This window comes from Haliotis asinina, chromosome 13, assembly GCF_037392515.1.
Source record: "Haliotis asinina isolate JCU_RB_2024 chromosome 13, JCU_Hal_asi_v2, whole genome shotgun sequence".
Lineage (NCBI taxonomy): Eukaryota > Metazoa > Mollusca > Gastropoda > Lepetellida > Haliotidae > Haliotis > Haliotis asinina.
Window position 1 is genome coordinate 2,370,865 of NC_090292.1, and position 121,896 is coordinate 2,492,760.

At 42.2% G+C, this 121,896-nt stretch overlaps 1 protein-coding gene and 1 pseudogene across 2 annotated transcripts; both read left to right on the forward strand.

Moving 5' to 3' along the window:
- Window positions 1-1,219: 1,219 nt before the first annotated feature.
- LOC137260341 (uncharacterized) lies at window positions 1,220-2,898 on the forward strand (annotated as a pseudogene).
- A 26,729-nt stretch (window positions 2,899-29,627) lies between these two features.
- Window positions 29,628-121,684, forward strand: LOC137260120 (alpha-aminoadipic semialdehyde synthase, mitochondrial-like). 2 transcript variants are annotated; one of them, XM_067797821.1, is made up of 13 exons: window positions 29,628-29,714; window positions 47,339-47,451; window positions 61,079-61,208; window positions 62,063-62,173; window positions 64,839-64,947; window positions 65,234-65,310; window positions 67,676-67,739; window positions 72,420-72,584; window positions 72,891-72,986; window positions 74,923-75,032; window positions 75,480-75,574; window positions 118,709-118,885; window positions 119,027-121,684. In XM_067797821.1, exons 2-13 carry the CDS (start codon window positions 47,352-47,354, stop codon window positions 119,128-119,130), a joined length of 1,338 nt encoding a protein of 445 aa, XP_067653922.1. In that variant the 5' UTR covers window positions 29,628-29,714; window positions 47,339-47,351; the 3' UTR covers window positions 119,131-121,684. The 2 variants fall into 2 exon arrangements, with proteins under 2 accessions (XP_067653922.1, XP_067653923.1); XM_067797822.1 differs by lacking the exon at window positions 29,628-29,714 and adding an exon at window positions 42,843-42,910.
- The last annotated feature ends 212 nt before the right edge of the window (window positions 121,685-121,896 follow it).

Consider the following 121,896-nt stretch of genomic DNA (forward strand, 5'->3'; position numbering starts at 1 on the left):
CCCTTTCACACTCATCATAGAAGTCTTCTTTACGGATTCATTCGATGAAGACCCCTCAATAGTACACCAAATTTTACCCGGGGTGTCAATACGCTGGGATTACACAACCGATTATTGTCGTATTGTTATACAACAGGATACCACGGGTCCTATAAACCACTTAATAAGCCCCAGTGAGGTTTTTATTAACATAGGATATTTTACTGACCTCTCACCTATTGCCCTGAATACTAGTATAGAACTTATATGCTTCAAATACATTGATAGATTTTTAACTGAACCCCAATTAAAATATCTTTCAAAATATATATTATAGGATGGGTCTGTACCCAGTCGTAGAGGAAGTAGCTAAGACGTTAGAAACCGTAGATGGGTTCCGCTTGAGGCAGTTATGTGATGTAAAACGTCAACTAGAACAAGACCGTGACACGCGGAAAGCACTATGTAAAAAATACAATAGAGCTTTCAATATCGTGGATGGGGCTGACACTACCCTTATGGCAACCAGCATGGGACTAGGGGCGGCAGGCGTTGGGTTGTTAACCACCATCGTGGCTGCACCTATAGTGCTAGGTATTGAAATAACGGCTGGGGTGACAGGGTTGGTAGGGTTGGCGCTTAAGTTAGTATCACGCAGACTTAATCGTAAGGCATTGAAACACGACGAGATCAGGGTTCTGGCTGAAGCAAAGCTGAACACAGTGAGTGAGCGAATTTCCACAGCACTCTCTGACAGTAAGATCTCAGAAGAGGAGTTTAATTCAATCCTCTCTGAACTCAAAAAATATAATAAAATGAAACAAGATATTCGATCCAAGTCTCGTAAATCTGCTATCAGCGAGGACGAGAAAAAAAAGTACATAGCACAAGGAATACAAAAAGCCCAGCAAGCCTTTATTATGAACACCAAAGAGATCGTAGGCGGTTCACATTAAACTGTTTCCTCGATATAAACATAACATAGCCGTAAGCGAGCCACCGATCCTATATGGTCGGTCAAAACTTACAACATAGATAAAGTGGATATGAAAGCCGACGAACCTAACTTGTACTACTTGAGGGGTGGGCCGGGTAGGGGATTTGTAAGAGAAGAATTATTGATCGTACCGTACGGCACAGTGTTACCGCCTGCCAAGTCACGGTAAACGTGATGGCGTGGCTTTGTAGTAGGGGCAATAATAGCAAGAGCTAAGGGTCCCACCAAAACCTCATTTAGTAAATGAGGCTTTTTAGAGGGGTTTTTGAAAAGTGTTTTCGGACTGTCATTCCCTATACTACTCCTGCTGGAAATCGCTGTTCTGTAAATCATTTATCATGTAGATTTTTTACCAGGGAAGCACTTGTTCAAATTGAAGGAAAGAGAGATTTAACATGTTTCAACAGAACAGAAATTATTAACCTCCTCGCTACTGCCAGAGGTACCCTCATCAGATATGGAACTTTGAATTTTGATGACCCTGCATTTGATAGTGATGATGAATATTTTAAACGTACCGGCATCACAAGAGATCAGTTTGATGATGTTGTGTTACATGCACAGTCTTTGCGTGGCTCAAGTGTTAGATCAATCAGAACATGTGTTGCACTCATTCTTGTCAAACTCAGGACTGGGTTATCCAACAACCTTCTGGGTACCTTGTTTAAACTTACAAAGTCACAGGTACAGCGAGCAATTCGTTGTGCAAGGGAATGTCTCATGTTACATTTTGTACCCAATAATTTAGGTTTTGGGCATATTCAACATAATGAGTTTGTGAAAAATCATACCACTCCAGTTGTTAAAACACTCTTTACCAACGACAAAGTCAATGTTGCTATTCTTGTTTTGGATGGGACATATATCTACATTCAGAAAGGGTCTGACCACCTGTTTCAGAAGCTATCCTACAGCATGCATAAGCATAGACCTTTAGTTAAACCCATGATGGTAGTTGGCACCGATGGATATGTTCTAAGTGTGCTTGGTCCATATGCAGCTGATGGAAAGAATAATGATGCATCCATAACTAAACATATGCTTTCAACAAATTCTGATGATATTAGTAACTGGCTGGAGGAAGAGGATGTTTTATTTGTGGATAGATGCTTTAGGGACTCATGTCCAAATGCCAGCATAGCTGGAAAAGGGAAAAAGACAACATGAAGTAGAAGATGTCAATGCATCAAGACTGATTACAAAAGTGCGGTGGGTTGTCGAATCATGTAATGGAAGAATTAAGCAGTGGCGATTTTTGAATAAAGTTGTTTCAAATCATTATGTACCCCATATCGGTGACTTTTTTGCGTGTTGTTTGTGCGCTATGCAACAATTACAGGACAGCATTGGCATCCCAGGATCCAGAAGGTGAGAGAGTTGCATCGTTGATGCTAGAGAGAAGTCGGCAGGGCAACCCAGTCAAAGAACTGGTTGAAAGAGAGAACCTTCTTAGAAAGAGGAATGTATACATTCCAATCACTGAAGCAGATGATGTCAGTTTTCCAGTGCTTTCACTGGATGAACTTAGGGAAATAACAATGGGCGTTTATCAACTAAAGCTGGCACCGGCATGTGTTGCAAATTATGTCGATCGTGACAATACATATCAGCTTTTCCTTTGTAAGGAAGTGGGTGATTTAATAAGAGTAAAAATCCAGTCACACCACGTTGGATCTCTCTTGAACACTTTGTGGGTTCAGTTCACTGAGGTTAAGGTGATGGGATGGTACTGCACTTGCAAAATGGGTGCTAGACTTGTTGGAGGCTGTACACACACAGCAAGTGTCATTTGGTACCTTGGGTATGGCAGACACCAAGCCAAGATGCCAGTTTCCAGCAACACTAGTGATACACTCTTGAATGCAGCATTTGTTGACAGTGAATCAGAAACTGAGATTGATGACTGTGTGAATGAAGAGTAATAGTGGATGTTTTATTTCTTTACAGTGGATAAGGTGTGAATAATTTCTCTGTAAAGTCTTTTTAATACTGACTTTTAACACTTGCATTGTGTTCATATGAACCTGTGCTGAAAATCTAATTTCATCCACAATGGACCCAATTAGCGGTCAAGACCTATGACGTTTAGTGCAACTTAATTGGTTATTGGAAGGTTTACTGTATCTTTGCAAAAATGGTTGTAAATACTGACTTTTAACACATACAAGGTGTTAAAATCGTGTCAACAATGTTTTTGCACCTATAATGGACCCCTTTCAGGTCAAGACCTGTGCTTTCTATTGCAACTTGATTGTTTATTGTGTTAACATATTGTGAATGAGGTTTGTACTGAATATTTGCAAGAATGCTTGTAAATACTGACTGTTAACACTTACATGGTGTTAAAATGAAACTGTGCCGAGAATGTAATATTACCTTAAAATGGACCTCTGTGAGGCCAAGACTTGTGACTTTTTAGCATAACATGATTGGTTATTGTGATAACATATGATGGAAGACATGTTAATTATATATTTTCTAAAACTGGTTATGAATACTGACTTTTAACACACACATAGTGTGCCAACAATGTAATTTCACCCAAAATGGGCCCCATTGAGGTCAAGACCTGTGATTTTCATTGCAACATGATTGGTTATTGTAATAACATATGATGAATGAGATGTTAACTGTATATTTGCTAAAAATGGTTGTAGATACTGACTCTTAACACTTCCTACTCAAAATGAAACTTTGCCCCAAAAGTAGTTTTACCCAAACTGGCCCCTGCCATTTTCAATACAACATGATTCGTTATCATGCTTACATATTGTAAAATTGACCCATTTATTACATTACACATAAGAAAATAAAACCCTGTTGACACACTAGTAAATATCACATATATCGATTTAAGACTAGTGATTAAATCTAAAACAGTTTAGCTATAGTGAACAATACAATATAAAAACGGGTTATGGATTGCCAACTACTGAAGGTAGATCACCATACTAGGGACCATGGGGACTTACAGTACTTTTGCTACCTGCATGGTCCCCAGCTGGATTTACACCATCCCCTCAGTCGTTAGCAATTTAGGCGCATATAGCCATGCATTTAAAAGAACACATATACTACGATTAAAATAGCAGAGTGTTTGAATTTACTTTGAACGTTGGTGGACTTACGTACCCTCTCAGGAGGGCAATAATTTTACAGTACTTTAACCCCCCTCGAGGATACAGCCACGAACAATCTTAGTTACTAATTCAAACTTCCAATAATAACATATTTATCTATCTACAATTCATTTAACAAATCTAATTCTTTTAAAAATGCAATAATTAAATGACCACTGTTATTGTTAAAAAGATCCTTCATAGTTCGGGATTTAAAATAGTTATCCCTTGTGATGGAATATTCAACACAGTCAAGGAAAACATGCTTGACCGTGATTATTTCATCACAAGGGATGCAGAACGGAGGATCCTCACCTTTCAATAAGTATTCATGAGTATATCTCGTATGGCCAATACGACATCGTCGCAAGATGACCTCTTCAAACCTGGACTGACAACCCAAGTAGGTATAACCAATATACGGTTTTATTTCATGCAATTTATTGATACCCACTCGGGTGTCCCACTTCGTCTGCTTCAGGTCACGGATATAAGATCTAATGGTAGCTTTATGATCAGTGTATGGAATAAGAAGTGGTGTTACAGATATGTTGAATGCTGCCTTGGCTGCACGATCGGCCATTGTGTTCCCAGAAATGCCGATGTGGCTGGGTAACCAACAGAAGACGATGTCGTATTGGCCAGTAGCAAGGTCATTATACAATTCAATAATTTCAATTAAAAGTGGATGTTTACAAGTTATAATAGCCTGAACGCAAGAAAGAGAATCGGAATAGCTTATATGTTGTTTATGTTTAGGGTGTCTTGAATGTATTTTAGAGCTGTTAATATGGCATTAGCTTCAGCTGTAAATATTGAACTGCTATCCGGTAATCTAGAAGATATCGTTCTGGATCCAATGACAGTGGCACAAGCCACCTTGCCACCGTCCTTGGACCCATCTGTAAATAACGATTTATAATTGCTATATTTAAGTTTTAATTGATTATATTCTTGTTTATATTGTAATTCATTAGTTTCTGATTTTCACATGTACCATTTGCCAAGGAGGAGAAGAAAGAAGACGGAAAGGAACTATATTATCCAGCTCAATGCCGGAAGCAGAAATAAATGGTTTTATTCTTAAACCAAGAGGCGAAACAAGAGAAGACCTCTTACTGTAGAAATCCTCATAGAGCGGATTGAAAACACAGGGTTTGCAGGGTTAGACTCGTTCGATTATAGTTTTGTTACATACTGTAAAGCTAATTTTATACGACGCTGTTCAAGAGATGGTTCATCAGCCTCGACGCACAGGCTGTCAACAGGTGAAGTTCGAAAGGAGCCAAGACAAAATCTTAGACCTTGATGATGGACAGAATCTGATAGTTTTAAGTTGCTCTTGCAGGCTCCACCTTATGTAATTGAGCCATAATCAAGTTTCGAACGAACAAGTGATCTATAAAGGTGTAGGAGAGTAGCTTGATCACCTCCCCATTTTGTACTAGAAACGACTTTTAATAAATCGAGTGCCTTCAGGCATTTAGCTTTTAGGGATTTGATATGTGGAAGAAAGGTTAAATGGGAGTCGAAAATCAGACATAAAAACTTGGCCTCCTTTACAACTTTGATAGGAGCGCCATTTAAAAACAGTTCTGGGTCCTTATGCGGTTTGTATTTCCTACAGATACAATTAGTTTCCGACTGAGAAAATTTAAAGCCGTTTTCGAGACACCATTTATTTATTTTGTTTAAGCATAACTGCAGTTGCCGTTCAATGGTATGCATATTTCTACCGCGACAAGAAATGTTAAAATCATCCACGCAAAGTGATCCAGCAATTGAATCATTTAAAACTTTTGCTAAACTATTGATCTTAATGCTAAATATAGTAACAGACAAAATGCTGCCTTGTGGAACATCCTGATCTTGATTGTAATAATCGGAAAGGGTAGAACCAACTCGGACCTCAAATTGCCTGTCGTTTAAAAATGATAATAATATAAATTGAGGCAAACGGCCTCGTAATCCAAAATCATGTAGATCTCTTAAGATACCGTGTGTCCATGTAGTGTCACATGCTTTTTCTAAATCGAAAAAGATTGACACTGCATGCTGTTTGTTTACTATGGCCTTCTTCCCGAATGATTCCAGTCGCACTAAATGGTCAATTATGATTTTTACGGAAACCACATTGAATATTGGTGAGTAAATTATTGGATTCCAGGTACCAAGTTAATCTATTATTGACCATGCGTTCCATGGTTTTGCAAACGCAGCTAGTCAGAGAATAGGTCTATAATTCGAAGGATCGGTATGATCACGTCCCGGCTTAGGTATGGGTACAATTCACGTCTGGATGAAGGGAAGTTACCAGAGGTTCAAATGTCATCAAAGATACTTAATAATGTTTCTAAACACGGTTCTGGTAAATGTTCCAGCAGATGATAATGGATATTGTCACTTCCTGAAGCAGTATCATGAGCTTGTTCAAGTGCAGTGTGGAGCTCAGAAATAGATAAGATTTCATTGTAATCTTCGCCGTTATCTGAATGAAAATTAATAGTTTTCTTTTCCTGCTGTTTTTGGTATTTTTGAAATTGCGGTGTATAGTTTGATGAGGAAGAATGTTGTGCAAGTGTTTCACCTAGTTTATTAGCAGTTAATAATTGATCTCCATTTTTTATTTGTATGCTTGATTTAGTAACCTTACCTTTAATATTCTGTAACATGTTCCATACTTTAGACATTGGTGTTCGTGAATTTATCTTTGAGACATAATTTTGCCAAGACTGGCGTTTAATTTGTTTAAATGTACGCCGGGTTTTAGCATTTAAAATTTTGAATTTATTCAAATTATGGACCATTGGATGGCGGAGAAAGTATTGTTCTGCCTTTTTACGCGGCTAGCTTGCTTGCAAGCACTGTTGAACCATGGTTTACGGATGTGAATTAACTAGTGATAAATCAAGGCACGAATACATGCCAGTGGCAGGATGTAAATACGTGTGAGAACCGTCATTAAAAATGCACAAATCATTATTCAAGAAAAACTCTTCAAGAAATTTGCCCTTGGTATTTGTATCATGAAAACCCAAATTGGATTATGACCATTTAAATCACCCATGATAACACATGGCTTCGGGAGCTGGTTATACAGAGCCTGGAGTTCAGACTGTTGAAGTGAATAGGACGGTGGTATGTACAAAGAACAAAAAGTAAACACTATGTGTAATGTAACTCGGACTGCAACAGCTTGAAGGGGCGTAGCTAGAGGAACAGGACTGTGAATCACACCCTGTCGCACTTGTACTGACGGTCCACCACTAGCTTTATCTCTCGCGGGATAATAGTGATGAACTGAATTGTAGAGCCGTAAATCAAATTTATCTGTTGTCTTAAGGAAAGTGTCTTGTAAACAAATTACCCATGGTCTGTAATTTTGAATTAATAACTGCAGACCACTGAAATTATTCTGAAGTCCCCTACAATTCCACTGTATAATGTGACTTGCACTCAGGGTGGGTTAATGGGTGAACGAGAACATGAAGGAGGAACATTCCTTTTGGTTTGAAATGGAGTAGTAACCTCCATTTTCAGCGGTTCAAAAGAATTTTGAACCTCTACAGGTGGTTGCGAAGAAGGTGCCAGCGTCTCCACGTGTTGAAGCACCCTCGTCTTTTTCTTCTTGTGTTTTTTTCTTTCCTTGTTTGACGAAGAACATTGTTATCAGTGTCAGAAAGTTCTGGAGATTCTGGCTCTGTGATCTTCAATGGTGGGCTTTTGGTTGGAGAGGCTGAAGTATTTGTCATTTGACTTGATAGGATACTTTCACTTACAGATATTTGTTTATCATGAATCCATGAAATTTCAGTCTGGCACGATGTAGCCACTGTAGTAACTTTTTTCATAGGGGCAGGAGAAAATGCTACAGCTGAAAACGGATCTGGCACCAACTTTTTAGCTTCAAAATAAGAAAGATTGTTTGTGCATTTCACTTTCATAATTTTTGACTGATAAGATAGGACAGGACCTGGACGAGGCCAAATGCTCACCATCACAGTTTGCACTCTTTATTGCATTGTTGTAATTAGAACTGGCATGAGTACCACTGCAGCGAGAACATATCTGAGTGCGAGTACAAGTTCTGGCACCATGACCAAATTTTTGGCAATGGTAACACCGGAGAGGATTTGGAACATAAACATCAACTCCTATGTTGAAGTATCCGGCTTTTATTGATTTGGGATAGTTGGCAGGGCAAACGTGAAAAGATAATTGTTTGTTTTTATCACAGTGTCATTTCGTTTCCTTGTAAATCGCTTAACAGCAATTACTCCTTGGTTTTTGAATTCGACAAGAAGCTCCTCCTTGCTCATGTCTGAAAGACGAGCACGATCTCGAATTATTCCACGGCAGGTGTTAAGTGTATTGTGTACTGACACAACAACCGGGACATTTACGAATTGCTTTAATCCAAGTAGATTGAGGGACTGTTGTCTTCGTATACATTCCACAAGAAGTGAGCCAGAGCGAAGTCGAGTGACGTTTTTAACTTCTCCACAGACACCTTTGATGCCCAAGGATATGGCAAACAGATTCAACTTGAGTGGATTACCATCGGAAGATGAAATGACAATAAATCTCGGCCAGTAATCATTAAGTTCAGGTGTAAGTTCCTCATCAGATGACACAGAATCAACATGACGGCGTTTGTTGTTCGACGAACCAGAGTGTTGGTTGAGAGACATGGTGAGAGAATTATATTCGGCAAACTTGCTCCCCACCCGCCATCGAGTGTCAACAAAGGACAATGTTGCAGAGGAATCCAGTCTGCATCATCAGGGCTGTTACATTACTCCAGCAAATGTAACACGAGTAGCAATATTTGTCTACCGAAGTGACTGTCCAGCTGGTTCTGCACATGACAGAAATTTGGAGACCTACAGAATTCGGAGGTTGACATTAACCAGATTGGCCCATGAGCCACCTCCTTCTGACGTAGGACTCTAGGCAAAAATCGTTGATGTGTTTTACAAATGTGAAGTCCAAACACAAAAGAATAGGATATTAGACTCAAAACATGGTATGTCCAACACAGGGCTTGACATGACTAGCCGATTGATAGAATCGGGCCCATTCTACCACCCGTCTAGGTGAAGTCAGGGTCAAAGTGGTGTGTTGAGCAGTAGGAACACGGTTCCAAGAATCCACTGCCCTCAACCACCAGGATCCCGTCCTCCGCCGACACAGGGACGCAACCCACGGCCAACAGGTTGCCCAATTTAGTCGCCTCTTACGACAAGCAATGGGGTGCTGTGGACACATTCTGTCCCGGGTCCACACTGGAGAAGAGCACTTAGTGTTACCCAGCACCCACCACGAGGAGGTGGCTCTTCATGGGTGTCTTCTAAACTGGAGTTTGTAACATGCAGAAATCAAATGACCTGTCTTCTTACAATATGCACAAACAGGATCAGAACCACTGGTAGTATTAGGCTTAGACTGAAAAGTACGTGACTGCTTGCCACTAGAACTTGAACCTGTTCTAACACCACTGTAACCTGCATGCCCTGAAGTCTTAACCGGGGGAAAGCCCTTGTGGCCAGAAAACTTTGTATTACCCGCAGACTTAAAAGACCTCTTGTGAGACAAACAATAATCATTTGCCAACACTGCTGCCTTATGTAAGTCATCAACCTTATGATCACCCAAATAAGTCTTAAGGTCAGTATGAACACTCTGCTTGAAATTTCCATCAACACTAACTGTCTCAAACCAACAAAATCTGTGTCTTCCTTAGACCCACACCACCTATCAAACAATGTTTCCTTTTCTATAGCAAACTCTACAAAAGTCTCATTGTCCCTTTTGTGATCATTTTTGAATTACTGATGATAGGCCGCAGGCTTTCAAAAGTGTACTCTTCACAACATCATAATTTGAGCTTTGTTGCACTGACAAGGCTGAATAAGCATCCTGAGCTTTATCCTTCAGAACAGTTTCCAATATCATAGTCCATGACTCCCTAGGCCACCTGGGATTTTCTGCAACCTTCTCAAACTGTAGAATATATTTGTCTACTTCTTTCTCATTAAAAGGGGGTACAAGCCTAGCATTCCTTGCAATATCAAAAGTGGAAGAATCTAAGGGCTGGGAAGGGTTTTCAAGTTTTTTCAGAGCTATTTCTCTTTCTATTTCCTTCTCCATCTCAAACTTTTTCAATGCCCTTTCTTCTTTTTCTCTTTCCTTCTCCATCTCAAACTTCTTCATTTCCAACTCTTTTTCTTTTTCGATTTCCAACCTTTTCAATTCTTCTTGTTTTCTATGTTCTTCTTTTTGGATATGTAACTGAATGTCAAGTTTCTATATTTCCATTTGATCCGAAAGTTCCTCTGGCACCATTTCCAAAACATCATCTTCAAAAACTCCCTCATCAATATAATGATTTAACACAATTTTTAAAATCTGAAATTTCCTCATTGCAGGTTTGGCATCAAGTTTGAGATGTGAAAAAAATTGCAATAAATTTGATTTCCTCACCTGACTAATCGTCTCAGAGTCAGGAGACAACACAAACTTCTCAAGTTCAAACACCATTTTGCTGGTTGCAATTTAACTTGTTGCGAAAATGCAGAAATTTCAAATGAATTTCACAAGTGGTCTCAAATGTCAAATGAATTCAATCCCGAACGAGCCCCAACTTTTGTTACGGTTAAGAATTTACCGTGACAAACGTTGTAAGAAATCCCCTTGTGAACCAGCAAAACAGAACAAAGACAAGTCATAAACGTTCAAATTATGTATTATTATGCAACGAGAGCAAGGTATACAAATTCACGGGTCAATTTCACAATACAGATCTCAAATACAATATAAGAGAGACAAAATCTAAGGCAATGGGTCACAAAATATACTAGTAGTAAACTCACCAAAGTCGTGGTGTGAGAGAGAATCAACTAAGGAGAATGTAAACACAGCGATCGATCTGACAGCGGATAATGTAGGTCAGGCGTTGACCGGTTGTTGGCGATGTAGTGAGTGAGTGATTGAGTTATCATCTAACGTCACATTGGCAATATGGCAGCCATATCGTGACGAGAACGAATAATTATAAAATTACAAATGAATTAACAGCACATGCATTGTAAAACCCTGTCAACGAAGGACAGTAAAACTGAGTAGAATATCACAGAGTAGAATGTAAAACTAGTGAATAGACCTAACACAATGTATCTATAGAGGACAGTACAATATAAAAATAAGCTATAGTTGCCAACAACTGAAGGTAGATCACCATACTAAGGACCATGGGGACATCAAGAAAGAAAGGGAATCGGAATAGACAATATACTGTTTATGTCTAGGATGTGTTTCAATATATTTAAGAGCCGTTAATATAGCGTTTGCTTCCGTTGTGAAAATAGAACTATTATTCGGTAATCTGAAAAATATTTTTCTGGATCCAATGACAGTGGCACAAGCCACTGCACCACCATCCTTGGACCCATCTGTAAATCAAGATTTGTATGTATTGTAGTTACTTTTTAATTGATTATATTCTTGTTTATATTGTCGTAACTGGGATTTGGGTGTTAGTAAACCCTCTTACCAGTTATCTGCTACGATGACCGTTCTGCCTTATTGGCGGTGCTGCCAGCTCTGGTGGCATACTCGCTTGGTCCGTCCAGGTTGCTACATCTAGGAAAAAATGGTCTGACGACAGGGATTCCCAACTAACACATAGCATTCATGTACTGGTACTCGGGCATACAATGAATAAACTCAACACAAGTTTCTATACTCTCATCGGTTTACTCGATCCCTCTCATCATAACAATTGGTCTTGACCTGGACAAGGTAGGGCAAGCTCTTTACTGATCAATCAGGATGTGGACGTTCTGCTGTCTCTTCAACCCGCACCGCACCTCGCACCTTTTTAGTGCTGACGGTATCTTTTTAAGGTGTTCGAGCCTGCTCCAACCTTTTCATATGCCACTCTACAATCTCTCTGATTCGTTAGAAGTTACATCATACCCTGGTCTCATGTCGTACCTCGTGATTGGAAATCTCCCTTAATTCTAATCAGTGACTCAGCTTTAATGCTACTTGACGAATCTATTCTGTTCTGTTGTTTGACATTTATTCCCTTTTTCCATCCCTTAAAATATTACCCAGTAGTAATAGCATTGGTGCTATGCCGAACTAACCGTAAAATTCAATGATAGATGTATAAATCGTTTCTTGTATACGAATGCAATTTTCACCTTAAGACAATATTGTAATTCATTCTTTAAACCTCGTCAGTGTTAGGTCAGCTTCGGGTCTAACTAACTGCCAAGGAGGAGACGAAAGTAGACGTAAAGGAGATATATTGGCTAGCTCAATGCCGCAAGCAGAAAAGGTTTCACTCTAAATCGCAGAGGCGGAACAAGAGAAGACGTTTTATTGTATAGATCCTCATAAAGAGATTAAAAACACACTTAAATGCTGGATTGGCCTCATTAGAATATAGAGTTTTATACGTCGTTGAGTAAGAGATGGCTCATCGGCCTCGACGTAAAGACTGTCAATAGGAGAAGTTCTAAATGACCCAAGATATAGTCTTTAGACCTTGATTGTGGATAGAATCGAGTATTTTGAGGTTGGTTTTACAGGCTCCACCATAAACGGTGGAGCCATAATCAGGTTTCGAACGGATGAGAGATCTGTATAAGTGGAGTAGGGTAGTTTGGTCTCCTCCCCACTTTGAATTGGAAACAACTTTTAACAAATCAAGTGCCTTCAGGCATTTAGTTTTAAGGGATTTAATGTGGGGTAGAAAAGTTCGATGTGAGTCGAAAATAAGACCCAAGAACTTGGCCTCCTTTACTATTTGATGAGGGTGCCAATTAAAAATAATTCTGGATCTTTATGCCGTTTATACCTTCTGCAGAAATGCAAGCAATTTGTGTTTGTTATAGACAATTTAAACCCGTTTTCAAGTGACCATTTTTCAATTTTATTGAGACAAATTTGTAATTGCCTCTCTATTGTATGCATATTTCTACCTCTACAAGAAACATTTAAATGATTCATCTACTGAATCACTTAAAACCTCAGAAAGACTATTGATTGTAATACTAAATAAAGTCGCAGACAAATTACTGCCTTGTGGAACACCCTGATATTGATGAAAGTAGTCTGAGAGGGTTGATCCCACACGTACTTGAAACTGTTTGTCATTCATAAAAATAGATATAAACTGAGGCAAGCGACCCCTCAACTCAAAAGAATATAAATCTTTTAAAATATCATGGTACCACATTGTATATCAGTAATCAGATTGTTGGTTTCAAAAAACCAAGCTAAACGATTATTTACCATTCGCTCCATGGTTTTGCAAACGCAGCTAGTTAAGGAAATAGGTCGGTAATTTGATGGATCTGCATGATCCCTCCCAGGTTTTGGAATAGGAACAACTATGGCTTTTCGCCATGAAGGGGGAAAATGTTGCGTTATCCAAATTTGGTCAAAAATGCAAAGTAACGTTTCGAGACATGATTCGGGCAAGTGTTTTAAGAGTTGGTAGTGGATATCATCAGGTCCTGTTGCAGTATCGTGAGCCTGTGATAGCGCAGTATGAAGTTCATGTAATGAAAATACCTCATTATAATCTTCACTATTATCAGATTTAAAATTCACTGGTTTCTTCTCTTGGTGTGTTTGTTAAGTCTGGAATTTTGGATGATAATTTGAGGAGGACGAACGTTTAGCCAAAGTGTCACCCAACTTGTTTGTAATATCAAATTTTTCAGTTAGTATGTTATTATCATTTTTGAGATGCTGAATACTATAGGATTTGGAACCCTTGCCTTTAATGTTTTGGGTCATATCTCATACCCTTGACATAAGAGTACAGGAATTTATTTTGGAAACGAAATTTTTCCAAGTATGAAATTTAATGTTCTTAAACGTTCGTCAAGCTTTAGCGTAACTGATTTTTAAATTATTTAAGTTATGTACAGTGGGATGAAAGCGAAAATATTTCTCTGCTTTCTTCCTCTTTTTCCTAGCTTGTTTGCATTCATCATAAAACCATGGTTTACGGATGTGCGGATTTACAGAGGACTTAAGAATAGTTTCATCATCTATATGTTTTAGTTTGTCCGAGAACATTTTACTTGGATCAGGTACATCTATGAAAAGGTCCGATTTAAGTTCCTTAAGGCAGGTGGTCTGAAATAATGGCCAATTGGCCTTTGAAAAATTCCGTCTTGTTACAGGCGGATCATCGGAAGTCTTAATTGCTGTAAGTACTGTAGGAAAATGGTCACTACCACAAAGAACATTATGGACTGACCATTCAAATTCATTATAGACGTTTGAATCAGTGAGTGACAGGTCTAAGGAAGAATATGTTCCCGTTGCAGGATGTAAAGATGTGTCAGAGCCATAATTGAATACTCATAAATTATCATCAGATATAAACTCTTCAAGAACTTTCCCTTTACTGTTGGTATCAGGACTTTCCCATAATGGGTCATGTCCACTGAGATCACCCATTGTGATACAGGGTTTTGGTAATTGGTCATACAAATCTTGAAGATCAGTCTGATGGAGAATGGAAGAAGGGGAGATATACAAGGAACAAAGAGTAAGGGTTATATGTAAAGTAAGACGAACAGCAACAGCGTGAAGATTGGTTTCAAGAGGGCTATGAACAATACCATGTCTCACCAATATGGAAGATCCACCAGTGGCTTTGTCACCAGGGGGTGAAAAAGAATGATAAGAATGGTATTTACGCAATTCGAACTTATCATTTTGTTTCAAACAGGTTTCTTGAAAACGAAATGCTGATGGTTTAAAGTCAGTCCCGTGCTAGTAATTGTACTTCATTAAAATTAGTCCTAAGTCCTCTGCAGTTCTACTGGATTAAGGAGTTAATGTTCATTTTATAGCAGGTGGTAGTACAGGGGACCGACTTTTCCCCTTCCAAGGCGAACTGCTTCTATTTCACGCACTGGGATGAGGAGAGACGTCCATGTCTTCCAAGAGTTGAAATTTATTATAGATTTGTACAGGGTCACGTGATCCCTTTTGTTCTCTATCAGATTTTTGTCTATAATCTACTTTATGGCAAGGATTTTTCACTGCAGGAGATACTGTTTGTGAGTCAGTCTGGCAAGCTGATGTTGCATGATTCTTATCAACAGCAGAATCTGTTGTGCTTAAAGTTTGTTTGTCAGCTTTAACTCAGGTGATATCTGTCTGACATGAAACAGACCAGATTTAGCATGAGGGCGAGCAACGACAGCAGAGTATGTTATACATGATGACTGAGGCGAGGCTGCATTTACTAAACGTTTTGCCTCATGATAGGTGACATTCTTTTGTGTTTTCATTTTGATAATTTCATATTCACGTTTCCAGACGTGTTTTACACTCTGTGAGGAGAAACCCAGATCTATTTTTTGTAACAGCTTGGACAACACAAACAAGTCCATAAGTTGCTTTTGATGTGGCAAATGATTGAGTTTTAGAGGTTCACCGTCAGTAGAAGATACAACCAAAAATCTGCTCCATGTATCCGGTAATGTATTTGTAGCACTGTCCTCATCAGAGGACAAACACTCATCTAGTGCTCGTTTATGTTTTTTGGGTTGAGACATGGTTAATAATAGTGTTACGGTGAACGTGACAAACTATTTAAGAAATCCCCTTGTAAACCAGCAAAACAGACATCAGAGCAAATCAGAGACTTATGAGGTGGAGTTTGACCTTGCAAGGGTTCAATCTTGTGATCAAACACATTAAAGGCAAAGACAATGTTTGTGCTGATGCACTTTCCAGGGTATAAATGTTTGATGACCCGATGATGCTGTATGTATGTATCTGCATTTTGTCATTGTAATTTTGCAAGAAGTTTGCATATTACTCATATTATTACATGTCATATTATTATGTTATTATTGTTATGATTGTAACAGAAAGTTTCTGCCAAACTTTCTTTTCCTCAAGGGGGCGAGTGTTACGAGGGTGTATTTCCTGTATATTAATTCAGTATTAATTATTATTGGGTCACAATGTTTAGTGTTTTGAATAGTAAATATTATGGGTCACATTTCGTTTTAATATCTGGTCAACACTTTTATCATTCTGGCATTCCGGAATTTACCTGCTCCTAGGTTTAGATGTTTCACTTCCGGGATACTGTTTCGAGACCATTCTGCAGTGTTCACGACGTATGTTTGTGCCCGAACTTTCGGGAAATGACTTAGTTTAAATATAAATAGGCTGGTTGCCGTGTGCAGGACACACACTCACACTGACATTCATTCATATTTGCAGGAGTTAGATCTCCTCTACGCTTTTGATCATCAAAGTCCCATCAACGCCTGACCTACATTATCTGCTGTCGCACCGATCGCTTTGTTTACATTTTGCCATAGCTGTTCCCTCTCACACCAAGACTTTGGTGAGTTTGATATATTGTATTTTTGTGACCCACTGACTTAGATTTTGTCTTTCTTGAATTGTTCCTGAAGTCTGCATTGTTATATTGACTTGTGACTCTGTATATCTTGCTCTCATTGTTTAACAATATAGAATTTGAGCGTAAACAACTCGTCTTTGTTCTTTTTTGCTGGTTTACAAGGGGATTTGTTAAATAGTTTGTCACGGTAAATTCTTAACCGTAACACAACCTCGACTGACCCAAACGCGACCAACACGGTTCCACCAGCGCCAGCGACGACACAAGATTCTGATCTACATGGTAGGTGGAACAACCCAACAGGCCGGAATCTCTGTTCTTTATTCACCCTGCATTTAACAGACTGATGTATATAACTTGTGGAATATACGTCACGTGTAGTAGTGATCGACTTTCATGTTGTCAGTCACAGGATTTCAAATTGTAAAAACATAGTTTAGGAAATGTTGCATATATATCCTACATAGACACACACACAGAATGAAGAGTTATCTCAACCAAATTGAACTAAGTATATTTAATATTTCTTCCACAAGAGATATATTTGGAATTTATCCATAGCATTGCAAGGCAAAACATTTGTGGAAAAGTGAAAACTGAGGCCGGTTGTTCTAATGCTTGTGTGCTATGTATACTTTTCTGAATAACACGTTCCCTGTTTCTGCCTCGACTCACACGAGCCCGAGCAACACAATTCCTCCAGTGTCAGTGACGACTCAACACTGTGATCTACATGGTCGTCGGAAAAAAACAGTAGGCAAGGAGCGAAGTCCGTAATTCTACCCGCATTTAAGACGCTGATGTCTGTACCTATGGCCGATCTGATATCGAGGTTTCACGATTACATGAACCAGAAAATTACGGTATGGCTGCCACCAGACAGCTGGAATAGTACTGTGTGTGACATTAAACAACTCACAAAACACTGTGACATAGCCAACGTTAAATGGTATTACCCACAAAGCATTGTCTATGTCTGTGTCTAATAATAATGCTACAACTTCTGGCTCTAACAAAAAATGATGTATCAAACCACCCATAATGAGGTGAGGATCCGGAGACCGTGAAGCTGATCCTGTCACTGAACGTGCTGGACATCAACAGTACAGAAGGACACCGGTGATGATGGCAGCATATGATGGACACAGGGATGTGGTGGACTTCCTGCTGGGTAGAGGAGCTGGCGTGTCACTGGCGAATGAGGGTGGGGACAACATCCTTCACTGGTCATGTTGGGGAGGAGACTGGAGATCGTTAAGCTGATCCTATCCCTGAAAGTGGTGGACATCAATACCAGGGACAACGACAGTGACCGACAAGGCGAGAGACTGGGGACATCAGCGGATGGTGGACACTGGTGGACACTGAAGTCAGTGTTGGTGTCGACAGAGACGGAGCAAATGTGTTACTGTTTCTCTTTTCTTTTGTTTCTTTGTTTTTAAACATATTTTGTTCGAAATGGATTGGGCACAACTTAGGAACGCCCTCTCCGAGAATATGCATATGTCATATTTACAATATAAAGACATGGCACAGATGTGGAGGGGGCCAGTAGCAGTTCAAGTGTAACGACGACATGTCACATCACAAATGGCACAGATGTCGAGAGGGCCAGTAGTAGTTCTACTGGAACGATCTAACCACTGACGTCATCTCTCGCGCGTCATAAACATCGTCAGGGCCATTGAAAACAGCGGCAAAGAGAGAGTCAGGCCACACGCGGCATTATCCCAGCTGTATGGCGGTGGTCTATAAGTAATCGAGTCTGAACCACACGATTCACTGATCCACAGGCACCCGTGAAGAGCCACCTCCTCGTGGTGGGTGCTGGGTCACGCTAAGCGCTCTTCTCCCGTGTGGACCCGGGGCAGAATGTGTCCACAGCACCCCATTGCTGGTCGTAAGAGGCGACCAAATTGGGCAACCTGTTTGCCGTGGGTTGCGTCCCGTGTCGGTGGAGGACGGTAGTCTGGTGGTTGCGGGCACTGGGAGCCTGGGACGTGTTCCTACTGCTCAACACACCACTTTGGCCCTTACTTCACCTAGACGGGTGGTAGAATCGGCCCGATTCTATCAATCGGCTGGTCACGTCGTGCACTGAGCATGGACACATTCATCTTGAAATTGACAAATGTGAAAATTATTTTGAATGATTTGAATGAATATCATCCATAACCTGTTCTCTTCAATTTGCCTAGTCCTATGCCAGAAGGAGATGGCTCATGGGCCAATCTGGCAATAAAGACCTCTGAATTCTGTGTTTCTCCAGAAAGGTGTCAAGGGCGAACCAGCCTGGCAATCTTCTGTTTGATTCCAAGGCTTTTCAAGTTTTTATTAGCTGGAGTATAACATCCCTGTAGCCCTGGTGGTACAGACTGGTTTCCGCTGTTTCACCGTCCTCGTTGACACTCCATGGTGGGTGGGGAGCAGGGATGTCGAACACTTTTCCTACACCATGGCACTTTCTATTCCATCTGGTTCATCCAAACATAAACGTAGATATGTGGAGTCTACATCGTCTGATGAAGGATCTTCTGATATTGTTGACACGTGGCCGAGGTTCATAGTTATCTCATCTCCAAACGATATTCCGTTGAAACTTAACCCCTTTGCAATATCAAGGTGTCTGTGGGGAAGTGAAGGACGTTACACGTCTCCGAAATGGTTCGCTTCTAGTGGAATGTGCACGGAGACAACAATCGGACAATCTGTTGAGACTAAAACAGTTTGTGAATACACCTGTTGTTGTCTCAGTGCACAGAACTCTGAATTCCTGTAGAGGTATAGTCAGAGACAGGGCACGTTTCCTTTGTGACATGAATGAGGATGACATTGCTAATGAACTGAAAAACCAGGGAGTAACCGGAGTAAAGCGTTTTACTAAAAAGAAAGATGATGGCACAATCATGAAGCTGAACACTTACCTGTTTACGTTTTCACTTTCTTCCCTTCCAAAATACGTTAAAGCTGGATACTTTAATATCGGAGTTGAGGTTTATGTACCATCTCCACTCCGATGCTTTAAATGCCAAAAGTTTGGTCATGGGGCCAAGTTCTGTCGTAACAAGACGATATGTTCTCGTTGTGGTGATGCACATGAACTCTCTGAGTGCACAAATGTCATCAAGTGTGCCAACTGCAGTGGTGATCACTTGGCTTCATCCAAATCTTGCCCTTCTTATGAACTTGAAAGTAAAATCCAAAATATCAAATACACCAGCAATATTTCATATGCTGACGCTAGAAAATTGGTAGCCATTTCAACCACGTCATCAGTGTCATATTCTGATGCAGTTTCATCACGTGCCACTACTTCTAAACCTCCCATGAGATCTACGTCATGCTAAACGTCAATATCATGGGTACACAAACAACTTAAAATAGGTGAAACAGATGAGACCTCTCACATGGTCGAATCCAATACTTCAACATCGGCCTCTCAGACAGATACTATCACATCGACTCCTTCAGCTGATCCCTTTGCCTGTAACAGAATGTACCACAGATTCATCGAAAATACAACATAAATCATCTAAAAATGTGCAAAAAGAAAAGTTATCGAGAACAACCAGGACCATCCATCACTTGGAGGTGCCTTCCTCTCAGTCGTCCCCCATACATGTTCAAAATCAATTTGATCCTTTGGAGATGGAGGTCACCCCATCTCCCCAAGTCTGTGGGAGTAGATCCCACACCAACTCACCAACTCCGATTGAGCCTCCATGAGTAGTTTAGACACCATTTTTCAGTGGAATTGTAGAGGACTGAAGAATAATTTTAATGATTTGCAACTACTAATACAGGATTTCAAACCATCGGCATTTTGTTTACAAGAAACATTTTAAAGCAACAGATCAATTTGATATACGGCAGTATGCTTCATATAACTTCTTTTCTCCTCCAGGATTTAGAGCTACTGGAGGATCTTCCATTTTGGTGAGACAGGGTGTCATTCACAGCCCTGTCCCTCTTAATACAACACTTCAGGCCGTTGCTGTCAGGTTGACTTTGAGCATTGTTTTTACATTATGCTCCCTATATGTTTTGTATATAGAATAAAATTGTTTTATTAATGGTAGTCTAAATTAGCAACTGCGATTGTTGGTGGCTGTGCCTTCAAAGGGGGTTAAAGTATTGTAAAATTATTGTCCCCCTGAGACGGTACATAAGTCCCAAAACTTTCAAAGTACAATTTTCACATACCAACTTTTTAATCGTAGTAGTTTTGTTATTTTAAATTTTGGCTAACTTGTCTTGCAATCGCCAGTGGCTGAGGGGATGGTGTAAAACCAGCTTGGATCCATGCAGGTAGCGAAAGCATTGTAAGTCCCCATGGTCCCTAGTATGGTGATCTACCTTCAGTTGTTGGTGATTTATAGCCCGTGTTTTATATTGTATTGTCTTCTCTCATTACAGTGTTTTAGTTTTACATGCTACTTTTATGTTCATACCTGTGATAGTCTAGTAGTTTTACTGTCCATTGTCGGCAGGTTTTACTCTTCCAGACGTTTTCATTTTATTAAGTGAATTGTTCTCGTCACGATATGGCTGGAATATTGCCGATGTGACGGTAAATTTTAACTCACTCATTCACTCACTCACTGATCCACAGCATATACATCGATCTGCACAATTGGGAACCGATGATATGTGTCAACCAAGTCAGAGAGTCTGACCACCCGATCCCGTTAGTCGCCCCTTACGACAAGCATATCGTCGCCTCTTATGGCAAGTGTAAGTTGTGGAAGGCCTGTTCTGCCTCGGATCTTCACTGGTGAAGCAACAAAGAGAGGTACAATGTATTGTATACTAAAGTGTATACGCGACATGACGGCGTCTACGTTGACACCACTCGCAGCAGCCAGCAAACAAAAACCGTCAAGGCACCCTAGTAACCATTCTGCTGCATTAAGGCCAATGCGCAGGGTTACAAAAATACCCCTATGAATATTCGGGTTCCTACCACGGTGTTTAGTTGCAAGCACTACCTTTTTCGATCGTTGTTGTCATTACACAAATGTCTCAATACTGGAAGAAACACACACACACACACACACACACACACACACACACACACACACACACACACACACACACACACACACACACACACACACACAATTTTAATGTGACCGTTGAAACTTGGGGGAACATGAAGTGTAAAGCAAACAAACACACCCACGCACGCGCGCACTCACACACACACACACAGAGAGAGAGAGAGAGAGAGAAAGAGAGACGCATACACACAGACATCTGAATCAGAAAAAAAACCACTTCTTATTCCATACTCTGATTACAAGTTCTGATGAGATCGTACATCCGTAATCTGATGCAGAAGGAGTGGGACACCCAAGTAGGTATTAATAAATTACATGAAATAAAACCCAATGTTGGTTAAACCTACTTGAGTTGTCAGTCCAGACTTGAAGAGGACATCACGATGTCATATTGGCTATACAAAATATACTCATAGATATCTATTGAAAGGTCAACCGCCTCATCAGTCGCCACCATGGCTAATGCTCAAGATGACTTTCAGTACATTGATAATCACAGGGTGGACAAAATCTGTGTTATGGAAACTACAAGTTTACGGTCAAGAACCGGAAGAATAATCGAGTCGGCCGGAGATGCGGTGTCACAGTATGTCACAACCATGACATCCATCCAAACAAACTTGCCTTTCACAAGGTCTTTATTCATATAAAGGATCTTGTCCGACAGACGCCTAGATCTATTTCTGCCAAGAGGAGATATCAGGTCATGAATCACCATGACACCAAAGGCCCTCGTACGACCAACCATGTAGAGACTTGGCACTCTACAACTTCCCCACTCTCAGGTTCCTGGTCCAGTTCTTCAAGTCTGAACAAGCCTAAACAGAAGCAGCCATCCTTCAACTGACTGCAGGACGTCTTCACGTTACTGACTGCACGTTACGTCCATCACGCAAGAAGCATAAAGTTTCCGATTACTTTTTGCATGGGTCTGTACCAACGTCTGTAAAACGTCCAGGCTTTTCTTCGCCTGGGGTATTAGGAATTCACTTTTGTTACGATTTTCATCCTGGCATATGTTTAACCCTTTTGAACTCGAACTGTACATGTGCAGGTTCTCGGTGCTTCTTCAAAATATCATCTATTTGTTTCGACTGTTTTTGTTTTTTGTTTGTTTGTTTGTTTTTGTTTTGGGTTTTGTTTTGTTTTGTATGTGTGTGTGTGAGTTCAGTTTTTTCTTTTTTGTTTGTTTTGTTTGTTTGTTTGTTTGTTTTTTTGTTTTGTTTTTTTGTTTTTCTTTTGTGGTTGTTTTATATGATTTATTATTTCTGAACACATGATCACACACTTAACCGACGTGAAGAATCTCCAGTCGCCTGTTACCTACTTCAAATACTTGCATATTTATTACATAAGTACGTGAGTGTTTGGTTACAGTCTATCAAGAAGTCTTTTTAAAAAAGTACAAAGGAGGCTTTGCTTTTTGTGACCTGTCTGTTCAGAGTATTTACCAACTGTGATCAAAACACGTTTCAGTACATTGTATTTGATATTTACACCTTGTTTTCATTACTATTCAGATATGTCTTTCGTTGCATGTTTCCATTTTTATATTTACAACTTTGTGTGTATGATATAAACTGACGGGTGTTTCTCACTGTATGTTAGACATGGCGTCTCTTCCCTGAAAAATCGCATTTGACCTGGTGTCATTAAATGTATTTTACTGGCGCTTTAGTTGCCGTAGCTTCCCAATAACCAAGCTTTCCTTCCCGTCATGCAGCACCAACAACATATCTATGCACATGCGAAGATTCACAGACATCTTAGCCTCTCTACCCCTGTGTGTTCATCGGACCTAGAATCTCAACAAGAGAATCTCAAAAAGAGAATTGCAGGCAGGGATTACGACCAGACCCCATTTCGTCACAAATGAGAGACTCTTCATCTGCCGATAGTTCTTGTATCCTAGAAGGTGACGTAGATACGTGTACACTCCAGCCCAGAGTGCAGATATCTCAAGCAGCAGGGGGCTGATATCAGCCAGTGCAATGGCTACCTAGTTTCACGGGTCGCCTTCGTCGTCTGTCTGTTCATTTGAAGGAATTGTCTTCTCAGATATGCAAGTTTTGTCACAGAGTCCTTGTGATTTGTTCATCGGAAAATGACGTGTAAGGCACGGTAAATGATTTGTATGCTTACAATACCAACATTACAAGAGATGATTTGTATGCTTACAATACCAACATTACAAGAGATGATTTGTATGCCTACAATACCAACAGTACAAGAGATGATTTGTATGCCTACAATACCAACAGTACAAGAGATGATCTGTATGCCTGCAATACCAACAGTACAAGAGATGATTTGTATGCCTGCAATACCAACATTACAAGAGATGATTTGTATGCCTGCAATACCAACATTACAAGAGATGATTTGTATGCCTGCAATACCAACATTACAAGAGATGATTTGTATGCCTGCAATACCAACATTACAAGAGATGATTTGTATGCCTGCAATACCAACATTACAAGAGATGATTTGTATGCCTGCAATACCAACAGTACAAGAGATGATTTGTATGCCTGCAATACCAACATTACAAGAGATGATTTGTATGCCTACAATACCAACATTACAAGAGATGATTTGTATGCCTGCAATACCAACATTACAAGAGATGATTTGTATGCCTGCAATACCAACAGTACAAGAGATGATTTGTATGCCTGCAATACCAACATTACAAGAGATGATTTGTATGCCTACAATACCAACATTACAAGAGATGATTTGTATGCCTACAATACCAACATTACAAGAGATGATTTGTATGCCTGCAATACCAACATTACAAGAGATGATTTGTATGCCTACAATACCAACATTACAAGAGATGATTTGTATGCCTACAATACCAACATTACAAGAGATGATTTGTATGCCTGCAATACCAACATTACAAGAGATGATTTGTATGCCTGCAATACCACCATTACAAGAGATGATTTGTATGCCTGCAATACCACCATTACAAGAGATGATTTGTATGCCTGCAATACCAACATTACAAGAGATGATTTGTATGCCTGCAATACCAACATTACAAGAGATGATTTGTATGCCTGCAATACCAACATTACAAGAGATGATTTGTATGCCTGCAATACCAACATTACAAGAGATGATTTGTATGCCTGCAATACCAACATTACAAGAGATGATTTGTATGCCTACAATACCAACATTACAAGAGATGATTTGTATGCCTGCAATACCAACATTACAAGAGATGATTTGTATGCCTGCAATACCAACATTACAAGAGATGATTTGTATGCCTGCAATACCAACATTACAAGAGATGATTTGTATGCCTGCAATACCAACATTACAAGAGATGATTTGTATGCCTGCAATACCAACAGTACAAGAGATGATTTGTATGCCTGCAATACCAACAGTACAAGAGATGATTTGTATGCCTGCAATACCAACAGTACAAGAGATGATTTGTATGCCTGCAATACCAACATTACAAGAGATGATTTGTATGCCTGCAATACCAACATTACAAGAGATGATTTGTATGCCTGCAATACCAACATTACAAGAGAGGTGAAAGCACATTTATGCACATTAGGATTCCATCAGTAATAAATAAATAAATTTATAATGATGTTCAGAAAACTACTGATAATCATGTAAACCATTAATTATCACAAAATGAATACATTTTTGGAAAATAATCGGTATATTTTCACTAATGACCCCATAAATAAGTGTAAAAATAATACACTGTGTTGAGATTAGGGTTTCCCGATGCCATAAGGTATGTGCGGTTTTATCAGTAAAAACACTTCCAGATCAATTTTCATGAATTGGTAATATGTCTCATAGACTTTCTGATTACGAAATTGATGTAGCGGAAAATTCATTCTTTGCCACAGAAAATTTTCAGACCCAGAATGGACTTGACAGGTTTTGATTCGTCGAATATGGTCAATGAAATGGATTTGTATATATCATTAAACGCATCTGTTGTAACTGAACATCATCAGTTTCTTCCATCAGCTTCAGGGGCGACTTGTCTTGCCCGTGACAGGCACTCCCAAACAATCTAAAGACGTGCAGATTTCGTTGCACTCAATTTAGTGCACCGACGAAACAGTGTTCAAGCAGAACATGTCACGAGTCTAGTGCAACTTGTCACAAGACGTATTCAGGCAAGGTTTACCTAAAGGTATGTATTGAAGTGTATCACCAGAACAACTTACTTCTTTGTGTTTCATTCACAACCCCACAGGGTCTTTCCCGTCACATGTCTCGCAGTTACAACAGGTTCAAGTTGAAGTGCAGTGACTGTAAGAAATCATTCCATGAGAAAGTCCATTACCTTGGCCACAGGATTACACATGTACAGACAAGGCCTTATACGTTTACTTGAATGTGATCGTCAATATAGTTACATAACAGTCTACTGAAGGACAAGAAAAACTGTCACGGTAAATACACCACGTGTTTTTCAAATCCCCCTTGAAGCGGCTGAATTTGGCATGAAATATTCGTAACTCTTACTCCAGACCTGCTTTACTTCAGTTGAGAATCTCATGGCATGAATATTGCTGTTTTCATGGAAATCGACTACATTCTAAACTAACTGACTGACAAAGTTATATACTACCGACAAGAAATAAGGGAACTAATGAAATAATAGCGAATTTGAAACTGCTTTAAATATCCACTAAATCAATTTTAGGCGTCAAGTTCAATATCTGGTGTGTCCACCATGTTGGGCAACACATTCACGGCACCTTGATGGCATGCTGTTAATCAATTTCCGGATGGTTGCCCGTGGTATTGCCCGCCATTCCTCTTGGAGAGCTGCACCAAGCTGGGCCAGGCTCTGGGTCCCTGGCGTACACCCTTCGACCAAGAACGTCCCAGAGACGTTCAATTGGGGACAGGTCTGGGGACTTAGAGGGCCAGTCCAATGTCTGGATACCTTCTTGTCGGAGATAAGCGGAGACAATTCGGGCCCGATGTGGTCTGGCATTATCATCTTGGAATACAAAATTTCGGCCGATAACTCTAACCAATGGAGCCACAACAGGACGCAATATTTGGTCAACGTATCGCTGACCAGTCATGGCTCCGTTAATGATGACCAAATCTGATCGTCTGTCATGTGTAATCTCACCCCAAACCATGACACTACCACCTCCATATCGATCATGGTCAAGAATTGCTGCTCTGGCATATCGCTCCCCCGCTCCGACGCCAACAACGTTTTCTGCCATCTGTAAATCGTAGGCAAAACCTTGACTCATCAGAGAACATGGTGTAACGCCAGTGGCGCCCGTCCCTGATGCTGCCTAGCCCATGCCAATCTTTGGCGCTTATGGTAAGCTGAAAGGGTGACACCCTCAAAAGGCCGTCTTGCTTTCAGACGAGCTTGATAGAGTCGGTTTTTAACGGTTGAGGTTGAAATGCGTCTTCCAGTGAGTGTGCGGAATTCTCTATTGATGGCAGGGGCCGATTTAAACCTATCGCGTAGAGCAATTAACGTAATGAGACGATCCTGTCGTGGTGTCGTTGATTTTGGTCTACCACGCCCAGGTCTCGTTGCAACCCCACCCGTTTGACGGTACTTATCCCACAGGCGTGAAATTACACTTTTTGATTTACCCATCTGCTGGGCAACTTCACATAATGTTGTCCCCCGCCTCTATCATCCCGACAATTCTCCATTTTGTTGCTTCACCGAGATACTGCCTCGGAGACATTTCTGTCAGTAAGTGTCAATCTCTATTGCATTAGTGATTGCGACTTCTCCAGTACATTTACAGGAGTTAACTTCCGTATGCGCGTGTAACACGTGCTGGGCATGCATTATGCGAAATTCCATTGTCATTGGATGTTGAGTGTGGGAGATACGCCTCGATAACGGACCCTGTCACAGTCAAAGTCATCTACATTCAATTTCTTGGTTCCCTTATTTTCTGTCGGTAGTATATATTTACGTTCAAATCACCACAGGTGGATAAACGCTGCCCATTCTTAAGCTTTTAGCACGTCTTGGTCATCCAAATAATATGTTAAATGAGGCAAGAGTTCTTGTAATCTATTCATAATTGGCTGGAGATCATCCTTACCTACAACGATTGCAAATTGGTACATCACAATTCTCTGCATCAGTATTAACTACAGTGTCTATTATTTCCGTTTCTAATTGTTTGTGAACAGATTTTGTGGTTGTATTAACCTTTGAGGCTTTGAGAGTAGGCTTCTTGTGCTGTTGAGACAGGTATGTGTAACATCTCATCGTTGTCTCTGAATCCAACAGCGTCCTCATCACACATTCTTGTTATAAGTTCTCCTTTTGTACCTTATCGTATTTTCAGCCTCGAGAGATATCAGTATTGATATGTGTTCGTTTGGTTGACTGTCAATTACATGATGTAATCCATGTTTTGCAAAGGAAATGTTGATTTTTTGCGTGCACAACGTATTTTTTCCTCACAGACAATATCTTATATGAATTTTCCGTTACCATCATATTTCAATCAAGAATTATCCGATAACAGTGACATGACTCTGTGACATATATGAAATATTATTTGATTCACTAATACATTATGTGTTACCATTTTTTCGGGTTATCTTGCATTTTTGGTTTCTTTTTTCTGATGGTGTGTGTTATTATTACTGCTGATGGGCTCTTATTTCGTTTCAAAATGACTTTGACCACATATTGTGATAAACGTACATCTGTGCTATGTCTTGAGGTGTTCCCGTGAAATAAATATACAATTGTGTAAGCCTATAAAATCATAGCCTATAATACCAGCAATTCAAGCTATAGTTACCATTTCGCCTTGTCAAAAATCACACCAATACAATTGCTATGCATCTTAATGCAAAGACTCTACTGTCACTTTGAACATGTTCCACCAGTGATAATGGAAAGGAGACTGAGTGTCAACACGACATCTCCTGTCTTCCCCGACCAGCGAAACATGTGACACGTCACATACCACGCCTTCATCACAGTCACTGCGGCTGTGTGACCTTGCCTCCACTAATGTCACAGCCAGTGTCGTTGATCATTCAGCGTGAGATGGTAATGGTCGTCTCGGGAGAATTCATCCGTTTTTGTGTTGCGTTTGTGTTTAATATTGTATCGACGTTTCGATACAGAGTTGCATGCAGAGTTGTGTTGCAAAAAGCAGGTTCCGATTGTTATGACAATGAGATCAAATTATACTACTGATGACCTTGACACAAACAATTGCACCTGAACAAACAAAAGATCGCGTCAAGGTGGGATGTCTTTCTTCCCGCCCATTGCATCAAGGTGCGTCCATCTTTTAAGTCACTGCAAGGTGTGCCTTTCCTGGAGGTCACTGCAGCAAGGTGTGCCCATCTTGGGGGTCACTGCTTCAAGATGCGCCCATCCTGGAGGTAACCATATGAAGATGCGACCATCTTGAGGTCGCTGTATCAAGACTCTCTTACCTTAGAGGTCACTGGATCAAGAGGTGCCCATCTTGGAGATTAAGTTGTAATATCGTTTTTATCGGATTTGTTATGACCTGGTGCAAAACAAACAGAACCAGAATATCGCAAAAAGATGAGATATTTCCACACTGTACCTGATGCCTATGTCCTGTCAGATTTAACAACTTCAGGTGACGTCCACATCATAACCAGTATACATGGCTTCAATAAGCACAGCTTTGCAGGAGCAAGAGCGCCCATCTTGGTGGCCACCGCAACAACAGGTGCCACCTCGGAGGTCCCTGCATCAAAGGGTGACCATCTTCAAGGTCGCCACATCAAGAGGTGCCTATATTGGAGGTCACCACATAAAATATTGTAACTGGTGATAACAGATAGCTCGAGACCGTGAATCCGCACAAAAGTAGTCAACGAATTGTAACAGCAACATTTCTCCCCCGTCCCCATTCAGTCCCCCTATACCCACACCAGCGTTAGGGGAATAACGCATTTCTTGTCCTATCAGCATTGATGATGGAAATTTCCACTGTAAGTACTTTCAGTTCGCCTGAATGGCTGCATCTTGCTACTAAAGACAGCATATTCATCACTAATGTCATTTGAGCTGTTTGCGTCACACAGCTTACATCACCGGCTGAAATCGAAAGTTGACAACCATAACACATTCTACTGTGAGTAGTATAGACATGTATCAACTGACTTGACATTGTATATATGTAGTATAGACATGTATCAACTGACTTGACATTGTATATATGTAGTGTATACATGCGTCAACTGACTTGACATTGTATATATGTAGTACAGACATGTGTCAACTGACTTGACATTGTATATATGTAGTATAGACATGTATCATCTTACTTGACATTGTATATATGTAGTACAGAGATGTATCACCTTACTTGACGCTGTATATATGTAGTATAGAGATGTATCATCTTACTTGACGCTGTATATATGTAGTATAGACATGTACAAGTAAACGCAGTTGTTGGAACAGTGAAGCAAATGCACGTGCGGTATGACACTAACTTAGACCAAACCTTCTTATCCTCGATGTGAATATGCTTACCGCCTTGTGATACAAACCGATCATAGCGATTTGAAACTATGTTTGTTTAAGAACTTTTATGCTACGTTGGTTAACATTTGGAGACTGAATTGCAAAAGCAAGGTAAAATCATGAGAATCTTAATTCACTTTATTCGATTTTCTTTTTTGCTTAAAGTGAAATTCCTTGGCCTTAATAGTAAGATAAATAATATGGCTTTAGGTATTTCAGTCGTACAGGACAGATTAGAACGAAATGTAGTTCACCCACAAGAGTATTTATAAAATTGATATTGATGTTTTCTCTTTGTATACCTGCATACCGGTCAGTTTCAATGAATAGTGCATGGGGAGAACACCGACAACAAGAGATAAATAGAGCTGTACGAAATGTCTCAAAATAAATATCAATATGCATATTGCGTCAAAAAGAAACTTCAAGAAATGAATTGAGAAAACACTTTTAAACCGCAGTTCTAACAGTACTTTAAATGTCATGATTGTCAAATGTGTAACGTGAACGTGACGCTGGCATGTTGCAAGCGGGAAGATCATTTATTGACGTCGCAAGAGCAATGGGATGCACCCGTCGTAGTGTGTATGACTTGCGAGGTCGTTTGCAACAAACCGCAAACACTTCTGATCGCCCAACGACGGGTCGTCCACGTGCGACGTCACGAGCAGAAGACCGTCAAATCGTCCTACGTTACATACGCGACAGATGTTTAAAGGTCGACTGTCCTCACAGACCATTCGAAATCGGTTGCGAGCTGCCAAACTCCATTCCTGACGTCCATTTCGTGGGCCAATATTGACTCTGTTTCACCAACATAAACGTCTGCTGGGGCTCAACGTCACCTCCGATTGTCCCAGAGAGACTGGAATCGAGTCGTGTTTAGTGATGAATCCAGAGTCGCGGACGGTATCATGAATGGTATGCCCAATGTTGTGTACAGGAAGTCGACTGATTCGGGTCAGAAGTTGCATGGTGTGGGATGCTTTCTGACGGAACAACCGTTCCCGACTTCTGGTCATCCATGGAAACCTCACAGCAGCTGCTTACCGCGACCAGATGGTGGTCACCCCTGAACTCGTTCCTTTCAAGGCGGCTCCTGGCCCAGGTCTACAGTTCTAGCATGATAATGCTCGGCCGCATACGCAAAGTTGACACGAAATTTCCTTCAAAACGCTGGAATCAACGTCATGGACTGGCCATCGAGGTCCCCTCACCTTAATCCAATACAGCACGTGTGGGAAGCACTTGGGAGAAGGCTTCGTGGTCTTGGAAACCAACCTCAGAATTTGCAGGAACTTGGCGCCGCCTTGCAATAACAATGGCGCAGAATCCCCAACCACGTGTTCACAAGCATCAGGCTGTCGATGAGGAGACGGTGTTTGACAGTGGTGACTGCACGGGGCGGCGATACACAATATTGAACTGGGAAATTTCATTTTTTTTATTTTAGTGACTTGACATTTTGTATACCCATGTTTTGGAACGGAGGCGTAGCCTAATGGAAGTGATTGTGGCACTGTAAGTGTATCGAGTACATCCCACAGATCTCAGCAATGAAATAATAACAATGTAACCGTAATACCATCTTTTGTTCTTTTATAGTGCGATGAAGAAAGAATGTGAGGTTTCATTTTTTGCCTCAGTATAATTTGCTCTATTCATACAATGTCTTTAAAAACAAACAAAGAGTACACGAATTCATCGCGAAGAGCGACAATGATTTTATACCTTAAAGGGCGGGCGGGACAACTTAGGAATGGCCAGCGAGTCCTAACTTGACACACAGAAGGGAGCAAGCTACAAAGACATATTTTATATCATTGGAAAGATCTCGAGGAGATGAACACGCAAAGTTCCTTTGCCAGTGTGTTTACGTGTTAATAAGCTCACAAATTGGCTCTGAAAATGCATTTCTGCAGAAATTTCTGGCAGAATTTTTTCCGCAGAAATTTCTGGCAGAAATTGTTACGAAAACACGCCAATCAACTTATCTCACTAGCTTCTGTCATGATGGGACGATAATTCACTCACTAGGGTCTTGGTTAAAAAGGTAGGAACAACAAATATGAAGGGGATATTGTACCACATTAGTCATTCTTGAATGGGATTAACAGGTGTGAAAACTCGGTGGCCACTTTGGCATAAATCTTTGTTTCAACGAGGCAATTACATTTTCGCGGGTATTGACACTTTGAACACTGATGCATTGTCACATAGGTATTGTTTATCATCTCATCTGGTACGCTGGTCTTATCGGGCATGTTGATGAATTCAAATTATGGCTCACACGTTTTACATTGTTATTATTGTATGTATGTAGTATGTGTCCGGTTTGGTCTCTATTCGCCTTCAACCCATGTCGCATGCAAAAACAGTGTAGGCTAATTTGGATTAGAAAATGCACCCCAATACTGGTACTGGTACTAATAGGCTTTAAACAGGGAAAACGACATCATTTAAAGAAAGTCTATATTAAATTATTTAACGATTGTGTTTAATCTTATTCAACTAAGATAATTCTGGTATCGAAACAAAAATATCAGATCCGCTAATCACGCTAAGTGCTTATTACTTGGAATAAACATGAAACTACCACTCACGCAGCAATACCATTACTTATACTCTCTAATTTTGTTAAATTAAGATAATTCTGGTAGTGAAATAAAAAGTTTCTACCAGAAATGTCTGCAGAAGATACATTCTGCCAGAAATTTCTGCAGAAATGCATTTTCAGAGCCAATTTGTGAGCTTATTAACACGTGAACACACTGGCAAATGAACTTTTCGTGTTCATCTTCTCAGATCTTTCCAATGATATAAAATATGTCTTTGTAGCTTGCTCCCTTCTGTGTGTCAAGTTAGGACTCGCTGGCCATTCCTAGGTTGTCCCGCCCGGCCTTCAAGTTATTTATCGTATCCTAATTCATTGTGTGCTCACTTAAAGCAAACCTACCCATATTGTTGATTGGAGATACATTTACTGTGACAGAGTATAACACGACAACGCGCTCTGTTGAAATGTTGATAATATCTTATGTGTGGCGATGCCACATCTGCAACAGTACGATATGCGACAATTTGATGAACTGTTGCCTTGAATTGCTTTGTTGACACGATGATTTTATCATAAAATGTGTTTGTGGAAATGTCGTGTTGTGGCATTGTTGTGCTTGTTGTGTTATATGTTTAAACTGTTTATCTCACTGAATATCTATATCTCCAGTTGTGTCGCATTTCTTCTGATTATGCCGCACTGTTTTAATAGCATATGTGAAATGTTCTAATAATGATAGAAGTCACCAGCAAGCAGCAGGTTACTACTGTGACAGCATCGATTCATTTCATTGTTAACTCATATGACTGTTAACGCTCTAGCACCTCACATGCAGCTTGGATTATCTGGACCAATCGAGTGTTGGTACCTTGGACATGCACAGGTGCTTGGAATCTGGTGGTTTATAAATAACCCTGTTGTAATGTTAATATGTGCAAAAGTTCATAATATAATTCTATCATGCGGAGATTCCACAGCAATCATGCACTAAATTAATTGTTAAAAACCGGAACAGACCATCCAAGTAATTATACAAGGTTATAGACACTATGGGCTTATCAATAATATTTGTTAATGTATTGTTACGGTGTTCGTTTTCTAATCGTTTAGGATACTGGTCACGTTCCTCGGTACATAATGGTATCGTCCATAAAACTGAAGAGAGTCTATATTTTCAAATTATGTGACCGTGTTCTAAAGACCATAACAGTTTTTAATTGGATTATTCTTAATACGTAAGTACACATCATAACCAGACTGTTTCGTTACTTATGTTTATGAATGAATATCTTATCTCATTTATTTGACGTACCATCATGTCATTTCTGATGGAAATTTTCTATCAGTCTTTGCGTAAAGGTACCAAAAGTCAAGGAACACATCCTTATATTTTTCAAAAGCTATTTTACACAGTCCAAACCCTTTCACGTTATGGTGTTTTCCAGTCATGCTAAGATAACCATTATGTTTAAAATGATTCTTCAAACAGCGCTAGCTGAAATGATCTACGACTTTCATCATTTGATTTAGGCTTTCCACCATTTACAAAACAACAATCTTTGTCTCGTTTTCATTGGCTTGAAGGGCCCACTGCATACAAAGGCGTCTGAACATATTTACTGGCAGTTGCGACCCCTGAGATTTCACCGACAGTAGGATCATGTCACCAGAGTTGAAAAGAAGTATATGCATTCCATTAGAAGACAACTGTGTATACTCCCTCGGAGAGCAAGTTCCAAGTCCTTTGAGAGGCATTTGAGAAGTTGGTTGATAATTAGTACCTAAGCCGAAACGTCGTACTCACTGCAATAAAGAAGTTGGCTATCCATAAAACTTGGTTTTCCTCCAAGATCCGAGATCCCCACGTATAATGAAAACAGAACCGGCGGCATTGCTTCTCCCTATTTGATGCCTATTTTACTGAGGAAGCAATCTGATACAGTAGCACCAAGTCTGCATGTTAATCAAACCCCGACCTCCAGCACTGATTGGAAAATGATTAAGAGAGGAACGAGGGTGGTGGGCCAAGTTATCAGACATGAACCTTCTGGTCAGGCGGTTAAGACTCTGGATGACATGCATTGTAAAATCAACGCCAAAGAAATAGGAAAGGAATGGCACAAACGTATTGATGGCTCTGGCTTGTTGCGAGCATTTAGCTCTGAGCTTAAGATGTCTTTTAAGCGAGGTTTATGCTCAGCTGCAGGTTTGTGTTGAATCTTGGCAGAGCCTGTCCCTAATGTGCATTACAAGACAGGAGGGCTCCTGATCTTCCACAAGATATGTCCAAGTGCCAATATCATAAGCAAAAAGGACTCTGCGCCTTCGAAACGAAATCACATACTGATACACGCTAGTTTCTGTTTATTCTGATGTTCCAGCTGTGTATTCTGGTTGTCGACATGATATTTTATTACTAAATTGTACCTATCCTGTGTTTAGAACCTTTAGCCCTGACATGGCTGAAATATATTCGATGTAACTTTAAATTTTAACTTTCTCACTCACACCCTCACTCACTCACTCAGTCACTTGTCAGGGATTGAACCTTTACTTTTGACGTAGGAGACACTATTTAGCAACTTGGCTATTCAGTTACCCTCCTACGACACTAACTAACTGGGGATAGCCTTAGGTCGCACCAGCGTCATTTCAGCCATGAAAAACATGGTGGCAATACAAAGTCTGTTCATGCACACAAGAAGTGTAAACGAAGGGCGTCCCATCTCTCACACTATCATTAGGACACCCTTCGTTTGTTATTGACAAACTTTTGTCAGCAACTATTTTTCATTTCGGGAATGTGACGTACGTAACCAGATTCGTGTACAGTTGTCAAGCAGGCATCTTTTGTCATATTCACGAAATATAAGGAGTTGTTATGTAAAGTTGTCAATATTTTACTTACCAAATTCTAAAATGCTGCTTAATGAAGATACCTATATGGAAACGATCACAACGAAACCGGGTCTGGAAAACGTTCCAGATCTGAAAAAGAGCTGTTTCAGTTATCTCGTCGTGCTTCAAGTCTCTCAAATCAGACTGAACTGGAAAGCCGGACGACAATACACATGAAATGCACGAGCCTTTACGAACAGTCACACTTACAGCCTTACAGCAAAATAACTACGACCCCAAACAATGGCGCGTGTATTCCTTATGAGAGACCTTATTGTGAAAGCATTTATGACTGAAGAGACCCATTCAACTGAAACAATGTTGTCTAGTGCGCATCTCAAATTATTGTAATAAAAATACCAGACAGTGTCACAGTGTCACAGTGATGGCTCTTTCAGTCAGTAGGTTCATCCATGAATAGACATTGATGCGCATAGTTGGTCATGTTAAACCTCTTCAGATATAGTTTTAAATTTTTAAACACAGATTTTTTGTGGAAATTGTTTACACGTGTTGGGGTGCACTGGACAGACAGGTAGAACCAGTACACCTAGTAATGCATTGCCGCATGTCTTGAGCTTAGTAAGGGTTTTATCTTTTGATAAAATCAACATCACCCCTAAACATCTCCTAAACTATGACATTTACACAGTGAATTAGTGAGGCTAGTTTTATGACGCTTTTAGGATGCTCGCAGTATAATAATAACAGTAATAAAATACAAATGTGAACATGAAATGTAGTCTTTGCAATGAATGTACAGAGATTGTCCAACACCTTGTCAGTGGATGCCCTTCTTTGGCACAAACAGCATATCTTAAAAGACATGATGGCATGGCTCGTCTCCTCCATGCCTGTGACTTTGACCCCGAGGTCCATCCATGGTACGACCCTGAACATGTCCAGGGCGTCCTGGAAAATGATGCTTTCAGACTTCTCTGGAATAGGCCAATATAGAGCCTGAGACGAATTCCAGCCAACAAACCTGATCTTGTTCTTTTTATAAAGCCAATGAAATTATTTATATCATTGAATTTTCTGTCCCTTTTGACAGCAATGTGATTGGCAAGATTCAGGAAAAGCACGATAAATATGCGGACCTCGCCTTTGAAATGTCTCGCTTGCATCCCAAGTACACTGTCGTCAGACTCCCCATTGTTCTCGGTGCCCTTGATTTGGCACCTCCTGATCTCTTGGCCCTGGTTCTCCACCGGAGCACAGCCCTTCCGACAACCTGGGTAATGCAGAAGGTTGCAGTGTTTGGGAGCCTCCATATTCTCCCATTCACTGTCTGGGCTCCGTGTAGAGGGGGCGAGGGCCCTGAGCTGATGATGAGCTTTACCAGCCTGACTGTGCCAGGATCACCCAAACCCTGTCTGCTGCATTTCAGTTCGAATCTGTAAATTAATAATAATAACTAGGCGAACATTCTGGACAACGGTCTTCAGACTTCCAGTCCCCGTGGCCACCTTTATTTGCACTGTTTCTTGGAGCACCACAATTACTGAGAAAGTATATGTCAGTTACTGTGAAATGTTGACGTCATAATCTGGCGCTACTGGAATGCTGCTGTAATCTCTGTGTTTGTGTCGCAACTGTGACGTAATCAGTGACTATTCCATAACAATAATGTGAAGCAAAAATATTTCCCATTCAGTGACCTATAGTCTGATATTTGGAATAATGAAATCCTGTTTTTTATGCAGAGCTGTGACATTTTTATGAACCCTGTGAAAATGCGTTTTGACAAAAGTGACCAACGTCCAAGGGCGATAACTCCAGAAAGCCTTTATTTTCATCATATCGACATGACTTGAACACACTAAGTACTCCGGACTGTTTCACAACGACATGTCAAACACAATGGTAATGTTGAAGAGTGAAAGATTCTTATACACAGGCATCTTCAAAACATGCGGAAATGTGAAAAGTCGTAAAGTTGGTGTATGTGTCGTAATTGTGACGAAATCATTGATTTTGTGCATGACTGTAATGTGAAGCAAAAATGTTTCCTACAGTTTGGTACCTGCGAAAGGAATTTCATATTTTCCACAGAGCTGTGACATATTTATAAACCTTAAGAAAATGTGTCTGGGACAAACTGACCAACTCCCGAGGGCAATAACTCCAAAACTATTCAAGGTATCGCCATGCCTATAGCAATATATGCTCTCGTGAGTGTAAGACACGAAGGTACTCTTTACCGTTCAGGTGGAGAAGATTTCTAGACAAAGGCACCGTTAAAACATGAAAATTAGCCCCATTTTTTCCAAATCGGCGGACAATCTGACCCGCCGGCCGAATCGGCGGTAAACGATGCAGGATGGTGTTGTCAAGATCGAGTGAAAATTTGGTACATTTATCGGTGTTGGAGATATCTAGGTTTAACTCTTTTAGCATTTGCGGTTATCTGTCCTTACGGGAAACCGTAAGTTGGGGTTTGTTTTCGACTAGGTATCAATTTCAACGCACAGGCTATCACCCTAAAAGTTTCATGAAAATGGAATCAGTAGTTAGTTCACGAGAGCTGTCACATAATCTGTTCAAATAAGGGTGAGTGAGTGAGTTTAATTTTACTCCGCACTCAGCAATCTTCCAGCTATATGGCGGTGGTCTGTAAATAATCGATTCTGGACCAGAGAATCCAGTGATCAACAGCATGAGCATCAAACTGCACGAATGGGAACCGATGACATGTGTGCGTTTTGAACTGATACTTTGAAATTATAATCGTTGAATACAATGTATATGTAATTTTGATAGAAAAATGAAATCCTTCTTTACTTTAAAAAGCGTTCCCTGGGAAGTTACATTAAGAACCTTGGGAAATCTAGACGTGCTTCATTACGATTTTGAATATTCAAAAACGCTTGTAAAATGAATGGAGTCGTTGATGTGTGTTACGATTTGTTACGGCTAAAACACCGTCAACATGAACTACCTCGTTACAGACGGGTTATGTCATCGCAAAGTCATCAAAGTAAATTTTGAATAACATCAACAACGAGGTCATGTTGAAGATGATTTGTCCTACACTGGTCTGCTTCAGCATACTTGTGTGTTGTACATACACCCACCTGTCTGATGCCAGTCCTAATCGTAGTCTGCGCTGGTGAGTTCTGCCTAGTGACGTCGTACTGTCTGTGTTTTGGAGATCAGTGTGAATTCCCTTTGGCGTACGTGTATTCACAGCCAGAAAAATTAGATGCCCTCTTTGAAATGCAAATGTCAAAACAATGAAAACAATGTTTTCTCATGTCGCTGAACCCTGAGGAACTGTGTGTTCTCTTTGCAATGGCGACTTGACACTGCCTGTGGGCATGGCAGAAATACCATTAAATGTATTTACTCTGTTTCAGGAACGACATGGCTGAAATATTACCTATGTGACATTAAATTGTAACTCACTCACTCACCCACCCATGAAAGGAATTGAACTCCTGCCTATGATGTAACAGTCACTATCAGCAACTCGGCAATTTAACCATCCCTCCCGCAGCAGCAACATAAACACGGGCAGGATGGCCTATCCCTTTAACTATATATAGTCTGGTTCATAATTATTGAGAATTTTTCTTCTTACTTTGAGCTATCCTAACACCTCAACTGATTCACTGATACTTAAAACTAAGTTATGGTATAAGGGAGGTAACTCATCTTGGCCTACTGAGTATAGTACAATTAGAGTTACCTCCCCTGAATTTGTAGCAGACGTCATTTTCCTCAGCACTGTCAACAATGCCTGCTGAAGATAAAAGAAGGTTGATTTTTGAGTTGTGTAATCAAGGAATTGATGATGTAAATACATTGGCAGAGAGAACAGGAACTCCTCTTTCTACTGTGTATAGGATTAGGAGGAATTTTAAAGAGGGAAAGGATTTTGGGCACCAGAAAGGAGAAGGGAGACCCAGAAAATTGGACTTCTCAGATCGCGTCCGGCTGGGAATTTTAGCGTCTAAAAAGCAAAGGGCAAGCATCTCCAACATCAGGTATGAAATGATAGAAAGGGGATCAACAGTTGTATCAAAATCTACAGTTAGAAGAAATTTGATTGATCTTGGATGGGAGAAAAAGACTGGAATTCCTTCTCCTCACATGAAACAAGAACATAAAGACAGGCGTGTTGAGTGGTGTTTGGCACATGAAAACTTTGACTGGGAAAATGTGATTTTTACTGATGAAAGCTCAATATGGGTATATCCCAATAATGTGAAAATATGGACAAAGTCTGCGTCAGCACCGTTGTATCGATGACCTAAATACAGCCCAAAGTTTCATGTATGGGGAGGGATATCCTTATTAGGAACGACCCCGCTGTGTGTGTTTGAGGGAAATCTGACAAGTCAACGCTACACTAACATATTAGATAATTTTCTCCTTCCAAGTGCACATGTGTTTTATGGAAATGACTGGATTTTGCAGCAAGATAATGATCCTAAACACACCGCAAAACATGCCAAGCAGTGGTTTCAGGAGAAAAATGTGACTGCATTACCATTTCCTGCATTTAGTCCTGACTTAAATCCCATTGAGAACATTTGGGGGATGATGAAGGAATGTGTGAATCAAAAGGGGTTGACAAAAATTGAAGACATGAAGAGAGAAGTGGTCCGATACTGGGACAGCATAACTCACGAGACACTAACCTCTCTGATAGGAAGTATGCCTACCCGTCTTAGACTGTGCCGTGAAGCTCAAGGAGACTTGATAAAATATTAAATTGTTACCTACACAACATGAAAAGGTCAGTTCACTTTCACAATACATTCAACTTTATCTGATTTGTTCTCGTTTAATAATATGAAATGCTTTAGCTATTCTCAATAATTTTGAACCATACTGTATTTGCACAAAAATTGACAGTCTTTTATTTTACAGATACCTGTTTGTTTTATTGCGGGAGTGTGCGTACCCTTGTCAAGAAGGAATCTTTGACAGTACAAGAATCTTTAATCACCTAAGAATGTCCATCTTTTATTGGTTTACGTGACCCTGAACAAACTGTAATGTCTGTCTGGTTGCCTGGTACATCCGTACGTCTGTCTGGTTGCCTGGTACATCCGTACGTCTGTCTGGTTGCCTGGTACATCCGTACGTCCGAATATCATCCCAGCGTGAAATATCTTTGCAAGGGAGAAGGAAGCATGTATACCCTGCCGCTCATTTAATTCGTTAAATTTTAGGAGGGTCATTCACCTCGCACGTGCTTCTCCATAAAGTTAATCATCAACTTTTCAGACATATGTTTTACCCTTAGCGGGATTATAGGAAACGCTCCAGATCAGAAATAAACTGTTTTACTTAGTTCGTAGAGCTTCTAGCGTTGACTCCTCCCAACTCGGACAGGACCTCGACCTCAACCTCGACCACGACCTATCAAGCTGCACCAGAACAACCATAAAAATGCCTGAACGTTTGTAATTAGACATGTTTAGTGCTTTAGTACAAACGTGACTGCGACCTGGAACAGTGACACAAGTTCTTCTCAGGAGAGACTTTTTTCTAAAACTTCACCCACCACTGACTGACAATAAACACACACCCAAAAGAACTTTCTTGTCAAGCCATCTGTCACAGGTCTGACTCTTTCAGTGTGTTTTTTCTTCCATAAACGGACACTGATTTGCACAGTTGCTCATGTAAAACTTTGGTCGGTATTAGTTGGTTTATGTGCATTTCTGAGCATAGGTTCCTCTGGAAATTATGCACTTGTGTGTTGTGAACGAGGTACACAGACAGGTAGAACCAGTCCAGCAGGTAGTGAATCATCGGGTATCATGCGATCAGACTAGATATCCCCCGTAACCAGTTTCCCACAACCAGTTCCAAAACACTTTACCATGTTGGGAATCGAACCCGAGTCTTCTGCGTTTCGAGCTAACGCTTTAAAGACTAGGCAACCCCACTGTCCCAGCCATGAAGAGATATGTCAGCAATATCAATATTGAAGATTTTTTCATATTGTATCATCTCTCGATTACTGGGAACGGGATTAATTGCGTTTGGAACTGATCCTCTAAAATCATAATCTATGAATATATGTAAATTTGACAGAAACAGCTGCGTAAAAAAATGTTATAAAGCATTCTTAGGTAAGTCACATTCAGAACTTCAATAAATCCAGACGTGCTTCATTGAGCTTCATATAAGGCTTGGCGGAAAGGGAAACACTGCGGTTCAGGATATTAGAATGGTTTCACTATCGGCGGGGGCACAGTAGGCAGTACCTAGGATATTGATACGGTCCCACTAAAACATGGATAGGATAGTTCATGTTTGTGTTACAATTTGTTACGACTAAAACACCTTCAACATGAAGTTTACCTTTACAAAGGTATTGTTTTTCCAAATTACATTGTTTTGGTTTTTGTTTTGTTTGGTTTGTTTTTTTTTGTTTTTGTTTTTGTTTTTTTTTTTTTTGTTTTTTTTTTTTTAATTCAGGTATTTTTCCTCTGTATGGTATTGTATTCAAGAAAGCCTATTACAAGGAAACAAATAACAATATTTATCAGAAATCGACTATATATGTAAAATGCTATTGTATGAGGTGACATTATATTGCGCCATTTTTCTATTTTCAGTGAGAAATTTTACGACTACGTTTTCACGATTTATTTCACACAGGCAATCATTGTGTGGCAGACTCCATTCCTGAATAGTTTGTTGTAAATAGTTTTATCTAATTCAGGTGTTGTTATGTTGTGGCATTTTAGAGTTGTCTAGATAGCAGTTTTCTTTAACTTCTCCTTACTATGCTTTTGGAGCAGCCTATTAATGTAAAGGGGTTTCAGGTTATTCCATTTTTGTCATTAACCCAAACCTTGCTTTCATTGGTCAGTTTAAACCCTTCACTTTTCATCCACCTTGACAAGACTTTGACGTGCGGACTAGTCATTACTTGGGATAAAGGGTTAGTATTGTTCAAGGTTAGTAATATGTATTATTGCTAGCTAGTCTATATGTATATATGTAAGTAGACTTAGCTATGTTTAAAACACACTTTGATGTATTTAACATATTTATTGTTGGTATGGTATCGTCAGGTCAACATGGGTATTACCTCAGTAGGGATAAAATATTCTGATCTGTTCTAACCTTCCTCTGTGAATCTTCCTGTGTGGATGTTCAGCGAGTGAATGTGTTATCTATTTGAATGCATGGTATTTATTTACAATGTGGAATAGTTCCCTCATTGATCTTCAGTGTAGTATTGCTTATGTAAGGGAATCCATTATGTGTCTGGTTGTCATTTATTTGTATTTATGTGTTCCTGTGCAGGTGAATACTGTCATTCAAGGTATAGGGCGGCTGCCCAGGGCAATTTACACCCCAGTATCACCCACAGGGTATGGATAATTTCAGTACTGATTATTGTTCTTGGTATACATTGTAAATAGTATATTATGACAACTATGTACCGCTGATTTCATTTTATATCATTGGTACCACAATGTGGTTATTAGTTTTACTAATGTGTACTATAATCCATAACCATATTTCTTCGTGTTGATGGTATGCCTCACGTACATGAGTTATCGCCCTTGATAAACCATTTGTGTAGTCTAAATAATGATTTTATGTCTCTTATGACCGTAATAATCACCTGTATTCATATGAAGGATGAACCATGTTTTTGAGATAGAACATTGATTTTTATAATATTGTCTTATTGTTATCGCATTGTGTTACAGGGTGTCAATACTGCCCTCCTGCAAATAAAGCCTCACACCCGTAGCCTGTGTCTGGATGTATTACAATTGTTACATTCTAAAAGATATGGCCCACTCATCAGAGAGCCCATCCACACCCCTCTTATACCTCTGAAATACACAGTTGATCGTACGTGATGTAATTCCAGGTTCTTTGTAAAACTTTCCTGGGTCCGAAATATGAATATTTCCATAGGTGGGGAAATGCTTGTAGATTTGTAAATTTTCAAACGTTTTCATGGCTTAAAACTTACATTCTTGATATCAAAGGTATGTATTTGAACACTTTTTATATGTTCGTGTAATCAGTCGTAAAACAAAATGATCACAGACAAACTGGGTTTACATTGTGTTAATCACATATGCTGACGCCTTTGAAATCAAGGAGACATTGTTATGCAAGTTTCCATTCGGTCACCAACTTGATCACTTCGCTTCAACCCATTGTCAGCTCTTTAGACAAATATAAGTGTGGGAAAAGGTCTACATATGTTGCAAGCTTAAATGTTGTCATTCACACTGAGGTTGACAGTTGTTTAGGCTATGCAGTGTGTATGTAAAATGAATGAACTGACAGCGTTCAATCAATAATAAGACATCTGTAACAATACTTGCGATTGGAACCTGCTTAAACCTGCATTACTCATAGGCACGTTTACACTTTATTACATTACTTCAAAGTTCCTTGACGTAGGCTTGTTTTCAAATTATTGATTTAGTATATTAAGCAGGTTTTATGTGGTCTGGACAGACGTATCAACGCAGTAAGGCCTTGAACAGATATCTCCCATCTTTACTCAATTTCCACATCCCCTAGAGATAGATAGTTGGAGAAAATAATCACTCTAATTGAAAGATCGCTCAAGCAAATGTACATACGATGGACTTAGATTAACTTTTTCATATTCCATAAAAATGGACCGGATAGTCATTATGATAAATAACACGATGTTGCTGGGCTACATCTTGCCATCCTACCAACAGGTGAAGGGGCACGAAGCAGCCCAGAAGCTTTGTGTTGTAAATAATTAAGAAGTTGTATATCCTTGCCGTACAGGAAAACCAGGAACTAATAGAACAAACAAAAGGTAGGTCTCCTAATTCGTTACTTCCGTGTTAGTGTGGAAATAATGATCAATTTATTCTGCATAGAAACATTTCATCGTGAATATTCCCAGCCCATAAAACCCAGCGCGGTCTGTAAATAATCGTGTCTGCACCAGACAATCCGGTGATCAACAACATGAGCATCGATCTGCGCAATTTGGAACCGATGACGTGTCAACCAAGTCAGCGAGCCTGACCACCCGATCCCGTTAGTCGCCTCTTACGACAAGCATAGTCACCTTTTGTGTTAAGAATGGGTTGCTGAAGGCCTATTCTACCCCGAGGTAACTATTGTCAGTTCGCTGACTCGTAGTAGTAGCAGCTCGTTGGGACATGAACAACAAATGGTCTCTTAGCATCCATACAGTCGAGGCTACTCACACCTGTCATTATGTATAGATGATTTCATGGTTTTCATGCACAATGTAATTCTAAAGCGTGTGCCAACGTATGTACCAAGTTCTGTGCGCGTATTGACTAGCCAGATGCAATTGACAAATGGCCTTATGAGATCGGCTGATATTGGCGACGTACATTGTGTTGTCAGTATTAGCATTTGGAATTATCTACAATCCTTCCAAGTCGTGTACCCGACCCCCTATTACCCTACCCTACTGGATACCCGTTATGTTAAGTCCTGAGATCAAATATATTCTTCAGCTCTGAGGGTAAAATTTCGAGTTTTTCCATTGTCCTTACAATTAATAGAGTGACTCTAAATTATGACTAAATCCCTATGATACAGCCCTTTATTCGTGAATGAATATTTAACATATTAGATTGTTTAGTCTATTGGTCACATGAACATAACGGGTCAGGGTATTGAGAAGGGTACCCGTGTTTACGTCATTACCCGGTGTATCCGAGTCACTGGTACAAGCGTTAGTACAATCCACATGATACATTTACTCATTGAGCAGTCCCACAGGTTCACAAATATGGTAGGTCAACGTTCATCTCCGGTTACCAGCAGGGAACTAATGCGATCGGGTGATCGTTCTTACTTACTTGTTTCATGCATGTCCTCGATTCCCCCTTGCGAAGGTCGATGACCTTAGTGCGGTGACCATGTTATGTGTAGCTCCTTGAATTTATCATTTCATATTACTAAAACACATTTTTTAAGAATGTTACAGTAAAGCAAGATGTTTGTGTGAATATTATCTAGGAATACCGTTGAGTTGCCCCCAGATTTAGACACTTAATGGTTTGTAATTACAGCAATACGTCTCTGTCGTAACAGAACGTCATGTAATATTCTTCTGTGATGATGTAGCAAATACGTAAAGTGTAAACTGTGCCGTTGGTATTTTTCAACTTCATGTCTGTGCATGTAAAAGTCAGTGTACAGGAAGGTGTAGCTGCAGGAGCTTGAACCTGTTGTATTCTTCAACATGTGGATGTGGACTTGAAACAAGTTCCCGTGATCTGTCCATTGCTGTCATTCACTAACGTGTCATCTTGGAATACACTATGCCTATTACATCATTGATATAAAAAAATGTTGCTTGCGTTATCGTGAAAACATTCACTCATCGTTCTTTGATGAGCGAAGAAAGACATCTGGAATAACAGAATAATACATTTAGCAGCTTTCTGTCATGTGGTGTGATTGTAATCATAGTTTCTTCGACATATTTGGTATCGTTGATACTATGTAAAGCATGGATCTTTTACTGTCGAACAGACATTACGTAATATTGTTGATTAAAATACAAACACCAACTTTTGTTTCTTTGTAATGTGTTTTCATGCAAATTGTACCAACCAAAGGTATATGTGATCTTCAAATGAGATAGCATTACATATTTTTGGAAAAAAGTACCTTTAAAATGATAAGTTCAACCCATATTTTCTCATCATATGTCCTTCCTGTCAAAATTGATCTGTGACCAAAATATGTTTGCCCTGAGCATATTCTTCGCATTTTTGTCCACAATTCTAAATCATGACCTGCGCATTCCAGAACTACTATTTTGATGAAAATCAGTCAATCCAAACCAGAGTTATTACACTGAATCACCTGGCTATAGATTAAATGTTGACATGTTGCACATTAAAGGGCCTCTGCATGGTAGTCACGCACGGTCGCCAATGAAAACCTGCTTTTAGTCCAAGCCAAATCATTCCTGATTGTCAAAAATCACATCGCACACGGTCACCAGAACAGAACCAAATTTTCACCAATTGGGGATTAAAAGGTTGTCATAACTGACATGACATGTTGCACCTTAAAAGGCCTCAGCATGGTAGTCACGGTTAAACTGACTCTAAATCAAAGCTAAATAATTCCTGATTGTGGAAATTCACTTTCCATTCGATCCCCAGAACTGCACCATATCTTCACCATTTGGGGTCATCGTTTCAGGAGCATGAATAGAAGCACATTTATAATTGAGATAACGGCTTAACTCTGTCTAAAGCTATATATTTATAACTGAAGTGACTGTGTGACACTGCCTCAAGTTACATGTATAGATGAAATGTCGGCATTACACTGCATCAAACTATATGTATAGATGAAATGTGGGCATGACACTGCCTCAAGCTACATGTATAGTTGAAATGTGGGCGTGACACTGCCTCAAGCTACATGTATAGTTGAAATGTCGGCGTGACACTGCCTGAAGCTATCTATGTATAGATGAAATGTCGGCGTGACACTGCCTCAAGCTATTTGTATAGCTGAGCTGTCGGCATGACACTGCCTCAAGCTACATGCATGGCTGAAATATCAGCGTGACACTGCCTCAAGCTACATGTATGGCTGAAATGTCAGCGTGACACAGACTGAAGCTACATGCATGGCTGAAATGCCTCTAGCTATGGCTGCCTCGAGTTATATATAAGACTTAAGTGACGGTCGGGACCTTTCTGACTCTGTTATCTTTCTTCGTTCTCGTGAGGACATGGTAGAAATGCTAAATTATGTTTTCTTATTTCTTTCCTGTCTTGCAGGTAGAGCCAGAAAATGTCGACAAAGAAAAGAGTTTTGGTTCTCGGGGCTGGCAGGGTGACTGGTCCGCTCTTTGACGACTTGAGAAAAGAGAAAAGCGTTCAAGTCACGGTTGGTGAGCGATGTTACAGGATATATAATTAGCTTCATGAAGCACTCGGTTCACAGTATCATGTGTGAGACGCAGGGGCAGTTGGGGGGATGAGACGGATTTGCTTCTTGTTTGCAGACAACCCAGTGATTGACAGCATGGGCAGTGATGCCTCGAAGAACGAAGAACATGTTGTAGTAGTAGTAGTAGTAGTAGTAGTAGTAGCAGCAGCAGCAGCAGCACAAAACAATATTCCGGCCATATGGCGGTGGTCTGTAAATAATCGTGTCTGCACCAGACAATCCAGTGATCAACAACACGAACATCGATCTGCGCAATTGGGAACCGAGGACATGTGTCAACCAAGTCAGCGAGCCTGACCACCCGATCCCGTTAGTCGCCTTTTACGACAAGCAGAGTCACTTTGTATGTTAAGCATGGGTTGCTGAAGGCCTATTCTACCCCGGGACCTTCACGGGTCGTGACACTACCTCAGGCTATATATAACTGAAATGTCGGGGTGACACTGCCTCAAGTTACATGTATAGCTGAATTTTGGGCGTGACCCTGCCATAAACTATATGTATAGATGAAATGTGGGCGTGACACTGACACAAGGTACACGAAAACTGAAATGTCAGTCTGACACTGCCTCAGGCTATTTGTATAGCTGAAATGTCGATGGGACACTGTCTCAAGCTACCTGTATAGCTGAAATGTCGGTCTGGCACTGCTTCAAGCTATATGTATAGCTGAAATGTCGGCGTGACACTGACTGAAGCTACATGTATAGCTGAAATGAAATGTCGGTCTGACACTGCCTCAAGTTATTTGTATAGCTGATATGTCGTCGTGACACTGTCTCAAGCTACATGTATAGCTGAAATGTCGGCGTGACACTGCCTTACGTTATTTGTATAACTCAAATGTGGGCGTGACACTGCCTCAAGCTATATGTATAGAAGAAATGTCAGCGTGACACTGCGTCAAGCTACATATATAACTGAAACATCGGCCTGACACTGACTGAAGCTACACATATAGCTGAAATATCGGCGTGACACTGCCTCAAGCTATTTGTATAGCTGATATGTCTGCATAACACTGCCTCAAGCTATTTGTATAGCTGATATGTCGGGGTCACACTGCATTTATTTAATGTCGGCAACAGTAATGAATAGCTTTATTCATAGCCAAACGGCGGAACAAGAGAAGGTTTATTTTTGTCCAAATCATCACAAAGAGCCGAAAAGCCGAAAGAATTAAAAGACACAGTGATAAGACTCTTTAATAATAAGTTTGTAATACATTGTAAAGATATTTTATGGACATAAACTGACGCAATCGGCCTTGTAATCCAAAGTCATGCAAATCTTTCTAAATGCAATATTTCCATGTAGTGTCATTCGAATTTTCCAAGGTCGGAAAAGAGAGAGACTGCATATTGTTCGTTAATTACCGCATTTGTACAGCAAATCTAAATGATCCATTACACTTCTATTTTTGAGGGAACCACACTCTATATCTCTTATTTGGTTATTGGTACCAAATATTGTTCACCTCTCTTCCATACCTAGCGAGCCTATTTGCATTCATCATTAAATCGTGGTTTTCGTACATGAGGAATTACAGAGATTTTGGAGACACTCGTCAGCTATGTGATGTAGTTCATCTGAAAAAAAAAACATTTCGGAAGTTGTAACTAGTGATTCCGAAGTTTGAGATGATATAGCATGGTATAAAAGCTGTGTAGTGTCGTTTTGCACCCAGGTCAAGTCCTTTTGACTACTTGAGGATGATTTAGACACTTCAGGGCTTGATTAAGATGGTGTTTTTGTTATTGAAACGTGTCTAGCATGATAAGCTTTTCAGAAACATTTGTTTGGGGGAAATTTGATCTTGTTAATCTTCAAATCTTTTCAAAGCACTCTTGAGAGAAAGATGAATGTTCTCCTGTACGCTTGGTGCGTTTATTTTAACAATTACTGTTTTAACAATTATCTTCTGTCATGTGTGTCTTATCACCACAGTGCGCCCACACAGCGGACTATGTACAAGCATTTACATCCTGACAATCATTCAGGCGTTTAAAATGAAATCAGATATGCATCGGTTTTAGCAGTTTCTTTAGGGTTTATTTTACGTAATGTACACCTTTGAGCTTTCATTCCACGATATCAAGCTCTGACAGAACCATGTCAGGGTATCTGATAGGGTATACCTTTGAATATTAATAATGCAATGGGAGCTATTTGCTGACTGCTGTCTTTTCCCATACTGAACCAGCAGCGGACCGTAACCGTTTAATGTTCTTAACTTCCCCTGCGGTACTGAAAGCGTGCAGTCAACACAAGCAGGTATTTCCTGTTTACAATCTTAAATAGCATGCAGCAACGAGACGTGTGGTTGTCCGGGTATAGTCAGCCTGGTATGTCCGGGTACAATTGCTCCTTCTACACACAGTCAGCCTGGTATGTCCGGGTACCCTTCTCATCTCCACACACAGTCAGCCTGCTATTGTGGGGTACCCTTCGCATCTCTACACACAGTCAGCCTGGTATGTTCGGGTACCCTTCACATCTCCACACACAGTCAGCCTGGTATGTTCGGGTACCCTTCTCATCTCCACACAGTCAGCCTGGTATCCTTGGGTACCCTTCTCATCTCCACACACAGTCAGCCTGGTTTGTTCGGGTACCCTTCTCATCTCCACACACAGTCAACTTGGCATGTCCGGGTACACATCTCATCTCCACACACAGTCAGCCTGGTATGTTCGGGTACAACTGCCCCTTCTACACACAGTCAGCCTGGTATGTTCGGGTACGATTACCCCTTCTACACACAGTCAGTCTGGTATGTTTGGGTACAACTGCCCATTCTACACACAGTCAATCTGGTATGTTTGGGTACAATTGCCCCTTCTACACACAGTCAGCCTGGTATTTTCGGGCACAATTGCCCCTTCTATACACAGTCAGTCTGGTATGTTTGGGTACAACTGCCCATTCTACACACAGTCAGTCTGGTATGTTCGGGTACAATTGCCCCTTCTACACACAGTCAGCCTGGTATGTTCGGGTACAATTGCCCCTTCTACACACAATCAGCCTGGTGTGTTTGGGTACAACTGCCCCTTTTACACACAGTCAGTCTGGTATGTTTGGGTACAACTGCCCATTCTACACACAGTCAATCTGGTATGTTTGGGTACAATTGCCCCTTCTGCACACAGTCAGTCTGGTATGTTTGGGTACAATTGCCCCTTCTACACACAGTCAACCTGATATGTTTGGGTACAACTGCCCATTCTACACACAGTCAATCTGGTATGTTTGGGTACAATTGCCCCTTCTACACACAGTCAGCCTGGTATTTTCGGGCACAATTGCCCCTTCTATACACAGTCAGCCTGGTATGTTTGGGTACAACTGCCCATTCTACACACAGTCAGTCTGGTATGTTCGGGTACAATTGCCCCTTCTACACACAGTCAGCCTGGTATGTTCGGGTACAATTGCCCCTTCTACACACAGTCAGCCTGGTATGTTCGGGTACGATTACCCCTTCTACACACAGTCAGTCTGGTATGTTTGGGTACAACTGCCCATTCTACACACAGTCAATCTGGTATGTTTGGGTACAATTGCCCCTTCTACACACAGTCAGTCTGGTATGTTTGGGTACAATTGCCCATTCTACACACAGTCAACCTGATATGTTTGGGTACAACTGCCCCTTCTACACACAGTCAACCTGGTGTGTTCAGGTACAATTGCCCCTTCTAAACACAGTGAGCCTGGTATGTTCGGGTACAATTGCCCCTTCTATACGCAGTCAGTCTGGTATGTTTGGGTACAACTGCTTCTTCTACACACAGTCAATTTGATATATTCGGGTACAATTGCCCCTTCTACACACAGTCAGCCTGGTGTGTTCGGGTACAACTGCCCATTCTACACACAGTCAACCTGGTGTGTTCGGGTACAATTGCCCCTTCTACACACAGTCAGCCTGGTATGTTCCGGTACAATTGCCCCTTCTACACACTGTCAACCTGGTATATTTGGGTACAACTGCCCATTCTACACACAGACAGTCTGGTATGTTTGGGTACAACTGCCCATTCTACACACAGTCAGCTTGGTATGTTCGGGTACAATTGCCCCTTCTAAACACAGTGAGCCTGGTATGTTCGGGTACAATTGCCCCTTCTATACGCAGTCAGTCTGGTATGTTTGGGTACAACTGCTTCTTCTACACACAGTCAATTTGATATATTCGGGTACAATGCCCCTTCTACACACAGTCAGCCTGGTGTGTTCGGGTACAACTGCCCATTCTACACACAGTCAACCTGGTGTGTTCGGGTACAATTGCCCCTTCTACACACAGTCAGCCTGGTATGTTCCGGTACAATTGCCCCTTCTACACACAGTCAACCTGGTATATTTGGGTACAACTGCCCATTCTACACACAGTCAGTCTGGTATGTTCGGGTACAATTGCCCCTTCTACACACAGACAGTCTGGTATGTTTGGGTACAACTGCCCATTCTACACACAGTCAGCTTGGTATGTTCGGGTACAATTGCCCCTTCTACACACAGTCAGCCTGGTGTGTTCGGGTACAATTGCCCCTTCTACACACAGTCAGCCTGGTGTGTTCGGGTACAATTGCTCCTTCTACACACAGTCAGCCTGGTATGTTCGGGTACCCTTCTCATCTCCACGCACAGTCAGCCTGGTATGTTCGGGTACCCTTCTCATCTCCACACACAGTCAACCTGGTATGTTCGGGTACCCTTCTCATCTCCACACACAGTCAACCTGGTATGTTCGGGTACCCTTCTCATCTCCATACAGTCAGCCTGGTATGTTCGGGTACCCTTCTCATCTCCACACACAGTCAGCCTGGTGTGTTCGGGTACCCTTCTCATCTCCACACACAGTCAGCCTGGTATGTTCGGGTACCCTTCTCATCTCCACACACAGTCAGCCTGGTATGTTCGGGTACCCTTCTCATCTCCACACACAGTCAGCCTGGTATGTTCGGTTACCCTTCTCATCTCCACACACAGTCAGCCTGGTATGTTCGGGTACCCTTCTCATCTCCACACACAGTCAGCCTGGTATGTTCGGGTGCAACTGCCCCTTCTCGACACAGTCAACCTGGTATGTTCGGGTACAATTGCCCCTTCTACACACAGTCAGCCTGTTCGGTATGTTCGGGTACAACTGCCCCTTCTACACACAGTCAGCCTGTTCGGTATGTTCGGGTACAATTCGAGCCCAACTACTCCATATAAGTTGAATGACAGCGTACTTGGGTGTCAAGCGAGATTTCAAATGTGGTCCGCTAGTTTATCATACCTTTCATCTTGGCAATCGAATTACTATCAAAAGGTCAAGAAACTTAATGACTGACATGCATTAATTCATTAGTCAAACGTCAACATGGAATTTATTTCGTGGGGTTCTTTTAGGCTGTACATGGGCTTATTCTAAGTTAATTTATATTCATCATTGTCCTTGCGTTAAAGCTACAGACGTGGCGAAGACGGTGATAATTCGCTTGTATAGCGCCTAGTATCCGTCTGACCAGTTGCTCACTGGACGCTCTAATCAGAATCTGATTATCATTACCCCGGATAACCCAAGCTGTCTCTTAGGCGCTAGAAGGTTATAGTCACAGGACTCTATCTCACCGGATACCCATTTTCTGCTGGGTGAACAGAGGCAAATTTGAACAAACTCACTTGCCTAAAGTGAGACCACGTATTTCCCATGTGCTTCGTTGTTGGGCAGGACCGAAGTCCTAGAACCTCTCAGGAGTTAAACTGCCAAACACGGCCACTTATCCAAGGAGTGGGTAGGGGCCTTATTCGAGTAGCAAAATTGTGTCCCCTTTCACGACATGTCTAGTCGTGTCAGCCTCACCATGCCACAGCAATCGCTCCAAAGTTTGAAGATGTGTCTTAACTAACGTCTTTCATTTGTTTATACCACTAGATCCTGTAGTTACTAATCCCTCAATTGTACATGGTGTCGATGGTGACCAGACAAAATCCACCCGGACACAATTCACCCCGAAATTCTATCCCGGACAATATCCACCTCTTCTTAACAGAAAAATGGACAAAATACACCCTGCTCAAATTGCTGTAGTTAAAGGTTTTAGAGTGTCCTGAGTCTTTAACAAGATGTCCCTCTCGAGCATTGCAAGCAATGTTGATAGCATTTACGTTTTTTTAATTGGCTAATTAATTCCTTAAGTAGACACACAAGTTGTTTTTCAAACATTGAAGGTTTCTCCTTTCCTCACATTTTGATCACTATTTGATCCCGTTTCATGCATAACTGAGTTTTGGAGCCCTTTATACTCATGGTTTGATAGAACACGTTTTCATGATTTTGCTACGACCCTGTTTATTTTAAATTGAGGTCATCTAGTTAAGATACAAGACTTGTATAGTATATATATATCGGGGACCCCCATATATATATATATATATATATATATATATATATATATATATATATATATATATATATATATATATATATATATATATATATATATATATATATATATATATATATATATATATATATATATAGTTTGTGTATAGTGAAGTCAGCTATTCGTACACAAAGTCAGCAGTAGCAGCCGTGCCAATTTACCTTATAAGAGGGGTACACAAAGTACGCAGTCTACACTACCAGTTGTCAGACTTCCATTTTTGTGGAAGTCGCGGTGGCTGAGCGGGGTAGACGGCTTTCTTTGTGTGGGGATTAGGTGCCTGACACTCTGGGTGCGGGTTCGGATCCCGAATGGAAGTCTAGAATTTGTACATTACTAAAAAAGTGAAATCCCAAATATGACATATGTTACGTGTGTTTACTTTCTAAATGATATCGTGTCATCACCGCTCACGCACGTATAAAATGAGACAATTTTCTAGACTGGGCGCTGCTTTCTGTGTATTTGTTCACGAAATCCTGATAATTTCCTTAAGCGGATGTCTGATTATATTTTTATTGTTTTATTTTAGGATATATTGGCTCGGTGCATATGTTGTTAATCACTGGAATTTCTTATCTAGACACGTATTGTTTTACAGATCAGCACCACATAGTTGAACCATTGCTAAATGTAGCATTAAAACAAAGAAAAAGCAAAAACGAATTACACTCAACACTGATTCAGCAAGTGAGAAGGTGAGTAACATCACTGCGGACAACAGTAGAGGATGGAAACAAGATGTTCCATGCATCTTGCTTGTGATGCATGGGACATTGTGATATGCAATGATTATGGAAATGTCAACAGTGGTGAGTTTGTGACGGTTTTAGTCCATGTGTGTACAGGTTTACTATTCACAAAAGGACCTACCAGTGAGATCACCCTAGCTGACTATATTCTCCCAGTGAACTCCACTGACAAAATGGCTATCAAGCAGAGGATGACATACAATAGGGACAAGCTGCTGTCATTGAGACCTGACATCCCAGTTGGCTTAGATCACGACACACCTGATGTAACACCCTAAAGACTCCCACAGTCAGTCTACAGCAAAGTCAGACAGCGGGGTCTGTGTGTTAAGAACAAGACAAAGAGGCGTTGTAGAGGAGGCCGCAACAAAGGCCGAAAGATAAGTGTTTTTCTGTCATCAACTTCCCACTCAACTGTGCTCAGTCAGAGGGGCGTCAACAAATCAAATTTGATAATTGTTCATCCAAAGCCTGCTTGTAAGCATATTCATGTTGCCCTATTGAACTCTCAGTCAGTGAGAAAAAAAACCAATGATATTGCAGACTTGATCTTAGATGAAAATCTGGATATATGAGGGGATGTCAATAAGTTTCGAGGCTTGCATAGAAAAACACAAAATATTGGTATGAACCACATTTATTTTTCAACATAGTCCCCTTGTGAGTCAAGACACTTGTTCCATCTTTTCTGCCAGTCGCTGATGCCATCTCTGTAGAAGGCACTACTTTGGTCCTCAAACCAAGCCTCAGTAAGCTCATTATGATCCTGAAATCAACGACCACGCAAGTGTTTCTTGAGATTTGGCAACAGATGGTAATCACTTGGTGCCAGGTCTGGAGAGTAGGGTGTGTGTGGTGTGTGGTGTGTGGTGTGGCAAGATTTCGTACCCGCATTCCTGGACAGCAGCGGCTGCAACGCGAGAGGTGTGTTCTGGAGCATTGTCTTGATGAGAAGAATACCACGTCTGATCTTGCCCCGGCGCTTCTCCTTGATTGACTGTCACACTTGCCTCAACAAGTTAGCGTAATATTCCCCATTCATTGTTCTTCCTTTTGGTAAGTAATCTATGTGGATGACGCCTTTGCTATCCCAGAAGACTGTCGCTATTACTTTCTGCACTGATCTGGAGACTTTGAACTTTTTGGTCCTGGGAGAAGTGACATGTTTCCATTCCATGGATTCTTGTTTGCTCTCTGGACCATAGTGGTGGATCCAGGTTTCATCACAGGTTACTAGCCTAAAGTGAAAATCTTCTGGATTCTTGTTTTATCTGGTTAGCATGGAGTTGCTTATGGTGACCCTTGTTTGCTTCATTTCATCTGTAAGCATTCTTGGCACCCATCTTGCGCACCTTAGACATGACGAGATGTTCATGAAGAATTGTCTCGATGGATCCGTGTGAAATGCCTGTGGTCTCCTCTAACTCGTGGAGTGTGATTCGACGATTTTCCAGCACAAGTCTATGCACTCTGTCAATGTTTTCCTGACTAGTGCTTGTTGTTGGGCGACCTGGACGGGGTTCATCTTCAAGACTCTCTCTACCATGCTTAAATTCATTGAAGCATCCTTTGATGGTAGCAGATGAAGGGGAAGACTTCCCATAAACTGCTGAAAGCCTTTCTTCAATGTTCTTCGCCGAGTTTCCTTCAAGAACTAAAAACTTAATTACTGCTCTATATTCAATTTTATTCATTTTCACTGCCGTAAGGGGGGTCTCTTTCTGTCAATGTGAGCTGTTCCATAACTCCTGAGAGTAGGATACCAAAACTTATATATCACACCAGCTACACCCCAAGGTTTAATGTCGTACCATAGGCTGTGACACCTGGGTATGAAAAATGCTCAAGGCTCAAAACTTACTGACATGCCCTTGTACTGTTTCTGACTGAAACATGGCTGTATGATAGTGGTGATGAGGGGCTAGTATCTGATATGACACCAGATGGCTATTCATGTAAACATGTAGGCCGGACAGCTAGGGGCGGTGGTGTTGCTGTGATCCACAGAAACGGTGTATGTGTGCATTCGGGTACATCTCCCGATGTTTACACCTCCTTTGAACATCTTGATATCAAGATGTCATCTTTCAATATAACCATAAGGGCTGTATGTCTATATCGCCCACCACCTCCTGTCAAAAACAAACTTAATCATTCTGATTTCTACAATGATCTTGCACGTCTTTGGGCATCTTCACCAAAGGAAAACAGTAATTACATTGGCGATTTCAATGTGCACTTTGATGATAACAAGGAATCAGATGTGCTGAAAATAAAATCACTTTTGTCTTCTCATGGTCTTAAACAGTACATTTGCCAACCAACCCACAGATCAGGTCATATATTAGATTGGCTTGTACGTCCAGTGACAATCTCATTAACAGTGCTCGTGTTGAGGAAAAACTTATATCGGACCAGAACGCTGTGCTTGCTGTGTTGAATATGGAGAGTCCTGATTTGGAGAAATCAATCCGATCATGCAGAAATCTTAAAACTATTGATAAAGATGTATTTTCCTCTGACCTCTCTCATATCGTCACGTATGAATCCAATAAAGGTGATGCAACTAGCTTCACTCAACTGTACAACACCGCTCTCCGTACAGTGCTGGATAAACATGTTCCAATGAAACAGAGAACATTCATACGCAAACCAGGATGTGCTTGGTATTGTGAGACTGTACGTGAACCCAAACGTCTCAGACGCCGTGCTGAACGGAAGTGGAGGAAAACTGAACTAGTTGTACACCGTCAGATATATCAGTCACTTCGAAATAAGGTCTCAAAGACAACAGAGCAGAGTAAAAGACAATTCTACAGACAGAAAATCTCCAGTCTCCAAGGCAAACCACGTGAACTCCAAAAAGTTTTGAATTCTGTTCAGGGCAAAAAGAGTAAAGATATACTTCCAGATACTTCGGATCCTGCTACTCTCGCCGAGCCATTTAATGAGTTCTTTAAAGAGAAGATCCTGGATATCAGACAACGTCTGTCCTGTTGTGTCACCAATCAGCTGCACAACCAATAATTTGTGTTCCAGGGACTGAAAAGCTATCGACCTGTGTCAAATTTGCCATTCCTTTCAAAACCTGTTGAAAATGCTGTAGCAAAAAGAGGCTGATGGAACACCTTTCATCACATGATCCGCTAAATAGATTCCAGTCGGCATATCGTCCACATCATTCCACAGAAACTCTTCTCCTAAGATAATAAATGACTTGAGAAATATTCTGGATTCCGGGAATATGGTTGCCCTTGTCTTAGTTGACGTTTGACACTGTGGATCATGCACAGCTATTCGAAATCCTGAATCAGCAAGTTGGAGTGAGAGGAACGGCCTTGAGGTGGTTACAGTCATATCTATGTAGTCGGAGCCAAGAAGTGTCAGTTAAGGGTGTTACTTCATCAAGACTTGAGTTATCCATGGAGTTCCTCTAGGGTCCGTCCTTGTGGCGATTCTGTTCCTGCTTTATGTGAACTCGCTACCAGCAGTTATCAACAAGCACGGTTGCAGCCACTGTGGATATGCAGATAACACCCAGTTCACTACCATCTTGAGACGGAGCTCACTTTTGACAGACCTGCAGATTGTGAACGACTGTGTGTCTGACATAAAGAGATGGATGACAGCTAGGATACTTCACCTCAATGACAGTAAGACAGAACTATTGATAGCCGGCAGCCATAGGCAACTGCATGGAGTATCAGTCTCAGGTGTCAATGTAGCCTCCTCTGTCATTCAACCCTGCTCTGTTGCCAAGGACCTTGGTGTGTACATAGACTCTAACCTCTCACTAGAGGCCCACATCAACCATCCACGCAATGTCTGCCATCACCACCTCAGAATCATAAGCTCAGTCCGCCGACACATCACCACAGACTGTGCCCATGCCTTAGTGAGATCCCTTGTTCTCTCTAGACTTGACTATTGTAATAGCCTCCATGCTGGATTGAACTCTGTGCAATTACAGAAGCTCCAAACAATTCAAAATGCTGCTGCCCGTACTGCATATGTCTAAAATCCAAGCGAGATCACATCACTTCATCACTCATTTTCCTACACTGGCTTCCTGTTAAGTACATGTGAACTTCAAAATATTGTGTCTTGTATATAAATGTCTCCACGGTCAAGCTCCAGAGTACCTGTCCGAACTTCTTACATTATACACCCCTACAAGATGTCTCAGATCCCAGAATCAGCATTTACTTACAGTCCCCAAAGTCAAACTTATCTCCTATTGTCAGAGGACCTTTACCTACGCCGCTGCATTGATGTGGAATCCACGGCCTGCTGACATCAAATGTGCCGAATCACCGAACTCTTTCAACACACTTCTGAAAACCCATTCCTTCTCCATAGCCTTCTCTTAGATCTTTCTTCATTTTTTTATTATTATTAAGAATTATTTTAACTATTAGTAACGTAATGTATACGTTAAATATACATTCACCTTTTTTCTAGTGCCTTGAGCGAGCATCGAATGCACAGATATAGGCGCAGTTACAAATACCCACTATTATTATGTTTCACAGACTAAGATAGAAATGCAACAGAGAGGGTTCGGGTGATCCTGGCACAGTCAAGCTGGTAAAACTCATCATCAGCTCAGGGCCCTCGCCCCGTCTACACGCAGCCCAGACAGCGAATGGGACTTCTCCCAGGAAACACTGCCTAGTCGAACCCACCAAGAACTTTTAGGAGAACATGGAGGCTCTTACCCGGCCTTCTGCATTACACAGATTATCAGAAGGGTTGTGCTCCCGGTGGAGAACCCGGGCACTCTCCTGATCTGCGCCAAGAGATCATGAGGTGCCAAACCAAGGGCACCTAGAATAATGGGGAGCCTGACAACAGTGTACTTGGGATGCAAGCGAGACATTTCAAAGGCGAGGTCCGCATATTTATCATGCTTTTCCTGAATCTTGCCAATCGCACTGCTGTGAAAAGGGACAGAAAATTCAATGCTATACATACTTTCATTGGTTTTATAAAAAAGAACAAGATAAGGTTTGTTGGCTGGAACTCGTCTCAGGTTGTATATTGGCCTAAGAAGCGTGAAAGCATCATTTTCCAGGACGCCCTGAACATCTTTAGGGTCGTACCGTGGATGGACCTTGGGGTCAAAGCCACAGGTATGGCAGAGACAACAGTAAAAGCAGCGAGCCATGCCATCATGTCTTTTAAGATATGCTGTTTGTGCCAAGGAAGGGCATCCACTGACAAAGTGTTGGACAGTGTCTGTAAATTCATTGTAATTGTAATTTCATGTTCACGTTTTGATTAAGAATAACATTTTGGCGATTGCAAGTGGGAAGTGACTGGTCCTGAGCAGCAAAAAGGAAACCCTCAGTTTCACATTTGAGGCCAGCCGACTTCATCCAGGCGAAGGAGTCGGTTGTATTGCTGTTCTGTACCACACACTGCATGTACACACGATGCAATGGCTTCTCAGACAGCTTCTCCACAAGGGAACGATTCAGGGCAGACTTGGTGAAGGACTTCACCTGGTTTACTCCCATCACCGTACCATCCAGCAGTACATCACCATCAACAAGGAGAACAACCTTGGCACGCTTAAAGTAGCTGTGGAATTTCTTGCTTTCATCGTGAGTCTTGACGTGCATCACCAGAGGATCCTCCGATATATAAATATGTGCAATAGTACACAATAAAATTCTGTCATGAAGAGTTTCCACATTAATCAAACCCCGACCTCCTGAACTGATTGGCATATATAAGCGAATAAGAGAGGAACGAGGGTGGTGTGCTTTGTTATCAGACATGATCCGTCTGGTCAGGCGGTCAAGACTGGATGTCTTGTTTTGTCCAATCAACTACTTCAAAGGAATAGGAGAGGACTGGCACAGCAAAAGTATTGGTGGCTTTGACCTTGTTTCGAGCATTTAGCTCGGAGCTCCAGATTTTCTTTAAACGAGCTTTATACTCGGCCCGAAGTTTATCTTGACCCTGGGCATTCTGGAGCTTGTCTCGACCTTACATTCCAAGATAGGTGTAAGTCTGATCTTCCACAAGATGCTCAAATACCCCTCCCCTTGTAACCTGACCGATCCATCATTGGTTTCCTTTCCACGTTTCAAATGAAGAGTATTACATTTGTCTAGTCCAAATGCCATGCCTATATCCTTAGAAAATGACTCGACAAGGAGAACATGTTCTTTCAGATTGGTATTTCCTTTGGCAAAGGGTTCGATGTCATCCATGTAGAGGAGATGAGTAAGAGGTGTTGGGGATCTGTGCTATACCTTGGGAATCCAACATGGGCCTTTGCCGTGACGAGCAAGCACTTTACCCACGGAGCTACCTCAACACTTACGACATGTTTGGATCCATATATATCGTCAGTTTTACTTTTCAGTGAACCGAGGAATGCCTGGGTTAGAGAGAGCTGGTAAGCATTGCCCGGGAGCAAGACTGGAGTGCGTGGATGTGGAGAAGGTCCCTGGCCGCAGAGATAGCCTTATCGCTGAACACGACCTCGTGATTAGGTAGGTCAAACTGACCAGCTAGGAACAAACAACCAAATAGTGTGGCTCGAACAAGCTATAGGTGTCAACACAGCAACAGGATCTACAAAACTGATTTTGAAATTGTGTTGTTGATGTCGAAAACTCAAGTGGGACTGATTTGAAATGTTGGTGTCACTGTATACAGTGGCATATATTTTAGGACAAAGCCATAAAATGTAAGTGAGTAAACTGACTTCAGGTTGTTTTATTTTCTATTTCGGACGACAGCCGTTTTAAGATACCTTGCCTTGGTATCGATTGAATATCAATAAACACCATATGCGTAACTTGAACATGAAACTAAACTTATGAACAAAACATGATGTTGAAGAAGACAATGAATGTTTTGTTCTTGGCTTATTGTTTGTTTATTTTTGTGAGGAAATTAAAATGTTCGGGAGATCAAGAAATTAAATTTGCGATGTTATGGACAACACAAATCTCACAGATAATCATTTATAATATTCCCTATCAAGGATGGGATCGTGTACGTGAACAGGAGGGAACTGCTGTCTACCACACACACGAAAGAATACCAATGACTCTTCAGAAGAGCAAAACAATTCCAAATAAGAACCAACTGATTCCTTCCTTTGGAATGTACTGTGAAATACTACTTCTCATTGATTAGGAACAGGTGTCCCTACCCCGCCTCACGATCTCTGGAAGTCGTGGAGGATACTTGAAATGCAAGGAAGCCCTTGGTTCTTTTAGGCAGCTATTTTGTTCATCTGATGGAACACTATCCTCCTTCTTCTGTCTGTGTTGTAGAATGCAGTCAACTCCTACTCGCGTGTTCTCGGTCTGAATGTCACAGTTTCTGTATATTTCAGCTGTCTGCCGCCGAGCTTAGTCCATGGAGTAGTCCTGACCTGCCTTGCAAAGAAGAAAAACCTCGTGGCCACCAACTTCTGTAGCCCAGAACAAAGGCAGCTGCATCAACAGTAAATAGTTTTATAATAAAGGCAGTTGTTATATTGATGCTAGCACCGACTTAACAGATTAGCAGAAAAAAAGTGTTATGACAAGACCATGTGTCCTTTTGATACAGACGAACACGAAATAGTAGGGATAGCTTAGAGGCTAATGTGAAGACTCGGGTTCGATTCCATTTATGGGTACAATGTTTGAAGCCCATTTCTGGAGTCCACAGATAATATCTAGAATATTCCTAAAAACGCCATAGAACTACCCTCGCTTTCTTTTTTTATTTATTATTTTTTCACAGATTAAGATTGAAATGCAGCAGAGAGGGTTCGGGTAATCCTGGTTTTATTTATTATTATTATGTTTTACAGATTAGAATTGAAATGCAGCAGAGAGGGTTTGGGTGATCCTGGCACAGTCAGGCTGGTAAAGCTCATCATCAGCTCAGGGCCCTCGCCCCTTCTGCAAGGAGCCCAGACAGCGAATGGGACTTCTCCCAGGAAACACTGCCTAGTCGAACCCACCAAGAACTTTTCGGAGAATATGGAGGCTCCCAGCCTTCTGCATTACCCAGACTGTCAGGAGGGCTGTGCTCCCGGTGGAAAACCCGGGCACTCTCCTGATCTGCGCCAAGAGATCAGGAGGTACCAAACCAAGGGCACCTAGAATAATGGGGAGCCTGACAACAGTGTACTTGGGATGCAAGCGAGACATTTCAAAGGCGAGGTCCGCATATTTATCATACTTTTCCTGAATCTTGCCAATCATATTGCTGTCAAAAGGGACAGAAAAATCTATAATATAAATAAATTCATTGGCTTTATCAAAACGAACAAGATCAGGTTTGTTGGCTGGAATTCGTGTCAGGCTGTATATTGGCCTAGTCCAACGAAGCTTGAAAGCATCATTTTCCAGGACGCCCTGGACATGTTCAGGGTCGTACCGTGGATGGACCTCGGGGTCAAAGCCACAGGCATGGCGGAGACGATAGTAAAAGCAGGAAGCCATGCCATCATGTCTTTTAAGATATGCTGTTTGTGTCAAGGAAGGGCATCCACTGACAAAGTGTTTGGCAGTGTCTGTAAATTCATTGCAAAGACGACATTTCATGTTGATATTTTCTTTAAGAATAGCATTTTGGCGATTGCAAGTGGGAAGTGACTGGTCCTGAGCAGCAAAAAGGAAGCCCTCAGTTTCACATTTGAGACCAGCCGACTTCATCTAGGCGAAGGAGTCGGTTGTATTGCTGTTCTGGTCCACACACTGCATATACACGCGATGCAATGGCTTCTCAGACAGCTTCTCCACAAAGGAACGACTCAGGGCAGACTTGGTGAAGGACTTCACCTGGTTTACTCCCATCACCGTACCATCCAGCAGTACATCACCATCAACAAGGAGAACAACCTTGGCACGCTTAAAGTAGCTGTGGAATTCCTTGCTTTCATCGTGAGTCTTGACGTGCATCACCAGAGGATCCTCCGATATATAAATATGTGCAATAGTACACAATAAAATTCTGTCACGAAGAGCTTCCACATTAATCAAACCCCGACCTCCAGAATTGATTGGCATATATAAACGATTAAGAGAGGAACGAGGGTGGTGTGCTTTGTTATCAGACATGATCCGTCTGGTCAGGCAGTCAAGGCCCTGGATGTCTTGTTTTGTCCAATCAACTACTTCAAAGGAATAGGAGAGGACTGGCACAGCAAAAGTATTGGTGGCTTTGACCTTGTTTCGAGCATTTAGCTCGGAGCTCCAGATTTTCTTTAAACGAGATTTATACTCGGCCCGAAGTTTATCTTGAATCTGGGCATTCTAGAGCTTGTCTCAAACTTACATTCCAAGATAGGTGTAGGCCTGATCTTCCACAAGATGCTCAATAACTCCTCACCCTTGTAACCTGACTGATCCATCATTGGTTACCTTGCCATGTTTCAAATGAAGAGTATTACATTTGTCTAGTCCAAATGTCATGCCAATATCATTAGAAAATGACTCGACAAGGAGAACCTGTTCTTTCAAATTGGTATTTCCTTTGGCAAGGAGCTCGATGTCATCCATGTAGAGGAGATGAGTAAGAGGTGTTGGGGATCTGTGCTGAGGAGGTCCGGGATGGTAACCCTCCTCCCTATTGAGCAGAAAACTCAAAGGATTTAGCGACAGACAAAAAAGCAAAGGACTGAAGGAGTCCCCCTGAAATATTCCCCTTCTGACTGGAATAGATTCTGAAGTCTGCACCTGCCCGTACGAGTACATCTCATGTTGAGTCGACCAGCAACTCATTAAAGACTTGAGTAAATCAAGTAATCGCTCAGGGAGGTCAATACACTGAAGAGACTTCAGAATCAATTCGTGAGAGATAGAGTCGTATGTTTTTTTTGTAGTCTATCCAACACATGGAGGGGTTATTATTATTGCTGCTTTTTTATTGTTGTTTTTTTATTTTCTATTTCCTTCTTTCTTTCTTTCTGTCTGTCTGTCTGTCTTTCTTTCTTCATTCATTCATTCATTCATTCATTATTTTATGTGTGCGTGTGCCTCTGTGTGTGCCTGACTCTGTGTGTGTGCGTGTGCGTATGCGTGTGCATGTGCGATATGAGTCCGAATGGGTTTTTGTCTTGCAAAATTGCAAAAAGTGTTGTATATGTCTATATATGATGACTTTGCTTGTTCCAGGGTTGTCGACGCTGACCTGATCTTCCTAATGGACATCGGTCTGCGTCCTGGGCTGGACCACATGGCGGCCAAACAAGCGATAGATGGCCTAAAAAGCAGGGGAGGCGAGGTTAGGTGATTTTGAGTCTGGCAGTGGGACAGTCTAATGGTTAAAGGGTTCAAGAACATTCCCCCTCAGTCTGGTAATATGACACTAGGCAAGAACGTTCCCCCTCACTCTGCTAATGTTACACTATGTGAGAACATTCCCCCTCAGTCTGCTAATGTTACATTATGTAAGAACATTTCTCAGTCTGCTAATGTTACACAAAGCAAGAACAATCGTCCTCAGCCTGTTAATATTACTCTGCGAAAGAAGCGCAGACTTGACATCAGAAATATGCTGTTTCCTTCAGATAACATCGTATGAGGTGTACACCGCTGCTATTCCCACTCCAGAATCCGCGAACAACCCTCTCAAGTTTAAGTTCAGGTGCGTCCACTACCACACTACCACCACCACCGCCACCACTGCTCCTACTACCACTACTACCGCTGCTGCTGCTGCTGCTGCTGCTACTACCACTACTACTGCTGCTGCTGTTGCTGCTGCTACTACTACTACTGCTGCTACTGCTGCTACTGCTGCTGTTGCTGCTCCTCCTCCTCCTACTACTACTACTACTGCTGCTGCTGCTGCTGCTGCTGTTGCTACTACTACTACTACTACAACCGCTGCTGCTGCTCCTACTACTACGACAACCGCTGCTGCTGCTGCTACTACTACTACTGCTGCTGCTACTACTTCTACTGCTGCTGCTCCTACTACTACCACTACTGCTGCTGCTACTACTACTACTGCTGCTGCTACTACTACTACTGCTGCTGCTGCTGCTGCTGCTACTACTACTACTACTACTGCTGCTGCTACTACTACTACTACTGCTGCTGCTACTACTACTACTGCTGCTGCTGCTGCTCTTACTACTACTACTACTGCTGCTGCTACTACTTCTTCTACTGCTGCTGCTACTACTACTACTACTACTGCTGCTGCTGCTCCTACTACTACTACTGCTGCTGCTACTACTTCTTCTACTGCTGCTGCTACTACTACTACTACTTCTACTGCTCCTACTACTACTGCTGCTTCTGCTCCTACTACTAATACTACTACTGCTCCTACTACTACTGCTGCTGCTGCTGCTACTGTTACTACTGCTCCTGCTACTGCTCCTGCTGCTGCTGCTACTACTGCTACTACTACAACCGCTACTAGTGTGTATACTATCACCATTGTGTGAAGCGTATTTCTTGCGCGCTTTGACATTGCTGGAATTTTGCTAAAAGCGGCGTAAATCCGAACCTACTCTAAATGCCACTACCACTACCACTACCACTACCACTACCACTACCACTACCACTACCACCACGACCACGACCACTACCACTACCACCACGACCACTACCACGACCACTACCACTACCACCACTACCACTACCACTACCACCACGACCACTACCACTACCACCACGACCACTACCACTACGACCACTACCACTACCACTACCACCACGACCACTACCACTACCACTACCACTACCACCACTACCACTACCACTACCACTACCACTACCACCACGACCACGACCACGACCACGACCACGACCACGACCACTACCACTACCACTACCACCACGACCACTACCACTACCACCACGACCACTACCACTACCACCACGACCATGACCACTACCACTACTACTACTACTGCTGCTGCTGCTACTACTACTACTACTAGTGTTACTTTGTATGACAAGGATGACACAGGTACTAGTCGCGTGACTGATTTAACATTGCGTGAGTGACAGTGAGGTATAGCTATTCTTTTCAGACTAAGAGTTGTCGTCGGGAAAGTAAGCAATCCGCTCACCACGGACTAGCGGTGTAGCTTAAAAGTTAAAGCATCCGTTCGTCACGCTGAAGACTCGGGTTCCCACACCGGTACATTGTGAGAAGCCCATTTCTGGAGTACCCCTTCGTGATATTGCTGATATTACCAAGAGCGGCGTAAAAGGATACTCACTCATTCTCTCCTCTCGCCCCTTTACATTTCACACACTGTCTCTAGAGTCAGCGTATAGTGTGTGGTGGGGAGTATTATATCCATACACCTGTAACGTGTCTTCAATAAAGGATCAATTTTAAACCCCTCTATCTAGCTTTTCAGTGCCATTCTCATATTGGTCCATCTTATCTCTGTGACATCGTCCAGACCTACATCCCAGAATTTTAACAGCTATTACTTGTGCCTAAAGTCAAACTGTGTATTTAAGGACAACGAGTCTTTTTCCTTGTAGCTGTCTCCCTCAAGGACATATTACTTCCTACATACCCTTCTTCCCGGGCTTCCCTGAAGACACACTTTGGCCAACATTTGGCGGAACACTTCGTTTCCTAAATAGGGCTTTGGGCGAGGTTATTACTAACTGTCCCAAACTGGGCGCCTAAACACTCAGCTAATCTGTATATCTTTTAGGTAACATCATGCTCCACAACTCCACAAATAGGGAATCTCACCCATTGTGTGAAGCTAACATTGTGATCACTCCAAAAGAAGTGTGAAAATATTTTTTGTGAGTGATGTTTTCTGTATCGCAAGAGCTTTTCGTGACAGTTTACGGGTGGCATTGTTTGTCAACACCTGGTGTCATAATTGATGTCCGAGTGAGCCTATCATCCGGCTACCAGTTTGTACTTTCAGAAACATTCATAATTTGAGATTTTTGTGTTTTTTATCAGTACAAGACAATGTTTGAACACATTAGGACAAAATTAATATATCTCTGTTTTGCAGCTGGTGCTCGGAGAAAGCCCTGGCGAAGAACGTGGAGCCAACTGGCTACATGGAGGATGGCAAGGTAATGCATTGGTTGGTGGTACTGAGTCAAAAAAGAAACTTTCTTAAAATAATGAATATTTATTGTCTGATGATACATCAGTGTATCCGAAATGGGTCCCTGTCTTTCGACTCTAGATAAACGTGAGCAAAACCCACTCAAACCCATCCATTCGTGGAGCAAAGACTTAAGTGCCAAATCAGGTTTTGCATGTGCAGTCGATCATATGATCTTCGCATCGAAGTTTTCTTCATTTGCACGTGTTTGCATTGGCCTCATGAATAGAAAAAACACTTTTAAAACGTGAACGTGCCGTTAGCATGTTGCAAGCGGGAAGATCACTTTATGGCCTCGCAAGATCAATGGGATGCAGCCGTCGTACTATGTGTGACTTGCGAGGTCGTCTACAACAAACTGGCACTACTTCCATGTCGGGTCGTCCACGTGTGACGTCACGAACAGAACGTCAAATCGTCCTACGTCACCTACATGACAGACTTCTGTCGGCTACCCGAACCAGGGCTGAGATTTCTTTAGGTCGACTGTCCTCACAGACTATTTGAAATCGGTTGCGGGCTGCAAATCTCCATTCTCGACGTCCATATCTTGGGCCAATACCGACGCCGTTTCATCAACGTCAACGTCTGCTGTCCATAACCCGGCACATTGTGTAAACTGGATTATTTCTTCAGTCCCAGTGTGTGCCGGTATTGACAGCTTTCATTGTATTAACAAATTGAAATCTGAACACTTCATGGGTATTCTAGATCCCATAAAATGTTTTTTGATGAACTAAACATCACAGTTGATGAATGTATCCCAAAAGCCTCTGCAGGGGTAGTTTATAGTGAAATGTTTTCTATTTATGAGCTTCAAAAAACTCTTAATCGTGTTCAGGATACTGCTGCAGGAACTGATAACATATAGTATAAATTCCTGAAGCACTTGCATGAAACCCTTTTAAATATGTTTGATAGTTTTTGGACGTCAGTGGAATGTCCCTCTTCATGCCTTAGCCTGGACCCGACCATACCGAACCTACGAATATTCGACAAATTTCGCTAACTAGCTGCATTTGCAAAACCATGGAACGCATGATCAGCAAACTGATTAGTTTGGCGCTCAGAAACCAATAATCTATTTACTGGCATACAGAGCGGTTTATGTAAGAAACAGAATAGATTTACATGATTTACATATAACATACTAAGAAATACTTAACCAACGCCCTTCACTTCCTCCACATGTGTGTATAAATGCAACCACGTGACACTGTAAACTTACCCTGGACCCATTCTTTTACATATGTGATGGACAAGTGAGGACGTAGGGATACATTCACCAAATACAGTCGAACCCCGTTGTGTCGAACTCGTCGGGACCAAGGGAAAAGTTCGACTTATCCGAGTGTTCGACACATCCGTCAGCATTGAAAGGACCAAGAACCAACACAACCACGGTGCTTAACACATCGTTATTTCGCAGTAGGATACACATACGAACAATATATCTTTCCAATAAACGTTTACGACAGTATTGATCTTTAAATTACAACATATACAAATGTAAATCAATTCAATCACTTTATTCGTCATGGCAAATAAATATGCATACAAAAAGATAAGAACAAGAATAATTTAACAAACTCACAAGCGATCCCGTTTAGTTGGCTGCACTAATTCATTTTCAGTCAGTATAAAAAGTTGTATAGTTCACACAAACGGAATCGGAATGTATATACGTGTACATGTGGGGAATTTATCTCTTTAAAAAATCCGAAATTACAGTCTGTTTGGCGTTCGGGCATGGGTGGGTGGGTGGTTCAATTTCATCAGATTCAGTGTCAGTCTCGGGATCGCTGTCATTGTTAGGTTTCTCCGGTGCCGGGGCTGATCGGGTCCTTCGCTGAATTGCTCTGCCATGTTACTAACCGTACTGGTTAAAAAAATTGACCCTACACCTTAAATACTACACCAAAAACAAAACATCAATTTAGATAATCCAACTCCGTTTTCCTCACTTCTCATTTTGTATTTTCAAGGAAATCACATGACCGCTAACATAGACTGTCACATGACAACAACATGCGCCATTGTTTGTTTAGAGGTATCCTGTCGGTCCGTGATCAACGTGTCACTGGTAACAACTTAATTATGGTTAATTGTTTGAGTAAAGTTCAGTTGGTAAGTGTGCTGACAATGTGTGTATAGATGCGTAGTTAAACATGTCACTTGATTGTTGAGTCCATTAATTGTTACTTTTGATCTTTAGGTATGACGTGAAATGTATCCGAAAACTTTATAAGAATGCCTATAAAATTTTATGGTTTCAATTTGTTAATAAACATCATTTTTTATGAAAGTCAGTTTCTTCCAAATGGAAAGATAAAACTGTAAGGCTTAAGAGTTTGATTACACCTACCTATCCCTAACAATAACCCTACTTTAAGTTAACTCTTCTGCATATTATCCCATTTTGCGACGCACTGTGACAGTCTAAAAAGGAATGGAAAAATTAGTTTCTGGTACAATGACACCTCATTCCTTTCATTGCTTGTCAAAAGAAACCAACTCACAAAATGTGATAAAAATCTAAGACCCTTTCATTGATCCTAGTTTAATCCTAGTTTAGTTTGGTTTAATCCTGGGATCGCTTTGTACACAGAGCACAGGTCACAAATCAAATTATTGCATCTGAATTCCGTCTCAGATATGCAATGTGATAGTGTGAGGACAAGTCAAAACATCGATTATACAACGTTTGCTGTTCGTTTCCTGTTGACTGTGTTCCGTCCTATTTTGCTCAACTTAGTACAATAACAGGCCCAAAAATTATAGAATAATTCATGTAACTGGATAAATAAATATTAGTCAGTATTGTGTGAAGCATCTAAGCACTTTTATATTGCAACAATACTCTCCTAGTACTTGCAAACACGTCGTACAGCGTGCTCTTTCGTACAGCGAGCTCTGACAAAGGGAAATCTCGAAATCGTGGAAATCTCAAAACGAGGCTCTGTGACGGAAGTGATATTACATCAACCACATTGTACGTTACAGAAATACGCTGAATAAGCGTAAACAAAACACATAACAGGTGTAACCAGTGATCAAGATGCATTGTGAATAATTTTACGACCTCATCAAACAGAGACAGTCTGTGAGAATCGTAGGTGTCATGCTGCCTACACTTCTCCATAAAATATTGAAATACGATGTTATTAAACTTTGAAATTAAAATTCATGTGTAAATACCATTGTCTTATGAAAAATAAAGCGGAAGTCAGTGTAACCATAGTTCTTCGTGATGTTTATTTTCGTTTTCACACGAGAAAATTCGGGACGGCTGAAACGTAGGTCATTGTCTTAATAGGTTAATGAGACTCAGCTCCAGGTTTGGATATCAGGACGCAGTCAAACAAGCAATATAACTGGTCCCCTGAAGATCCGGGTCACAACTGATCTTCAGCAATCCGTGCTTGCCGTATGACGGGATGGGGTGGTCAGGATCGCTGACTGGGTTGCTACATGTCATTGTACCCCAAATACGAAGATCATGTTGATGCTATAGACTGTGTGGTTCTATCACTGGATTGTCTGATCCAGACTCGATTATTTACAGACCGCAGCCATATAGCTGGAATATTGCTGAGTGCGACGTAAAACTAAACTCTCTCTCTCAGTTTAACTGGTGGCCACTTTGAATGCGCAAGCACGCAAACTTAACAAATGTATAATAAAATGCACACATAAATACGATCTAGGGCTTCATGTAAAGTTTACCCTTTCAGCACAAACTTGATGGGTTTGTTGGTTTTGTTTTTCTTTTTGTTTTGTTTTTTTTGTTTGTTTTTTTTTTTTTGTTGTTGTTGTTTTTATTATTTTTTTATTTAATTTTTGTTTGTTTGTTTTGTTTTTTGTTTTGTTGTTTCGTTTCGTTTATATTTCTAAATAAGCCATTTAACTCTGCAAAAAGATTTGTTCTTGTTCCCTGTTGGACATACGTGATAATCAGCTACACACATGAATTTTGATTAATAGTATGACGGATTGCACGTTCTAAGTATTTACAAGGTGCAAACGTGTACTACGACAAACCGTAGAACTGTGTCTGTATAAATAATTCCACTCACTATCTTCTAAGTAAACTGGAAGTGTGCAAGGGAGTTAACGCTAAGTGTTGTGAGAGAGCAAAAATGTCTCCTGTTAGAAGGGAGTTAACTATTCAGACCACTCCACCCTCCTGGGGGTAACGGGGGTAACTCTACACCGATAACTACGCTCCCCCCCCTCCCCCCCCACCCCCACCCCCCCCCCACCAACACACACACACACACACCCTTCCCCCACCAATTCTCATTCGCAGTCTTTAACTAAAACGCATGAATTGGTAATGGAAGTTATGCATTGTTTGCGGGAAAGGAAGACCAAGACAAACAACTACACTCAGCAGGTGCAAGTGATGTAAAAAGCAGTGTCAGGGATACAGTCAGTACAACCTGCTAGAGTAAACGAGTGCAATGCTCTGTGCCGGGTACCTGGCTTACTCGGGGAAGCCTCGGTGAATGTGTGTTGAGGATGAAATGGGACTCTTGGAGTCTAGTTGCTGTGTGGAGTTAAATCCTGTAAACCATTACATATGTACAGCATTAGGTTTAAAGATTTGGAATACATAATACTCATCTGCCATTCTGTGTTTTAGACGACGATCGTGTCATCGCCTGTGGAGGTTGTACACGAAGTTGGCCAACTCCGGAACTTTAAGGAAGAGTTTGAAGCGTTCTACAATCACTTTGACACATCCTATCTGTCCTTGTATGGAATCGAGAACGCCCACACCCTGAAGATCGGCTCGATGAGATATAAGGTAACTTCTTCTACCCTGGATGGGCTCTATGAGAAACAAGGTACCTACCTCCATGCTGGGTGAGATCTATGAGATACAAGGTACCTACCTCCATGCTGGGTGAGATCTATGAGATACACGCACGTACACCCCGGGTGGGCTCTATGAGCTATCAGGTACCTTCTTCCACCCTGCATTGGCTCTAAGAGATGCAAGGTATGCACCTCAACCCTAGATGGGCTCTGTGAGATACAAGGTAAATTCCTCCACTCTAAGTGGGCACCATGAGATAAGGCCCCTCTGAATCTGGGTATGTGTCATCCTCAGGGGTTCTGCGCGGCGAACGTGAGCCTGATAAAACTTGGCCTGTACAGTACCACTCCCCACAAGCTGCTGCACGAAGACGCGGACCCCTTCACCTGGGTATGTAGCCAGGATATAGACGCTTTAACCAACATACAGTGTGTGCAAGCACTCACATACACAAGTACGTTTTCAAAAGTACGAACAGTTGGTATTTCGATATGCTCCCATTTGTCAGACATCTCAATAGTATGCATGCAGGCACTCATATACACAAGTGCCTTTTCAAAAGTATGGTATCAGTGAGCACAACAATTGTTATTACTGTTCATTTCTGCATTCTATTCTCCCACTTGTTAGACATCCAATAGTCAGACAGGTTAAAACAACCAAACATCTGGTTGAGTACACAGCTAATCCCGTGTCTGTAAACAGTGTCATCTATTGTTGCCCTGTTCCATTTCAACTGGTAAACAGTGTCATCAATTGGTGTCATGTTCCATTTCAACTGGTAAACAGTGTCATGTATTGTTGTCCTGTTCCATTTCAACTGGTAAACAGTGTCATCTATTGGTGTCCTGTTCCATTTCAACTGGTAAACAGTGTCATGTATTGGTGTTCTGTTCCATTTCAACTGGTAAACAGTGTCATCAATTGGTGTCCTGTTCCATTTCAACTAGTAAACAGTGTCATCTATTGGTGTTCTATTCCATTTCAACTGGTAAACAGTGTCATTTATTGGTGTCCTGTTTCATTTCAACTGGTAAACAGTGTCATCTATTGTTGTCCTGTTCCATTTCAACTGGTAAACAGTGTCATCTATTGTTGACCTGTTCCATTTCAACTGGTAAACAGTGTCATCTATTGTTGTCCTGTTTCATTTCAACTGGTAAACAGTGTCATCTATTGTTGTCCTGTTTCATTGGTAAACAGTGTCGTAAATACCAACATCTGAGTAAGGGGATAATTTTGTTATTGGGTAGGGAGGTTTTTATAATTTTCACCTTTGAATTTAAATTTCAAGAAAATGTATGTGACTTTTTTGGGAAGTATCCACCTCTGAACTTAGCAGAGGACAGTCACGTGAATGGGACTCTACATAATCACCATACAGCTTATACACTGGAGTACTTTCCTTTTCGTTCTTACTTTTCGGAAAACATATGTACATTTTCAATCTGTTTTCAACTGAAATATCCCCAAATTTCACACCCATAGAGCTACATTGGTTTTACCACTGATTCAAAGAGACTTCTGCGTAAAACAAAACACCTGGTTTCTCTAGGGTGTTGACAGGGATTTGACATGGATAACATTTGACCTAAAGAACATTTTCCATGAAAAATATGTCCAATATATGTATACATAATAACAGTTTTCACTAGGTTCAGCTAACTGGTTGAAAAATCTCACTGGAACATTCTCATTTATATATGAGTATTGCCCTTGTCTACTATGCCGGTTCAACAAAGACGAGTTGTGTTCTTTCCTCTTTATTATCCACATATACCCGCTGGAAAAGTGCTTCTTTTGAAGCGTACACATGTTGTCGCAGTGATTGCATGAGCACAAACAAGAAAGAAGAAAAGATAACTCTAGGTGTATCCGTTGCACAGAGGAATAGAAACGTTCGTAACACGTTAATAACCACAGCAGAGTTGGTATACTCACCCGCATAACAACCATGTCTGACTTTTAAGATGTCCAGCTAATGGGGTCGTCAAACTAACGGGATAGGGCTCGCTGACTTGGTTGACACACGTCATAGGTTCCCAGTAGAGCAGACCGATGCTCATACTGTTGATCAATGGATTCTCTGGTCCTTACTCATTTATGTACAGACTGCAGCCATATAGCTGGCATATTGCGTAAAACTCACTCACGTATGGCAAAATTCTGCATACAGTCTAATTTATGTTTTGCTTTATTCCTTCTGTTTGTTTCTTTGTTATTTCCGCAGTGGTTACTGGTGCACTGATTACTAGAATATGACAAGGTACGGATCATATAACTATCTTGATCGTTATTCAGGATTCGTGTAATGTCTGTATAACAGAGAAACTACATGTGTTACGAGTTTGGGCTGAACGAAAACGTCTCAGATGAACTCCTGGAGTCAAAGGTCAACGAACGACTAGCGCCTGGGCAAATAGAGGTCATCAGAAGGTGAGTCTTCATGGGCAAGTTCCCTGGCTGACTTGGTCCTGAACAAATGAAATTGTTTTGGTGGTCATTACGACTCACACATCAAAAAGATCAGACGGTCGTCACGGTAATTTGTCGGTCAATATGATTCATATTTCATGATCAGTGACTAAGAGATCGATCCTAGCATACCAGTCGGTTCTGACGAATTCTTAGGACCGCAGATTGCATTGTTAATTTCGGAACTTGTCTAATCATATCATGTCCTCACTGTTTACGATTAAAATATATTCCTAAAAGCGAACATGCTTACAAATAACTACACTGCTTGGGAAACAGTGATCAGAGGACTGTGATCAGTTGCTGTTACCTGTATTACAATCAGGGTTGATATATACTGCACAACTGGTATATATAAGTTACATGTTTCACATGTCAAGTATATCCTTCACAATGTCTACCTTGCAGTCTTGGCCTGCTTGGAGCTGGCGAAGTCAAGAAGAATGGGACCCCATTTAAAACGCTTGTCCAACACCTTGCATCACGCCCCGACTTCCAGTATAGTGAGTTTTAACTTTGACAATCTTCGTGGTAGGTATGGTGAGTTATAACTTTGACAATCTTCGTGGTAGGTATGGTGAGTTATAACTTTGACAATGTTCGTGGTGGGTATGGTGGATTTTTACTTTGGCAGTATTCATGGTAAGTGTTACCCTTTACTGCAATACCAAATAATGATACTACTTGGAAGGGAGTGGAGTGAAGATTCCAAGCATCACTTACACAGAAATATATAATCTGAAATTCATAGCTGGCTTCGTGGATAAAGCTCTGAAATTGCTTTCATGGCCATTATATTCAAAGATTACAAGTCTACACTGGGTAAATACCTTCTTCTTTAACATATACATATTAAAATCATGCTTTTTATTACTATACAAACATACATTTACATTGCTGCACATTGAGTATAAACATTAGTCCTTGACAACACCCCATATTGTCAGCAACAATAACTAATGAAAGGATCAAACAAAATGGACACACTGGTAAAATGAAAACAGTTGGGAACAGATGAAGAGGAAAGTCTTTGAGCAATTGGATTCCTCAAACAGTAGACAGGATAACAGTTTTCACCACACAGCTTCAGTCACCATCGTCACAGAGGAAGAGCATTATTAAAATGAGACTTTTATAATAAGACTCGGTATGATAAGCTTTTCGTATATGCTAAACACTACATTCCAAAATTTAACTATATTTCGGATTTCAGAGGTAACTAATAGACTCAGAACTACACGGAGGGTAACGTATGCCAGACAATAGACTGAGAACTACATGGAGGGTAGTGTATGCCAGGTAATACACTGAGAACTACATGGAGGTTAGTGTATGCCACACAATAGACTGAGAACTACATGGAGGGTAGTGTATGCTAGACAATAGACTGAGAACAACATGGAGGGTAGTGTATGCTAGACAATACACTGAGAACTACGTGGAGGGTAGTCTATGCTAGACAATAGACGGAGAACTACATGGAGGGTAGTGTATGCTAGACAATAGACTGAGAACTACATGGAGGGTAGTGTATGCCAGGTAATACACTGAGAACTACATGCAGGGTAGTGTATGCCACGCAATAGACTGAGAACTACATGGAGGGTAGTGTATGCTAGACAATAGACTGAGAACTACATGGAGGGTAGTGTATGCTGGACAATAGACTGAGAACTACATGGAGGGCAGTGTATGCTAGACAATAGACTGAGAACAACATGGAGGGTAGTGTATGCCATGCAATAGACTGAGAACTACATGGAGGGTAGTGTATGCTAGACAATACACTGAGAACTACATGGAGGGTAGTGTATGCAAGGTAATACACTGAGAACTACATGCAGGGTAGTGTATGCCACGCAATAGACTGAGAACTACATGGAGGGTAGTGTATGCTAGACAATAGACTGAGAACTACATGGAGGGTAGTGTATGCAAGGTAATACACTGAGAACTACATGCAGGGTAGTGTATGCCACGCAATAGACTGAGAACTACATGGAGGGTAGTGTATGCTAGACAATAGACTGAGAACTACATGGAGGGTAGTGTATGCTGGACAAAAGACTCAGAACTACATGGAGGGTAGTGTATGCTAGACAATACACTGAGAACAACATGGAGGGTAGTGTATGCCACGCAATAGACTGAGAACTACATGGAGGGTAGTGTATGCTAGACAATAGACTGAGAACTACATGGAGGGCAGTGTATACTAGACAATAGACTGAGAACTACATGGAGGGTAGTGTATGCCAGGTAATACACTGAGAACTACATGGAGGGTAGTGTATGCTAGACAATAGACTGAGAACTACATGGAGGGTAGTGTATGCTAGACAATAGACTGAGAACTACATGGAGGGTAGTGTATGCTAGACAATAGACTGAGAACTACATGGAGGGCAGTGTATGTTAGACAATAGACTGAGAACAACATGGAGGGTAGTGTATGCCAGGTAATACACTGAGAACTACATGTAGGGTAGTGTATGCAACGCAATAGATTGAGAACTACATGGAGGGTAGTGTATGCTAGACAATAGACTGAGAACTACATGGAGGGTAGTGTATGCCAGGTAATACACTGAGAACTACATGCAGGGTAGTGTATGCCACGCAATAGACTGAGAACTACATGGAGGGTAGTGCATGCTGGACAATACACTGAGAACAACATGGAGGGTAGTGTATGCCACACAATAGACTGAGAACTACATGGAGGGTAGTGTATGCCACGCAATAGACTGAGAACTACATGGAGGGCAGTGTATGCTATACAATAGACTGAGAACTACATGGAGGGTAGTGTATGCCAGGTAATACACTGAGAACTACATGGAGGGTAGTGTATGCCACGCAATAGACTGAGAACTACATGGAGGGTAGTGTGTGCTAGACAATAGACTGAGAACTACATGGAGGGTAGTGTATGCTAGACAATAGACTGAGAACTACATGGAGGGTAGTGTGTGCTAGACAATACACTGAGAACTACATGGAGGGTAGTGTATGCTAGACAATAGACTGAGAACTACATGGAGGGCAGTGTATGCTAGACAATAGACTGAGAACTACATGGAGGGTAGTGTATGCCAGGTAATACACTGAGAACTACATGCAGGGTAGTGTATGCCACGCAATAGACTGAAAACTACATGGAGGGTAGTGTATGCTAGACAATAGACTGAGAACTACATGGAGGGTAGTGTATGCTGGACAATTGACTGAGAACTACATGGAGGGTAGTGCATGCTAGACAATACACTGAGAACTACATGGAGGGTAGTGTATGCTAGACAATAGACTGAGAACAACATGGAGGGTAGTGTATGCCACGCAATAGACTGAGAACTACATGGAGGATAGTGTGTGCTAGACAATACACTGAGAACTACATGGAGGGTAGTGTATGCAAGGTAATACACTGAGAACTACATGCAGGGTAGTGTATGCCACGCAATAGACTGAGAACTACATGGAGGGTAGTGTATGCTAGACAATAGACTGAGAACTACATGGAGGGTAGTGTATGCTGGACAATAGACTGAGAACTACATGGAGGGTAGTGTATGCTAGACAATACACTGAGAACAACATGGAGGGTAGTGTATGCCACGCAATAGACTGAGAACTACATGGAGGGTAGTGTATGCTAGACAATAGACTGAGAACTACATGGAGGGCAGTGTATACTAGACAATACACTGAGAACTACATGGAGGGTAGTGTATGCCAGGTAATACACTGAGAACTACATGGAGGGTAGTGTATGCTAGACAATTGACTGAGAACTACATGGAGGGTAGTGTATGCTAGACAATAGACTGAGAACTACATGGAGGGTAGTGTATGCTAGACAATAGACTGAGAACTACATGGAGGGCAGTGTATGCTAGACAATAGACTGAGAACAACATGGAGGGTAGTGTATGCCAGGTAATACAATGAGAACTACATGTAGGGTAGTGTATGCCACGCAATAGATTGAGAACTACATGGAGGGTAGTGTATGCTAGACAATAGACTGAGAACTACATGGAGGGTAGTGTATGCCAGGTAATACACTGAGAACTACATGCAGGGTAGTGTATGCTACGCAATAGACTGAGAACTACATGGAGGGTAGTGCATGCTGGACAATACACTGAGAACAACATGGAGGGTAGTGTATGCCACGCAATAGACTGAGAACTACATGGAGGGTAGTGTATGCTGGACAATAGACTGAGAACTACATGGAGGGTAGTGTATGCCAGGTAATACACTGAGAACTACATGTAGGGTAGTGTATGCCACGCAATAGACTGAGAACTACATGGAGGGTAGTGTATGCTAGACAATACACTGAGAACTACATGGAGGGTAGTGTATCCTAGACAATAGACTGAGAACTACATGGAGGGTAGTGTATGCTAGACAATGGATTGAGAACAACATGGAGGGTAGTGTATGCCACGCAATAGACTGAGAACTACATGGAGGGTAGTGTATGCTAGACAATAGACTGAGAACTACATGCAGGGTAGTGTATGCTGGACAATAGACTGAGAACTACATGGAGGGTAGTGTATGCTAGACAATACACTGAGAACAACATGGAGGGTAGTGCATGCAACGCAATAGACTGAGAACTACATGGAGGGTAGTGTATGCCACACAATAGACTGAGAACAACATGGACGGTAGTGTATGCCAGGTAATACACTGAGAACTACATCTAGGGTAGTGTATGCCACGCAATAGACTGAGAACTACATGGAGGGTAGTGCATGCTAGACAATAGACTGAGAACTACATGGAGGGTAGTGTATGCCAGGTAATACACTGACAACTACATGCAGGGTAGTGTATGCCACGCAATAGACTGAGAACTACATGGAGGGTAGTGCATGCTGGACAATACACTGAGAACAACATGGAGGGTAGTGTATGCCACGCAATAGACTGAGAACTACATGGAGGGTAGTGTGTGCTGGACAATAGACTGAGAACTACATGGAGGGTAGTGTATGCCAGGTAATACACTGAGAACTACATGTAGGGTAGTGTATGCCACGCAATAGACTGAGAACTACATGGAGCGTAGTGTATGCTAGACAATACACTGAGAACTACATGGAGGGTAGTGTATCCTGCACAATAGACTGAGAACTACATGGAGGGTAGTGTATGCTAGACAATAGACTGAGAACAACATGGAGGGTAGTGTATGCCACGCAATAGACTGAGAACTACATGGAGGGTAGTGTATGCTAGACAATAGACTGAGAACTACATGGAGGGTAGTGTATGCTGGACAATAGACTGAGAACTACATGGAGGGTAGTCTATGCTAGACAGTACACTGAGAACAACATGGAGGGTAGTGCATGCAACGCAATAGACTGAGAACTACATGGAGGGTAGTGTATGCCACACAATAGACTGAGAACTACATGGAGGGTAGTGTATGCTGGACAATAGACTGAGAACTACATGGAGGGTAGTGTATGCTAGACAATACACTGAGAACAACATGGAGGGTAGTGCATGCTACGCAATAGACTGAGAACTACATGGAGGGTAGTGTATGCTAGACAATAGACTGAGAACTACATGGAGGGTAGTGTATGCTAGACAATACACTGAGAACTACATGGAGGGTAGTGTATGCCACGCAATAGACTGAGAACTACATGGAGGGCAGTGTATGCTAGACAATAGACTGAGAACTACATGGAGGGTAGTGTATGCTAGACAATACACTGAGAACTACATGGAGGGTAGTGTATGCCAGGTAATACACTGAGAACTACATGGAGGGTAGTGTATGCCAGGTAATACACTGAGAACTACATGGAGGGGACTGTATGCCACGCAATAGACTGAGAACTACATGGAGGGTAGTGTATGCTAGACAATAGACTGAGAACTACATGGAGGGTAGTGTATGCTAGACAATACACTGAGAACTACATGGAGGGTAGTGTATGCCAGGTAATACACTGAGAACTACATGGAGGGTAGTGTATGCCAGGTAATACACTGAGAACTACATGGAGGGGACTGTATGCCACGCAATAGACTGAGAACTACATGGAGGGTAGTGTATGCCAGGTAATACACTGAGAACTACATGGAGGGTAGTGTATGCCAGGTAATACACTGAGAACTACATGGAGGGGACTGTATGCCACGCAATAGACTGAGAACTACATGGAGGGTAGTGTATGCTAGACAATAGACTGAGAACTACATGGAGGGTAGTGTATGCTAGACAATACACTGAGAACTACATGGAGGGTAGTGTATGCTGGACAATAGACTGAGAACTACATGGAGGGTAGTGTATGCTAGACACTAGACTGAGAACTACATGAAGGGTAGTGTATGCTAGACAATACACTGAGAACAACATGGAGGGTAGTGTATGCCACGGAATAGACTGAGAACTACATGGAGGGTAGTGTATGCTAGACAATAGACTAAGAACAACATGGAGGGTAGTGTATGCTGGACAATAGACTGAGAACTACATGGAGGGTAGTGTATGCTAGACAATACACTGAGAACAACATGGAGGGTAGTGTGTGCCACGCAATAGACTGAGAACTACATGGAGGGTAGTGTATACCAGACAATAGACTGAGAACTACATGGAGGGTAGTGTATGCTAGACAATACACTGAGAACTGCATGGAGGGTAGTGTATGCTGGGCAATAGACTGAGAACTACATGGAGGGTAGTGTATGCTAGACAATACACTGAGAACAACATGGAGGGTAGTGTATGCCACGCAATAGACTGAGAACTACATGGAGGGTAGTGTATGCCAGGTAATACACTGAGAACTACATGGAGGGTAGTGTATGCCACGCAATAGACTGAGAACTACATAGAGGGTACCGCATGCCAGACAATAGACTGAGAACTACATAGAGGGTACCGTATGCCAGACAACAGACTGAGAACTACATAGAGGGTACCGTATGCCAGACAATAGACTGAGGACGACATGAAGGGTAGCAGATGCCCGGCAATAGACTGAGAACTACATAGAGGGTACCGTATGCCAGACAATAGACTGAGAACTACGTAGAAGGTACCGTATGCCAGACAATAGACTGAGAACTACATAGAGGGTACCGTATGCCAGACAATAGACTGAGAACTACATAGAAGGTACCGTATGCCAGACAACAGACTGAGAACTACATAGACGGTACCGTATGCCAGACAATAGACTCAGAACTACATAGAGGGTACCGTATGCCAGACAATAGACTGAGAACTACATGGCGGGTGGCGTATGCCAGGTAATACATTGAGAACTACATGTAGGGTAGTGTATGCCACGCAATAGACTGAGAACTACATGGAGGGTAGTGCATGCTAGACAATAGACTGAGAACTACATGGAGGGTAGTGTATGCCAGGTAATACACTGACAACTACATGCAGGGTAGTGAATGCCACGCAATAGACTGAGAACTCCATGGAGGGTAGTGCATGCTGGACAATACACTGAGAACAACATGGAGGGTAGTGTATGCCACGCAATAGACTGAGAACTACATGGAGGGTAGTGTATGCCAGGTAATGCACTGAGAACTACATGTAGGGTAGTGTATGCCACGCAATAGACTGAGAACTACATGGAGGGTAGTGTATGCCACGCAATAGACTGAGAACTACATGGAGGGCAGTGTATGCTAGACAATAGACTGAGAACTACATGGAGGGTAGTGTATGCTAGACAATACACTGAGAACTACATGGAGGGTAGTGTATGCCAGGTAATACACTGAGAACTACATGGAGGGTAGTGTATGCGAGACAATACACTGAGAACTACATGGAGGGTAGTGTATCCTGGACAATAGACTGAGAACTACATGGAGGGTAGTGTATGCTAGACAATGGACTGAGAACAACATGGAGGGTAGTGTATGCCACGCAATAGACTGAGAACTACATGGAGGGTAGTGTATGCTAGACAATGGACTGAGAACAACATGGAGGGTAGTGTATGCCACGCAATAGACTGAGAACTACATGGAGGGTAGTGTATGCCACGCAATAGACTGAGAACTACATGGTGGGTAGTGTATGCTGGACAATAGACTGAGAACTACATGGAGGGTAGTGTATGCTAGACAATACACTGAGAACAACATGGAGGGTAGTGCATGCAACGCAATAGACTGAGAACTACATGGAGGGTAGTGTATGCCAGGTAATACACTGAGAACTACATGGAGGGTAGTGTATGCTGGACAATAGACTGAGAACTACATGGAGGGTAGTGTATGCTAGACAATACACTGAGAACAACATGGAGGGTAGTGCATGCTACGCAATAGACTGAGAACTACATGGAGGGTAGTGTATGCTAGACAATAGACTGAGAACTACATGGAGGGTAGTGTATGCTAGACAATACACTGAGAACTACATGGAGGGTAGTGTATGCCACGCAATAGACTGAGAACTACATGGAGGGCAGTGTATGCTAGACAATAGACTGAGAACTACATGGAGGGTAGTGTATGCTAGACAATACACTGAGAACTACATGGAGGGTAGTGTATGCCAGGTAATACACTGAGAACTACATGGAGGGTAGTGTATGCCAGGTAATACACTGAGAACTACATGGAGGGGACTGTATGCCACGCAATAGACTGAGAACTACATGGAGGGTAGTGTATGCTAGACAATAGACTGAGAACTACATGGAGGGTAGTGTATGCTAGACAATACACTGAGAACTACATGGAGGGTAGTGTATGCCAGGTAATACACTGAGAACTACATGGAGGGTAGTGTATGCCAGGTAATACACTGAGAACTACATGGAGGGGACTGTATGCCACGCAATAGACTGAGAACTACATGGAGGGTAGTGTATGCCAGGTAATACACTGAGAACTACATGGAGGGTAGTGTATGCCAGGTAATACACTGAGAACTACATGGAGGGGACTGTATGCCACGCAATAGACTGAGAACTACATGGAGGGTAGTGTATGCTAGACAATAGACTGAGAACTACATGGAGGGTAGTGTATGCTAGACAATACACTGAGAACTACATGGAGGGTAGTGTATGCTGGACAATAGACTGAGAACTACATGGAGGGTAGTGTATGCTAGACACTAGACTGAGAACTACATGAAGGGTAGTGTATGCTAGACAATACACTGAGAACAACATGGAGGGTAGTGTATGCCACGGAATAGACTGAGAACTACATGGAGGGTAGTGTATGCTAGACAATAGACTAAGAACAACATGGAGGGTAGTGTATGCTGGACAATAGACTGAGAACTACATGGAGGGTAGTGTATGCTAGACAATACACTGAGAACAACATGGAGGGTAGTGTGTGCCACGCAATAGACTGAGAACTACATGGAGGGTAGTGTATACCAGACAATAGACTGAGAACTACATGGAGGGTAGTGTATGCTAGACAATACACTGAGAACTGCATGGAGGGTAGTGTATGCTGGGCAATAGACTGAGAACTACATGGAGGGTAGTGTATGCTAGACAATACACTGAGAACAACATGGAGGGTAGTGTATGCCACGCAATAGACTGAGAACTACATGGAGGGTAGTGTATGCCAGGTAATACACTGAGAACTACATGGAGGGTAGTGTATGCCACGCAATAGACTGAGAACTACATAGAGGGTACCGCATGCCAGACAATAGACTGAGAACTACATAGAGGGTACCGTATGCCAGACAACAGACTGAGAACTACATAGAGGGTACCGTATGCCAGACAATAGACTGAGGACGACGTGAAGGGTAGCAGATGCCCGGCAATAGACTGAGAACTACATAGAGGGTACCGTATGCCAGACAATAGACTGAGAACTACGTAGAAGGTACCGTATGCCAGACAATAGACTGAGAACTACATAGAGGGTACCGTATGCCAGACAATAGACTGAGAACTACATAGAAGGTACCGTATGCCAGACAACAGACTGAGAACTACATAGACGGTACCGTATGCCAGACAATAGACTCAGAACTACATAGAGGGTACCGTATGCCAGACAATAGACTGAGAACTACATGGCGGGTGGCGTATGCCAGGTTATACATTGAGAACTACATGTAGGGTAGTGTATGCCACGCAATAGACTGAGAACTACATGGAGGGTAGTGCATGCTAGACAATAGACTGAGAACTACATGGAGGGTAGTGTATGCCAGGTAATACACTGACAACTACATGCAGGGTAGTGAATGCCACGCAATAGACTGAGAACTCCATGGAGGGTAGTGCATGCTGGACAATACACTGAGAACAACATGGAGGGTAGTGTATGCCACGCAATAGACTGAGAACTACATGGAGGGTAGTGTATGCCAGGTAATGCACTGAGAACTACATGTAGGGTAGTGTATGCCACGCAATAGACTGAGAACTACATGGAGGGTAGTGTATGCCACGCAATAGACTGAGAACTACATGGAGGGCAGTGTATGCTAGACAATAGACTGAGAACTACATGGAGGGTAGTGTATGCTAGACAATACACTGAGAACTACATGGAGGGTAGTGTATGCCAGGTAATACACTGAGAACTACATGGAGGGTAGTGTATGCGAGACAATACACTGAGAACTACATGGAGGGTAGTGTATCCTGGACAATAGACTGAGAACTACATGGAGGGTAGTGTATGCTAGACAATGGACTGAGAACAACATGGAGGGTAGTGTATGCCACGCAATAGACTGAGAACTACATGGAGGGTAGTGTATGCCACGCAATAGACTGAGAACTACATGGTGGGTAGTGTATGCTGGACAATAGACTGAGAACTACATGGAGGGTAGTGTATGCTAGACAATACACTGAGAACAACATGGAGGGTAGTGCATGCAACGCAATAGACTGAGAACTACATGGAGGGTAGTGTATGCTAGACAATAGACTGAGAACTACATGGAGGGTAGTGTATGCTAGACAATACACTGAGAACTACATGGAGGGTAGTGTATGCCACGCAATAGACTGAGAACTACATGGAGGGCAGTGTATGCTAGACAATAGACTGAGAACTACATGGAGGGTAGTGTATGCTAGACAATACACTGAGAACTACATGGAGGGTAGTGTATGCCAGGTAATACACTGAGAACTACATGGAGGGTAGTGTATGCCAGGTAATACACTGAGAACTACATGGAGGGGACTGTATGCCACGCAATAGACTGAGAACTACATGGAGGGTAGTGTATGCTAGACAATAGACTGAGAACTACATGGAGGGTAGTGTATGCTAGACAATACACTGAGAACTACATGGAGGGTAGTGTATGCCAGGTAATACACTGAGAACTACATGGAGGGTAGTGTATGCCAGGTAATACACTGAGAACTACATGGAGGGGACTGTATGCCACGCAATAGACTGAGAACTACATGGAGGGTAGTGTATGCCAGGTAATACACTGAGAACTACATGGAGGGTAGTGTATGCCAGGTAATACACTGAGAACTACATGGAGGGGACTGTATGCCACGCAATAGACTGAGAACTACATGGAGGGTAGTGTATGCTAGACAATAGACTGAGAACTACATGGAGGGTAGTGTATGCTAGACAATACACTGAGAACTACATGGAGGGTAGTGTATGCTGGACAATAGACTGAGAACTACATGGAGGGTAGTGTATGCTAGACACTAGACTGAGAACTACATGAAGGGTAGTGTATGCTAGACAATACACTGAGAACAACATGGAGGGTAGTGTATGCCACGGAATAGACTGAGAACTACATGGAGGGTAGTGTATGCTAGACAATAGACTAAGAACAACATGGAGGGTAGTGTATGCTGGACAATAGACTGAGAACTACATGGAGGGTAGTGTATGCTAGACAATACACTGAGAACAACATGGAGGGTAGTGTGTGCCACGCAATAGACTGAGAACTACATGGAGGGTAGTGTATACCAGACAATAGACTGAGAACTACATGGAGGGTAGTGTATGCTAGACAATACACTGAGAACTGCATGGAGGGTAGTGTATGCTGGGCAATAGACTGAGAACTACATGGAGGGTAGTGTATGCTAGACAATACACTGAGAACAACATGGAGGGTAGTGTATGCCACGCAATAGACTGAGAACTACATGGAGGGTAGTGTATGCCAGGTAATACACTGAGAACTACATGCAGGGTAGTGTATGCCACGCAATAGACTGAGAACTACATAGAGGGTACCGCATGCCAGACAATAGACTGAGAACTACATAGAGGGTACCGTATGCCAGACAACAGACTGAGAACTACATAGAGGGTACCGTATGCCAGACAATAGACTGAGGACGACATGAAGGGTAGCAGATGCCCGACAATAGACTGAGAACTACATAGAGGGTACCGTATGCCAGACAATAGACTGAGAACTACGTAGAAGGTACCGTATGCCAGACAATAGACTGAGAACTACATAGAGGGTACCGTATGCCAGACAATAGACTGAGAACTACATAGAAGGTACCGTATGCCAGACAACAGACTGAGAACTACATAGACGGTACCGTATGCCAGACAATAGACTCAGAACTACATAGAGGGTACCGTATGCCAGACAATAGACTGAGAACTACATGGCGGGTGGCGTATGCCAGGTAATACATTGAGAACTACATGTAGGGTAGTGTATGCCACGCAATAGACTGAGAACTACATGGAGGGTAGTGCATGCTAGACAATAGACTGAGAACTACATGGAGGGTAGTGTATGCCAGGTAATACACTGACAACTACATGCAGGGTAGTGAATGCCACGCAATAGACTGAGAACTCCATGGAGGGTAGTGCATGCTGGACAATACACTGAGAACAACATGGAGGGTAGTGTATGCCACGCAATAGACTGAGAACTACATGGAGGGTAGTGTATGCCAGGTAATGCACTGAGAACTACATGTAGGGTAGTGTATGCCACGCAATAGACTGAGAACTACATGGAGGGTAGTGTATGCCACGCAATAGACTGAGAACTACATGGAGGGCAGTGTATGCTAGACAATAGACTGAGAACTACATGGAGGGTAGTGTATGCTAGACAATACACTGAGAACTACATGGAGGGTAGTGTATGCCAGGTAATACACTGAGAACTACATGGAGGGTAGTGTATGCGAGACAATACACTGAGAACTACATGGAGGGTAGTGTATCCTGGACAATAGACTGAGAACTACATGGAGGGTAGTGTATGCTAGACAATGGACTGAGAACAACATGGAGGGTAGTGTATGCCACGCAATAGACTGAGAACTACATGGAGGGTAGTGTATGCCACGCAATAGACTGAGAACTACATGGTGGGTAGTGTATGCTGGACAATAGACTGAGAACTACATGGAGGGTAGTGTATGCTAGACAATACACTGAGAACAACATGGAGGGTAGTGCATGCAACGCAATAGACTGAGAACTACATGGAGGGTAGTGTATGCTAGACAATAGACTGAGAACTACATGGAGGGTAGTGTATGCTAGACAATACACTGAGAACTACATGGAGGGTAGTGTATGCCACGCAATAGACTGAGAACTACATGGAGGGCAGTGTATGCTAGACAATAGACTGAGAACTACATGGAGGGTAGTGTATGCTAGACAATACACTGAGAACTACATGGAGGGTAGTGTATGCCAGGTAATACACTGAGAACTACATGGAGGGTAGTGTATGCCAGGTAATACACTGAGAACTACATGGAGGGGACTGTATGCCACGCAATAGACTGAGAACTACATGGAGGGTAGTGTATGCTAGACAATAGACTGAGAACTACATGGAGGGTAGTGTATGCTAGACAATACACTGAGAACTACATGGAGGGTAGTGTATGCCAGGTAATACACTGAGAACTACATGGAGGGTAGTGTATGCCAGGTAATACACTGAGAACTACATGGAGGGGACTGTATGCCACGCAATAGACTGAGAACTACATGGAGGGTAGTGTATGCCAGGTAATACACTGAGAACTACATGGAGGGTAGTGTATGCCAGGTAATACACTGAGAACTACATGGAGGGGACTGTATGCCACGCAATAGACTGAGAACTACATGGAGGGTAGTGTATGCTAGACAATAGACTGAGAACTACATGGAGGGTAGTGTATGCTAGACAATACACTGAGAACTACATGGAGGGTAGTGTATGCTGGACAATAGACTGAGAACTACATGGAGGGTAGTGTATGCTAGACACTAGACTGAGAACTACATGAAGGGTAGTGTATGCTAGACAATACACTGAGAACAACATGGAGGGTAGTGTATGCCACGGAATAGACTGAGAACTACATGGAGGGTAGTGTATGCTAGACAATAGACTAAGAACAACATGGAGGGTAGTGTATGCTGGACAATAGACTGAGAACTACATGGAGGGTAGTGTATGCTAGACAATACACTGAGAACAACATGGAGGGTAGTGTGTGCCACGCAATAGACTGAGAACTACATGGAGGGTAGTGTATACCAGACAATAGACTGAGAACTACATGGAGGGTAGTGTATGCTAGACAATACACTGAGAACTGCATGGAGGGTAGTGTATGCTGGGCAATAGACTGAGAACTACATGGAGGGTAGTGTATGCTAGACAATACACTGAGAACAACATGGAGGGTAGTGTATGCCACGCAATAGACTGAGAACTACATGGAGGGTAGTGTATGCCAGGTAATACACTGAGAACTACATGCAGGGTAGTGTATGCCACGCAATAGACTGAGAACTACATAGAGGGTACCGCATGCCAGACAATAGACTGAGAACTACATAGAGGGTACCGTATGCCAGACAACAGACTGAGAACTACATAGAGGGTACCGTATGCCAGACAATAGACTGAGGACGACATGAAGGGTAGCAGATGCCCGACAATAGACTGAGAACTACATAGAGGGTACCGTATGCCAGACAATAGACTGAGAACTACGTAGAAGGTACCGTATGCCAGACAATAGACTGAGAACTACATAGAGGGTACCGTATGCCAGACAATAGACTGAGAACTACATAGAAGGTACCGTATGCCAGACAACAGACTGAGAACTACATAGACGGTACCGTATGCCAGACAATAGACTCAGAACTACATAGAGGGTACCGTATGCCAGACAATAGACTGAGAACTACATGGCGGGTGGCGTATGCCAGGTAATACATTGAGAACTACATGTAGGGTAGTGTATGCCACGCAATAGACTGAGAACTACATGGAGGGTAGTGCATGCTAGACAATAGACTGAGAACTACATGGAGGGTAGTGTATGCCAGGTAATACACTGACAACTACATGCAGGGTAGTGAATGCCACGCAATAGACTGAGAACTCCATGGAGGGTAGTGCATGCTGGACAATACACTGAGAACAACATGGAGGGTAGTGTATGCCACGCAATAGACTGAGAACTACATGGAGGGTAGTGTATGCCAGGTAATGCACTGAGAACTACATGTAGGGTAGTGTATGCCACGCAATAGACTGAGAACTACATGGAGGGTAGTGTATGCGAGACAATACACTGAGAACTACATGGAGGGTAGTGTATCCTGGACAATAGACTGAGAACTACATGGAGGGTAGTGTATGCTAGACAATGGACTGAGAACAACATGGAGGGTAGTGTATGCCACGCAATAGACTGAGAACTACATGGAGGGTAGTGTATGCCACGCAATAGACTGAGAACTACATGGTGGGTAGTGTATGCTGGACAATAGACTGAGAACTACATGGAGGGTAGTGTATGCTAGACAATACACTGAGAACAACATGGAGGGTAGTGCATGCAACGCAATAGACTGAGAACTACATGGAGGGTAGTGTATGCCACACAATAGACTGAGAACTACATGGAGGGTAGTGTATGCTGGACAATAGACTGAGAACTACATGGAGGGTAGTGTATGCTAGACAATACACTGAGAACAACATAGAGGGTAGTGCATGCTAGACAATAGACTGAGAACTACATGGAGGGTAGTGTATGCTAGACAATAGACTGAGAACTACATGGAGGGTAGTGTATGCTAGACAATACACTGAGAACTACATGGAGGGTAGTGTATGCCACGCAATAGACTGAGAACTACATGGAGGGCAGTGTATGCTAGACAATAGACTGAGAACTACATGGAGGGTAGTGTATGCTAGACAATACACTGAGAACTACATGGAGGGTAGTGTATGCCAGGTAATACACTGAGAACTACATGGAGGGTAGTGTATGCCACGCAATAGACTGAGAACTACATGGAGGGTAGTGTATGCTAGACAATAGATTGAGAACTACATGGAGGGTAGTGTATGCTAGACAATAGACTGAGAACTATATGGAGGGTAGTCTATGCTAGACAATAGACTGAGAACTACATGGAGGGTAGTGTATGCTAGACAATAGACTGAGAACTACATGGAGGGTAGTGTATGCTAGACAATAGACTGAGAACAACATGGAGGGTAGTGTATGCCAGGTAATACACTGAGAACTACATGCAGGGTAGTGTATGCCACGCAATAGACTGAGAACAACATGGAGCGTAGTGCATGCTAGACAATACACTGAGAACAACATGGAGGGTAGTGTATGCCACGCAATAGACTGAGAACTACATGGAGGGTAGTGTATGCTGGACAATAGACTGAGAACTACATGGAGGGTAGTGTATGCCAGGTAATGCACTGAGAACTACATGTAGGGTAGTGTATGCCACGCAATAGACTGAGAACTACATGGAGGGTAGTGTATGCTAGACAATACACTGAGAACTACATGGAGGGTAGTGTATCCTGGACAATAGACTGAGAACTACATGCAGGGTAGTGTATGCTACACAATAGACTGAGAACAACATGGAGGGTAGTGTATGCCACGCAATAGACTGAGAACTACATGGAGGGTAGTGTATGCCACGCAATAGACTGAGAACTACATGGAGGGTAGTGTATGCTGGACAATAGACTGAGAACTACATGGAGGGTAGTGTATGCTAGACAATACACTGAGAACAACATGGAGGGTAGTGCATGCAACGCAATAGACTGAGAACTACATGGAGGGTAGTGTATGCCACACAATAGACTGAGAACTACATGGAGGGTAGTGTATGCTGGACAATAGACTGAGAACTACATGGAGGGTAGTGTATGCTAGACAATACACTGAGAACAACATGGAGGGTAGTGCATGCTACGCAATAGACTGAGAACTACATGGAGGGTAGTGTATGCTAGACAATAGACTGAGAACTACATGGAGGGTAGTGTATGCTAGACAATACACTGAGAACTACATGGAGGGTAGTGTATGCCACGCAATAGACTGAGAACTACATGGAGGGCAGTGTATGCTAGACAATAGACTGAGAACTACATGGAGGGTAGTGTATGCTAGACAATACACTGAGAACTACATGGAGGGTAGTGTATGCCAGGTAATACACTGAGAACTACATGGAGGGTAGTGTATGCCACGCAATAGACTGAGAACTACATGGAGGGTAGTGTATGCTAGACAATAGATTGAGAACTACATGGAGGGTAGTGTATGCTAGACAATAGACTGAGAACTATATGGAGGGTAGTCTATGCTAGACAATAGACTGAGAACTACATGGAGGGTAGTGTATGCTAGACAATAGACTGAGAACTACATGGAGGGTAGTGTATGCTAGACAATAGACTGAGAACAACATGGAGGGTAGTGTATGCCAGGCAATACACTGAGAACTACATGCAGGGTAGTGTATGCCACGCAATAGACTGAGAACAACATGGAGCGTAGTGCATGCTAGACAATACACTGAGAACAACATGGAGGGTAGTGTATGCCACGCAATAGACTGAGAACTACATGGAGGGTAGTGTATGCTGGACAGTAGACTGAGAACTACATGGAGGGTAGTGTATGCCAGGTAATACACTGAGAACTACATGTAGGGTAGTGTATGCCACGCAATAGACTGAGAACTACATGGAGGGTAGTGTATGCTAGACAATAGACTGAGAACTACATGTAGCTTAGTGTGTCCTGGACAATAGACTGAGAACTACATGGAGGGTAGTGTATGCTAGACAATACACTGAGAACAACATGGAGGGTAGTGTATGCCACGCAATAGACTGAGAACTACATGGAGGGTAGTGTATGCTAGACAATAGACTGAGAACTACATGGAGGGTAGTGTATGCCAGGTAATACACTGAGAACTACATGGAGGGGAGTGTATGCCACGCAATAGACTGAGAACTACATGGAGGGTAGTGTATGCTAGACAATAGACTGAGAACTACATAGAGGGTAGTGTATGCTAGACAATACACTGAGAACTACATGGAGGGTAGTGTATGCTAGACACTAGACTGAGAACTACATGGAGGGTAGTGTGTGCTAGACAATACACTGAGAACAACATGGAGGGTAGTGTATGCCACGGAATAGACTGAGAACTACATGGAGGGTAGTGTATACCAGACAATAGACTGAGAACTACATGGAGGGTAGTGTATGCTAGACAATAGACTGAGAACTGCATTGAGGGATAGTGTATGCTGGGCAATAGACTGAGAACTACATGGAGGGTAGTGTATGCTAGACAATACACTGAGAACAACATGGAGGGTAGTGTATGCCACGCAATAGACTGAGAACTACATGGAGGGTAGTGTATGCCAGGTAGTACACTGAGAACTACATGGAGGGTAGTGTATGCCAGACAATAGACTGAGAACTACATAGAGGGTACCGTATGCCAGACAACAGACTGAGAACTACATAGAGGGTACCGTATGCCAGACAATAGACTGAGGACGACATGAAGGGTCGCAGATGCCCGACAACAGACTGAGAACTACATAGAGGGTACCGTATGCCAGACAATAGACTGAGAACTACATAGAGGGTACCGTATGTCAGACAATAGACTGAGAACTACATAGAGGGTACCGTATGCCAGACAATAGACTGAGAACTACATAGGGGGTACCGTATGCCAGACAATAGACTGAGAACTACATAGAGGGTACCGTATGCCAGACAATAGACTGAGAACTACATAGAGGGTACCGTATGCCAGACAACAGACTGAGAACTACATAGACGGTACCGTATGCCAGACAACAGACTGAGAACTACATAGACGGTACCGTATGCCAGACAATAGACTGAGAACTACATAGAGGGTACCGTGTGCCAGACAATAGACTGAGAACTACATAGAAGGTTCCGTATGCCAGAGAATAGACTGTGAACTACATAGAGGGTACCGTATGCCAGACAATAGACTGAGAACTACATAGAGGGTACCGTATGCCAGACAACAGACTGAGAACTACATAGAGGGTACCGTATGCCAGACAACAGACTGAGAACTACATAGAGGGTACCGTATGCCAGACAATAGACTGAGAACTACATAGAGGGTACCGTATGCCAGACAATAGACTGAGAACTACATAGAAGGTACCGTATGCCAGACAACAGACTGAGAACTACATAGAGGGTACCGTATGCCAGACAACATACTTAAAACTACATAGAGGGTGCCGTATGCCAGACAATAGACTGGGAACTACATAGAAGCTACCGTATGCCAGACAACAGACTGAGAACTACATAGAGGGTACCGTATGCCAGACAATAGACTGAGAACTACATAGAGGGTACCGTATGTTAGACAACAGACTGAGAACTACATAGAGGGTACCGTATGCCAGACAACAGACTGAGAACTACATAGAGGGTACCGTATGCCAGACAACAGACTGAGAACTACATAGTGGGTACCGTATGCCAGACAATAGACTGAGAACTACATAGAGGGTACCGTATGTTAGACAACAGACTGAGAACTACATGGAGGGTAGTGTATGCTAGACAATACACTGAGAACAACATGGAGGGTAGTGTATGCCACGCAATAGACTGAGAACTACATGGAGGGTAGTGTATGCCAGACAATAGACTGAGAACTACATAGGGGGTACCGTATGGCAGACAATAGACTGAGAACTACATAGAGGGTACCGTATGCCAGACAATAGACTGAGAACTACATAGAAGGTACCGAATGCCAGACAACAGACTGAGAACTACACAGACGGTACCGTATGCCAGACAATAGACTGAGAACTACATAGAGGGTACCGTATGCGAGACAAAAGACTGAGAACTACATAGAGGGTACCGTATGCCAGACAATAGACTGAGAACTACATAGAGGGTACCGTATGCCAGACAACAGACTGAGAACTACATAGAGGGTACCGTATGCGAGACAACAGACTGAGAACTACATAGAGGGTACCGTGTGCCAGACAACAGACTGAGAACTACATAGAAGGTACCGTATGCCAGACAATAGACTGAGAACTACATAGAGGGTACCCTATGCCAGACAATAGACTGAGAACTACATAGAAGGTACCGTATGTTAGACAACAGACTGAGAACTACATAGAGGGTACCGTATGCCAGACAATAGACTGAGAACTACATAGAGGGTACCGTATGTTAGACAATAGACTGAGAACTACATAGAGGGTACCGTATGTTAGACAACAGACTGAGAACTACATAGAGGGTACCGTATGCCAGACAACAGATTGAGAACTACATAGTGGGTACCGTATGCCAGACAACAGACTGAGAACTACATAGAGGGTACCGTATACCAGACAATAGACTGAGAACTACATAGATGGTACCGTATGCCAGACAATAGACTGAGAACTACATAGAGGGTACCGTATGCCACACATTAGACTGAGGACTACATAGAGGGTACAGTATGCCAGACAATAGACTGAGGACTACATAGAGGGTACCATATGCCAGACAATAGACTGAGAACTACATAGAGGGCACTGTATGCCAGACAACAGACTGAGAACTACATAGAAGGTATCGTGTGGCAGACAACAGACTGAGAACTACATAGAAGGTACCGTATGCCAGACAACAGACTGAGAACTACATAGAGGGTACCGTATGTTAGACAGTAGAGTGAGAACTACATTGAGAGTACCATATGTTAGACAATAGACAGAGAACGACATGAAGAGTAACGTATGCCAGACTATAGACTGAGAACTACATTGAGAGTACAGTATGTTAGACAGTAGACTGAGAACTACATTGAGAGTACCATATGTTAGACAATAGACAGAGAACGACATGAAGAGTAACGTATGCCAGGCTATAGACTGAGAACTACATTGAGAGTACCGTATGTTAGACAGTAGACTGAGAACTACATTGAGAGTACCATATGTTAGATAATAAACTGAGAACTACATTCAGACTACCGTATGTAAGACAATAACATGAGAACTACATTGAGAGTACGGTATACCAGGCTACAGAATAAGAACTACATGAATTGTAACGTATGTTAGACAGTAGACAGAGAACTACATGAAGTGTACCGTATGTTAGACAATAGACTCAGGAGTTCATGGAGGGAAGCGTATTCTAGACAATAGACTGAGAACTACATAGAGGGTACCGTATGCCAGACAAGAGACTGAGAACTACATAAAGGGTAGTGCATGCTGGACAATACACTGAGAACAACATGGAGGGTAGTGAATGCCACGCAATAGACTGAGAACTACATGGAGGGTAGTGTATGCTGGACAATAGACTGAGAACTACATGGAGGGTAGTGTATGCCAGGTAATACACTGAGAACTACATGGAGGGTAGTGTATCCTGGACAATAGACTCAGAACTACAAGGAGGGTAGTGTATGCTAGACAATACACTGAGAACAACATGGAGGGTAGTGTATGCCACGCAATAGACTGAGAACTACATGGAGGGTAGTGTATGCTAGACAATAGACTGAGAACTACATGGAGGGTAGTGTATGCCAGGTAATACACTGAGAACTACATGGAGGGTAGTGTATGCCACGCAATAGACTGAGAACTACATGGAGGGTAGTGTATGCTAGACAATAGACTGAGAACTACATAGAGGGTAGTGTATGCTAGACAGCAGACTGAGAACTACATGGAGGGCAGTGTATGCTAGACAATAGACTGAGAACTACATGGAGGGTAGTGTATGTTAGACAATACACTGAGAACTACATGGAGGGTAGTGTATGCCAGGCAATACACTGAGAACTACATGGAGGGTAGTGTATGCTACGCAATAGACTGAGAACTACATGGAGGGTAGTGTATGCTAGACAATAGACTGAGAACTACATGCAGGGTAGTGCATGCTACGCAATAGACTGAGAACTACATGGAGGGTAGTGTATGCTAGACAATAGACTGAGAACTACATGGAGGGTAGTGCATGCTACGCAATAGACTGAGAACTACATGGAGGGTAGTGTATGCTAGACAATAGACTGAGAACTACATGGAGGGTAATGTATGCTAGACAATACACTGAGAACTACATGGAGGGTAGTGTATCCTAGACAATACACAGAGAACTACATGGAGGGTAGTGTATGCTAGACAATACACTGAGAACTACATGGAGGGTAGTGTATGCTAGACAATAGACTGAGAACTACATGGAGGGTAGTGTATGCCAGGTAATACACTGAGAACTACATGAAGGGTAGTGTATGCCACGCAATAGACTGAGAACTACGTGGAGGGTAGTGCATGCTAGACAGTACACTGAGAACTACATGGAGGGTAGTGTATGCCACGCAATAGACTGAGAACTACATGGAGGGTAGTGTATGCTGGACAATAGACTGAGAACTACATTGAGGGTAGTGTATGCCAGGTAATACACTGAGAACTACATGTAGGGTAGTGTATGCCACGCAATAGACTGAGAACTACATGGAGGGTAGTGTATGTTAGACAATAGACTGAGAACTACATGGAGGTTAGTGTATCCTGGACAATAGACTGAGAACTACATGGAGGGTAGTGTATGCTAGACAACAGATTGAGAACTACATAGAGGGTACCGTATGCCAGACAATAGACTGGGAACTACATAGAAGCTACCGTATGTTAGACAACAGACTGAGAACTACATAGAGGGTACCGTATGCCAGACAATAGACTGAGAACTACATAGAGGTTACCGTATGTTAGACAACAGACTGAGAACTACATAGAGGGAACCGTATGCCAGACAACAGATTGAGAACTACATAGAGGGTACCGTATGCCAGACAACAGACTGAGAACTACATAGTGGGTACCCTATGCCAGACAACAGACTGAGAACTACATAGAGGGTACCGTATGCCAGACAATAGACTGAGAACTACATAGAGGGTACCGTATGCCCGACAATAGACTGAGAACTACATAGAGGGTACCGTATGCCAGACAATGGACTGAGGACTACATAGAGGGTACCGTATGCCAGACAACAGACTGAGAACTACATACAGGGTACCGTATGCCAGACAATAGACTGAGAACTACATAGAGGGTACCGTATGCCAGACAACAGACTGAGAACTACATAGAAGGTATCGTATGCCAGACAACAGACTGAGAACTACATAGAAGGTACCGTATGCCAGACAACAGACTGAGAGCTACATAGAGGGTACCGTATGTTAGACAGTAGAGTGAGAACTACATTGAGAGTACCATATGTTTGGCAATAGACAGAGAACGACATGAAGAGTAACGTATGCCAGACTATAGACTGAGAACTACATTGAGAGTACCGTATGTTAGACAGTAGACTGAGAACTACATTGAGAGTACCATATGTTAGACAATAGACAGAGAACGACATGAAGAGTAACGTATGCCAGACAATAGACTGAGAACTACATAGAGGGTACCGTATGTTAGACAGTAGAGTGAGAACTACATTGAGAGTACCATATGTTAGACAATAGACAGAGAACGACATGAAGAGTAACGTATGCCAGACTATAGACTGAGAACTACATTGAGAGTACAGTATGTTAGACAGTAGACTGAGAACTACATTGAGAGTACCATATGTTAGACAATAGACAGAGAACGACATGAAGAGTAACGTATGCCAGGCTATTGACTGAGAACTACATTGAGAGTACCGTATGTTAGACAGTAGACTGAGAACTACATTGAGAGTACCATATGTTAGATAATAAACTGAGAACTACATTCAGACTACCGTATGTAAGACAATAACCTGAGAACTACATTGAGAGTACGGTATACCAGGCTACAGAATAAGAACTACATGAATTGTAACGTATGTTAGACAGTAGACAGAGAACTACATGAAGTGTACCGTATGTTAGACAATAGACTCAGGAGTTCATGGAGGGAAGCGTATTCTAGACAATAGACTGAGAACTACATAGAGGGTACCGTATGCCAGACAAGAGACTGAGAACTACATAAAGGGTAGTGCATGCTGGACAATACACTGAGAACAACATGGAGGGTAGTGAATGCCACGCAATAGACTGAGAACTACATGGAGGGTAGTGTATGCTGGACAATAGACTGAGAACTACATGGAGGGTAGTGTATGCCAGGTAATACACTGAGAACTACATGGAGGGTAGTGTATCCTGGACAATAGACTCAGAACTACATGGAGGGTAGTGTATGCTAGACAATACACTGAGAACAACATGGAGGGTAGTGTATGCCACGCAATAGACTGAGAACTACATGGAGGGTAGTGTATGCTAGACAATAGACTGAGAACTACATGGAGGGTAGTGTATGCCAGGTAGTACACTGAGAACTACATGGAGGGTAGTGTATGCCACGCAATAGACTGAGAACTACATGGAGGGTAGTGTATGCTAGACAATAGACTGAGAACTACATGGAGGGTAGTGTATGCTAGACAGCAGACTGAGAACTACATGGAGGGCAGTGTATGCTAGACAATAGACTGAGAACTACATGGAGGGTAGTGTATGTTAGACAATACACTGAGAACTACATGGAGGGTAGTGTATGCCAGGCAATACACTGAGAACTACATGGAGGGTAGTGTATGCTACGCAATAGACTGAGAACTACATGGAGGGTAGTGTATGCTAGACAATAGACTGAGAACTACATGGAGGGTAATGTATGCTAGACAATACACTGAGAACTACATGGAGGGTAGTGTATCCTAGACAATACACAGAGAACTACATGGAGGGTAGTGTATGCTAGACAATAGACTGAGAACTACATGGAGGGTAGTGTATGCTAGACAATACACTGAGAACTACATGGAGGGTAGTGTATGCCAGGTAATACACTGAGAACTACATGCAGGGTAGTGTATGCCACGCAATAGACTGAGAACTACGTGGAGGGTAGTGCATGCTAGACAATACACTGAGAACTACATGGAGGGTAGTGTATGCCACGCAATAGACTGAGAACTACATGGAGGGTAGTGTATGCTGGACATTAGACTGAGAACTACATGGAGGGTAGTGTATGCCAGGTAATACACTGAGAACTACATGTAGGGTAGTGTATGCCACGCAATAGACTGAGAACTACATGGAGGGTAGTGTATGTTAGACAATAGACTGAGAACTACATGGAGGTTAGTGTATCCTGGACAATAGACTGAGAACTACATGGAGGGTAGTGTATGCTAGACAATACACTGAGAACAACATGGAGGGTTGTGTATGCCACGCAACAGACTGAGAACTACATGGAGGGCAGTGTATGCTAGACAATAGACTGAAAACTACATAGAGGGTACCGTATGCCAGACAATAGACTGGGAACTACATAGAAGCTACCGTATGTTAGACAACAGACTGAGAACTACATAGAGGGTACCGTATGCCAGACAATAGACTGAGAACTACATAGAGGTTACCGTATGTTAGACAACAGACTGAGAACTACATAGAGGGAACCGTATGCCAGACAACAGACTGAGAACTACCTAGAAGGTACCGTATGCCAGACAACAGACTGAGAGCTACATAGAGGGTACCGTATGTTAGACAGTAGAGTGAGAACTACATTTAGAGTACCATATGTTAGGCAATAGACAGAGAACGACATGAAGAGTAACGTATGCCAGACTATAGACTGAGAACTACATTGAGAGTACCGTATGTTAGACAGTAGACTGAGAACTACATTGAGAGTACCATATGTTAGACAATAGACAGAGAACGACATGAAGAGTAACGTATGCCAGACAATAGACTGAGAACTACATAGAGGGTACCGTATGCTAGACAATAGACTGAGGACGACATGAAGGGTAACAGATGCCCGACAATAGACTGACAACTACATGGATTGTAACGTATGTTAGCCAGTAGACAGAGATCTACATGGAGGGTAGCGTATGCTAGTCAACAGTGAGAACTACATTGAGAGCACCGTATGTTAGATAATAAACTGAGAACTACATTCAGACTACCGTATGTAAGACACTAACCTGAGAACTACATTGAGAGTACGGTATACCAGGCTACAGAATAAGAACTACATGAATTGTAACGTATGTTAGACAGTAGACAGAGAACTACATGAAGTGTACCGTATGTTAGACAATAGACTCAGGAGTTCATGGAGGGAAGCGTATTCTAGACAATAGACTGAGAACTACATAGAGGGTACCGTATGCCAGACAAGAGACTGAGAACTACATAAAGGGTAGTGCATGCTGGACAATACACTGAGAACAACATGGAGGGAAGAGAATGCCACGCAATAGACTGAGAACTACATGGAGGGTAGTGTATGCTGGACAATAGACTGAGAACTACATGGAGGGTAGTGTATGCCAGGTAATACACTGAGAACTACATGTAGGGTAGTGTATGCCACGCAATAGACTGAGAACTACATGGAGGGTAGTGTATGCTAGACAATAGACTGAGAACTACATGGAGGGTAGTGTATCCTGGACAATAGACTGAGAACTACATGGAGGGCAGTGTATGCTAGACAATACACTGAGAACAACATGGAGGGTAGTGTATGCCACGCAATAGACTGAGAACTACATGGAGGGTAGTGTATGCTAGACAATAGACTGAGTACTACATGGAGGGTAGTGTATGCCAGGTAATACACTGAGAACTACATGGAGGGTAGTGTATGCCACGCAATAGACTGAGAACTACATGGAGGGTAGTGTATGCTAGACAATAGACTGAGAACTACATGGAGGGTAGTGTATGCTAGACAATAGACTGAGAACTACATTGAGGGTAGTGTATGCTAGACAATAGACAAAGAACTACATGGAGGGTAGTGTATGTTAGACAATACACTGAGAACTACATGGAGGGTAGTGTATGCTAGACAATAGACTGAGAACTACATGGAGGGTAGTGCATGCTACGCAATAGACTGAGAACTACATGGAGGGTAGTGTATGCTACACAATAGACTGAGAACAACATGGAGGGTAGTGTATGCTAGGCAATAGACTGAGAACTACATGGAGGGTAGTGTATGCCACGCAACAGACTGAGAACTACATGTAGGGCAGTGTATGCTAGACAATAGACTGAGAACTACATGGAGGGTAGTGTATGTTAGACAATACACTGAGAACTACATGGAGGGTAGTGTATGCCAGGTAATACACTGAGAACTACATGGAGGGTAGTGTATGCCACGCAATAGACTGAGAACTACATGGAGGGTAGTGTATGCTAGACAATAGACTGAGAACTACATGGAGGGTAATGTATGCTAGACAATAGACTGAGAACTACATGGAGGGTAGTGTATGCTAGACAATAGACTGAGAACTACATGGAGGGTAGTGTATGCTAGACAATAGACTGAGAACTACATGGAGGGTAGTGTATGCTAGACAATAGACTGAGAACTACATGGAGGGTAGTGTATGCTAGACAATAGACTGAGAACTACATGGAGGGTAATGTATGCTAGACAATAGACTGAGAACTACATGGAGGGTAGTGTATGCTAGACAATACACTGAGAACAACATGGAGGGTAGTGTATGCCACGGAATAGACTGAGAACTACATGGAGGGTAGTGTATGCTAGACAATAGACTGAGAACAACATGGAGGGTAGTGTATGCCAGGTAACACACTGAGAACTACATGGAGGGTAGTGTATGCTAGACAATAGACTGAGAACTACATGGAGGGTAGTGCATGCTAGACAATAGACTGAGAACTACATGGAGGGTAGTGTATGCCAGGTAATACACTGAGAACTACATGGAGGGTAGTGTATGCCACGCAATAGACTGAGAACTACATTTAGGTTAGTGTATGCTAGACAATAGACTGAGAACTACATGGAGGGTAGTGTATGCTAGACAATACACTGAGAACTACATGGAGGGTAGTGTATGCTAGACAATAGACTGAGAACTACATGGAGGGTAGTGTATGCTAGACAATAGACTGAGAACTACATGGAGGGTAGTGTATGCTAGACAATAGACTGAGAACTACATGGAGGGTAGCGTATGCTGGACAATAGACTGAGAACTTCATGGAGGGTAGTGTATGCTAGACAATACACTGAGAACAACATGGAGGGTAGTGTACTCCACGCAATAGACTGAAAACTACATGGAGGGTAGTGTATGCCAGACAATAGACTGAGAACTACATGGAGGGTACTGTATGCTAGACAATACACTGAGAACTACATGGAGGGTAGTGTATGCCACGCAATAGACTGAGAACTACATGGAGGGTAGTGTATGCTAGACAATAGACTGAGAACTACATGGAGGGTAGTGTATGCTAGACAATACACTGAGAACAACATGGAGGGTAGTGTATGCCACGCAATAGACTGAGAACTACATGGAGGGTAGTGTATGCCAGGTAATACACTGAGAACTACATGGAGGGTAGTGTATGCCACGCAATAGACTGATAACTACATGGTGGGTAGTGTATTCTAGACAATGGACTGAGAACTACATAGAGGGTAGTGTATGCTGGGCAATAGACTGAGAACTACATGGAGGGTAGTGTATGCCAGGTAATACACTGAGAACTACATGGAGGGTAGTGTATGCTAGACAATAGACTGAGAACTACATGGAGGGTAGTGTATGCTAGACAATAGACTGAGAACTACATGGAGGGTAATGTATGCTAGACAATAGACTGAGAACTACATGGAGGGTAGTGTATGCTAGACAATACACTGAGAACTACATGGAGGGTAGTGTATGCTAGACAATAGACTGAGAACTACATGGAGGGTAGTGTATGCTAGACAATAGACTGAGAACTACATGGAGGGTAGTGTATGCCAGGTAATACACTGAGAACTACATGCAGGGTAGTGTATGCCACGCAATAGACTGAGAACTACATGGAGGGTAGTGTATGCCAGGTAATACACTGAGAACTACATGCAGGGTAGTGTATGCTACGCAATAGACTGAGAACTACGTGGAGGGTAGTGCATGCTAGACAATACACTGAGAACAACATGGAGGGTAGTGTATGCCACGCAATAGACTGAGAACTACATGGAGGGTAGTGTATGCTGGACAATAGACTGAGAACTACATGGAGGGTAGTGTATGCTAGACAATAGACTGAGAACTACATGGAGGGTAGTGTATGTTAGACAATACACTGAGAACTACATGGAGGGTAGTGTATGCCAGGTAATACACTGAGAACTACATGGAGGGTAGTGTATGCCACGCAATAGACTGAGAACTACATGGAGGGTAGTGTATGCTAGACAATAGACTGAGAACTACATGGAGGGTAATGTATGCTAGACAATAGACTGAGAACTACATGGAGGGTAGTGTATGCTAGACAATAGACTGAGAACTACATGGAGGGTAGTGTATGCTAGACAATAGACTGAGAACTACATGGAGGGTAGTGTATGCTAGACAATAGACTGAGAACTACATGGAGGGTAGTGTATGCTAGACAATAGACTGAGAACTACATGGAGGGTAATGTATGCTAGACAATAGACTGAGAACTACATGGAGGGTAGTGTATGCTAGACAATACACTGAGAACAACATGGAGGGTAGTGTATGCCACGGAATAGACTGAGAACTACATGGAGGGTAGTGTATGCTAGACAATAGACTGAGAACAACATGGAGGGTAGTGTATGCCAGGTAACACACTGAGAACTACATGGAGGGTAGTGTATGCTAGACAATAGACTGAGAACTACATGGAGGGTAGTGCATGCTAGACAATAGACTGAGAACTACATGGAGGGTAGTGTATGCCAGGTAATACACTGAGAACTACATGGAGGGTAGTGTATGCCACGCAATAGACTGAGAACTACATTTAGGTTAGTGTATGCTAGACAATAGACTGAGAACTACATGGAGGGTAGTGTATGCTAGACAATACACTGAGAACTACATGGAGGGTAGTGTATGCTAGACAATAGACTGAGAACTACATGGAGGGTAGTGTATGCTAGACAATAGACTGAGAACTACATGGAGGGTAGTGTATGCTAGACAATAGACTGAGAACTACATGGAGGGTAGCGTATGCTGGACAATAGACTGAGAACTTCATGGAGGGTAGTGTATGCTAGACAATACACTGAGAACAACATGGAGGGTAGTGTACTCCACGCAATAGACTGAAAACTACATGGAGGGTAGTGTATGCCAGACAATAGACAGAGAACTACATGGAGGGTACTGTATGCTAGACAATACACTGAGAACTACATGGAGGGTAGTGTATGCCACGCAATAGACTGAGAACTACATGGAGGGTAGTGTATGCTAGACAATAGACTGAGAACTACATGGAGGGTAGTGTATGCTAGACAATACACTGAGAACAACATGGAGGGTAGTGTATGCCACGCAATAGACTGAGAACTACATGGAGGGTAGTGTATGCCAGGTAATACACTGAGAACTACATGGAGGGTAGTGTATGCCACGCAATAGACTGATAACTACATGGTGGGTAGTGTATTCTAGACAATGGACTGAGAACTACATAGAGGGTAGTGTATGCTGGGCAATAGACTGAGAACTACATGGAGGGTAGTGTATGCCAGGTAATACACTGAGAACTACATGGAGGGTAGTGTATGCTAGACAATAGACTGAGAACTACATGGAGGGTAGTGTATGCTAGACAATAGACTGAGAACTACATGGAGGGTAATGTATGCTAGACAATAGACTGAGAACTACATGGAGGGTAGTGTATGCTAGACAATACACTGAGAACTACATGGAGGGTAGTGTATGCTAGACAATAGACTGAGAACTACATGGAGGGTAGTGTATGCTAGACAATAGACTGAGAACTACATGGAGGGTAGTGTATGCCAGGTAATACACTGAGAACTACATGCAGGGTAGTGTATGCCACGCAATAGACTGAGAACTACATGGAGGGTAGTGTATGCCAGGTAATACACTGAGAACTACATGCAGGGTAGTGTATGCTACGCAATAGACTGAGAACTACGTGGAGGGTAGTGCATGCTAGACAATACACTGAGAACAACATGGAGGGTAGTGTATGCCACGCAATAGACTGAGAACTACATGGAGGGTAGTGTATGCTGGACAATAGACTGAGAACTACATGGAGGGTAGTGTATGCTAGACAATAGACTGAGAACTACATGGAGGGTAGTGTATGCTAGACAATGCACTGAGAACAACATGGATGGTAGTGTATGCCACGCAATAGACTGAGAACTACATGGAGGGTAGTGTATGCCAGGTAATACACTGAGAACTACATGGAGGGTAGTGTATGCCACGCAATAGACTGATAACTACATGGAGGGTAGTGTATGCTGGGCAATAGACTGAGAACTACATGGAGGGTAGTGTATGCTAGACAGTACACTGAGAACTACATGGAGGGTAGTGTGTGCTAGACAATACACTGAGAACAACATGGAGGGTAGTGTATGCCACGCAGTAGACTGAGAACTGCATGGAGGGTAGTGTATGCTAGACAATAGACTGATAACTACATGGAGGGTAGTGTATGCAAGGCAATACACTGAGAACTACATGGAGACTAGTGTATGCCACGCAATGGACTGAGAACTACATGGAGGGTAGTGTATGCTAGACAATAGACTGAGAACTACATGGAGGGTAGTGTATTCTAGACAATACACTGAGAACTACATGGAGGGTAGTGTATGCTAGACAATAGACTGAGAACTACATGGAGGGTAGTGTATTCTAGACAATACACTGAGAACTACATGGAGGGTAGTGTATGCTAGACAATAGACTGAGAACTACATGGAGGGTAGTGTATTCTAGACAATACACTGAGAACTACATGGAGGTTAGTGTATGCTAGACAATAGACTGAGAACTACATGGAGGGTAGTGTATTCTAGACAATAGACTGAGAACTACATGGAGGGTAGTGTATGCTAGACAATAGACTGAGAACTACATGGAGGGTAGTGTATTCTAGACAATACACTGAGAACTACATGGAGGGTAGTGTATGCTAGACAATAGACTGAGAACTACATGGAGGGTAGTGTATTCTAGACAATAGACTGAGAACTACATGGAGGGAGGTGTATGCTAGACAATAGACTGAGAACTACATGGAGGGTAGTGTATGCCAGGTAATACACTGAGAACTACATGCAGGGTAGTGTATGCCACGCAATAGACTGAGAACTACATGGAGGCTAGTGTATGCCAGGTAATACACTGAGAACTACATGCAGGGTAGTGTATGCTACGCAATAGACTGAGAACTACGTGGAGGGTAGTGCATGCTAGACAATACACTGAGAACAACATGGAGGGTAGTGTATGCCACGCAATAGACTGAGAACTACATGGAGGGTAGTGTATGCTGGACAATAGACTGAGAACTACATGGAGGGTAGTGTATGCTAGACAATAGACTGAGAACTACATGGAGGGTAGTGTATGCTAGACAATACACTGAGAACAACATGGAGGGTAGTGTATGCCACGCAATAGACTGAGAACTACATGGAGGGTAGTGTATGCCAGGTAATACACTGAGAACTACATGGAGGGTAGTGTATGCCACGCAATAGACTGATAACTACATGGAGGGTAGTGTATGCTAGACAATGGACTGAGAACTACATGGAGGGTTGTGTATGCTGGGCAATAGACTGAGAACTACATGGAGGGTAGCGTATGCTAGACAATACACTGAGAACTACATGGAGGGTAGTGTGTGCTAGACAATACACTGAGAACAACATGGAGGGTAGTGTATGCCACGCAGTAGACTGAGAACTGCATGGAGGGTAGTGTATGCTAGACAATAGACTGAGAACTACATGGAGGGTAGTGTATGCAAGGCAATACACTGAGAACTACATGGAGAGTAGTGTATGCCACGCAATAGACTGAGAACTACATGGAGGGTAGTGTATGCTAGACAATAGACTGAGAACTACATGGAGGGTAGTGTATTCTAGACAATACACTGAGAACTACATGGAGGGTAGTGTATGCTAGACAATAGACTGAGAACTACATGGAGGGTAGTGTATTCTAGACAATACACTGAGAACTACATGGAGGGTAGTGTATGCTAGACAATAGACTGAGAACTACATGGAGGGTAGTGTATTCTAGACAATACACTGAGAACTACATGGAGGGTAGTGTATGCTAGACAATAGACTGAGAACTACATGGAGGGTAGTGTATTCTAGACAATAGACTGAGAACTACATGGAGGGTAGTGTATGCTAGACAATAGACTGAGAACTACATGCAGGGTAGTGTATGCCACGCAATAGACTGAGAACTACATGGAGGCTAGTGTATGCCAGGTAATACACTGAGAACTACATGCAGGGTAGTGTATTCTAGACAATAGACTGAGAACTACATGGAGGGTAGTGTATGCTAGACAATAGACTGAGAACTACATGGAGGGTAGTGTATGCTAGACAATACACTGAGAACTACATGGAGGGTAGTGTATGCTAGACAATAGACTGAGAACTACATGGAGGGTAGCGTGTGCTAAAAATAGACTGAGAACTACATGGAGGGTAGCGTGTGCTAGACAATACACTGAGAACTACATGGAGGGTAGTGTATGCTAGACAATAGACTGAGAACTACATGGAGGGTAGCGTGTGCTAGACAATAGACTGAGAACTACATGGAGGGTAGCGTGTGCTAGACAATAGACTGAGAACTACATGGAGGGTAGTGTATGCTAGACAATACACTGAGAACAACATGGAGGGTAGTGTATGCTAGACAATAGAATCAGAACTACATGGAGGGTAGCGTGTGCTAGACAATAGAATCAGAACTACATGGAGGGTAGTGTATGCTAGACAATAGAATCAGAACTACATGGAGGGTAGCGTGTGCTAGACAATACACTGAGAACTACATGGAGGGTAGTGTATGCTAGACAATACACTGAGAACTACATGGAGGGTAGTGTATGCTAGACAATAGACTGAGAACTACATGGAGGGTAGCGTGTGCTAGACAATAGACTGAGAACTACATGGAGGGTAGCGTGTGCTAGACAATACACTGAGAACTACATGGAGGGTAGCGTGTGCTAGACAATAGACTGAGAACTACATGGAGGGTAGTGTATGCTAGACAATACACTGAGAACAACATGGAGGGTAGTGTATGCTAGACAATAGAATCAGAACTACATGGAGGGTAGCGTGTGCTAGACAATAGAATCAGAACTACATGGAGGGTAGTGTATGCTAGACAATAGAATCAGAACTACATGGAGGGTAGCGTGTGCTAGACAATACACTGAGAACTACATGGAGGGTAGTGTATGCTAGACAATACACTGAGAACTACATGGAGGGTAGTGTATGCTAGACAATAGACTGAGAACTACATGGAGGGTAGCGTGTGCTAGACAATAGACTGAGAACTACATGGAGGGTAGCGTGTGCTAGACAATACACTGAGAACTACATGGAGGGTAGCGTGTGCTAGACAATAGACTGAGAACTACATGGAGGGTAGCGTGTGCTAGACAATACACTGAGAACTACATGGAGGGTAGCGTGTGCTAGACAATAGAATCAGAACTACATGGAGGGTAACGTATGCCGGACAGTACACAGAGAGATGCATAAAGGGTAGCGCATGACAGACAATAGACTGAAAACGACATGGAGGATAGTGTATGCAAGACAATAGACCCAGAAATACATTGAGAGTACGGTATACCAGACTACAGAATAGGAACTACATGGATTGTAACGTATGTTAGACAGTTGACAGAGAACTACATGAAGTGTACCGTATGTTAGACAATAGATTTAGAAGTTCATGGAGGGAAGCGTGTTCTAGACAACAGACTGAGAACTACATAGAGGGTACCGTATGCCAGACAATAGACTGAGAACTACATAGAGGGTACCGTATGCTAGACAATAGACTGAGAACTACATAGAGAGTACCGTATGCCAGACAACAGACTGAGAACTACATAGAGGGTACCGTATGCCAGACAATAGACTGAGAACTACATAGAAGGTACCGTATGCCAGACAACAGACTGAGAACTACATAGAGGGTACCGTATGCGAGACAATAGACTGAGAACTACATAGAGGGTACCGTATGCCAGACAATAGACTGAGAACTACATAGAGGGTACCGTATGCCAGACAACAGACTGAGAACTACATAGAGGGTACCGTATGCCAGACAATAGACTGAGAACTACATAGAAGGTACCGTATGCCAGACAATAGACTGAGAACTACATAGAGGGTACCGTATGCCAGACAAAAGACTGAGAACTACATAGAAGGTACCGTATGCCAGACATTAGACTGAGAACTACATAGAGGGTACCGTATGCCAGACAACAGACTGAGAACTACATAGAGGGTACCGTATGCCAGACAACAGACTGAGAACTACATAGAAGGTACCGTATGCCAGACAATAGACTGAGAACTACATAGAGGGTACCGTATGCCAGACAATAGACTGAGGACGACATGAAGGGTAGCAGATGCCCGACAATAGACTGAGAACTACATAGAGGGTACCGTATGCCAGACAATAGACTGAGAACTACATAGAAGCTACCGTTTGCCAGACAATAGACTGAGAACTACATAGAGGGTACCGTATGCCAGACAATAGACTGAGAACTACATAGAGGGTACCGTATGCCAGACAATAGACTGATAACTACATAGAAGGTACCGTATGCCAGACAACAGACTGAGAACTACATAGAGGGTACCCTATGCCAGACAACAGACTGAGAACTACATAGAGGGTACCGTATGCCAGACAACAGACTGAGAACTACATAGAGGGTACCGTATGCCAGACAACAGACTGAGAACTACATAGAGGGTACCGTATGCCAGACAACAGACTGAGAACTACATAGAGGGTACCGTATGCCAGACAATAGACTGAGAACTACATAGAGGGTACCGTATGCCAGACAATAGACTGAGAACTACATAGAGGGTACCGTATGCCAGACAACAGACTGAGAACTACATAGAGGGTACCGTATGCCAGACAACAGACTGAGAACTACATAGAGGGTACCGTATGCCAGACAATAGACTGGGAACTACATAGAAGCTACCGTATGCCAGACAACAGACTGAGAACTACATAGAAGGTACCGTATGCCAGACAATAGACTGAGAACTACATAGAGGGTACCGTATGCCAGACAACAGACTGAGAACTACATAGAGGGTACCGTATGCCAGACAATAGACTGAGAACTACATAGAGGGTACCGTATGCCAGACAACAGACTGAGAACTACATTGAGAGTACCATATGTTAGACAATAGACAGAGAACTACATGAAGAGTAACGTATGCCAGACAACAGACTGAGAACTACATAGAGGGTACCGTATGCTAGACAACAGACTGAGGACGACATGAAGGGTAACAGATGCCCGACAATAGACTGACAACTACATGGATTGTAACGTATGTTAGCCAGTAGACAGAGATCTACATGGAGGGTAGCGTATGCTAGTCAACAGTGAGAACTACATTGAGAGCACCGTATGTTAGATAATAAACTGAGAACTACATTCAGACTACCGTATGTAAGACAATAACCTGAGAACTACATTGAGAGTACGGTATACCAGACTACAGAATAAGAACTACATGGATTGTAACGTATGTTAGACAGTTGACAGAGAACTACATGAAGTGTACCGTATGTTAGACAATAGACTCAGAAGTTCATGGAGGGAAGCGTATGCCAGACAATAGACTGAGAACTACATAGAGGGTACCGTATGCCAGACAATAGACTGATAACTACATAGAAGGTACCGTATGCCAGACAATAGACTGAGAACTACATAGAAGGTACCGTATGCCAGACAATAGACTGAGAACTACATAGAAGGTACCGTATGCCAGACAATAGACTGAGAACTACATAGAAGGTACCGTATGCCAGACAATAGACTGATAACTACATAGAGGGTACCGTATGTAAGACAACAGACTGAGAACGATGTGGAGGGTAGCGTATGCTAGAATATCAAGACTTCGTGAGCTAAACATCTGCACAGGAAGCCCCAAATCAGAATTTGGTTATAGCCTGCATATATTTCAAGATGACTTCTACATTTTCCATGTACAATAACAACTGAAGCTTTTACCTTGTTTGAGAAACATTTACGTTTAAGCATGTCCAGGAAACAACATGCCAATATATATATACATGTGTATATATATATATATATATATATCTGTTTTGACAGCATTCCTAAAACCATCAAAGCGACAGTCAGACCACCAGCCAGCCTGAAATAACAACCACTGGGAACTGTTTACCGCCTCCCATGCGATTGTAAACATTCCTATGTGGAGAAAAATTCAAGGCACCTCTAAAACCCGAAGAAAGGCGCATCAGACCTCAGTTTCAAAACCTGACCTCAAATCAGTCATATCAGAACACATCAAAGACAATCCAGAACTCAAACCCTAACGACCAACCCCAACGTTTTTAAACTCAGGAAATTCCAAGAAGCCATCTACATCAAAAGACTCCAGGCACCTATACATACATGCTTCCTGCATACTACCAACTCATTAAAGATCATTTTCATCGATAACCCCCTGTTTATGCATTCTAAAGGCTTCACTATTCCTTTGTGTAGTTTGCAGACATTTAGAAATGCTGATAACAAAGGCAATGTGCTGTTATTGTGTCTGACGTCCTAATCCCATATGTCATGAACATCCTCTTTCCTCATGTTCTTCATCACTTAATTGCATGATAACGCTGTTAGAAACTACACGGAAAGTTATTTGTCCACATATTGCCATCTTTCCTAACTGAGGCTACTGCTGTTGAAAACCAGAATATAATAGGAGCGCAGAATGCCGAAAGAGAACACAGCAACAGCGGAAAAAATCCTTCAAGAAACAGAAGGTAGGAAACACCTTTTTCGAAATGCTATGAAGAGTATTGAAGAGGAGTTGCTCTATGTCAGTGTTAACAATAACAGTTGGGGAATCACTCTTTTAGAGCTCATCTTTCACAGACACAGTGACATGGTCAGATGTCAGCTTTGTGAATTTTCCGTACAGCTTGGAACTGAAAACTCTTTTGGAAGAGTAACATTTGACCAGAGTCTGGGTCAAACTGCAAACAGAGATACACAGACAGCAAGGGGTAAATGGGGATATATTATCTGGTGGCACAATATCACAGTATCTTCTTCACAAAGGTGACGTGGCCAAGTTTAAGTCATTCCGATTTGCAACAGTCAAGGACAGTCCTTGTAGACTTGTTGGAAAACAACTGGATTACCCATTTCTTGAATTCAGAGCTCATCTCCTTGCAAACCTCTATTCCTGCCATTCCAGCCATGGCATCTGACCATCTCAGGGTTCAGACCATCGGGAAAGAGGGGATGATGGACTCCTGTACCAGTCGTCTACAACCTTTGTTTGCTAAGACACAACCTGGCATCCTACACCGAACTGAGCCAGAAGAAGAAGTAAATCCAAACAAGTCACGTTTAAGTTTTGCTCCGAGCTGACAGGAACTTCTGTGTTCATATGGTGTCATAGCTCAAAGCAGGTCACTGTTTTCAGTCATCCTCTTGGGCCGCTTCCGTTATCACTCGCGTATCAACATGGTTTCATCAGAAAGGCCAACAAGTCAAGTTTAGCGCAAGAACTGGAAGGAAAAGCTCCCTGGTCCATCCAGTACGCTGACTGACGGTTTGGCACTTGTCTACATGATCAAAAGTGGCAATAAAACCTTCCACTTTGTTGCAGAAAAAATGTTCGCCCATACCATGCATGAAGGTTGATATATACAGAAACATGTCCAATGAAAACGCAGAGAGATGTCAGCTCTCTTGAACTCAAGGAACACAGTACTGCTTCAAGCAAAAAGAATCTTGTTCTGTTCCTTGTCAAGCAGTTAAGGAGAGAAGTATAGAAGCTGGATTGGAAACATTGACCTTATTGTCACCAGTGAAGAGGAATGAATCAAGCTAGATTTAAACAGTGTAGAGAGGAACTAACATCTCTTCGAGAAGGGGGCAGACATTCGGCCGTTACTCCACACCAGACATCTTCAACCAACGGCTACGGGAATATCATCACTTGTGTCGTGGATACAGATGCATTTCTACCTTACAAGTAGATATCTACTTGAAGCTCGGAACGAAAAAACGAACAAGACTCTTCCAGGTTTCCAGTGTAGCCCAGGTCATCGGTGAGAGTGTTTGTGAAGCACTACATGCATGTCATGCATACACAGGATGCAACACTACCCGCTCATTTTCAAGAGAGGGAAAAAACTCAGACTCCTCAAAGGAAATAAGTAATAAGTACTAAGCCCGCTTAAAACAACTTGGAAAAGTGAGTACGAGAGTGAGCTTAGTTTTGCGCCGCACTCAGCAATATTCCAGCTATATGGCGGCTGAATGATCTCAAGCATATAGAAGACCAATTTCAAGTCCTGGAAGACTTAACATGTTTACTGTACGGATCATCCCTGAAGAGTGACAGTCACCTTCGCCACATTGTTCATCCTGAGGAAGGGCGAATTCGAATCCCACCAGCTTCCTCCTTCCAGTTTATTCAGGCACTCACAGAGAGCATGCTACCAAACTCATATGTGGCAAACAGCCATGGAATGCAAGCCTAGAATTCCATCACCTGTAGGCAAAAGGGTGGACCCTTGAAGAGTGAGATGGTGAAAGTTTTGAGCGGTCTGCCTGTACTGGAAGCTCTCCTACAGCTTTTAGCATGCAAAATAGTGCTCCAGAATATGCAAATGCATGGAATATGCACAAACGTGTGCACGTTGCACACGCGCGAACATAAACACCGATGAGGAAGAAGGTAGCTGTGATGACAGTAATAGGTTATCACAGATTATGAATAGACATTGTTTATGTAATGTCAACAAATGCATCAAAATCAATAATCAGGTAATTAATGGGAACATAATTGTTCAGTTGAAAGGTTAAACTATCACCATCTCTATGACAAATTTGATTTACAAACACTTCATTACTACTAAAGGTTTGCTGAAAAAACACTTTGTTTCCAGTACCATTGAGGCGAAAAAGGATTCTTTCTTTTTCTACCACCACCCCTAACCAACCCTCCATCCAATCCACCCCCTCCACCCAAATGCACAATGATGTTTAAACTGTGCACTTAGGTTGGACATGTAGTACGACGCTTTACATTCACTCCTACTTACAGATGGAGATTGTGCAGTCACCTTGGTGATACATTCACTCCTACTCACAGATGGAGATTGTGTAGTCACCTTGATGATACATTCACTCCTACTTACAGATGGAGATTGTGCAGTCACCTTGGTGATACATTCACTCCTACTTACAGATGGAGATTGTGCAGTCACCTTGGTGATACATTCACTCCAACTCACAGATGGAGATTGTGCAGTCACCTTGGTGATACATTCACTCCTACTTACAGATGGAGATTGTGCAGTCACCTTGGTGATGCATTCACTCCAACTCACAGATGGAGATTGTGCAGTCACCTTGGTGATACATTCACTCCAACTCACAGATGGAGATTGTGCAGTCACCTTGGTGATACATTCACTCCTACTTACAGATGGAGATTGTGCAGTCACCTTGGTGATACATTCACTCCAACTCACAGATGGAGATTGTGCAGTCACCTTGGTGATACATTCACTCCTACTTACAGATGGAGATTGTGCAGTCACCTTGGTGATGCATTCACTCCAACTCACAGATGGAGATTGTGCAGTCACCTTGGTGATACATTCACTCCAACTCACAGATGGAGATTGTGCAGTCACCTTGGTGATACATTCACTCCAACTCACAGATGGAGATTGTGCAGTCACCTTGGTGATACGTTCACTCCTACTTACAGATGGAGATTGTGCAGTCACCTTGGTGATACATTCACTCCTACTTACAGATGGAGATTGTGCAGTCACCTTGGTGATACATTCACTCCAACTCACAGATGGAGATTGTGCAGTCACCTTGGTGATACATTCACTCCTACTTACAGATGGAGATTGTGCAGTCACCTTGGTGATGCATTCACTCCAACTCACAGATGGAGATTGTGCAGTCACCTTGGTGATACATTCACTCCAACTCACAGATGGAGATTGTGCAGTCACCTTGGTGATACATTCACTCCTACTTACAGATGGAGATTGTGCAGTCACCTTGGTGATACATTCACTCCTACTTACAGATGGAGATTGTGCAGTCACCTTGGTGATACATTCACTCCAACTCACAGATGGAGATTGTGCAGTCACCTTGGTGATACATTCACTCCTACTTACAGATGGAGATTGTGCAGTCACCTTGGTGATACATTCACTCCAACTCACAGATGGAGATTGTGCAGTCACCTTGGTGATACATTCACTCCTACTTACAGATGGAGATTGTGCAGTCACCTTGGTGATACATTCACTCCTACTTACAGATGGAGATTGTGCAGTCACCTTGGTGATACATTCACTCCTACTTACAGATGGAGATTGTGCAGTCACCTTGGTGATACATTCACTCCTACTTACAGATGGAGATTGTGCAGTCACCTTGGTGATACATTCACTCCTACTTACAGATGGAGATTGTGCAGTCACCTTGGTGATACATTCACTCCAACTCACAGATGGAGATTGTGCAGTCACCTTGGTGATACATTCACTCCTACTTACAGATGGAGATTGTGCAGTCACCTTGGTGATATATTCACTCCTACTTACAGATGGAGATTGTGCAGTCACCTTGGTGATACATTCACTCCTACTTACAGATGGAGATTGTGCAGTCACCTTGGTGATACATTCACTCCTACTTACAGATGGAGATTGTGCAGTCACCTTGGTGATACATTCACTCCAACTCACAGATGGAGATTGTGCAGTCACCTTGGTGATACATTCACTCCTACTTACAGATGGAGATTGTGCAGTCACCTTGGTGATACATTCACTCCTACTTACAGATGGAGATTGTGCAGTCACCTTGGTGATACATTCACTCCTACTTACAGATGGAGATTGTGCAGTCACCTTGGTGATACATTCACTCCTACTTACAGATGGAGATTGTGCAGTCACCTTGGTGATACATTCACTCCAACTCACAGATGGAGATTGTGCAGTCACCTTGGTGATACATTCACTCCAACTTACAGATGGAGATTGTGCAGTCACCTTGGTGATACATTCACTCCTACTTACAGATGGAGATTGTGCAGTCACCTTGGTGATACATTCACTCCAACTCACAGATGGAGATTGTGCAGTCACCTTGGTGATACATTCACTCCTACTTACAGATGGAGATTGTGCAGTCACCTTGGTGATACATTCACTCCAACTCACAGATGGAGATTGTGCAGTCACCTTGGTGATACATTCACTCCTACTTACAGATGGAGATTGTGCAGTCACCTTGGTGATACATTCACTCCTACTTACAGATGGAGATTGTGCAGTCACCTTGGTGATACATTCACTCCAACTCACAGATGGAGATTGTGCAGTCACCTTGGTGATACATTCACTCCTACTTACAGATGGAGATTGTGCAGTCACCTTGGTGATACATTCACTCCTACTTACAGATGGAGATTGTGCAGTCACCTTGGTGATACATTCACTCCAACTCACAGATGGAGATTGTGCAGTCACCTTGGTGATACATTCACTCCTACTTACAGATGGAGATTGTGCAGTCACCTTGGTGATACATTCACTCCAACTCACAGATGGAGATTGTGCAGTCACCTTGGTGATACATTCACTCCTACTTACAGATGGAGATTGTGCAGTCACCTTGGTGATACATTCACTCCTACTTACAGATGGAGATTGTGCAGTCACCTTGGTGATACATTCACTCCTACTTACAGATGGAGATTGTGCAGTCACCTTGGTGATACATTCACTGCGAGGTGTTAGGGTGACGCTAAGATGATGGTTTCGCAGTTAGAGGTGTTACAGTTAGAATAAGGTGATACTGCTGTCTGAATATTTGATCTGTGACATACGTTAGTCTGCAGTTGATGTACAGATCACGTCGTCAGTCTAGCTGACCTGTAACATAGTTTGGTCTGCAGTTGGTCTGATGTGCAGTGTTAAGGAGAGCTTCTGGTTGTGTTCAAGACTCCACCAACCGAGACATGGCTCTGATGGACATAAAGGTGACCGGCAGATTCCCGGACGGACACAGCGAGTCTCGGAAAATGGAGCTGACAGTGTTTGGAGATGCCGGGGACAATTCAGCAATATCCAAGGCTGTGGGTCACTGTGCAGCTACAGCCGCCATGATGATACTGAATGGTAGGCAGTGAGTGAGTGAGTGAGTGAGTGAGTAGGACGACAAACGCTTTAAACTCATAGGCTGCATCGATTCTGCTACAAAAGTACCGCGGTGTCTATGTTTGATAAAATTTCTGAATGATAAACCTGTCACTCTTCCAGGGGAGATAACGCTGAGGGGCATCCTCGCTCCTGTCGTGCCTGAACTGTACGAACCCATGCTGAACAACCTGCAGGAGAAAGGGATCAAGTTTGTGTCCAAATAGTGGACGGACACACCAGTCGATCTGTAATGGATAACAGATCTTAGCAAGCTTAACATCACCTAACAAATATATTGCACCGTTCTCGCACGTTAAACACACGTTAAACTTGCGCGTATTTAGATGGAAGTTCCACTAATACAACCAACTGAATCAACTGAAAACTTTGGAATCAGTTTCTTGGTGGGATACTGGTGTACAACTTGTGGTGTACAACTGTACAACTTGTCTGTTGCAGTCGATTTTTAGATCCTTAAATTCTTACATGCACGTCCAATTTCCCTGTATTGTATAGTACTCCCTGTCACATACAGCACCAAGCACCCAAGGCAGTGCTGGGTCAAGATCATATGGGAAAAGATAGAAGGCACACACAAAAATATACCCGAGTAAAGACAAAAACCTGTTGTTAAGTTCAGTCCATAGGTTCATAATAGATGAATGACACTAAGGACCCATGAATGACTCACATGCAGATTTACTCACTTTCTGCACTTAACAAAAGAAATTAAGAATTGTTCTTGGTATTAGATCAAAGTCGCTGATCATGAGCTTGAGAAATCAACCTACATGTATCCACATCAGCCTGTTCAGGATGGAACCTCCCCATAGTATTGTCATGAGCTTGTTGAGGGTTGCTGCTAGCAGTATCTCTTTCAAAACTATACCTGCTGTAGGTATATCTTTAGAGTGATTAGATATCAGGGTTGTTTTAAAACCTATCATGGAAAAAATACATTTGCTAAAAGAAAACATAGGTGAAACACATCATCAGTAAATTTATCTACAGACAGACCAGAGTATGTTGAAAGTCCAGTTCTAAATTATGTACCTGTGGATATGTAAATTTAAATGCGTAGTGATTACCAAATGCATTGAACTTGTTTACACCCTTCTAAACAAGGGGTTATATTTTTAACATTGACGAAAAGAACATAAAATACTCTCAGTTGACCCGTGAAGGTCCGGGGTAGAATAGACCCTCAGCAACAAATGCTTGCCATAAAAGGCAGCTATGCTTGTCGTAAGAGGCGACTAGCGGGATCGGGTGGTCAGGCTCGCTGACTTGGTTAACACAGGTCATCGGTTAACAATTGCGCAGATCGATGCTCATGTTATTGATCAATGGATTGTCTGGTCCAGATTCGATTATTTACAGACCGCCGCCATATGGCTGGAATATTGGTGAGTGCGGAGTAAAACTAAACTCACCTACTCACTTTCAGCTGATTTCATCCAGAAAGAGTTGTTGAAGTCCAGAGTATAATGCTCAACTGAAACCATTTCCTCTTGGTAACCCTAGTTTCCCCTAGTTGTAAATGGCTTTTAGCTCAGAAAAAAACACATCCCGCCGAGTTACGTTTACAATTGAGGTGAACAGCATACGTGGATTCAAGATAAAGCCGATCCAGCAGTGTCCAGCCAACGGGACTATCACCTAGTTGGGCAAAACGTGTGGTTTTTTGCTTACTTTCAAGTTATCCTTGACAGTGAAGAAATTTACCATTGATGATGTCGAAGGCTTAAAAGGTAGGTCCAGCTCTAAAGTCATAATATAAGATTCATCTGATTTTTTTAGAAAAGGAAGAAATGCAGAGACAGCACCTAACCGGAAAAAAACAACATGATCGAGATAGTGATTGTTTTAGCTGCACAAAATATGCCAATTATGACTAGAGTTTCTTACATTTTTTGAAACAAAAATTCCTTCTTACGTAAAATATTCATTTGTCATAACTTATTTTTAATACTGACAAAAAGCAAACACCTTCACTATGTCAGCTATAGCATCTGGAGAACGGATAATCTCTATAACGTCTGCATACTGTATCGTCTGCATACTGTATCGTCTGAATACTGTAAGGTCTGCATATCGTATCGTCTGCACACTGTAACGTCTACATACTGTATCGTCTGAAAACTGTATCGTCTGAATACTGTAACGTCTGCAAATTGTATCGTATGAATACTCCATCATTTCCATACTGCAGCGTCTGCGTGTTTCCTCGACTGTATACTGCATCGCCTGAATACGACATCGTCTGTATACACAGACATTTTGGTTTCTTTTTTGGAGCCAAAGTTTCAACACACTATATATGAAATGTATAGGGACAGCAGATCACCTTGCCTACAACCATTTTCAATAGAAAATCAATGTAGCATTGATAAGGAAAGAAAATTGGGTATTATCACAATTCCTGCTAAACCATAATGTGTAGCCCCAACCATTTTTATCTCATTCACCAGCATTTCATAAAATGCATTGTATGGGCCAAACAAATTTACAAAAGTTGTTGGTTTTTCTACCAAAAGAAATCCACATCCTCTTTCCGATGCACTCTGTCCTGGTCGGCAGTATATACCAGCATAATGATATCCACTGAACACAATAAGGACAGGAGCATGATATCTGCGCGCACGTGCACTCACACCTCTACGGATATACAATATATACTGATAAAATTGATCAAAATATAAATTATATAAGAGTAATAAGCAAATGACTGTATTCAAGTGATAATATGCTTGTTTCATTAAAACAACAGAGAATTCCCACGTGTCTGTTTTCAATCCGTTGAAAAGATGATGTGTGGACTACATTAGAGGGTGAGTGAGTGAATATAAGAATGAGCGGGTGCATGAGTGTATATATGTTGCACGGGTAGGGTGGTGTATTACGACGACTGAGTGAGTGGGTTTGGTTGTAAACCGCAATCAACAATATTCCTGCTAATTGGTGGTGGTCTGCAAATAAATGAGTCTGGA

Excerpts from the sequence above, each read along its gene's own strand:
- LOC137260120 (XM_067797821.1), top strand. The coding sequence starts at position 47,352 with ATGTCGACAAAGAAAAGAGTTTTGGTTCTCGGGGCTGGCAGGGTGACT. Across the intron at positions 47,452-61,078 it reads AAGCGTTCAAGTCACGGTTG|TGAACCGAGGAATGCCTGGG; the intron begins GTGAGCGATGTT and ends TTTACTTTTCAG. Across the intron at positions 72,585-72,890 it reads TCGGCTCGATGAGATATAAG|GGGTTCTGCGCGGCGAACGT; the intron begins GTAACTTCTTCT and ends TGTCATCCTCAG.